Raw genomic sequence first — 138728 nt, forward strand, 5'->3', positions numbered from 1 at the left:
GCGGCGATACGGAAAATCGTTATCTTGTCCATAATCACTTGGATACGATAATATATTTAATTTGCTTTCCAAATTTAAACAATCAACTTTCTACGTCGATATCTATAACCCTATAGATATGATCGTTAGTTTGATTTCTTTGCCTTATCTGAATTTGAAGAATCTTGCGGATTGCGTGGATTGTTTGAATGTGATTGGTATCTTTGTTTGATTGTTTTTCTTTTAAATAAAGAAAACCAAAAAAATTTGTTAGTTAGATTTAAATTAGAAATTTTGCATGCTTAGGGAATCTTAAATATATCCAAAAGAATAAGATAATTATTTGATTTAAATTGGGATTTAGGGTGGCATATTTCCTAGTTTAAATTAGAAATTATTTTAATCTTAGTGGATTATTTAGGATATTTAATAATTTCGAATTTTAATAAAAATCCCCAAAAAAAAAAAAGAATCACTTTAGGATAGATCAAATCATTTTCTCTAGGATAGATTGCATGTTAATTTGAGTAATTTTTAATTCCGAATTTCATTTGAAAATACCAAAAATAAATCATTTGTCCGTCATTAGAATTAGGTCACGTCGTCGCATGACATATAGTTTGCATGTTAGGCTGCATTAATCGCATGTTAATTTTTGCACGTCATTACATATAGGTTAGTTTTCATTTAAATAAGTGAAAATCCTAAAAAATATTGAGTGAACTGCTTGTTAATTAGAAATCATATTAGAATTGTTGATGTGATTTTCTAGCTAACAATGCAGATGCTTACGTTGCTTCGAGGTAAGTAATTCTCCCAATCTTGCAATTTATTTAATGTTTTGATTATTGGGTGTTACTTTGGTGGTTTGCGCACCCGCATGATCACCTCACATGCTAGTGACTAAGTTAAAATGGATCCAGACTGCCTGCACAAATGTTTTTGAAAAGAAAAGGTACCGAAAGGGCGTTAGACTAGATCTAGCGTAATCAAGTCCCCGAGCTTAGAATCTCTGGTTCGTAGGAATAAAACATATCTCCCTATGTTTTATTTAGGTTTCTAATCGACCTACCACAAATAGATTAGTGGCGACTCCAAGCATGAAAACTTTCGCATGTTAAAAACTTAAACCCTAAGTTGCGAATTGGTAGGGCTTGGGAGGGCCCGAGTTAGGCTTAGTCTTAACAATCCATTAGCCCGAGAGAAATTTTAGGTCGCGACAGCTTGGCGACTCCGCTGGGGAGTTGAGTTAAAACTCTTAGTGGACTTAGGCCAGTTTTTCTTTTTAAAAAATATTTTTGTTTGGCAGCGAGGATCCCAGGTACGTCCCTAACATTTTAGGTGTTAAATGTTTTTGCAGACTGGGAGGTATAAGGGGAGGCGTGATTGTTAACCCTTGTTTTGCAGGGAGGTGTTTGGATGTATGGTTTATTTTATGTACGAAGCGCTGTATGATATAACCTGTTGTGCATGCCTTGCATTTCACTACACCGCACACACTACCCGCTGCCGAACCTAGGCAGCACAGGTTTAGGATGGTACCGAGACAGCGGACACCCCGACCACACCCGCGTGGTATGGGTCGCCCTCCTTGGTCCCGAAAGTTTTTTCACGGTGTCATTGAGTTCCCACCACGGTTGCACCCTTTGCAACCCGGGTCGGCTCCTTGACTAAGCCGGAGTCAGGGGAACCTTGGCCTAACCACAACCATGACTGGTTTAGCCCGGTAATCCTCGCGTCTCCATTTTGTAAGCCAGAGTCTAGATAGAAATCGAACCTCACATTTCATGCGCGTGTCTATGTGATTGCCATGGTCCTACCGGGTAAAGTAAGTCGTCTGAACTCTCCTTTTTGCAATTTATTTAGTTATTGCATCTTTTGGGTCGGTCCATGATAGGTATAAGTCGGTTTTTAATTTGAAAGTAATAATCATTGAGTCCTTTTTTTTAAAACAAAAAAAAAGAAGAAAAAAGAAAGCTCTTTTGGAGAATTATTTTCAATCTATGTCTTTATTTTCTTGGATGTGTCATAGGTCATTATTTCCTGAGAAATTTGCCATCATTTTCACAAGTACATGGAGTAATGAAAAATGTCACGAAAAATGGGAATAAAAAGGGACAATTAGATTGAGTCATGGACTGATCGTTTTGAGGACGTATACTTACCATGCTCTATTTTTTAATTAGGTTATTACGGACCGTCAACGTTCCCCAATCCGTACTCGCTCAAGAGCAAAAATGACTGACCAAAATGAACAGACTCGTGTGGCTGTCCTTGAAACCGAGATGAAGCAAGTCCTGAATGTGCTCGAGAATCTCACCAAACAAGTTACTTCTCTACAGACAAGCATTTCCACACTGTCCGCACCCACTCAACCGAGCGTAGAGATTGTACTGCCCGATGACTCTCCTCCTGTTGAGTCAAAAGATAAGGGAAAAACTGTTGCCATTGGCACTTCCTCGACCGAGAATGGTGCAACTTTAACTGACAAAGCTCGTCCGATCATTACAGATGGGGGCGATGCATCTTCTAAGCCACCAAAGAGTGATGAGGCTGAGCGTATTGATAAGCTTGAAGAAAAATTCCGTCAAATGCAAGGCTTTGATGATCAATTCTCACGAGGTCTTGCTCACATTGTCAAGGTTCAAGTCCCTAAGAAGTTCAAGGCGCCTGAGTTTAATAAGTTCGATGGCCTTTCCTGTCCTAAGGTCCATTTACAATACTACACGACGAGGATGGCGCCGTATGCTGATAATGTGCCACTCATGATCCACACTTTCCAAGATAGCTTAACCGGACCCCCCTTACAATGGTTCGTTTTGAAAAAGATTCATTCGCTCAAGACATGGGAGGATTTGTCTGATGCTTTCATTCGTCAATACAAATTCAATATTGACGTGGCCCCGTCACGTGAGGATTTGATTCGCACTGAGAAGAAAAAGACTGAGACCTTCAAGGCCTATGCTACTAGGTGGAGAGCTCTAGCTGTGCAAATTACCCCCGAGTTGACTGAGAAGGAGATGCTTGATACCTTCATGAAGACTTTACCGTTCGAGTTTCGTAATCGAATGTTGGGTTCTAATTTCAATTCTTTAGCTGAGTTGATACCTGTGGGAGAACGCATTGAGATCGCTCTGCGTGATGGTTGGGCCACTGAGCAGGCTACCTCTGCTAAGAAGTTCACCCTCAAGAAGGATAAGGAACCGACACCTGAAGTGAATGTAGCTTACTCTCAACAAAGCCATGACACTGCTCCGACAATGCAGTCTGTTGGCAAACAACAAGGTGGACGCCAATTCACTAGTCGACAACAAGGTACTAAAAGGAACTTCACGCCTCTGCCTGGGCCGTTATCCAAAGTTTTGCCTGTCCTCCAAAAGAAAAATTTGCTTTCAAGTGAGCCGAAACGCCCGAACCCCGAGCGGTTCTCTGGTTATGACTCCTCTAAGAAATGTGAGTATCATATGGGGGAAGTCGGTCATTCTACTGATGATTGTTATGTACTGAAACATAGAATTCAAGACCTCTTGGACACAAAGGCATTCTCTTTCCGCAGTGATCAACCAAATGTCGAGCGGAACCCTCTACCTAACCATGTCGGAAGCACGGATGCTGTTATTGAGTAGAGAAATTTCTGGACTCCTCTGCGAAGGAGTCTTTCATGCTTTCTAGGATTTCAAGTGTTTCTAGGATTTCCTGCTTTCTAGGATTTCAATTCATGTTTATGTTTTTATTCGTAGGGCTTTGATTATTTGCATTTCCCTTCCAATAATGTAATTCATTCGACTCTATTCAATGAAATTACAAGTTTATTTGCATTTTGAGGGTATGTTGAAGTATACCAAACTAGCCCGGTGATGATATCCAACCATGAAAAGAAAATATCATCCAAGGAGAAATTCTGAGGGCTGGGCTTTCTCATGCTCCCTCCAAAAAAAAAACTTTCCGAAAATAAAAAGCATTTCATTGCTTTTTTTTTTTTTTTTTTAAAAAAGAAAAAACCTTTTTCCAAATCATGCATCAAATAAACCCTGTTTGTTCGTCTGACTCATTTACTTCATGTCTCAGAGCATAATACTCTAGCTTGTTATGATGAGAAAATGACACATCCAGTTCAACGGTGATGAACCCATTGGTTCAATTGAGAGCTAACAAAGCCTTCGAAGGAAAGTGAGCTTGGAAAGACTTATCTGGGGGCAATGAATCATAACTTGATTTGGTGTGGTGCTATATCTGGAAAGCCAGAAAAGGAGATGACAAATCGGGGGCATGACAGACTCCTGTAGCGGCCATTGAGATAATTCCTTGGATAATCGAAATTTACTAAGTCTCATTTTGCGTTACATAGAATCCTATTCATGCACGTTCTCTTGTGCAGGGGCAAAAGCAACGATGGAGCATTCATGTGTCCATTCCTTCTAAATAGGGGCAATCAAAGGGCTCCCATTCCAAAAATGTCTCTCTGTGTTGATGTTCTCACACCTTTTGCAGGAACCATTTATTTTGAATGCTCAATGCCATATTTTTCATGCTTATGATGAAATTTTTGAGTATGATAAATATGTTCAGAAGTTGCAAACTTTTTTGTGCTTGAAGTTGATAAGCTTGTGAAATGATCACATCTTTCAAGGAAAAGAAATTTTGCTTGGTAAGTTTACCTATTTGACCCATCAATTTCATGTTGAAATTTGTCAAGATGGACAATTCAATGAATGATGTGGAACTGCTTGAGTATGCTAAATGAGATATGTTGGGATGATGAAAGGCAAGCCATATCCTATACACCGTCCCCTATTCATACACTTGTGAGATGAGTGGAAAAATTCCATATCTACAAGGTAAAGGGTTATCTCGCGAAAGGTACGGCTATCAAAATGACGAGGGGCAGTTCACTTCTCTATCCTAAACAATACAGGTTATCCATTGTTTCGCCACTTTGAGCCCAAACACTTGGAGAAGTTTTTTCAAATTACCCCTGTCAAGAACCACCCCACATCGGGGTAAACTGGAGGTAAGTCGACATCGTAAGGTGAGAAAAATAGATAGAAATTTTCTTACTCACACTTGCATCAATCTTCAAGTGTTGCTATTGCAAATGAACTCAAACATTAATTCAAGTGCCTTAGAATGATGAAGAGCAGTTCTTTCTCTATCCTACACACTTTATCCATAGCTTAGCCCACTTGAGCCTGCAATTTCATTTCATAAAAACCCAGTTGGTGATCATCCCCCACACTGGGGCAAGGTAAAAGCCATCACTGTCCATGCAGCATATCCGGAGTGCCAATAGAAGACGAAGACCCCGAGAGTCCAAATGTTAGTCATTCGGTCAAAATAAGCCAAAGTATGGTTGGCCAATGTATGCATTGTAGACGGTGTGTGTCAAAAGTCAAAAGTGAAAAAAAAACTAGGGGCATGAAAAAGCAGTGTGCCTGGTAAAAGCAAGGCCAATGCCCATGAAAAGAAAAAAGAAGAAGAAGAGAAAGAAAAAAAAATGAAGAAAAAAGAGAGAACTTTGGAGTAGAAAATGTCAAAATATGATATGTCAAAGTCACAAAGATATCCACAGTCTTAAGGAATCAAGTGACGAACTCTTGCGGCCAATAGAGCATCTACCAAGAAGACAATCCCTGGCAATGAAGAAGATCGGTGATTATGCCTAGATGATCACCAACTCTCACCCTTATACACATTTTCGAGCCTGATATATCCTTTCGTTTCTCAACCCGTGAACCTAGCCTACGTTACGTCCCTTGCAAAGTCTCTTCTGATTAGGGCACTTGAATTAACGTAGAATTTCAGATGTTTATAAGCTTAGCCCGAAGAAGTGCGAGCAAGTCTATTTCTATCTCATTTTGCAGGGTTCTTGACTTGTAAACCCGGAGATGATTGTGGAGTATTTTCTTTCAATACCCTCGACTCGAAGAGTCCCCTTTGTTAAGCCATTGACCAAATTGACACTACGGTCCTGATAAAGACCTCTTAGATTGGTAAGGTCGTACCGCTTGCGAGAATACTCGGATCCTTGTCGACATGATGATGGTGAGACGGAGTGATTCTCATAAAATAGCCCTTCTGAATGAGAGTGAGTGAAAGCTCTTTTTAACTGAAAGTCTCTCATTTAGCATTCTTAAGAAATCCACGTTATAAGTGAAAATTGTCTTAATGATAATTCTCCATAGTGGAAATTTGGTTATGCAAATATGGTAAAACCATCATGCATAAACCTCAATTGAATTAATGAATTTTGAAATGTGTGTTCTAGAGTAGCCGTGATTGCTAATCTCTTTTATGAATGCATATGTGTTTTTGCTCTAGTCATGTCCGACAGGTAATGTTTCCTCGAAGACTGAAGAGTTCCTGACACTTGAGTTGCTATCTGAAGCTTCGAATTTGTTTAAATATTTTTCAACATTCAAATATCTGATTGAAGTTTCAGGTATCATTTTCAAAAATCCGAAGGGAATTTTCGATTCTATTAATCATATCTGATTGCAGTTTCAGATATCTTTTCGAAGATCCGAAGGGAATCATCGAACCCATTCAAATACCTGATTGAAGTTTCAGGCATTATTTCCGAAAATCCAAAGGGAGTTTTCGATCCTATTAATCATATCTGATTGCAGTTTCAGATATCTTCTCGAAGATCCGAAGGGAATCATCGAGCCCTTTCAAGTATCTGATTGAAGTTTCAGATATCATTTCCGAAAATCCAAAGGGAGTTTTCGATCCTATTAATCATATCTGATTGCAGTTTCAGATATCTTCTCGAAGATCCGAAGGGAATCATCGAGCGCATTCAAGTATCTGATTGAAGTTTTAGGAATTTTTCTTGAAAGTTCGAAGGGAATTATTCGATACCTTTCATCGAAAATCTGCAGGGAATTTTCAAGCTCATCTCATCTCAAGTATCTTCTCTGAAAATCCGAAGGGAATTTTCGAGCTTTCAAATACTATTGGGAATTCCAGATACTTGGCGGGTTTCGAAAGCTGATCCATACCCCAATTTTGCTTTTCCAAATCTTCAGGTAAGTAAATGCAGGTATGTTTTCTATTTTTGCATTTGCATTTTCATATCATATTAGAAAATGGGTGTGGGCTCATTGAGATCCCATTTACTCGACAAAAAGATTAATTTTTCTCATTGCATTTGCATAGTCAAATTTCAGGTATCATTTTATCTTTGAATGAAACCTCTTCGAGCTCCCCTTCAAAGAGGGGCAGCTGTTGACACCTAAATTTTGACAATCCAGTCAGTCGTTCGTTGCATAAAAATTAGGGATCGATCCCAGTCCCTAGACAAAAAATTAGCATATAGATTAGAAGCATTTGAATTTGTATTTAGGCTCACATAGTTGCATTTGCATTGGACTGGCGGCGGATGGACTCAAGTGCAGAGGTTGTGAACTCAATGGAAATTGGACTAAACTCGCGTGGATTAAAGATTTTGGCCTAGCCCATTTATTTTTGCGCGAGGGGTCCTACACTTAGAAAGAATTTTCGTAAGTTCACGATCTAGGGACATGCGATCAAGAGCAACATATAAATCGTGCAAAAGGTTATATTCTTGATTGTGTGTATATTATATGTTTGCCATATATTTGGTGCATAATTCTTGATCAAGAATCGATAAAAAAGAGAGAGATTCTTTTCCGAGTCTTGAAGGGCGTAATCTTGTCGGTTTAGGCGTGGAATATTGGCTGAAATACGAACAATATTCTGATTTGGGGAGTGAAGAAGACAAAACAAATATAAAAGAAGATGTGTGCGAGAGGGGAGAGGAGGAAAGAAATTGCAAAGCTAGATTGTGCAATATGTGGTTGAAAAGAGAAAATATTGTATATTTTCTTTCCTTGGTGAGCTCCATTTCTTGGCATATAAATAAGATGATAGTGCAATGCGTGAAGGGGGGGCTTTTCTTTTGGATCGGATCAGACACAAGAAACACAGAGAGAAAACACGAGAGCGAGAGAGAGGAACGGGGGGAGAGAGAGGATCACGGGTGGACTTGTCCTGCCGCCGCATCCGTGTGGCCTCACTGCCGGGCCTCCATCAACGTCGCGCACGCTCACAGCCAGACCTGTGGCCGTGAGTCACTGCTGCCCCGAAGTCGACACTGCCGTGCCCGTGTCGCCTATTCCAACGCCGGGCTGGTTGCCGTCCCACTGCTGATTGCTGAGCCGCCGCCTGTCGCTGCTTCTCTCACGGCCAGACCTGTGGCCGTGAGTCGTGACCCTCCTCGCTCCGATCTCTACCGAATCCGCACCTCTCCTGCTCGTGCCCCGTTCAAGCCTCGCACCGGTGAGTAGTCCTTACACAACGACGCCGAACCAGCCCTCTGACGACGAAGCCATCGAGCGTCGCTTACTGCTCCAAGTTCAACACTCACGACGTCACCGTTCTCCTTCTCTTGCCAATGCGAGACCACAGCATCCAGCAATTGGTCTGACGTCCCTGCATGACTAGATCGGCTTTTGCTTGATACACACTGAAGCATTGAAGACAGTCAAGTGGAAAGCTTAATTGTGTAGGCTTAAATAGTCAAAGTTTGATAATCAGAAGAAGACCATTACAAGACCAGCCGATTCGGTCAAAAGCCGAAGGACGACGATGCATTTGCTGCTCCCGAGTTGACCGAGAGCCCACTGTCGAGTCACGCCCCTGTTGTTGCGTCACTCTCGCGGCCGACTCTGTGGTCGCGAGCCAGTCCATTGTCGCCGCATCCGCTATCGATCGCTCGTCGCCCGTCATCGGTTATCCGTTGCCGGTCCACTCGCCGCGATCCCGATCCGCCACGAGTTCAAATTTGGAATTATCCGCCAATTAGGTAAGATTATCCGAATATTTATTTAATTTCCTAGTTTTCGGGTATTCGAATATTTCGTGAATATTTTGATGGATAGCTATATATCTTAGGATAATATTTGCGATATCCGCAATATTCGAAAACACCTAAAAATTAGGAATCATTCCTAATTTGGCAACGTATCTGGACGACTATCCGACCTTATCCCTAAGGTACGATACGCGGCGATACGGAAAATCGTTATCTTGTCCATAATCACTTGGATACGATAATATATTTAATTTGCTTTCCAAATTTAAACAATCAACTTTCTGTCGATATCTATAACCCTATAGATATGATCGTTAGTTTGATTTCTTTGCCTTATCTGAATTTGAAGAATCTTGCGGATTGCGTGGATTGTTTGAATGTGATTGGTATCTTTGTTTGATTGTTTTTCTTTTAAATAAAGAAAACCAAAAAAATTTGTTAGTTAGATTTAAATTAGAAATTTTGCATGCTTAGGGAATCTTAAATATATCCAAAAGAATAAGATAATTATTTGATTTAAATTGGGATTTAGGGTGGCATATTTCCTAGTTTAAATTAGAAATTATTTTAATCTTAGTGGATTATTTAGGATATTTAATAATTTCGAATTTTAATAAAAATCCCCAAAAAAAAAAAGAATCACTTTAGGATAGATCAAATCATTTTCTCTAGGATAGATTGCATGTTAATTTGAGTAATTTTTAATTCCGAATTTCATTTGAAAATACCAAAAATAAATCATTTGTCCGTCATTAGAATTAGGTCACGTCGTCGCATGACATATAGTTTGCATGTTAGGCTGCATTAATCGCATGTTAATTTTTGCACGTCATTACATATAGGTTAGTTTTCATTTAAATAAGTGAAAATCCTAAAAAATATTGAGTGAACTGCTTGTTAATTAGAAATCATATTAGAATTGTTGATGTGATTTTCTAGCTAACAATGCAGATGCTTACGTTGCTTCGAGGTAAGTAATTCTCCCAATCTTGCAATTTATTTAATGTTTTGATTATTGGGTGTTACTTTGGTGGTTTGCGCACCCGCATGATCACCTCACATGCTAGTGACTAAGTTAAAATGGATCCAGACTGCCTGCACAAATGTTTTTGAAAAGAAAAGGTACCGAAAGGGCGTTAGACTAGATCTAGCGTAATCAAGTCCCCGAGCTTAGAATCTCTGGTTCGTAGGAATAAAACATATCTCCCTATGTTTTATTTAGGTTTCTAATCGACCTACCACAAATAGATTAGTGGCGACTCCAAGCATGAAAACTTTCGCATGTTAAAAACTTAAACCCTAAGTTGCGAATTGGTAGGGCTTGGGAGGGCCCGAGTTAGGCTTAGTCTTAACAATCCATTAGCCCGAGAGAAATTTTAGGTCGCGACAAGTATTTTGGTCAGCAAGAACAAACTTGCAATTCCACGAAGGCCTTGACATAACAATTACAGGGTCACTTCGAAGAACCGTAGACAAAAAACCTGCAAAAGAGAGACAATCTCAAGCCCGATTCATCGGAACCTTTCTCAAACAAAATGCACATCATTCTTACTTCTTAGAGCAACAGTCATCATCAGTACAACAAAGTACCTCAGTTCAAAAGGATGAACACATCCTCTATTAATTTCCATCTAACTTTAATTCAACACTGATGATTCTATATTTTCAGCAGATAGATGCATCCAATAGGCACCCCAACAAGTGCTCTTTGGCTCCAATTTTGGTAATAATATCATCTATAGAATCTTTAAGAACAACAGACCGATGCTCATAACCTCTAACCGCATTGAGATTTTTCTTGCTATACTTATCAGAATCTAGCAAGAGAAAAGTATAAACTAGGACTTATGTATTTATCCTCTATTACCTATGCAAAGGCAAAGATTGCTTGCAAAATTGTAGCAAATCAGTCTCGAGCATTTGAATGGCCATATCAGCAAGAAAAGTTCCCCACAGCCTGCATAGATTACAAGTAGAAACAGAGGAGCCAATAAATTCCTGAATGCTCAAAGTGAAAAGATATTTCCTGAGGCTTATAGCAGCTCCTAGAATTAATGACAAACATCAGCCATATCTCAAGTGAGGATGATTCATAGCTATGTTGACTTGCCAATTGTACGAGTATTTTAAGCAAATAACCAGCTCCACAATTTAGTTGTCTTCTCAATAACAGGGAACCTTCAAATTGTTGTTTCTGATTAGACATCAATTTATCTAAGCTCAAGAAGTTCATGCCCAAGTTCCCTGGAATGCTAAAACTGCTCTGAAACAGCACACCACCGGCTTCTTAATTAAGAAATTCATAGAAATATGTGCAAAGTGCATTTCCGAGAAGCTCACTTATTGCTCAACAGTGACGCATTTTTCTATGTTTACATACAATTATCATATAAACGACTTAAATTTACTAATTATCATATGAAATTATCAGCCTTTATTTGTGTTTCTCTCAAATTTTTCCTCAATCAAATTGAGATTATCAACTCTCATTCGAATTACTTATCTACATTGATTCTCTGTTTCTTAAATTTACTAATTTTTCTGTTGAGTTATCACTTTTATTTGTCTTGTTTACCTTTTTTTTCTTAATTTATCAAGTCTTTTAGATATTATCAACCTCATTTGGGTGATTGCCAACATTTCTCCAATCAAGTTACCAACTAATTTTACGTTACCAACTCTTATTTAAGTTAGTTATCTAAATTTATTTGATTTGTTTATTTATAATTTACCAACCTTACTTATCTCTGACAAAAAAAACCTCTCTTATATTTTACCAACTTTTATGTTCCCTTATTAGTAACACCTTTAGATTTATCGAATACCATATAAAATTACCAATCTTCTTTGTGTGACTTACCAGCTTTGCCAGCAATTAAGTTAACAACTTTTCCATCACAACTATTGATGCATGCACTTACGTCAAATTAACAGAAAAACCAGTGGATGAGAAAAATCACTTCAACGAGCGACCTGAAGATATCAACAGTTGCGCAGTCAAAATTCAAATTGGGCAATGGATTGGGTCATTTTTATAGAAACGCCACGTGAAATTAGACCGCTTCTTGCATGAATATCAAAAGATCACTTTTAGTTACGGGTCAAAGACAGATCCTAATAATTTTCCACCTCCTTTTTCCGTATATCTCTATTTCCTCTCGTATATCTGTATTCCCACAAACACAGACACGCACGAGAAACAACAATGGAAGTAGTACTGAGTTCAGGACACAGAATGCCGTTGATCGGGTTTGGAACGGCCTCAATGCCTCTGCCACCGGACGATGTGCTGACTTCAGCTTTTCTGGGCGCCATCGAGGCTGGGTACCACCGCTTCGACACAGCAGCCCAGTATGGAGCGGAGAAGCTGCTTGGGCGGTCCATTGCCGAGGCCATGAAGCGTGGCCTCATTAAGAGCCGCGACAAGATCTTCATCACCAGCAAGCTCTGGTGCACCGACACCCATTTCAACCTTGACGTTCCTGCCCTCAAGAACTCTCTCAAGTAATTAATCGTACTTAATTCTTCTCGAACTTCTCTCTTTTTCTTCAGTTTATTTAGTTTGTGTGGCTCTGGTTTCATTAATAAGTCGTGCAGCTAGATGAAATATCAAGACCATATAAAACTTTTAATATCGGAAAATATAACAGATAAAAACATTAAGATATCTCCACCTTTAGAAATGTATTAGTTTTCACTTGGGTATATGGATATTAGTTTCATGCATTAGTTCTCATCCTCAGTTGCTCTTATATAAATACCAATAGAATTTTTTTGCACTTGGTGTGTATGCTCATTGTTTTGGAAGCTAGGGTTAGAGTATGTGGATCTGTACCTAATCCACTTCCCAGCAAGACTGAAGGAAGGAACCGAAGGGTCCGATTTCAAGGGCAAAATGTTGCCATTTGACATGAAAGGCACATGGGAGGCCATGGAAGAGTACTCCAAGTTGGGCTTGGCCAGGTCCATTGGAGTCAGCAATTTTGGCACCAAGAAGCTGTCTCAACTCCTCATGCATGCCACAATCCCTCCTGCTGCCAACCAGGTAAAAGAAATAATACATATATAATCTAGTTTTTTCTTTCACTCGAATTAATATCAAATCAAGATTTTCATTAAGATTTGTTTATTTTTCTTCGTGGGTTAATCTTGATTTAGGTGGAGATCAATGTGGCGTGGCAACAAGAGAAGCTGAGGGAGTATTGTTGAGAGAAGGGAATACACGTGAGTGCGTGGTCTCCATTGGCAGCGAATGGAGCTCCTTAGGGTTCCTTAGCCGTTATGGAGAATCCTCTGCTTAAGGAGATTGCTGTTGCCAAAGGAAAGACTCTAGCTCAGGTACTTTATTATTCTGTCTCTGGTCTCACTTTGCCCATATAAAGGTTGTCACACGATTGTCGTAGCTGCGAATCTGATGAATAACATCATACTGGCTGCGAATCTGATGAGGTTTCCTACGAATAGAACAAAAGTAAAATGTCTTGTCATTTTCATGTCTGAAGCCTAGATTATAATCTTCAATATTGCTTATATGTATCTATATATAGGTTGCACTGAGATGGATATATGAGCAAGGATCAAGCATCATTGTAAAGAGCTTCAACAAGGAGAGAATGAGAGAGAACCTGCAAATTTTGGGATGGGAACTTAGCCAGGAGGATTTGGAGAGGATGAAGCTGCAAATCCCACAGAGAAGAGGGTTTGCAATTATATGTAACAGCTGAACAAGGTTTTTTCAAGAGTAAGCACGACAATAACTATATGAATTTCGTTGTAGGATCTGAATCTTCTTTGAATTTGAAACGAAGTATGACAGATAAATTTTCGAATCATTGCGCATAATTCAAATCGAGATGCAAACCACCGAGGAAGAATCGATGCCGGTGGACCATTCTTGAGATCGATATATAGCGTGCCACAATCTTACGGACCATCCTCTTTCAATTCCCTTTTTTTTGTTGTTGTTGTTGGTAAGTACATTAAATTTTATTGGGTATCAATACTTTTGGAAGTGGACGAACGGCACGATGTAGATGAGAGGAAATTGCCTTCAACCATGATGGAAAGAAAAAAATAGCCCTCAAAACCTGATAGAAAATCCAAACTGCAACTTCATAAAATTTTCACTTATAACCTTAATTTTTTAAGCACGTATCCATTCGACCTCAATGATTGTTTTTTGTTTCTTTTCTTTTTTCGGCCCCGCTAAAATTCTTTGCACAGCCAATTTGACTATGCACAAACATGTGATTACGATCTCTAGCTCTCATTATTACCAGCATCAATTTCTCGCATAATTAATTCCAGGTATATTCGGGATTACATTTGGATTGCCTAACAGGGCATTATATAATTACCTCGTGAAAGTTTATGGACTAAAATCTAGATTTGACATATGGGAGACCGCATTTTGGCAGAAGAAAACAAGATTGGCAATTGCCAAGATAAACCGTCACGTCTCAAACCGTTCGATATCTAATGTCAATCTTTCCCGTTGCTTAGTAAAATAATTTTGAAATGTTTATCGTCCTTTTAAGATTATCTCTTAGTTGTCATAGGTGTGAGCAACCCTTTTGGTTTTGTATGTTATGCAAAGATTCTGTCTTGCATAAATGAGATGAGCTCCCCGTTGATGCATTCGTGATAATTATTGCTTGCTCACGGTGAATTACTTGTTGAGAATAGGAGTGGGCGGTTTTTTATATGTTTTATCTGGAATTTAGAACCTACTTGTCGGAACAGGTTCCTCATTTTTTTAAATCTAGAACTTACCTACACATCCTAGAACTTGGAACCTACCATGATGCTGGTTCCAAGGTCTACCTAGATTCTATTTATATTCATAATTGGATGATTGTAGTGAATCATCACCTCTAGTGACTACCATTTGTTGCTACAATTCATTGACTACAACTTATATTTTTTTTTTTGGTAAGGTAAGGATTGTTATAACTTTTCAACGCAATATACAAAGAGTAGCCGAACACAAAAACCCCGCACATGAAGAGACACGGAAGGGTGTCTCGACTGGTGCAAGGGTGTACCGACTAGTCAACGTAAAAAAGCAACACAAGCGTTGCAAAACAAGGCCAAACAATGGCCAACAGAATACGAAAGGGCAAAAAACTAAACCACCGCAATGGGATTACTCAAAGATAGAAGGCGAGATGCCCCAATTAGATTGGATCCTTCTGTTGTGAGGGGAGTCTTGAACAGACTTGTAGGAAAGCCCTTTGTCCCTTACGAGCTTAGAAAGGTGCCCGCGTAGAGCCAGCATAAACAGGGGTTTATTCCTGAAGAGGATATGGTTACGTTCCGACCAAATAATATGGCAAAGAGCCCCAAGGGAGAAGCGAGTAATTCACTGGCGAAAGCTGTTTCCACCTATGAACTTGACAGCCCACTGGAGGATTTCTTGCCACGATCTATTACGCCAAGAAAGATTACAGTTTCTTGCCCAGAATAGTGCCAGGGTACCCGAGATTGCACACCCAAAAAATAAATGATCGATAGAATCTGGTCTACATCTACAGAATGCACAAAGACCTTCCAAGATTCTACGATAATTTAGCAAAACAATCTGAGTAGGGAGCCTGTCTAGAGTGATGTGCCATAGTAGAAACCCATACCTTGGCGCAATATTATGATCCCATATGAACGAGCTCCATGGAACAGTCGGGCTTTTGTTTCTAATCAATTCCCAAGCCGTGGCCATCGAGAAAATACCTGAGGAATGACCTTGCCAGATTAATTGATCAGGCCTCTCCCCGTGAAGAATAGGGATAGCATCTGACCAAGCGTTAAAAGTTTGCAGTATATTAGAAGACTGCCAGTCGGAAGACAGGAAATCCTGGACTGAGGCATTTCTGGGGATACCAGAACAATATATATCTCTATTAGAGAAGAGCTCATAAAGGGGTCCTCTGGGATGCCAATAATCGAACCAGAAAGATGTTGACATTCCATCACCAATCCTCCATTTAAACTGTAGTCGGAATTCTCGTCGGAGGTCAAGAATTTTTTTCCAAGCCCATGAGCAAAAAGTTGGCTTGGGCGCAACCCAGAAATTCTTGTTCTTGAGAAAGGTGGAATGGATCCACTTATGCCATAAAGACTCTTTATCCGTGAAAAGGATCCAAATGTGCTTGAGCATAGCCGCCCTGTTGCAGTCGATGAGCCTACGTATACCCAGGCCACCTTCCTTTTTTGGTCGACAAACTTCGGACCAAGGGACTTTAGCCCCGCCAACACCCAGGTCTGGGCCCTTCCATAGGAATTATCTGAGAATTAATTCGATCCTCGCTAAAATCGAGAGGGGTAGAGTGAAGACACTAGCGCAGAAAACATGAATAGAGTGGAGGACCGATTTAATAAGTTGTAACCGACCGGCAAAGGATAGAAAACGTTGAGACCAAGACCGAGCTCGAGCAGTAATGGAGTTTACTAAAGAGCTACAATCAGTCTTACTTAGTCTAGTCGCAGTAACAGGCACTCCTAGATACTGAAAGGGGAGCGTACCTTCATTAAAGCCAAAGGTAAGCCGAATCAGTTCCCGGAGCTCTGCCGACCCACCAGATATAAAAATCTCACTTTTGCTGGCATTTGGAATTAGCCCAGACCATCGAGAAAATAAGGTAAGGCCTTCCTTCAAAAGGGTAGCAGAAGTCGAATTTGCCTCCACAAAGAGAATGACGTCATCCGCGAAACACACAAAAAACATAAAACATTAAAAACGAAAAAGTATCAATTATTGATATTGCCGGAAATGGAAGCCCAGATTACACACTTATCGTCGAACGCTATGGAATACCACAGGATTGCGCGAAAACAAAGAACAAGAAAAACACAAAGACTTGTTAGATTCTAGATTATCCGTCAGAACGGGTTTCCCAATTTTTGGAACCTAGAACCTGCCATGTATATCAGTCCAGTTTCCAATTCAATCCTGAAATCATGCTCACCCCCAGTTGAGAAAACTTTCCACTTCATCATGCTTGATTTCATCTTCTTCCGCTCGTAATAAATATAAGCATTCCGACTCCTAAAACCGCCAAACTTCAACATCTTCCATCGCTAGATTTCCATCTCTCTCTCTCTCTCTCTCTCTCTCTCTCTCTCTCTCTCTCTCTCTCTCTCTCTCTCTCTCTCAGAACACAAAACACCAATGTGCGATGTCGTGGTCCCCGAAGTGGTGCTGAGCACAGGCGAGAGGATGCCGCTGATCGGGATGGGCGGGGCAGCGAGGCCTCTGCCACCGCTCGACGTGCTGACATCCATATTCCTTGAGGCAATCGAAGCCGGGTACCGCCACTTTGACACGGCTGCATCCTACGGCTCCGAAGAGGCGCTCGGCCGGGCCATAGCCGAGGCTCTGGAACGCAGGCTCGTCAAGAGCCGCAGCGACATCTTCATCACCACCAAGCTCTGGTGCACCGACGCTCATCCGGGTCTTGTTCTTCCCGCTCTCAAGAAGTCTCTCCAGTAAATATTTCATAATTTGCCTTCTGATCTCCTCCTGTTTGTTTTACTGCACGACACCTTATGCAGTTCTAATCACCGCTGATTCGCAATTAACTTTAAAAACCATACACGAATTTCTTCCGTGGAGAGACAGACCCGATAAACATTAGTTGTCACTTTGGTATATAATTATCAGTTTCGTGCATTAACTTTTTCTAATCTTTCCTCTATATTATTTTTCCGCTCTACTTTGGGTTTTAGTCATGCTGTGTTCATGTTTCTTTCTCTTCGTATTTTGGCACCCGGTGGATTATTTATTTAAATAGGAGGCTGGGGTTAGAGTATGTGGATCTGTATCTAATCCACTTCCCAGCGAGATCGAAGGAAGGAAATGAGGGTTGGTTTGATATCAAGGGCAAAATTTTGCCATTTGACATGAAAGGGACATGGGAGGCCATGGAAGAGTGCTCCAAGCTGGGGTTGGCCAAGTCCATTGGAGTCAGCAACTTTGGCGCAAAGAAGCTCTCTCAAATCCTCATGCATGCCGCAATTCCTCCTGCTGTTAACCAGGTGAAAGAAAATTAAATTATTCGAGTTTGATCTTTGAGTCGAATAAGATCTCAAATCAAGATTTGCTTCTTCTTTTTTTCCTTTGTGGGTTCATCATGTTTAGGTGGAGATGAATGTGGGATGGCAACAAGAGAAGCTGAGGGCGTACTGCAGAGAGAAGGGAATACATGTGAGTGCGTGGTCTCCATTGGGCGCGAATGGAGCTTCGTGGGGTTCATTAGCGGTTGTGGAGAGTCCTGTGCTCAAGGAGATCGCCATCGCTAGAGGAAAGACGGTGGCCCAGGTAATTTCATTTTCTATCTCCGTGCATTGGGTAAGACTCTACTTAGAGGGAAGTAGGCATGAATCCTACGGTTTTTCTAAGTAGAAAGCACTGTAATTTGAGTACGAGATTTGTTGCATTTAAACCAAGCACCTGGCCACTAATATCGAACCCTTGGGAGTCTATTTTCACGATATCAAATGAAATTATTGTCTCAAATTATTAATAGCAATCAAATCCCAAAAAAATGGATTTCAACCGTTCATTTCAAAACTACCATAAATTACAGTAAAACGCATTTGGATACAACTCTTTACGAGGTAACTAAATTTGGAGAAGAAAGAAACAATGTGTCATTTGAAAAGAAGCTTTTAGTTTAGAAATTTCCTCCTCTGGTTGTCTAAGTAAATGGGAGAAGAAATTGCATTTGCTTATTACATTACATGAGAAGGCAATGTGTACTATTTTCCTCCGTGCCCGTCCTTGTCAATTGGTCTCTCTAAGTATTGGAAGTTTGTGTGGGTGTCTAAGTCAAAACCATAAAGAGATAATAGGTTTTGTGTACGGCTTCTTCAGCAGCCTCACAACGCAAATCGTCTTGTGATTCTAGATATGTGTGGTCTTGCTCTTACGTTTTTTTGGACCTAAATATTTGAGTGCGATCCGAAAGCAATCATAATTAGAGCAAATCTTCTACTAATTAATAACATTGGCGGCAGTTGCTGTTCGTAGATTTTGGATGGTAATTAAAGTTGATGGATTTTGTCAGCGTGACAATATCCTATTTTAATATGTAAGTCTGATACTAGTGATATGACACACATATCTCTATATATATAGAAGTGCATTAAAGGAACAAAAACTTAAATCAAACCATTGGGGTTCCACTTTAATCATTATTTAGTTTTGATGAAAAAGCTTATCTAAATATAGAAATCCTAGTCCATGAAAAATGGGAGAATTACCAAAAGAGTGTTAAACCTATTGTATGTTAATTCATTCCTAAACCTTTCTATTTGTTCAACGGAGTCCTAAACCTTTTGACGGTTAGCTAATATAGTCCTTCCGGTAAATTTTGGTTGCCAATCATTGACGTGGACGCCACCCATCCTATATGGCACCACCAGCGCTGATGTAGACAATTTTTTAGAATTTTTTCAAATTTTCTAAAGTTTTTATAAAAATTTTCTTTATTTTATTTTCTTTTTCTTTTATTTCTTGTTTTTTCCTTCTTTGGTCGCTAGGCCTTGGCAATGGTTGACTGCGAAGCTGACCTTAACCCTAGCCAGAAGCTAGCAAGGTCGGCCCTCGCTATCCTTCAAACGAAGCCTGACCTCGTCGGCCTCTGGCAAGGCAGGCAACACTGGCAAGGTCGGCCCACGCCTATGGCCGATCGCCGAACGGTGGAGGAAGAAGGAAAATAAGAAAAACTTATAAAATTTATTAAAAAGTTTCAGAAAAATGAAATTAATTCAAAAAATTATCCACTTAAGTGCCGGCCATGCCATGTAGAATGGCCGGCGGGCCTCCGCGTCGGCAATTATCGACCAAAATTGACCGTAACGACTACATTGACAAATCTTCAAAATGTTTAGGATTAAATTGGCTAAATTGAAAATTTTAGGACTAAATTGACATCCGTATAATAAATTTATAATTTTTTTATAATTATCCCCATGAAAAATGCTCAGGTAATCTCATAAATCATATGATTCAATCTTCTGTATCTCTAATATTGTGTATGATAGGTTGCATTGAGGTGGATATACGAGCGAGGGGCAAGCGTGATAGTGAAGAGCTTCAACAAAGAGAGAATGAAAGAGAACCTGCATATCTTGGATTGGGGACTTAGCCAGGAAGATTCGGACAAGATCAAGCTTCAGATTCCACAAAAAAGAGGATGTCCTTGTTACACGTTCATTTCTGAGGATGGGCCTTACAAATCATTGGATGAGCTTTGGGATGGTGATGCTTGAATACCTACATTTTATAGTTTATATGATCAAGGGTAACTCTAAGATGATCTCTTGTCAATGGTAATCAATCTATATGAATTGAACCTTGTGTTTTCATTATCACAATCTCTTCTTTTGGACTTATATTTCTGGATAGATGGTGCTAAAAGCAAGCATGACGAAACATCTTGTAAACAGAAGGAAAGTCTTTTTTTTTTTCATTTTAGGTCGCAAGCTTAGTTTGGAATTTTCCTTTAACTATGGATGCCGCCACCGAGCCCACGAGTCGTCATCACCGAGCCATTGAGCCGCAATCGCCACCGTGAGCCCCCACTAGCGTCCCTTCTCCTCTACAACTTTGCAATGGTGGTTGCAACCTCGGGTGGACCTCAATTTCTAATTGATGTCACTCGAGGTCGAGAACCTCCAATCTGAGCTAGTTGGTGATTCTTGAATTCGGATCACACATTTATAATTTATATAGGATGGTCAAATGTAACTCTATGATGATCTCTCTTGCCGATGATGTAATAATGTACACAAGGCGGTTCGAATCTAGATATGTCAAGCGACGCCGTCGGTGATAGTACCAGCAATGTCGCTCGCCGGTGGTGCAATCTACAACAATTATATTTCCTATTTGCTTTACTCTATGTATAGTTTTGTACCCATCCGGCCAACCGGTTTGCCACCTCTAATTTCAGCACTTCGTCTATTACTTTGATTATTGATGGCAGATATTATTATTAGTCAATTTTCATAAATTGAAGTTTCTAACCAATGTCAATTACTTGAAATCAACTTAAAGAGCTGTTTTTCCTTTTCAACTTCCCAATACTAAAAGGCTCTTTGGACTTTGCTTTACCTTTCTTTCTTCGTTGTTTGTCATCTTCATGTTTCATTTATTGTCGGCATGACTAGACCTTATCCAAATAAGACTAATCTTTTCATTACAAAGCACCTCCCAATCTCTCTGTTTCTGTCTGCTTGCGTGCATTAAAGGGACCAAAAAATTTTGGTCATAGGAAGCCCATTAATTAAATATAGTCAACTAATCTCATAAATCGCATGATTTTTTCTTCCGTTTCTTTAAATTTTATATAATTAATACACTTATGCATAAGGGAAGCGTGATAGTGGATCTTCAACAAAGAGAGAATGTAAGAGAACCTGCAAATCTTGGGACTTAGCCAAGAGGATTCGGGCAAGATCAAGCTTCAAATCCCATAGATAAGAGGATATTTGGCTGATATTTTATTTCTGAGAATCGGCCTTACCGGTCAATGAATGAGCTCTTGGATAATGATCCCTTGAGTTAGATCACGCATCGGATGATTTATATATGATGATAAAGTATCACACACTCTTTGACTTTGATGATCTCTTGCAACTGATGTTGATCCAATAATTGCAACGTTAATTTGCAATTTCCATGTAGCAAATCCATATGTCCTCAACCTTGTATTTTCACTATCACAATCTCCTCGGGTAAATTGTCCAATTAGTCATAAACGTACTATACGGATGTCAATTCGATCTTAAATTTTGTAATTTTTCCGATTTAATCGTAAACCTTTACGATTTTAATTTCTCACGTAATTAATTATGGGTATATTCCGGATTACATTTGGATTGCCTATGTTGACATTATGTAATTACCTTGTGAAAGTTTATGGACTAAAATCTGGATTTGACACATGGGAGACCGCATAATGGCAGAAGCTGTCGTGTCTCAAACCGTTTTCACCTTCTTTTATGCCCCCCACGTGATAGACTATAAGCAAATGTTAAACAAATCTACCGTGTTCATGTCTAATATTAATCTTTCGCATCACTTAGTAAATTAATTTTGAATTTTCTATCTTTCCTTCTAAAATTGTCTCTAACTTGTCATAGGTGCGAGCGACCCTTTTGGTTGGGTATGTTGCGCAAGGATTCTGCCTTGCATAAATGAGATGACCTCCCCATTGATGCATGCATGATAATTATTACTTGCTCACAGTCATTTACTTGTTGAAAAGACTTTCCACTTTGTTATGCTTGATTTCATCTTCTTCCGCTCGATATAAATATAAGCATTCCGTTTCCTAAAACCGTCGAACTTCAACATCTTCCATCACTAGAGAACACAAAACACCGATGTGCGAAGTCGCGGTCGCCGAAGTGGTGCTGAACACGGGCGAGGGGATGCCACTGATCGGGATGGGCGGGGCAGCGAGCCCTCTGCCACCGCTCGACGTGCTGACATCCATATTCCTTGAGGCAGTTGAAGCTGGGTACCGCCACTTCGACATAGTGGCATGCTATGGCTCCGAAGAGGCGCTCAGCCGGGCCGTGACCGAGGCCCTGGAACGCGGGCTCGTCAAGAGCCGCGGCGATATCTTCATCACCACCAAGCTCTGGTGCACCGACGCTCATCCGGGTCTTGTTCTTCCCGCTCTCAAGAAGTCTCTACAGTAAATATTTGATAATTTGCCTTCTGATCTCCCCCTGTTTGTTTTACTGCACGACACCATATACAGTTCTAATCGCCGCTACGTCAGCAATTAATCTTAAATACCACACAAGAATTTCTTCCATAGAAAAACAGTCCCGATAAACATTATAGTTTCACTTTGGTATATTAGCTTTTACCAATCTATACTATTTTTTCGCTCTTTTTTGGGTTTTAGTCATGATGTGTTCGAGTTTCTTTCTGTTCTTTTTGGCACCTGGTGGATTATTCATTTGAATAGGAGGCTAGGGTTAGAGTATGTGGATCTGTATATAATCCACTGGCCAATAAGAGTGAAGGAAGGAACGGAGGGGTGGCTCGATTTGAAAGGCAAAATGCTTCCATTTGACATCAAGGGCACATGGGAGGCTATGGAAGAGTGCTCCAAGCTGGGGCTGGCCAAGTCCATTGGAGTCAGCAACTTTGGCACCAAGAAGCTCTCTCAACTCCTCATGCATGCCACAATCCCTCCTGCTGTTAACCAGGTAAAAGAAAATTCAATTATTCTATAGTTCAATCTTTGAGTCGAATAAGATATCAAATCAAGATTTCCTTCAAGATTTGTTTCTTTTCTTTGTGGGTTAATCATGACTTAGGTAGAGATGAATGTGGGATGGCAACAAGAGAAGCTGAGGGCGTACTGCAGAGAGAAAGGAATACATGTGAGTGTGTGGTCTCCATTGGGCGCGAATGGAGCTTCTTGGGGTTCGTTGGCGATCATGGAGAGTCATGTGCTTAAGGAGATCGCCATCGCCAGAGGAAAGACGGTGGCTCAGGTAATTTCATTTTTTATTCTCGGGCATCGGGTAAGACTCTTCTTGGACAACGTAATTTGAGCACGAGACGTGTTACATCTAAACCAAGCGCTGGATCACTATGTCGAACTCTCGCGAGTCGATTTTCATAATTCAAAAGAAATTATTGCCTTTAAAAAATAATAGCAATCAAATCGCAAATAAAAAGAATTCGACTGTTCATTTGAAAATTACCATAAATTAATGCAAAAACTCATTTGGGTATCATTTGGGTATGGCTAGTTACAAAGGTAACTAAATTGGGAAAAGCAATAGACGTTGTGTCGTTTGAAACGAAGTTTTTAGTTTAGAAATTTCCTCTTCGGGTATATAAGTGAATGGGGGGAGAAAGTCTATTTGCTTATCACATGAGAAGGCAATGTGTACTAATTTCCTCCATGCACGTCCTTGTCAATTTAGTCTCTCTAAGGATTAGAAGTTTGTGTGCGTGTCTGGTCAAAACCCTAAAGAGATGATAGGTTTTGTGTACGGCTTCTTCAGCAGCCTCACAATGCAAATCGTCTTGCGATTCTAGATTTGTCTGGTCTTGCTCTTACTTATTTGTGGCCCTAAATATTTGAGTGTGGTCCGAAAACAATCATAATTAGAGCACATCTTCTATTAATTAAGAACATTGGCGGCAGTTATTGTCCAACGATTTTGGATCGTAATTAAAGTTGATGGATTTTGTCATCATGACAATATCCTATCTAAATATATAAGTTCGATATTATCGATACGAAACATCTCTCTCTTATTGGGGTTTCAGTTTAATCATCATTTAGTTTTGATGAAAAAGCTTACCTTAGAAATCATTGTCCATGAAAAATGGGAGATTACCAAAGAGTCAAAAGTCTATTATGTGTCAATTCACTCCTAAATCTTTCAATTAAATCAATTGAGTCTTAAAGCTTTTAACGATTTGTTAATGTAGCCCTTCCGATCAATTTTGACTGCCAATGATTAGCGTGGACCCTAGCCATCTTACATAGCACGACCGATGTTGACATAGACAATTCTTTTGAATTTTGTTAATTTTTCTGAACTTTTTATTAAAAAATTTCTTCTTTCCTTTCTTTTTCTTTTATTTCTTTGTTTTTCCTCCTTCGATCACCAAGTCTCGGCGAGGGTCGACTCGAAGCTCACCCCGACCCTCGCCAAAAGCTTGCAAAATCGTCCCTCACCGGCCTCGGGTGAGGTTGACCCTCGCTAGCCTTGGACAAGAGGGGCGAGGTCGGCCCACGCCTATGGCCAATCATTGCCATGGAAAACGGCGGAGGAAGAAGGAAAAAAAAAGAAAAACATATAAATTTACTAAAAAGTTTCAAAAAAATTAAATAAATTTCAAAAGTTTGTCCACGCCAGCACCGACCATGCCACGTAAGACGGCCGACAGGCCTCCAGGTTAGCAATTGCTAGCCAAAATTGGCCGTAAGGACTACGTTGGTAAATCAACAAAAGGTTTAGGACTAAATTAAAAGGTTTATGATTAAATTAGCATCCATCCAATATGTTTATGTCCTTTTTATCATTATCCCCATGGAAAATGCTCAGGTAATCTCATAAATCACATGATTCAATCTTCTGTATCTCTAAATTGTGTATCATAGGTTGCACTGAGGTGGATATACGAGCAAGGAGCAAGTGTGATAGTGAAGAGCTTCAACAAAGAGAGAATGAAAGAGAACCTGCAGATCTTGGATTGGGGACTTAGTCAGGAGGATTCGGACAAGATCAAGCTTCAGATTCCACAGAGAAGAGGATTAGCTGGTGACATGTTCATTTATAAGGATGGGCCTTACAAATCATTGGATGAGCTCTGGGATGGTGATGCTTGAATATCTACATTTTTATAGTTCATATGATCGAGTGTAACTCTAAGATGATCTCTTGTCGATGGTAATCAATCTATATGAATCAAACCTTGCATTTTCATTATCACAATCTCTTCTTTCGCACTATATTTTTTGAATATATCGTGCTAACAGCAGGCCTTCCGAGACATCTTGTAAATAGAAAGAAAGTCCTATATTTTTTTCATTTTCATATCAGAAGCTTATTTTGGAATTTTCCTTTAGCTATGGATGCCACCACCGAGCCCACAAGTCGTCGTCACCGAGCCATTGAGCCTCAATTGCCACCGTGAGCCCCCATTGGCGTCCCTTTTCCTTTACAGCTTTGCAATGGTGGTTGTGACCTCATGTGGACCTCAATTTCTAATTGAGGTCACCCAAGCTCGAGGACCACCAATATGAGCTCATCGGTGATCCTTGAATTTGGATCGAACATTTATAATTTATATATAACGGTCAAATGTAACTCTACAATAATCTCTCTTGCCAATGATTTATAATATATACAAAGCGGTTCGACTCTGTGTTTTATTTGTTATTTCCATGTAGCAAATCCATATTAACTCAACCTTGTGTTTTCACTGTCATGATCTCGTCGGGGAAATTGTCCAATTAGTCTTAACTTTTGTACGAATGCCGGGAAAATTGTCAGAAAAATCTTAAACTTTTTGCAATTATGCCAATTTAGTCATAAACCTTTTTTTTGTGTCAATTTAGTCATAAACCCTTCGTCTTTGTGCCAATTCAGTCCTCTGGGTTAATTTTGGATGGATATTGCTGATATGGATGTTGGCCGGCTTACATGGCACTACTGGCGAAGACGTGGATAACTTTTAATAATATTTTTCGAATTTTCTATTTATTTTTTAAAAATTTTCTTTTTCTTTTTCTTTTTCTTTTTCTTTTTCTTTTTTTTTCATTCCCTTTCTTCTTCCTCCAGCCGATCACCGGCGGTAACCGGTTGGAGGCCAAGGCCGGCGAATCGCCAGCCTCTAGCGAGCCCCGCCCCACAGGCCACTGGCAAGGGCGAGCCTCGCCAGCGGCTGGGCGAGGCATGACCTCCCCGGATCTGGCAAAGCTCGACCCTCGCCAGATGGCCCCGAGGGCAGCCTCACGCTAGGCTGGGCGAGGCTCGCCCTCGTCGGATCTGGCGAGGCTCGAGCCTCAGCGGCCATTAGGGAGGCCCGACCTCGCCAAATCTGACAAGATCATGCCTCGCCCAGCCCAGCTCGAGGCCACCCTTGCAGCCATTTGGCGAGGGCTCGAGCCTCGCCAACCATGGGTAAGGCCCAACCTCGCCAGATCCAGGGAGGTTGTGCCTCACCTAACCGCTGGCGAGGGCGAGCCTCGCCAGTGACAGGCAAGGCTCGCCAGCCCTAGCCTCTAGCCAATCACTAGACCGGCAACTGGCTGGAAGAAGAAGAAAAGAAAAAAATTTAAAAATAAATAAAATATTTGAAAATTATTAAAATATTATTAAAAGTTATCCACATCATCGCTCATGGTGCCACGTAGGCCGGCCGGCGTCCACGTCAGCAATATCCGGTCAAAATTAATCGGAATGACTGAATTGGCATAAAGACAAGATTTATGACTGAATTGACACCAAAAAAAGCCTTAGGACTAAATTGGTACAAATGCAAAAGGTTTAGGATTTTTCTGACACTTTTCCCTACAAATGCCAATTCGCACCTAAATTTTCCAATTTTGCCGATTTAGTTATAAGTCTTTACGCAAAATTTCAAAGTAACCCTTCCGATCAATTTTCACCGAAAATTACTAACGTGGCGTTGTGCCACGTAGAATGGCCGGGGATAACTAGACCGCTAAGTTTGATATTCCAAAGAAAATTTTTGAAATCGAAACGAATCCCTATCGAGAATGCTTGATGTGTCTCCCAAAACACTTGTTGATATAAAACCCTTCACCCTATACCTGACGTTGCGAAACGTCTGTTAATTAGGAGTCCGGACATCCGCCGGTCAAGTGGTCTCGAATCGTGAAACTTTGGTCAAGTCAAGACATCTGCCGATGAAGTGGCCTTGGATCTTGACACTTTGAATGGGGGCCACAATGAATGTGTGTTTTAACGGGTAGGACAGACATCATTGGAATTGGCATCTACTATTGAGATGTGAACCATGTTAAGCAACACAGCGAGCCCTCCGAATTTAATTTGCCTCGAAAGAAGTCCTCCTCTTCAGATTTCTGAGGATGTGCGAATCGATTTGGTAAATTGGCAGAAGATTAATTGCTCATTTCCAATTGGCCACGTTTCAGCTAAAATTGCAGACAACCAAGACCATCTAGCATCAGCTCCTAGTTGCTTTCATGGAAAAGCACAGTGTAGTTCAACATTGTGGGGTAGCTGCCCGATCTCCAGGCCCGCCCCGGTCATTGAAGAAAAGGGCCGGAGCGGAGTAAACTGAGCCGGCTCGAGGCCTCAATTTCAACAGGCATAACTACAGATCCGGGCAGGGTTAGGAACTCGTAAATACAATGGGAAAATCCCGTTCAGAGCCCGATGCGCTGGGACCAAATGCCGAGGCCATTTTTGGCCTCAAAAATCACTTTCTTGACATGTTTTCGACCACTTTTCATTATTCGGTCCTTACAGAGACTACCTAATAGCACAGTGGCCAAAAGGTCCTCAAGACACTTGACAGGAAAAATTCATCCCAACATTCACAGAAGGTAGAAGATGGAAGTCCCTGACATGACCACCTAACTGACATAAAACATCAGGGGGGAAAAATAACCAGAGAAAAGCAACTTCTTCAAGCGCTCTCAGTGACAAGTATATAACAATCAAGCTGAACTATCCAAAGGGAGAAACTATATGTACAGTTCGCCAAAATTCCCCCAAAACGGCACCGCATTCTTCCATCATACAATCCAGGACATATAATTCGTCAGCCGAGGCAGTACTCTTTCTCGGTAGAACAAAGCAAGCAACATTCTGCAGAGAATTTGTCATGGACACCAACAATCAAGCTAAGCAAGTTAAGCTAACGGATACCATGACTTAGGCACAAGAACCAGCTGATGAATGTCTGACAAAACTATCCTGAAAATGCTCTAGATGCCTCACTCAACATCAGCAGGTACTCTATATGTCCGCATTATACGAATCTGCAGGGATGCAAAATTAAGAGAATGTGAGGTAGCCATCAAAGTAACTTCTATCCGGATGCAACTCAGAATTCACAATTACTAGAGAGATCAGCTCCACTGGTGCATAATACTAACTTCATTAAGTTAGCACGGTAAAACTGCCGCATTATCTTCCAATAAAAAGGAAAGGCAAACTTGGCCAACATGAATATGCAACTAGAGTTTAACAAACAGGTTTTTGCACAAGAAAAGTATACCGATGTCCACAGGCAAACAAAAAGCAAGTAACTCATATAGCAAACAAGTAATTCCATGTAGGCCCTTGACATAACAATTACAGGGTTCCTTCAAAGAACCGTAGATAAAAAAACCTGCTGAACAGATCGAATCTCAAGCCCTATTCATCAGAACCTTTCTCAAACAATATGCACATCATTCTTAGTGCCCCAGCCATCATCACTACAACACAGAAACTCAGTTCAAAGGAGGAACAAATTTTCCATTGATTTCCACCTAACTTTCTTTCAAAATTGTCATTTCTATATTTTCAGAAGATAGATGCATCCAATAGGGACCCCAATAAGTGCTACTTTGCTCCAATTTTGGTAATAATATCATCTATAGAAACTTTAAAAACAACACACCAATGTTCATAATCTCCAACCGCATTGAGATTTTCTCGCTATACTTATCAGCATCTAGCAAGAGAAGACTATAAACCAGGACTTATGTGTGACCAAAAAAAAAACTCCAGGACTAATGTATTTATCGTCTATTACCTGTGCAAAGGCGAAAATTGCTTGCAAAATTCTAGCATAATCAGTCCCGAGCATTTGAATGACCATATCAGCAAGAAAAGTTCCCCACAGCCTGCATAGATTACGAGTAGAAACAGAGGAGCCAATAAATTCCAGAATGCTCAAGTCAGAAGATATTTCCCGAGACTTCTAGCAGCTCCTTGAATTAATGACAAACATCAGCCATATCTCACGTGAGGATGATTCCATATTTATGTTAACTTGCCAATTCTACGAGTATTTTAAGCAAATAGCCCAGCTCCACAATTTATTGTCTTCTCAATAATAAGGGACCTTTAAATTGTTGTTTATGAGCAGACACCAATTTCATCTAAGCTCAAATAGTTCATGCCCAAGTTCATTGGAATGCTAAAACTGCTCTAAAACAGCACACCACTTGCTTCCAAATCAAGAAGTTCATAGATATCTGTGCAAAATGCATTTCAGAGAGCACACTTATTGCCTAACAGTGATGCATTTTTCTCATATGTTTACCAACAATTGTCAGTGAAATTGTTAAGTGAAAGTTCTTGATGAGAAAATCCTAAGCCACAAAATATTCATCTACCATTATGCATGAAAAATCAGTTGCTAGCAGATCATACATGCATACTTAGAAACCAACTGACTGATTAGATGGATTATATCTATGATTGAACCACCAATTCCACCGTTCAATAAGAGGGAAATATCAAAACTCATTTAAAAGGACATAAGAATTAAGCAATCGAAGCTACTCATAAATTCAAAGTAGTGTCCAAACAAGGGGAATACATTGGACCAAGCAAAGACATCATGCTCCTCAAACCCAGATATCTTGATGCGGCACCGGCAAAACCCTGTAGAATCAGGGCAATCAGCAAGAAGAATAGAATAGACAGGAAAATTAAAAGCAGAAGCCTCATGATGAGACTGACTGCTCACTTTTAGTCCTCTTTTAGCATTATCATACTCGGGGAAAATATTTTATCACGTCAACCTTATGAAAATGTCGAGCAACTCTAGTACGAAGGGTGCTTACCAGAAAATCTTTTTGCTTATTAATCCTTTATTTGGTAGAGCTTATTGAATGTTTAAGAGATAGAGGTCATTATGGAGCCTTCAGAGCAAGATCAGCATTTTAGTATAGCTGCAGATCAATGCTCGGTAGGATGTCGAGACAGGAATAACTTAGTATTTTAAGTTGTTGATAAGTTGAGATCTCTACAAAAATATAAAAAGAGTTAAATTCTACATCTCCAAGGGACCATATTGTGTGACAAAGCTGGTGTAGCATCTGTTTGGAAACAAGGCAGCAGGTTCATAATTTTTTGGTTTATGGAGCGTCCCTAGAGGTAAGAAAGTGGTTCTGATTCTATCATCTTTGCAGTTGATTAAAGTTGCATGGTGAGCAGCTGATTGGTGTGCTTGTAGTTAGGGTTCATAATGGGCAACAAAAGCAAGCTCTCTCAGAACACAATGTGAACTCTATCGAGTAATACCTCCTTGGTGAGCTATTGTTTACACGCATAACCTTCGATGATTTATCATCAGTGGAAGAAACCAACTCTTTCCAAATAGTTGCTGCAGTACTACAAGCACAGTTAACAACCTATACATAAATTCTCTTTTACCAGCCGAAGTAAAATTTCTATTGCTATGTGCCTTGCTAGTAATTGCCAAAACCAATCACACAAAAACATAATGATGAGTTCGCACTTGATAAATATCAATAGAGTAACTGGTCATGCGTTGTTGCACTATGATAACTTTTCAGGTGTCTGCAAATACAAATGTCATCACCTTCTTTGCAGCAAGCAAGGCCGCACGAGATTCAAGATTTATAGCAGCCAACTGTCCACCCTGTAACCCAACAAACATAATTAAATAAATCAGATTTTCAATCTCCTTGTAATTATTAGTTCAAGCGCCATGCCTTCAGTCCAAATAACATACAAAATTTTCATTAACTACAGCGCAAAACCTTAATTTGCTAGGTCGTTTAGAAAGCGAGTATTGAGACTTCAAGAGAATCATTCAATTATGAAGGAGACCCCCTGCATACTCGCTGCATGCTTTGTCTTCTCATTTACTCTTTTTGATCCACAATTGTTTATCCCATTGGAAGAAGGATAACGCTTCTTATGCACTTTCGCTTCTTACGCACTTTCACTTCTTTCACATATTTTCCACAAGCATTAGATCATCCAGTAACCAAATGAACAGGATGTGCATTCTATTTCCATGTCGTGAGGACTTGATGAAGTTAATGACAATATAAAATTCGCCAAGCACTTACTTTCTTGATAACTTCCTTTCTTATCTGATAGTTAGCAGCTTCTAAGAGGACTTTCCCCGATAATCTTCTTGCAATCTACCTTAAAGAGGAAACTAGATTAAAACATATTAAATGGACCTAGTGAAGGAAAGATTCTCTTTGACCAAAAAAAACAAGTAAAGATTCTCGGGTGAAGGGTGCTCTTACCAGCTGATAAATCTTTGCCAAAGTAATCAAACCTCCCCCCTATGATATTGAAAAGGAGGAAAACAAAATTGAGTTGGTAGAAGTATGGAAGGACTTAAAGGGTAAAGAATAAAGATCAAAAAAGAAATGCAGGCATAAAAATGGGTAAAACAAGAGTACCTTAAAAATCAGCGAACGGAGTTCTCTTGCCCCGAATTTTGAAGCTGCAAAAGCTTGGACCTTCTGTTCATCAAATCCAAGTTCTAGGCTATCTTGCACATCAGAATTTGCAGAGGATTCCCACATGGGCAGAGAAGTTCTAGATTCTTCACTACATGAAAAGTACCTTACTCTCATTAGAACTTTAAGAAAGGTAAGCAAAATCAACTAGAGGATGTCATCAACCAGGAGATGTCAAACACGATGCAGTAAACCACAAAAAATATATGGAAGAGAGATATAAATTGCACAGTTTTTTGCTCCAATCCTAGCAGAAAGTAAGAGGAATGAGCCATCAGAGTTTCCCATACTATGAGCCTGCAGTTTTCATCAAAACCAAGTACTGCGCCTGCATTATTTTTAGTGCAAAAAAGAATTAGTCCTCTTCCATTAGTCGGTATGTACAGTTTCAATCTCTGAAGGCACAAAGCACAAAAACCGCCTATCATCTAACTATGATTTTTCTTCAATAAAACAGAATTAGAGCTGATGACATCCTTTTTTTGTTTCACTATAGCTACTCAAATAAACAGTCGCAACACAAGATAAGATGTTACAATCCATGTAATGGACATGCCATTAATCTCCCTATCTCATAAGTGATTTACCTACCGAGAACAATCTTCTCATTGAATATTGTATTGCGAGAAATTTACACCACAGATTTAGATAGATAGAAAGAATACATCAAGTATTCTTGCAACAGATGTAGAAAGATTTCAGCTTCCAGGTCCTCGGTTGAAAGTTTAGTTGAGCAAGGAATGTTCAACTTTTTCCTCACAGAAAGCAAGACACTCCTGTACGAGGGCCTCCAACCTCTGGGAAGGACATAAAGACAATCAGAGATCAGCCATATTGTGAAACCAATTTCTTTCTTCAAATTGTTCTAATAACGAAGATTTTAAAAACATGAATTAACTTGAGACTTGAAGCTACCCCCAACCTGCCATTAGGGCACTGGGTAAGCTACACTTATCTTTCATTGACAACGTTAAAACAAGAAAGACAAGTTTTACATATTACAAGCAAAAAAAATATCTCTCAACGTGAAATTATATCATTTATACATTTTTCAATGTCATCAATATATAAACTTACCATACAAATTTACCTAAACAAGAACAGTATTTAAACAGCATAACTTCCCCTCAAATTTCAGTCTAAATATCAAGAACAAAATCATACGCAATCATAATAAGTTACCTTAACACAGAACGAGCATCCGCTGCAAGATACAGGAAACGTGACTCGAGAGCTGCCAGAAAATCCTCCCTCTCTTCAAGATCTTCTCCAATCATCGCATAGTCCACATCTGCCCTATTCGTTATCGATTTCAACAATGGACTGAAGTAGCTGAAAACCAATCAACGAATGCATCAAACATCTCACAGCTAGAAAAGATGGAACATCTATCGCTACAGCTACTTGCGTGCACTTGTGCTCGCTCCCATAATCTTTAACTCAGCTCCAACACGAGCAAACAAAGGGAATACCACAAAGTTTTTATCTTGCAGGACTGGCATATAAACTAATACACGAGTTTAAATGCTCTCCCTCCCAATTTTGCAGGGATGCCTTGTTAGTGCAGGACCATATCAATATCCCCCCACCCCAAACCCCCATGCTTTCCAAATATTTGGTCGGAATGAAAGCCGAATTACCTCGGGCCGAAAAGGATTCTCTCGAGCTCATACAGCTCGGAGTCCGTGGCCAGTTCAAGCACCGATCGCAACTCCGGATCAAACCCGCCTACGAAGAACAAACCATTCAAATCCTCATTTCACCAATCAAAAACCCGAATTCACGAACAAAAAAAAAAAAGGCAAAATAAACCGAAACAAATACCCGCACTCCGCCCGTCGCTCGAAATAGCCACGCGAGCAGCGCACGAAACCCCTACACCGGCACCGACCCGGCGAGCAGGCAATACTAGAACCTGCGAAAAAACCCCCCAATCAGCTCAACTCAGCTCGCGGCCGGCATTCCGGATTCTACGTCGATCGCACCGAACCGACAGCGATGCGCGGCGCTTCGATTTCGACTACTTCATGAACACGGCGTGGAGGCGAAATCGCTGTTCCGAGACTCTGGAAATCTTTGGAACGGCGAGAACTTACGGAGAGTGCGGGCTTGGCGGTCCTCGCGGCGACCGCGGAAGGGAAGTGAATGGCCGCCGGAGCGAGAGCGAGAGCGGCAGCGGAAGCGGAAGCGGAGGCGGCGGCCATGGATGCCGAGTCGAGCTCGAATTCGAGCGCGATTGGAGCACTTCAGTCCTGAGCCACTCGTTCTTCCGGCGACCAAAAAGTTGGGTTCCAGAAATGGCGTCTTGTGGATGACGTCAGCAGTCGCAACAATCTGAGGAAGGAGAGGAATGGGTCCCACAGGTTTATATGGTACGGGTATTTTTGCATGGTGCCCAAGCCCAAGATGATGGAACTTCAGTCGTATAATTTGCATAAATAGCAATTAACATTTACACAAATTGTCCCCCCTTTGCAAGATTTCGTTTGAGTACTTTCTCCATTTCATCCAAAAACTAAACTAAGTTGAATTTATTTAATCGATTCCGGCTATATTATCTGATCCGAAATGGGTCACCAAAATCTAGATGGGATATAATAGATTCCGTCCCACCTTTTGTTCGGAGCTACACCTTTTGTTTGGAGATACGGAGGCAGTGTCAATGGGTACATAGAGCAAGTAGCGTACAAAATTAAGACTCATTGCAATTCGTATCGAGTAAGAATTGGGTGGATCAAGAACAATCAAAACGAAACAAAGTCCAGCATAGGAGAGAGGAGATAAGAAAAAATTGTGTATCGAATAGTTTTGCAAGTGAAAGAAATTATACAGACTCCTTTTGTGAGAGCAGTGAGCAACATAGTATTCTAGGGAACACATTCTCTTTGATGCAAAATTTAGAAAAAAGGGAAGGAAAAGCCTGCCGGTTGCTTTGACTTTTGAGACAGACAGGCGCTACAAAATTACGGTAGAAAATTCTCTCTACGTTGCACCTACACATGGAGAAGGGATCGATCGCGTCCTCGATGATCCAGTGATGGGGCGGCTGCCTACTCGCACTTGATGGAGCGGTATATGTGTCGCACGAAAAGCAAAGCCGCACGGAAACCTACTGTTCCCAGCATAAGGAAGAATCCGTAGCAGATGCACGCCATGTAGCCAAAGAAGAACGAGGTTTGCATGAAGCCGGACATGTCGGATCTGGCGTAATAGTAGTAGAGGCAATAGGCATAGATAAATAAGCCAGTCGATCCACCGCAGAGAAAAGATCTGTTTACAAAGACCAACGGAGTTGATAAGTAGAAGGCAAACAGGAATTGCACCTTTTGCAGTAGAAAGTACAGTCTGCTAAGGGTTGCCCATTGCCCCGAATATGAAAGTTAACTCAAAAGACATCCCTTCAACCCAGAAATAACACTCTCAAATTGTTTGCATGCAAGCGTCTTTCACCTAAGTGGTGGTGACTCAGACAAAGTCTGGCAAGAAAGTGACAATTGCCCCTCGTTCATTAAGTTAACAGCAGCCAATTTAATATGGGAAATACTCCTAACATGCATCCTCGTATCTTGACAACAAATGAGCACAACTGTGTGATTGATGGAACACCTCCTCACGGAAATCCTTCGCCAAATGCAGTTTCAATTTGTTCCGCTTGAAATAGAAAAGGAAGAAATTTTTTTTTTTATCTAGAAAGTAAGGAGTGCAAAAACTTTGGAACAAACTTCGCCCAACTTTTAAAGAGATAAAGAACGGAAAAGAAGAAAACCACGGAGTAACCAGCATATAAAATCTGTGCAAGTAAACTTTTGCATACCTCCACCACCATTCATGGTCTTCAGCCGCTAGTTGGAAGTACGTCAATGCCACAGTGATGAAAGCAGTAACAATCAAGAGAATAATAAAGACGATGAACAAGATGCTGTATATGGTGTAGATCCTATGACCCCATACGCTGGCAAAGATATAATAAAGTTCGATATATATGGCACTGAATGGTAAGAATCCTGCCATTGCCATCTGAGGGATTGCCCCCCTATACCATGGCAAAGGTGGAATCTCTCTGGGATATTTGGTGGTGCGACAAGGAGCCTGGAACTCAGCTTTGCTGTTCTTCCCAGCGATCCCACCTAATACCAGCAAAGGCGATGTCACAAGTGTCCATATGAGGACTATCACCACAATTGTGCCAAATGGAAGAGCAGCCGTAGCCGTATAAGCAATGGCAACGGTGTTTAAGAAGCAGAACGTGAGGAAGAGAGGCCCACAGAAAAGGCATCCGGTCAACAATAGGTTCCTAACCTGTTACACAAGAAGGCTGAAGTCACTAGTAGAAAAATGAGACGTTGGGCAATGACTCTAGGGGGAATTCGCTACGACATACCCAGTTAGTTCCTTCCAGCTGACAATAAAATGAGGTAGCAGTGTAGCCAGCAATTCCAGATGTCAGTGCATAAATGACAACCAGTGCAGTAAACAGAGCCCCTCGGTTGTAAGGATAAAATACACCAACCAATGCCAGTACAAAGATGAACACCGTGCTGCCAAATGCAAAGAAATAACAATAAAGCAGTGCGCTAGTTGAAACATACGTAACTTCCTAATGTGCATAGTCATCTATGAAACATAAACTGCATCTGGAGAATCAAGTTACTTACAGAGTAAACAGCTGGGTACCAGAACCAAGTGCAGCTGAAAACAGAGACTTGAATCTCGGGTACCTGAATACATCGCCATGTATGTATTTCCATCCAGTCTCCTCAGCATCTTCAGCTGATTCTTCGTCATGGGCATATCTATTTTATATGAAACAAAAACAAATCCAGGGGTAAATTTCATAGACTCCATATGAATATGTGCATAGAAAGCAAAAAAAAAAAAAAATGCAACCAAGCAATGGAGAAACACGTGAAAAGAGATTCTTACTTGACGAAATCATTCTTGAGAACTCGCATGAGGATTGTGGCAAGAAATCCAGTCAACAGAAGCACGGTCACGCATGAATTTATAATTGAAAACCAGTGTATCTCTAGATGATGAGGTAGAGAAGATGACTGCGAGTACTTGTCCATTCTCTTCTCATAAGGAGTATTGGTCTCTTTCCACTTAACCGTATACATGAATTCAACATGAGTTTCTTTATCCTCTGTAAGGTCTACAAGGGCATTAGGGTCTGTTCGGACATTGATCTCAATAACACGGTCCTTGTTATAAAAGATGTCAAAATGGATATGCTTATAAAGGAAGTACTTGTACTCGCTGGGATCTTTGCCTTCCTTGTCAACTTTCCCTATGAAACCCCAGATAGGCAAGTCATCATAATACATCTGAAAGTAATAGTCCTTAACGACTGCAGATCTGAATTGTGCTACATCTTCTTTCAAGAGTTTTTTCTTGCAAACGACCTCAGACTCCTTATCCTTCATGAAGTCTAGCTGGTAGGGTGCACTGACAAGGCGATCCCCATTTAGTACTTCACCGAGGGCCTCCTTTTTCTCTTTCAAATTATCTGCAATACAAGTCAACCTCGCAAATCAAATCACAAATCACATCATAAAACTTTTTAAGACGAATAGAAATTACCCAAAAGAACAATCACAAACCCGGAATGCAGAATGGAAGATCGAAATAGCGGTATGTTTCACTGCATGAAAAGGATAGGCTGGCATTAGCTCATACGACATCAAGAAAATTCTTCAAACTCAATTACACTGCCTTCAGACGAGAACTAGAAATAAGAAATGCGTACACAGCTGGATACGGAAATTCGCTGACCCGAGAAAAGGAGATTTGAATCTCAAAAAAAAACTCGATGCACAACAAAGAACGAGAATTAATAAGATTCTCGTAGCTGATCTAGCTGTTGCCTAATGTAGGTGAGAACCTACAGAGCACTGAAAAGAGCCAGGAGATGGCGAAGGCTTAAAATAACATACCCATGCTGCTAGATCCAGCTCTAAAATCGGATAAACAACTGAAAGCAACTTAACTAAAACATTTCCAAGAATCACCCCATTCCACTGATCAAATGATGCAAACAAGACACCACCACTCAGATCAAAAGAGCCGGTGACTCCAGTGATGCCAACCACTTCGCCACTATGGCACGAAGAAGTACCAACTGCACGCGAACTGCGCAAAAACCACTCTCTAATTTCTCACGAGCCATCGCGGAAACCAAAATTCAAACTTTCGAGCTCAAATAGCATCTCCATTGCCATTTTCCTAAAATCACCAGCAAGCCCACCGAATTTCCAAAATCTCACACTTCCGGCACGTATCGACACTCCTCAAATTCCGCCACCGAAACACACTCCGAGCCGAATCCCACTCGCCCGGATCCAACTCCGGCCCAAAACCCAAAAAAAAACCAAATCAGAACGCACCCACCTCAGATCCAACAAACACCGCCTTCAACACCACACGTCTCGACCGAGCCACGAAACCAACCAGAGATTCGGACGAGGAGCGAGTCCCGAATCGAGTTTATTTACCTGGGATTGTGAAACGGCCCGACCTTGTTGGCGTAGAGAGGGACCGGGTCCCCCTCCTTGTACCGGTGATCGGAACCGTCCGATCTCGCCGGAGAACATAGCGAGGCAATCACGACGGCGACGGCCAGCACCGCCATTGGCTTCCCCATTGCCTCTCCCCTTCTCGCAGACAACTTATCAGAGAGACACACTGAGAGAGAGAGCGAGAGAAAGAGATCTCGAGCGGCTTCTCTGGCTCTCGGTGCTGCTTTTATCCGTGGGGAGAAAATGGCAATGGGGACGGACGTCGGATTTGGGAAGAGAGCTTGGCTGTTTGGTGAGTTACGAGAAACTTAAAAAATAAAAATAAAAACAATCAGTCAATTAATTAATTAATTAATTGAGTAAATGTTTAAAGGAGAAAATAATGGCGTAGTAATGAGGGGGTTTCATTGAATGGTCAGATTTGAGAGAGATGGGGTGCCCGTCGGGAGGAGCGATGCTTCATCTGCAGGCTTTCCCCCCAGAGGCGTTTCCTTCTTCCTTTTTTTATTTATTTTTACTTTTCCCTGTTTCTGACGTGCCACCGACGTTTTCCATGCCACCTCTTTGGTGGAAGGGCGCATGTCATGTCCCGCGGGCCGTCGCGTTTCGCATTACGAGACATGTGGGCGAATTGTTAAGTCCTCTTTTGTTTTTTTAAAGCCCAAGTGAAATTGGCCATATATCGCGTAATTACGATTAGCGAATAAAACGAGTTGATTAAAGAGACGAATTCTTTTTTTTTTTAAATAAAAATAAACCCGAAGGTGAAGACGTAATTAGCTGGTTAACTTAATTTTCCCTAATCCTTCCAATTTTATTCTGAAATGCTGGTTCCGGTGGTCACGGTTGGCCGGAAAAATTCAAAAGATATAGGCGATGGTCCGGGGGTTGGGTACTTAGGACGCACGTCAACCGAATTGAAAGCAAAACCCGTCTCTAAGGCGTTCCCCTCTCTACTTACTAAACTACTCGACACCATTAATTACCCGCCTAATTGCGAGATCAGGCGGTCAACGCCTTGGGAATACCGCCCGTGGGATCTGACTAAGTGATTCCCCACATCGCCGGCCCTGTTTCCTAATTCCCCGCCACGACGAGGTTTGGACCTTAATCCACGGCCTAATCATCATTCCCCCTCGAGTTCCAAGTCAACGATGCATTTGGTAGAGTCTCGATATCGTAAGAGTTACTCCAAGAAGACTCGCCTAACCAAATCAATCTCGACGAAAGCCGACGCGAGCAAAAAGTCGCCTGAACATAAAAGCGCCTACCCAACTGACCATACCGCGAAGAATCGAATTAACGAAAAGCAAAAATGTTTCTGTTTTGGTCAGGATTTACAAAAGACCCGAGAACAAAAGAATTCGTGGACTTGAGTCTCCGTCAGCGCCCCCATCGTCATGGGCCGTGGCCATCTTCGATCTGGGTGGGCCCGAGCCCGCACCCGCCGAGCTCTTCCAAAGACTCCGACGCGTCCCCGGCCGTCCGATCCTCGCCCCCGCCGCCGTCGATCAGTGCGCCGGGCGCGGGGGCGGGGGAGAGGGGCCCGATCTGGAGGTGCGAGAACGGCAGGAACAAGCTGTGCACGACGACCCTCGCGTTCCTGATCACCTCCGGGATCTTGACGCGCGCGCGGTTGATCTGGACCGTCCCTCCCGCGGGCCCACCCGCGCTCGTCACCACCAGATCCTGCCCTTCCTCCATCGTGCCCAGCGTGGACCCCACCGGGAGGTTCTGGAGGTCGTCCCCCGCGAGGTACCGGTCCGGCACGATGTGGAAGCTCACGTCGCCCGCGTAGTTGCGCGGGTCGGAGAAGATGAAGTCGTCCTCCACCGCGAAGATCGTCGCGTTCTCGAGGGCGACCAGCTCGGCGAACTTCGCCTTCATCGCGAGCGCCAGGACGCCGTACCCGCCGCTCCGCAGCCGGAGCATGGCGTCCCGGAGCATCAGGCTCATGATCAGCGGGGGCGGTCCGGCGAGGGAAGTAGGCGCCGCCTCGAACGACGGCCGCGGAGAGGCGTCGGTGCAGGAGGACGGCGAGAGGGGGGAGACGGGGCCGTCCAGGCCGTGGACGATCATGATGCCGTTGTCGAACAGGTCGGGCCGCGTGATCTCGGCGCCGTCGATGAACATCCTCGTGGCGTTGGCGAAACTATCGGAGGCGGAGGTCACGGCGACGCAGCGGCGGGGGTTCATGGTCTCGATCTTGGTGCCAAAGGCGAGGCCCTGGAGGGCGGAGGAGGAGAAGAAGCCCGGGACGACGTGCTCGGCGAGGAGGCGGGGGAGGGGACAGGCGGCGCAGGGCTCGACGGAGGCGTCGGAGGGGGCGAAGATGGTGACGGGGCCGTTCCAGCGGGAGAGGGCGGGGTACTCGGAGAGGGCGGCGCCGACGGAGATGGAGAGCTCCTGGAAGCCGAGGTGGGCGAGGATTTGCTGGAGGAGGGAGGCGGAGGAGGAGAGGGGCAAATCGCGGAACTGGGGGTAGCCGAAGTCCGAGAGCGACGGCGGCGGCGGAGGAGGAGAGGCGGAGGGGAAGGAGAGAAGGGCGACGCCGCCGGCGGTTGCGGAGGCGGAGAAGATGACGGCGAGTGTGAGGGACGCGAGTTGCAGAGAGCGGAGGGCCATATTCCGATGTGCGTGAGCTGGCGGGGGGCAGTTGAAGAGAAGAAATGCTCCGAGTTTTGGTAAAGCGTTGGAGCCTACGAGATAAACGGAACTCTTTTGGCACCCACCCAGGCGGTTATTCTTAACTTATTCCTCACGCGCGAGAGAAGACTAAGCGAATGAAAACGGCGTCGTTTGGCTAAATTAGCACTAAGAGTGCCAGTTTCCCGCCAATTGAAGACGGTACAGAGAGTCCCACGCGCACTCCCACACTCGCTTGCCACTCGCGCTAACCAACTCGCCGAAGTCGCTAACCGTCTCTTCTTCATCGTCTCGGAAGTACTACTCCATCATAACTTCTCCTGCTCACACTCAAAATCAGTCACTTCTCTCTCTCTAGCTCTCTCACTCTCTCTCTCTCTAGTTCTCTCTCGGTTCCTCAGCTATGGCGATCGAGCCACTGCGGCTCTCGATCCTCATCGTAGCCATCTTCTTCTCCGCCTCCGCGACCACAACCGCCCTGGACGAAGCTCCCTTCGCTTCTTTGCCGCCGCCGCCGTCGCCGCCGCAAGAGCCGATAGGCGACTCGCTCTCGCCGACCTCGCTCTTCGAGCCCGTCCTCTCCCACCTCGGCTTCCACGACCTCGCCATGGCGGTCCCCTCGCTCACCGACTCGCCGTCGTTCGCGGCGTGGAACGGGCCTTCCACCCTCTTCGCTCCCTCCGATTCCTCCATCGAGTCCTGCGCCACCTGCTCCATCCCCCGCATCCTCAGCGAACACATCGTCCCGGGCCTCTTCAGCTTCAGCTACCTCCAGAAGCTCGCCTTCGGCACCAAGGTCGAGACGATGAGCTCCGGCCGCTGCCTCACCGTCACCTCGGGCACTCACCGCCCGACCAACACCACCAGGATCTTCGTCAACGGCGTCGAGATCTCTCGCCCCGACATGTTCAACAACGGGATCGTCGTCGTCCACGGCCTCGAAGGCTTCGTCGCGCCGCTGTCTCCTTTCTCCTGCAGCGTCGAGAAGCTGACGCCCCTGGCGTTCCCGCTCCAGCCGCCGGTATCCTCCTCTCCTTCGCCGCTCATGCGCCTGATGCTGCGCGACGCGGTGCTGCGGCTCCGGACCAGCGGATTCGGCATCCTGGCGCTCGCGATCAAGATCAAGTACCCCGAGCTGGTGAATCTCCAGAACGCCACCATCTTCACCGTCGACGACTTATCGATTTTCTTCGGCGCGGTCAGCTACGTCAGCAACGTGCGTTTCCACATCGTGCCCAACCAGTACCTCGCGATGGCCGACCTCCAGAGGCTCCCTGCGGGGACGGTGCTGCCGTCGCTGGAGAGGGGGCAGTATCTGGCGGTGACGACGGCAGGCGGACCCGCGACGCTGAGGATCAACTACGTGAGGATGAAGAGCCCCGACGTGATGAAGAATCAGAAGGTCGTGGTGCATTCCTTGTTCCTGCCGTTCCCTCACCTCCACCCTGCGTCCCTCGATGGACTGATCAACGGTCAAAATCACATCGAGGAGAACGTCGCCACCCCTAACCAGAGTATGACGGACTCGTGCGCTGTTCTTGAGGAGCACGAAGGCTGCGATGTGATCCCTCCACCAAGTTTCCATGGTCTGTGACGCTTGGTCTTGCCACCTTCAGGTCATTTCTACTTCCCTGTTCCCGTTGCTGTTGAGTCGTTCAGAGTGTTTTCGGCTTTTTCGTCTCTTTTCGTTTTCTTTAGTTGTGAACGTCTTTGAATCAGTTTGAATCGTGGGACTGGCTTCAATAAAGCTTGAACTGCATACAGAGGAATGAATGGGTAAATTGACCTCTTTCAGTGACGCTTTGTTTGGTCCCCCCATTTTGTTTCTCTTATTCTCATGATATCCGACGTACATCATATATTGCTGCTTATGGAGAAAAACCGTAGACGATGCACGACTTTGAGAAAAGTCCATGAAATTGATCGCTCTGATGCCTTCTATGATCAATTTGTTTCATCCGCGGCTAGCTTAGTTCATTTCCATTCGCATTGGTCAGACGGAGAACCCAAATGTCAGCGATCGTATGATCACAAGCGTCTGTCTCGCGATAGATCTTCGGAAAATCGCCGTACAGGGAACACCCAGTCCAACCCACAAATAAAACATAACCACTAGAAAGAGTTCAACAGCGGATGTTGCAGTGCTTCGGCCTTGAAAACCAAGCTTTCGACGAAAAACACCAGCACATGGAAATGTCGAAAGAGCAGAAAACACATGCGAGCTACTATCACCTTACCTAGGAAGTTATATACGCATATCTGAAAGAGCTATTAGCCGGGATCCCGAATTGGACAGTGGTTACCACCCAAATAAACCATTAAACCAACCAAAATTGACTAACAAATATTTCACAAGCTACTACTACATAACTTGAAAAGAATTATCACACATCATGTACAACAGATTCACGGTTCCTCTTCCCACCAGTCTGAAAAAAAAAAAGAAAGTGGCCAGAAAAAGAACCTAATAATACATTTCGTGCGGAATTACACTTTCGCTTCAAAAATCTTCGATATAGCTTGCTTGGGAAGAGAACTTGAACAAAATCAGGCACGGCTGATGGACAGCATTCGAGAAGGGCTTCAACCTCTTGGGAAACCCCCTCAGATGGCGAGATCCTCAATCTTGCCACTTCCTTCTTATCATGAGAAACTTCGGAAATGTTTCCACGAAAGCTCTAGTAATCTCGACAGTGAGAATTCAAATTGCTCAAGAGGATATCGGTTCATATGGATATGACAGCCACGGGTGCTTCAAAGCGTCAGCAGCGGTAGGGCGTTTCTTTGGATTTACCTCAAGTAGATGCGCAACAAAGTCAGTAAATCCTTGGTCCCCCATAGGTAATCGGTGCCTTAAAGAGGTCTTCTTTGGTATCAGATATTCCAGTCTGTTGGTATCCTGAGAATCAAAGTGCAGAATGCATCAAATTCATCTTATATGATACGTATGCTTACAAGATAAGGAAACAAAGACATCGATCGCCGTGCTTGCCTTCGCAAGCACCATCCTATTTTCAACAGGCATACAACAGGAAATCACAGAATAGAGAACTGACATTAGTAGGACCCTATCACGCCATATAAATGTTACAGGCTGCAAACCTATAACAGCATGACGAGCAAGAAACCGAACCAGCAATGGAAGGTGAATACCGTGAAGAAGATCTTTCAAGAAAAAAGGACCATGACTCAAGACAGCGCGAATTAGTAATCATGTGACGAGGGAAAATGTATCTGGAATCCCAGAGAAACGAACTTTGCAAGCAGCAAAGCAATGTACATAGATGCTATCCCTGACAAAATCAAAGTGCAATCTATCGTTTCATCTATGCAAGATGCAACCACCCTCACAAAAAGAAGGGAAATTGGCAAACACCACAGGTAGACATACTGACACTGAGCTGATAACGCCGCTGCCAAATACATATTCCAAGTATAGTTTCCTTCCATTCTCCATAAAACCAAGAGAACCTTATGCAGGAAGCTAGAAGCATTGAGCCTTCAACATAACAAAATTTATTACCTGATTCCGCTCATACAGCATATGATTTTTTGTAAAGTATTTGTATGTGTCTCTGCCTTTTGCTAGCATGTCTTGATCGATGGGGCCAATAATTCCGATGACACGTGCAAGCAGTGTTGCGGGTGAATCATTTTGGAAGAGAACCTAATCAAAATGCCAAATTAATTCAAATCAATCTGCACCAGAGTCATAATAAAGGTGCATACACCTACACCAATGATAATTCACAATAATGATGAGAAAGAATCGCATCGAAATCAACCTGAAAGACACGTTCTAATTAGTGTCACAACCAATAAGAGACTCAGACAATTACAAACTTTATAGTTCGAAAATTCAATCCCACACCATTACTGGAAAAATACAAAAAGAGAAATGCAACACATAAAATGTTTCCAAGTTATCAATAAGTTTGTTTAATAGAAGAAACCACCAAAGGGCAAGTTTCAATGAGAGATATTAAAATTCCAGCAATCCCACCAGTCAACTCACATAAAAAAAGAACTAAATCACAAATAATATAGAGCTATCATTTGCCATGCAAACCATAAAATAATGCAACAATATCAAGAACCCAAATTTTTAGAGAGAAGCCAGTAGAGAGAAAATTCATGAGCAAGCACTAAACTGATTTAACCGAGTTGACATCACATCAGAAGACATTCTTCAATGCACTTTCATAAAAAGAAACTGTTTGATCACATTCCATGGCAGTAGGCTAGAAACATCTAAAGCTCTCAGCAAACATCAAGTATTGCCCTAAAAAATGCTGGTTTTCTTTCAGGCTCTCAAGTCACCTCTGAAAACAGTCCATTGCTGCATTCCCTAATAGACCATCCATTTCTCTAGAATTCGCCAGTTTTATAAATGTTTAATCGAAATCTTGTGGAAGGATCAATCATTCAAATTGCACCTTCTTTATATAAATCTCACAGCCTTGCACACTTCTAGCAAATCACACATGGCGAGACCGTTTACCAACACCTGTGTCCTAATGCAGCAACACAGTGGAGCTAGAGTTGTGGACAGCTGGTGTGCTTTCAGGCTTGAAAGAAATGCACTATTTTTTTTTTTGCAATTTGTAAATGTAGAAAAGGATGTTAACTCTCTAAGTCAAGATTCACAACTTTAGGAAGATATTTCAACTCAATATACAATAAACAACCCAATATCCACAGAGATGCTTTGATGAAACAGCAGTAAGGTCGCCATTGGTCGCACATTTTCACACTCATCGTGCTTAGAAGTTCATGAAAGAAGGTATACGAGATCGCCATTCACATCACATTTGATAACATGAATTCAACAGACAGCAGTTTAAAAAAGACCTCCATAAATCTCCAATAGTTCCACGCATCAATGGGCTGTTAGGAAAGTAAATATTGGTTGAAGAATAGAACTTACATTTCCAGTGCAAAGTTCTGCCAATATGCAGCCAAGTGACCATACGTCGATCTTCTTATCATATGGCAGACCCAGAATAACTTCTGGAGCCCGATAAGATCGGGACTGAACATAGGAGCATAAGTGATCTGTTTCAAAACAACTACTCCCGAGATCAATGACCTTCACTTCACATCTACTGTAGCTTTTTACCAATATATTCTCAGGCTTGAGATCACAGTGGATGAGGCCGAGGCCATGCAAGAATTGAAGTGCTTCCAAACACTGAATAGTTATTGACTGGACAGATCATTACAACACAGCATTAGGTGTCCACAATTGAAACAAAACATGCTTCAGGAAGAAATAGCAAACTGCCAAACCTGCAATCTAGGCATAGTGAAGTAAACTTCCCCTCCAGACTCTCTATTGAATTTGTGAAACTCATATAAGTTTGCTTTAAGTAGTTCACATACTATCAACAGATGCTCCTGCAAAGCAAGCAAGCTTATGACATTAAGGAGCCTTCGATTTAATAGCAAGCAGGTCAAATATGACCAAGGCAATGCAGCAAATCTTTGCTAAGATCTACCATAACCACCAAAATCTTGCACAGCAAAATATGCCTAGTTACCCTTAGGTAAGAACACCAACAAGGAATAAGCTGCCTGGTGCTTAAATAGCATTGAAGTGCCTGTAGTGAAATGTTCTAACAAGAATGCATGATGCAAGTACAACCAACTGCAGCTGGACCGTGACCTTCGAGCACTAAGTAAGCTGGTAAATAGCATGAGGAACTAATTATTACAAGCAAAGCAATAGCTCTAGGAAACATGGATCTTGTGCAGCAACTTATTAATTACACGGAAAAATAGGCCGCTTAAAATTTCAGTAACTTTAAACCAGAAAAAAAATTCAGTAAATGCTCCAATCGATAATTGACTTTCTTCTTCTTCTTCTTCTAGCCACTAATAATCCCCTAATTGAATTACCATAAAGACGGAACAATATTCAGCCACTAGCATATTGTTCCCACATACCCTCAAATGCATCATGAGAGATACGATCACAGTAGAAACACATCCTCAAATTGAGGTTCATTGAGAAACAAACATCTTCATCCTAGGACTAGAATATTGCTACCAAACTTGTCTTACTTCTACAAGACAGATACTGTATCAGGCAGCTACAGCCCCAAGTTACCATGCAGAAAATAATAGCAACTCAACAGACAAATCATGAATGACAAAAACATCAAGGCTGATAGTTCCAAGTGAACAACAATCCCACTATATCATTCAACTACGCCAGTCTTGGTGCAATATCTAATAGTCGACAGCTTAAAACAATAATCTCATATGTGCTTGACCAAGATCAGAGCCATTTTAGTTCCAAAGCATGTACACTAGAACCAACCCCCCCCCCTCCCGGTTCTCTCCCCACCCCCGTAACCTAATAACCTTTTTCTCTTAAATACAATTATAAAGGTGTCACACTGTCACTCTCCAAGAACGTTTGACACTAAACCTAAACCTACAAACCAATTCGACTTGGTAGAGAATAATGTATTAAACAGAATCACTTGAGAAGAAAATTGCCACTAGCACCAACAAAGTAGCCAAGCACAATTTCTGAAAAGAAAAAATCTCTCTTTCCACAAGGACGTAACATAAAGCTAAGCAGAAAATTCCACTTACTCGGTAATAAAAATAATCATACAAACGGAGAATGTGGTACTTGTCGCCAGGATCATGCTTGTTGACATACTTGAGAAGCTTTATCTCATCCAGGCTCTGATCAAAGAAGTCTTTGTTGTTTTTTATAATTTTAACACATACATCCATGCCTGTATGCAGATCGTGAGCTTGTATGGCCTTACTAAATGCAGCAGAGCCAAGATATTCAGTGACATGATACCGCCCAGCAATGACTGAATTTAGAACAACATGAAAGTTCTTGTCCTCCTCAAAGCCGGTTCTGAACATCAGAGAGGACGTCCATTCAGAAGTCAATTGACAGCGAGTTTAACAATAATATGTGAGATAGCTATAGAACTGACAAAACTTTAGGCTTCAAGCTCTAACATCGACTTAAAGTCATATAAATACTTTTAATGAAGAAAGGTAAAAGAAATAGCAGGTAAAAGTAACACGTGCCTGTTTTTCCTGTGGACAATTTTGAGATTAAAAGTCTCAAATTCCTCTTCCTGAGCCTTGATTTGCCTTACTTGCTCCTGCACCGCAGCGGCTTCCTCATCCTCCAGGGATGCCACTGGGTCATCCTCTCTCGCACCTGGTTTTTCATCCTCTTCTTTCTTGATGCAGTCTCTTTCAGCATAACCATAATTTGATAGCGAGGATGGAGAAGAATTCGCTGATCTTATAGCATTCGCATTATCTTCATCTCTTGAACTTTTAACAGTGGAAGAGTCGCTGCCTTTCCTTTTCCATGTGGCTAGCATGTCATCAGCTCCCACAGAAGCATTCAATCTCTGCTCGGCTACATCATTCCCAACAGCATTGGAGTTCTCTGACCATAAGGATTTGCTAGAGCCTGCATGAAGCAACTGCTCATCCCTCAATGGAGGAGGAAACGAAAACCCCGCATCTAATTGACCCTTCACTTCTGTTTGTATGCTTTTGTCATTCCCAATAATATATTGGTTGGGGTCAAGCTTATACTTTCTCCTTTGTTCCCTGTTCAACCTATTACGGTAATTTTTATCTGCTTCATTTTTATAGTGTAGGGACGCAGATCCAACATCATGATCAGGGAGGTACTCTAAATCTCCTTCACTGCTGCCCCCGACTAAACTTTCCCGAACTTCACTACCGAAATCAGCAGCATCGCTGTTGATGCCCACACCAATTGATCTTACAGAACCGTGTTGATCATCATCAAGACATATATTATCCAGTTGCGGCCTTCCACAATCATTCAGAACCTTCTCATCCCCTAACATGATGAGTTCATCTGTTTGTGCGACAAAACCTTGCCACACAGGTTCCACACGCATGAAATTCAGTTCTTCCTCATCCATCAGCTGTCCATCATATTGTGCGATTAAATCATTCTCCTCCACCCGGCCATAAACTTCTCTCACTGACAGCCCCAACGGATCATCTGAAGCACTAACTGGTTCCACGTTTTTTGATTGAAGAAATCGCTCCCCGGAGAAGTAAGAATCCTCCTCGGCAAAAGATTGGTCATCGTCCTCATCTTTAATTTGACCTCCTTCCTGTGGGTCAGGAACACTCCCATGGCCAGTTCCCTTCTCATTATCACTAGGATAGTCTATTTCATGGGCCAGAAACCAGGCCTCATCCTCAATAGGCTGCCTCATATATCCAACATCGTCGTCGTCGTCATACTCGTCAGAATCCCAATACTCGTTGGGATAGTCAATAGACTCACTCAACCCATCTCCAATAGTTGCAAAACCTGAAACCAGATCGGATGTATCCTCTGCGATGCCATGACTTACAGATAGCCAATTGCCACCACCAAGCCTTTTCCCACCTAAATCATCAGTTACAAAGCATTAACGTATTTTACAGTTGTAACTGAAATGCAGATCTCCAGAAGAGAAGACAAAACCCTGGTAGGAAAATACAAGGAGAGCAGTAAAGAGAGGCCATTTACAGATGCAAGCACGTCCTATACTACTGCCTACAACAGCAAAGCTTATAGTTGGATGCAAGAAAATGCAATATTGGCAACCAATGGCAAAATCAAAAGCCCTGAGAAAAGGACCCCATCTTGACTTTGTAAAATGAGCATTCTATGCAAAATGGTTGACCACATGGAAATTTGTCAATCACGGTTACCTGAAGAATTAATTTCTTGTCCTACTGGAACATCAAGATATGACCCTATGAGGAACGCAGTGTCAATGCTCGCAAGCTTCGCGCCCATTCCATCGCGATCATACTTCTCTTCCCAATTGTTGGAAATGGACTTTTCCTCTGACTTGAGTTTGACCGGGGGCAACCTAGGCAGTTCTTCCTTTGGGTTCTCAGATGGAAATGGAAAACCTAAGCTGCTAATATTCTTCTGATCAAAACCCCCTTGTGTCTTTCCAAAGTACAAAGCTCTGCCAACCTCATCTACCTGTTCCTTAATAGCTACCCGAACATCACTCCCCATCTCTGCTTTATTCTTTCCTTCCTTTTTGTCATGAGGAATGATAACGTCGTAATTGTTTGAAGTCTCCCCTTTCATGAACGGAAAAACTGTTTTAATTGAACAGTCTTTCCATGGGTCTGCTGATATAGATGCAAGCTCCTCCTTTCTAGACCATGGATTATCATCGGAACCGTCCTTGGAGTAGGCATTGCCAACTTTTGCTTGTTTGCCGACTTCCCTAGGTTCACCAAGAGGTTCAGAATGGTTTTTGCTAGAACTGACAACCCATGCATTCTTTTCACCAGCAAATTTAACATCTTCTCTAGTAAAGACAGTAGCTTTGCCAGAATAAGGAGCCTCGCTATTGCAATATCTCGGCTGTTCGGGGACCTTCAGATCAGACGTGGTTTGAGAACTACTGCAAACATCATTTTCATAAAGATCTGAAGGGCCATTGCTAGAATTGAATTTCCATGGCTGCAAATCACCCGAATTCTTTTCTGAACCTTTAGGGAAAGTAAAGCTCCTGTCGGTGTTACTCGACATCTCAACATGTTTGCTATGTTCGACCAAGGTACTCTTAGATCTGCTGTCTGGACCATTTCTGGTGGTGCCATACTCTATTTCTTTCACAATGAGTTCTTCAGAAGCTTCACCGCCGTCTCGAGAATTAGGGCCCTGATTCATGACAGCTGGTTTCTCGCCATTTTGTCTACGCGGAAACTTGCCTGTGTCCTTCTCCTCGAGTGCGAGGTTCTGAAGGAACCCATTCAAATCAGAGCGATTGGTGAGCTCACTACGCAGAGCCGCCTCTGCTCGGGTGAATTTATTTCTTCGGAGAAAATCTAGAATTACGTCAACCGAGCTGCCATCAGCCATCCTAATGCACTTTATCCCCACAGGCAGATCCTCCTAAAGAAAATATCAACCGAAAGTCAGGAAGATATTTAAGTCAAGTTATAAACACATAACAAACTTCTCGATATAATCAAAAACACAAGGACAGTTTCCACATTGTGGAGAACAAACTGCAGATCGAACACCACAAAAACACGTTAAGTTGAGCTAGAGCACTTACCTTGACTAAGTCAAGAAGTTCGTCTTTGGCTCAAAAGATGCTGACTTGCTCCCCTCACAAGTCCTGAACATTTAACAGAATACAGCTGACTTCAGATTCTCATCCTTCATGTTCTCAACAAGACACACACAAACAACTTCATTTCCGGTTTCATTAGCATAGCAGAACCAACAGGGCAACAAAAATCCTCGCTAGCCCCACCAAGAAACAAAAAAATGAGATTCGCGCCACAGCAACCACCGAAATTCAAACTCACACCACAGGCTACAGACAATAATTCATCACCAGAAACTGCCAATAGCCGCCAAAACCCAGCTCAAGTCTCTCAAAAATCAAAACACAAGGCCAACACTTGCTTTGCAATTTCCCCTTTTTGACCCCCTCAAAAACCCCGCCACCAAGTGCCCACTCCTTTCCACTTTCCATAGCTTTTATCAATCCCACTCCACTTTACTCAACTTCCTCCCCCCCACATTTCCAAAACCATTCGAAGCCCAGCCGCGGAGAAGCAGCACTCCCCAAGGCTCGAATCCATCCGCACCGAGATCCACCCACCCACCCACCCACCCACCCCTCCTCCTCCTCCTCCGCAAACCAAACCAAACCAAACCCTAACAATCGCAGCTCCTGCACCAACCCAAGCCCGCGGCGAAAAAACCCTAAAAACTCGAACGCAAAATCTCAAACTCGAACTCGAACACTTCCCCAACACGAGAACGGGATTCGGGGCTCGAGCTCGAAACCATCCCGCCTTGCAACAAAGACGAAGAAGAGAGACCGAGGGAACGGAGGAGGACTCACAGATCGGCGAGAGCCGGACGGGCGAACCGAACGAGGCGCCTCCTCGGATGCGGAATCCATCGCCGTCGTCGGAAATCGCACAGAGATTGGCTCCATCTACTATACAAACAACAGCAGCAGCAGCACCACTTTGCGAATAGCAAAAATGATGCAATGGGATTTTAGCATCTGATTTCGTTTTATTTTTAATTTTTTCTCTCCAGTTGGATATTTTTTTTTTTTTAAATTCAAAAAATGCTTTTCCGAGGCCTGCTTTCGGCCTGCAACACCTCACAGGCCTGCGGATTTGAACTTTAAAAAAATGAGGAATTAAATGTAAGATTTTCCATAATAAATAAATAAAGTTTCGGGATGGTTTTTTTAGCAATAAATGCGAGGATTCCGATCGTGTGCGCCCGCACGTTCCGTGCGTCTGGTTCCTTTTGGGGGGGGAACGCGTGACCGCATGATTCCGCCTCGTGATCTGCGCTGGGCTTGATCGAGGATTGATCCGACGGCTGGCGTGAGATCTCCCTGTTCCTCCAAAGAGCTTCGGCTTTTTTTATTTTTTATTTTTTTTTTATTTTTTTATTTTTTATGGCCGATTTGGCTTTATGGTTTGATTTTCAAAAGAAAATTTAATCCTCAGCTTTGGAGTTATTATTATATGCGTATATTCCGCTCGGGGTTCTTCTTCGTTGTTGGCCTATCGAAAAGGAGATGGTCAGCTCATTTCAGTCCAAAAACATTAAAACAATTTGACCCGAATAATATACTTTTTTAATTATAGTATAATTCTATCGTTAACAAGTGCTTCGAAAGAACTTGTTAAATATCCGAATCAAAAAAATATGTCGTTTTAAAAGTATTGCCTTTCTCCTTCTGTTGCGTAATTAGTGTATTGGCATTGAAATTTTTTTTATCGGATTTGATCAATCAGAGCCAACCGATATATAAGTCGGTGTATTTAATTGAATATCGCAACGTTCAAAGATTTATTATTGATATGCGAATAAGAAAAGGCATAAGTGAACCCATTAGATCGCGGAGTATTATTTAATTTGGAGTTTATGTAATTTCGTTGTATGAACATATTCTTAACATGAACATTGCGCAGCGATATAGGTGACGTCTTGTAAAGAAAATGAGCGTGTAACACTTACCTTTTGATGGCTTATTGTAATATTATTCCATTCGAGACCAGTCTCATTAAGTGAAGAGTCCTAACACTATTATAATTAATAATTTTATGTGTACCGTATTGTAATGCGAAATCTATTTAAATAATTACGAAGATATATTTTGCAGAAAATATTTTGCAAGCAAATAATCTTGCTCGAGGCCTAAAATGAGATTTGGAGCAAGAATCCAGTGGTACGACTTTTGGGGTATATATATATTCTATACGAATGAGTGCCATTAAATGGAAATTGAGCAATATGGCATTTAAAATGCGTAAATTCTAAGGGATATGGGACAAGATACACTAAGGTTGGTTTACAATTATTACAACTTGCTTTAACTTCCGTAATTTTCGGTTGCTGAATGTTGCTCACTATTTTAGAGAAGTGATGTGGAAAGCCAAAAAAATTACAGAACATGGTAGGAATTTTTACAGAAAAAAGAAAACGATAAAAGGAATTCACATCACCAAAGCTGTTTTAAAGTAGGAGATGCAGTTACTCCTGTTTGAGAAAAGAAAGGACGAAAATTATTTCACATGTGTGATGGGCCAGGGCCCAAGCAAGACTGGCCCAACAAGTTCTTATATGGACTCGCGTTACAAGTTGCTGCTTTTTTTTTTTTTTTGGTCGAATACAAGTTGCTACTTCATTTGATGAAAAAACCACATTGAGGTGATTTTTAAAAAGTCCGTGGACTAAATTGAATGAAAAAAAGATCGGGTATCACATTGACCATCGAAGAGAAGTTCAACAACCTCCCGTGCTATTACCTCGGAGAAAAACTTCACACGTCTACAAAAAAAGAACCTCGCTACCTATTCTTCTGTGACAATGTAACAGTATTATAATCGTTTCCTTTTCACATTGGTTATAATTTATGGAAACTCTATCACCGTTAACTGTCGCCGAACATGTCATGATCTTAAAATAGTGTGTAACTACCAGAAACATGCAGCAAAAGGATCTCGCCAAAGTTGAACTTAATGTTCAGTTGTTTCGGTAGCCATGCTATAATGCTAAAGATCACATTTAGTGATGACATGAACTTGCAAGTACGGTTCTTACAAATTCAATCAATTTGGATGAAAGTGAGATTACATATATTAGGAAATACAATAAGAGAATGGAAGTAACATAGCCTGCCTGTAGGTCCAATTGGTAGTGAAAACCTTAATAGATCCTTGGAGGCTAAGTTGTGCATCAACAGTATGACATCGAATATATTTTTTCTTGTGTTTTCTTCTAACAAATGCATAAAATACAAGAATAAATGCGATTATAAAAGATTAAGTAGTAAGTTTTTTTTTTTGGCCAGAAAGTAGTAAGTTTGCTTTGAAGAGATTATCCAAAAAGGCATAAGCCTATTGTACGGCGATTAATTGAGCTCTAAACCTTTCAGTTGTGTCAATTTAGTCCTTTTGACAATTTGTCAAATTACTAATGAGGATATCGGTCATTCTATGTGGCATGACCGGCGCTAACGTGGACAAATTTTACAGTTTTGTTTTATAAATATTGCAACAAGATGGTCCTAAGGTAATTGAATCCAACAAGATCGCCACTGAACAGTCTTATGTCTACTATTAGAGAATCATTATCACCGAAATTACCTCATATGATATTTCAAACCCTTCATCTAGAATCAATGTGATCGTTGGATAAGACGATGAGAGTTTGGTGAGTTTTGATTAGGGTTAATACCACGAAAATTCAAAAATCGGTACACCTGTAACAATTTTACCCCAAACTATTTTTTGACCACAAAAAATCTCAAACTGTTACATATGTGATAAATTTACCCCAAATTAATATTTAGACCACTAAAAAATCCTAAATTGGTATATTTGTGACAAATTTACCCTCCGTTAGTTTCCGTTAAATTGAATTAATACCACAAAAAATCACAAACTGATACACCCGTGACAAATGTATAGTAAAACATAAAACCGGTACATCAATTAACTGTCACGTGTCATTTAACAAAGTAATTTGACAGTAAAATTTAACGGAAACAAACTGAAGATAAATTTGTCACAGGTGTACCAGTTTAGGGTTTTTGATGGTCAAAAAATTAGTTTTGGGTAAATTTGTCACAAGTATATCAGTTTGAGATTTTTCGTGATATTAACCATTTTGATTATTTTAGGATGAAACTAGATAAACCATTTTGTATTTGGCTCATGCAGTTATTTAGGTCTCAATAATTAGCATAAGTACAGGGTATATATTATTTGTTTCTTCACCTCGAATAGGGATACAAAATAATCTAGTTGTCGAAATGAGAGGATTCAGAATACTCAATTAGGCTTGGATGACTACTATGATGGCATTATCAGTTAATTAGTGGATGTTCTTGTTAGCTGAGCTGATCAATCATTTTATAGGTGTGGAGACTTGATATTCTAGTTGTAGCTTGTTGCTCAGGCTAGGAAGAAAGAAGGTTTGATGGAGGATGAATTAGATTTTTTGCTCTTGGTGGGTGAAGGATTTCGTGGAGAGGACTCTGAAATGCAGGGAAATTTTTTTTTCACTAACAGATCAAGTAGAGGTGTAGGTGTGACATCTCGTATAGGCACAATTATCACACCTGTAAAGAGATGAAAGGCTCCGTCGAACCATCTAATAAATCTCTCATCGAGAAACCTCGAGAAAAGAATGAGCTCCTTATGTATTTCAATTGTTGCCTCTGATCCTTGCCGTGCTCCATTTTGCAAATGCCTCTTGCTTTTTAAGACTTATCAAGCTGGCATCTGTTCCAGAGAGTGGATTAAAGGGCTGTTTAAAATGGGGAGCTTGAAGATGGAAGAAGAACAACATTGGGAGCTAGTAGTTTGGTAGGTCTAATGGCATTTCAATGCATGATGGGGTATGATGTTTTAGAAGCAGTAATACACTAAGGCTGCATTTGGTAGGTCTAATCCTTGTGTTTTTCCCCAAACTGTCGAGGGAGAGAGTTGATTAAAGAAGCTTACCACAAACTTAACTATAGGAAAGATTGGAAGTGGCAGAACTGTAGGATTGAGAGAGGCTATGGGGAAGTTAATTGATAGTGTCTTCTCTGGGCACTTTCCTCTTGTTTTCTTGGAAAAGATGTGTCAATTCTTGCATTGTTTTCTCTCCTAAGAGACTCTATGGGGCGCTGAAGAAATACAGGTCTCTTGTGTCCACAACAGAGCCGGTGGGCCTTTTCAACCTGTAGATGTACTGATTAAGTTAGGCTGTTGTCAGTAGAAGATGCTATGCCTATTATTTATATATATATGTACAAATGTGCATACGTATAATTATGGGCACATATGTCCATATGTCCCTTTGTCATGTATATTTAGCTTTTCCACAATGTGAAATGGTCCGAAGAGCGGCTCCAATGCCTCATTGAAGACAATTTATGTGTTCAGTTGACATCTACAGCAAAATGTTCTCGAGTGATTTTCCATTTCGCAAGCAATATTATATTTTCCTCCTGTATCTGTAGATCCAATCTAGTGAGCCAAAAAATTCTGCCAATGTCTCTTCGCTTTCTACTTTTAGATAGTTGATATTTGTTTTTACTGTTATTGTTCTCGGTACTATAGTAAATCATTAAACTGGCGAACATGGTTAGACATTAGAATTAATTATTTCCCATCTACTTTATGTTTTCTAAGAGTATGACCATCATACTGAAGCTGAGCTATGGGAGGAGAGAATTTATTCTCACTATCTAAACTACACTTCGACACTAATCTACTATAAAAATTATACAATTGTCACTTTAGCGAAGAGAGACAAGACAACCAAGTCTTGGAAAATATTATTTTCATGGAGGTTCAAAAAGACAAAATCGTAGAACCCAAGAAAAGACTTTAACCAGTATATAATGTACACTCAAAATTGATTTTTTTGTTTATTCCACGAGGCACATCAATATTTATTATCTCATGTAATGCATCGTGCGTGCACTGAACGTGCAATGGACGTGCATCTCACGTGTAACTCATGTGAAAAGTACTAAACGCACTCTTATTATTAGAAGATGATGGGATTATTTTAAAGGTTTTGAAAATCCAAATTTTATCCTCTAGCCAGCATCACCCCGGAGAACGAGGCGGCGGCAATGAATGGCTTACGGTACATTTTCTTTCTCTATTTTTCCATTTTCTCTCGCTTTTGATTTTAGAAAATAATGGAAATGCCATTCCCCTCCTCTATAAATAAAGCCTTTCCGCCATTCAGTCTCCTTCATCAACTATCAAAATCTCTTGCTCAGCCATTTAAGTCACAATCTTCATTTCTCTCACAATCTTCATTGCACAAAATGCAGTAGTGCCACCGAAGCACACAACGAGGCGGTGCACTACTCATGCCAGCTAAAGTGCGCCATCTACAACTCCTCCTCCGCCATCTACGGCATGCGCCATATGATGATTTTTTTCTTAGTTGTAGATAACACGTATATTCGTAATTATTGTATTGATCCATATTAGTAGTTGTTGTTTTCTTAGTTGTAGATAACATATATTCGTAGAATAGGTCTGAAAAAGTATCTAAAAATATCCAATTTAGATGTTTGTTCCCTATCGAGGTGAGGAACCAATATAAACCGAGTAAGTTCCATATCTCTTCTGTCTTTGTTATTCAAATGTCATTCCACTTTTGCTTAGCCGTTCCCCATAGATCGCTCGCTCCCAAGCGGTTGCTACCTGTGTATTATGAAGAGCCGCGAGGTGGAGCTCTTCCTCGGATGGGAGCCGGGTTAGTTTGAAACTACGAATGTTGTTTTCTCTTTTCTTTTTGGTAGAATGAACAACCGTCCTTCGTTTGTCGTGTTGTGTGGGTGTGGTTTCCTCTATGTTTGACCTGAGCACTGATGCTACTTTTTCTTTGGATAACATATTGTAGCGTATATTCGTAATTGTTGTTTCATCCATATTCATACTCTATAATTTTATCTACTTTTGTTCTTATCACCTTCAAATTGTCTTGGGTGGTGATAAATGCTGATATAGAACCTTCTGTAGAACTTCTTCAAAATTGAAATTCCAAAAAATGTATGTATATAGGGAATATAATACATTAAGCCAAATTTTATTAGTAAGGGCCTCTTTGTCTGTTCTTTTCTTTTCTTTTCTATTTTCATTTTAGGTTAAAAACTACACTTAGCTATAGATAAGTGCTAATCGGGGTTGTGAAGAAAATAAAGAGAAATTTTTCTTTTGTAACTGTTCTCAATAGTTGTCTTGGTCCTTTCTTTTGCTCGAAGCACAAAGGCACATCAATATCTTTTATCTCATGTAATGCACATGCATCATATGTGCACCTCCCGTGCAACGAACGTGCAAAGTACATGTATGAACACTCTTATTATTAGAAGACAATGGGATTATTTTAAATACGATGTAAAATTATACATTGTTCACATAAAAATAATTGATATAGTCGTAGAATTTATTATTAAAGAATTTCTCATTGATTTATCTTGAGTGACAAGGATTGATGACTTGGCATAATGGATGATTTCAATGAGCTAACAATAAATGGCCAAGATCATTTGCTTAGCTATTAAGAAAGGCACATATTGGTCAATTTGAAGTGACAAGGATTAGGGGCATTTAGGTCTTTTTGTCAAGAGGGGGCAATTTGGTAATTTTTGTGCATAAGGGAACGGGAGTGTCGGCTATGGCTATGATTGGTCAGAATGGACACCGGCTGGCTAAAGAATGGCCATAAAAATCGGCCGATCAATGCCAGGTTGACCCGATCGGACCGAGTCTAATCGGCTTGATTCCAGTTCAATTTAATTCTAATTTCCTTGCAATTCTAGCCCTATTATGATTAATTGACTCAATTGAATTAAATTTGATTAAATTGAATCAAATCAATTTGAAATGTGGACACAATTTAACCAATTTTGGCTTGCTCGACTAGGTTCCCCTATAAATTGGGCTAAGTTGCAGTACCGAACTAGACCAATGCACGCAATTGAGACTCAATTGGCAAAATTGAATCTCAATTGATCAAATTAATGTCTAATCTAAAATGGGTCAAAGTGAATCGTGCGAATTGGACCCATTTTTCTTGAATTCCCTAATCATTGGATTACCAAATTACTCATATCGAGTTCAATTGGCATGACTTTGTCAAAATTGATATTGGAATTGAGTTTCGGTCAATCAATTGTGTCCAATTTTGGTTAATTTGAAATAATTACGAAGAATTTTGACAAAAAAAAGAAATAATTATGAAGAATTGATCGGAATCACTAATTGGGGTTTTTACCTTCGGCTTGGGATTTTAAAATTGATTTGAAAATTGAATGCAGAATGACCTCCTGATAAAATGTTGTGAAGGAAATTTTCCTAAAAAATAACTAGAAATGAACTAATTTTGTTTTTTTTGTCAATTTCGAACCGAAATACACGAATTGGGGAAAAGTAAGTTATAGATCAATTTTTGTAAAATGGATGATAGCAAAGTCAAATTAAGGTAATGAGTTGATTTAGGGTTTTCTTTTTTCAATTTTATTGGGAAAAGTGTGGACCAAAAGTTGACTTTGAGGTGTTTTGACATAAAAGTATGTCATCCTTGGCCAATCGAAAAGAAGATGAGCAACTCATTTCAATTCAAAACATCACGACACATTGACCAGAATAATAGATTTTTTAACCACGGTATAATTTTATCTTTAACGAGTGCCTCGTTAATATCCAAACCGAGAGTATGAGTAAAAAAAAAAATCCAAACCGAGAAAGTTTGTCATTTTTAAAATATTATCTTTCTCGTTTGTCGCATAATCAGTGCATTGAGATCGAAATTTTTTTATTGGATTTGGTCAATAGGTGTCCTGATACATGTCAACAATGGTTATTTAAGTTGGTGTATTTGATTAAATATCGCGACAATTAATATTATTATTGATGCGAATAAGAAAAGGTATATGTGAACAAAATTAATTCTGGGAGTATTATTTAATAAGGAAGTTATACAATTTCGCAGTAGAACAGATATTTAACATGGGCAGCGATACAGGTGCTCATCTTTTGATGGCTTATTGTAACGCTATTCCATTCAAGACTGATCTTGTTAAATCAAGAGCTCTAATGAGTAACGATGTTATAATTAATAATTTTGCACGTATCATATTATAGTGTGAAATCCATTTAAATATTTACGATGGTATATTTTGTGAAAAACGTTTTGCTAGCAACTGATTCTGCTCGAAGCCTAAATTGAGATTTGGAATAAGAATCAGCGGTACGACTTGGGGCCTAATGTCCGTTTGGGAGAATAAGAAAGCGTAGAGAATGAAAGATTGAGCGGAAATTTTCGAAATCTCTTTGTAAGAAGAGAAGGAGGGAAAATTTTTACATTTAGGACATGTTTGGTAACTATCCCGTTTCTCTTTTTTTTTTCTTTTGTTCCCCCAACAATAAAAGAACAGAAATTCATTTGGTAACGTCAGCTAATTTTTCTATTTCCCGGAATAAAAAAGTAGCCAGCGAATAGATTTTAATAAGAAATAAGATGTAAAACAAAACCTACTTCTTTTTTCTCGGGAACAATTTCTAAATTGACATAAATGGAAAAGGTTTATGACTCAATTGACAGAAAAAAATATTTGGGACCAAATTGACAAAATTACAAGAGATTTATAACTTTTTCGATAATCTTTCCCGTAATTTCTTCGTATTCTCTCTTGATCGGGGGCCTAAACAATATTTTAGGTCCGATGCAGGGGTCCGACCCGAATCCAATGACCACTCGCGGCCCCCATCCTCTTCCATTGGGCCGGGCCTATTAAAAGCCCAAACAATAGATCCGATCCAAACCCGCTCGAAAATGGTACGACCCGTTTTATAAAGCGGACCCACTCGCCTTATCGGGGCTAACTATCACCGCAGTCAGTCGGTCTCCGTCGTCGTCATCGCGGAAGAGCTCGAGGTTCGACGTTCCGATGGAGAGCGAAGCAGCCGAAGCAGCGGCAACCGCCATGGCCGCCGGCGAGACGGGCGCAGTAGAATCGCGAGAAGAGCCCGGAACCACGTCTTCTCTCTTCCCTCTGTCCGACGCCCCCGCCGCCGGCACCACAGTCGCGCCGCGCGTCCCTCAGTGGCTCTCCAACTCCAGCTTCACCGCCGATTTCGCCGCCATAAACGAAGCCGTCTCCTCCGTCCACGACCGGCATGCCTCCCCGCGTTCGGAATCGGAATCGGACGACGGGAGAGGGAGGGGACGGGAGGGCGACTTGCCCGCTACCGGGACTTCGTACGACCTATTGGAGTCGTCCGAGTCCGGCGGAGATTCGAAGAGCGAGAGCAGGAGGAGGAAGAAGAAGAGCAAGCGCAGGAGGAAGAGATCCAGAGAGAGAGGAGACGATGGAGCGGGTGAATTCGGCTCGAGGAAGTCTGATGTGAGGGCATGGGCTGGTTCGGCTTTGAAGCCTGCCAAAGATTACTACTTCGATTCTCGTGGCGACCGCGATAATTTGGCTTTCGGAAGCATCTACAGGTACGCACTTGGTTTCTTTCAGTCCATGCGACATCTGTGGTCTTTGAAATGCGGATGAATTTGTTTGTAGAAGTAAACTTTCTCTGGTAGCTCAGCTCCTTTGAGTCTAAGCTTATTTATGCGTAATAATTCAAACAGAATAATTCCTTCTGTTAGTTGCATAAAGCCATCTTTTTTTTTTTTTTTTGGTCTGTTCATGAAGCCATCTTGAACGGTTACCCTATTTGCAGAATGGATGTGGCTCGCCACAAAATTTTAAATCCTGAGAAGACTATTGGCATTGAGTTTAGAAGGTTGTATCAGCAGAAGGGTTCAATTCTGGATGCAGATGGTGATGTAGATGCACTGGATAGTAAACTAAAATCTGCTGGAAGATATTGGTCTCCAAAGTATTCAGCCTTGGAACGTCATAGAAATTATAAGCGCTCGCGTATGTTGGCACCAAGGAAATCCACTTCTGACCTCCCAGGAGAGTTCATTTCTTTAATGGAGCCCAAAACTTTGCAAGACAGTAAGGATGTTGGTTCAGTTGTTGAAACTTTTATGGTCGAGGAATCTTGGGAAGATGAGGTGCTTCGCAAGACCCGGGAGTTTAATAGGAGGACTCGAGAAAATCCCAACGACGACAAAGTTTGGCTAGAATTTGCTGAATTTCAAGATAAGGTAGCAAGTAGGCAGCCACAGAAAGGTGCTCGCTTGCAAACTCTGGAAAAGAAGATTGGTATACTGGAGAAAGCAGCTGAGCTTAACCCAGATAATGAAGAACTGTTACTTCGTCTCCTCAAAGCTTATCAGAGCAGAGATAGCAGCGATGTGCTCCTTGGAAGATGGGAGAAGATACTTGTGCAGCATTCAAGTAGTGCGAATTTGTGGAGAGAGTTTTTACGTATTCTTAAGGGAGAATTTTCCCGGTTCAAGGTTTCTGAAGTGAGGAAGATGTATTCACATGCAATCCAAGCGCTATCTTCATCATGCATCAAGCAGCTTAGGCAGGTTCTCTTTTTGTTACATATAACAATTCTCCGGCCCTGAAACTGGCTTTTAGTATACTGAGGATTAATATGGTGCTGTATATCTTGGGTTTTCACTGAAGCAAATGGGCTGTTGTTGTGGAGCTGTTATTGATGCTCCTTATTTCCCTTCTGAAGTTTTCTGATGTGATAGTTAGCTCACAAGCACATGCACTTTGAAGCTCGTGTGTGAACTTTTTAACTATCTGCCTCCGATGAAGGAAGCCTTTAGCCAAAATGAAAAAAACGACATTGTCATTCCAAGCATCTTGGTTGCAGATTTTTTTTCTTTTATGCAATAGATTCATCATGAATATATGTATCTAGATATCGACATTCAAAGGCACTGAAAAACCATTAAGGGGGAAATACGCCAACTAGGTTTCTTCAAAGAAATACAAGCCTAGAAATTAGATTGAAAGAAATAAAAACCAAGAAAAGATATGTTATTTGGGTATTTTTAATGTTTTGGTTGTTTGGGAGATTCTTAAGTATACATATTCCAACAATTAAAAGAAAGGAAGTTGCTATCAAGATTTGTCCTCAGTAAGCAAAAACTATAATCTAAGGGAATGATATCATTACATATGATGACAGTTTGAGAAGCTTTGATTAGTTAGCGATTTCCTGTTTTCTTTTATTATGTAGATCTAACAGATTCCTGTGATGGGAAAGACACAAGGAGGAACTAGAATTTGACTTCATGTGGAGAAAATTTCGCTTTTGCATGGGACTGGTTATGTAGACTGGTCATTATAAAGTGATCACTGGCGTTCTCATTTACTGTAACAATACAGATAGACCTGTTTATCTTGTTTGTTTTGATTTGCTGATGTACTTGTTTGCAAGATGGCAACATACTTTGTAATGAATGTGACTTTTGATTGGCACTCACTTGAGAGAAAGAAAACTAAAAAATGCAGGACGAGAGAATAGAGAGTGCTTCATAATCTCGCACCATCAAATGATCACCTGATATTGCCACACCAACACTATTAAATCAAATTTTTAGCTCTATACAAAACAGATCGACCCTACTATGCATTGTAGTCAAAAATCAAAATCTGTAAGACTTATGGCCGTCTCTTTGGGCGACAAATATGTGGGCTTTTTATTTGATGCTAGGGTCTCTAAAACTCCCGCTAAACTAGAATTTTTTGTTCGCTACTTTGTCTATTTTGTGCAGGTTTCCCAGATGTCTGATGCATCTCGTGATCCCACTGTTGTACAGCTGGAGCTTGGACTTGCTGAGGTTTTTATCAGCCTTTGCAGGTTTGAGTGGCAGGCTGGTTACCGGGAACTGGCGACAGCTTTGTTCCAGGCCCAAATTGAATTTAGTTTGTTTTGTCCTTCGTTATGCCTGACTGAGAACAGTAAGCAAAGGCTCTTTGAGCATTTTTGGAGCAGTGGTGGTGCAAGAGTTGGAGAAGAAGGGGCAATTGGTTGGTCCACGTGGTTGGAAAAGGAGGAGGAATATAGGCAGAGGATAATCAAGGAGGAGACCTCGCAAGACAACGAAAAAGGAGGTTGGACAGGATGGTTCGAACCACTGTCCAAGCACAAGGAAACTGATAAACCATTGGAAGGGGTTCCTGATGCTGCTGTTCAGGATGTCGAGGAGGATGGTGAGCCCGAGGACACAAACCAGGAAGACGACACTGAAACTTTGTTAAAGATGCTAGGAATTGATGTCGACACCGGTCCCAGTGACAATGTCAAAGACGTTTCCACTTGGACTAGATGGTCGGTAGAAGAGTCCTCAAGAGATTGCATTCACTGGATGCCTGTACATGCAAAATCAGGTCTCTCTCTCTCCCAGTTTCTGTAATTTTTTTTTCAGTTTAGATGCTAGTTTCTGCTCCAGCAGGAACAAGCTTTCATGCTTTAGTTTTTGTTTTTCCATGTGGTACTAAAAGGAGTTTTACTCTGAAACAGCAGGAAAGTCTAGTACTAATGAGGATAGTGACAAAGAGGAGGATGAAGATCTTTTTGGGGTCATTCTGTTTGAGGATGTTTGTGAATACTTGTTCTCACTGTGCTCAGAAGAGAGCCGATTGTTCTTAGTGACACAGTTCGTTGAATTTTTTGGTGGAAAGATATCTCAGAGGTAGGTTGCACTAGATTGGCGATGCATGACAGTTTTGTCCTCTTCTTTGCATTAAATTGCATCATATTTCATATCTCGTAATGACAATGATATCAAGTGATACATAATTTACTGCCAGCTTTAGTCATTACCATTGCTTGTGGTTGGTCATTTGGGTCATATTTGGAAATGTCATGTTCACTTCAGCGCATCCCTTGGCATTTCTAAACCAATTTAGTTCTCTTATTCTGAGGATGCTTAAGAACTTTTAGGAGCTCCCATGTGATTAAAGATCGGACAGTAGTCTGTCAATCCTTGTGCAGGAAATTCAGATGATCTTCATGGCATCCATTGAAATTCCTGGTAGTTGTTTGATGTATAACTGATTTGGCTGTATTAGATATTGAAACAGAGACATCGGTATGTTTAGGCAGCAAGGTGCTCCAGATGCTAACTTGTTTTAGTAACGGATGCAACTCTGTTCAAGTAGGGATCATAGTTGGAGGAATTTATTTAACTGTATTTGATTAGAACATAGCTGACATCTGGTTTTCTGAGGATGCTAGCTTTTGTATTTCTGACATGGCTTTATACATCTTTAATTGGATTCATAAGCAATTGAAACGGAAGATGATTCTTTAGTCGAACTGAGTGGAAACACCCTTCTAATGCATAAATTCATACCAACCGGTTGATTATCATGTAGAATCATGAGCTTTCTGTCGAAACTTGATTACCTCTTTGTACTTCACTACGAATTTGGGGTGTGCGGCATCTCAAACATGTGCTGATCTCTAGTTTTTTAACTAAAATTCAAGTTCTTTGCTTAATTTTGAGTGGTATACTGATACTGTGTCGATCAACTTTTGTCTTTGCCATACATTTGGATGAGTGATGGCAACTTTGCATGCATTCATTATGTTGTCACTTCATAATGATACTGGCTTTGTCTTAGGATTTGCACAAACAACTCAAGCTGGTTGGAGAAAATCCCGAGCCTTGAAGAATTGCCTGATGCTTTATTACATTGGTTTAGAAGAGTCCACGATACATTAAAGAAAGTGGATAATACTTCAAACAGTTGCAGTATGGAATTCCTTTTGAGCTGTAACAATGACATTTCTGAAAAGGGCCCCATGATGAGTTTTCTGCGCAATGCTATCCTACTTTGTCTCACTGCTTTTCCAAGAAACTATGTCTTGGAAGAAGCAGCACTCATTGCTGAAGAGCTTTCAGTTACGAAAATGAATTCTCTTAGCTATTCTGGAACACCATGTCGTGTTCTTGCAAAGAGCCTCTTAAAAAGGGATCGTCAGGTATTAATTCTGGTGTAAGTTGAGACGCTTTTGATACTGCACTAATCAAGAATAGATATTGAAGTGAATAGAGAAGAGAGGATAGGCTCATTACATGTTTCTTCCTAAGCAATCTATGAGTATCATCTCTCGGCAGTTGCTGCATCTGTGGCGTCTCCCTTATTTGGAAGGGGATGATTAACCATTTTGAACCTCAAACCTTGGGATGGAGATGGAAAAAAGCGATTTTTATGTGAGATCAGCAGCCTTACATTACATGAAATGTTAGGAAAACTTGACTTGTTGAGAAGAAAAATTAAATATAAAGGAGAACTTGATGGTGCAAGATTGGTAGTCTTAGGACTTATCAAATCCTCGTATACAGGCATTTTATTGTAATAAGAAGTTATGCATTGTCTTTTCCAAGTACTTGCTTTGCAGAAAAGAGGAAGGTTTTGGAATATGAAAATTAATGTGTGAATCATGATTGGCTTTAGATGTCTAATGGCTTAAGTTAAGGGATGTGAACCTGATGTCTTTGTGCATGCTGTTCTTAAGGGGCCACTTGTCTACAGTAAAAGTTGGAATAGAAAATTCTCCACACTACGTATGTCTATTTATATTTTCATGGTTTGACCTAAGACTGTATTCACAGTGTTACTGTTTTTGCTTTGCTGGTATCGTAGGATATATTACTCTGCGGAGTTTATGCACGGAGAGAAGCTGTTTCTGGGAATATTGATCTTGCAAGAAAAGTGTTCGACATGGCATTGTCATCTGCTGAAGTACTTCCTCCGGTAAGGTTTCGGTCTCCTCAGACATCCTTCCAGTGGTTTCTGAAGTTTCCTATAGTATCAGATATTGGTCCCGAGTAAAGCAGCTTGACTCATGTTTTTACATCAGAAAGTTGTGCTATCAGTCTTACATTGTGTCTGCTTAAAATTGAGAGCATAACTTGTTTTACACCTCGGTTATGCTAGTGAAAAGCTTTGGAATTTTATTATTAATCTGAAGTGCATTGTCACGGGCTGAGTTGGCTATCCTGTCTGCAAAATGAGTCTTGTGATTTTGCCTCTTTTCTTTTCGTTTTTTTTTTTGGGTAATCTAATGCCCCACTTTCTGGTAGAAGCATGTCTCTATTTCTATTGTTGGAATTGCTAGAAACCCCATGAAAGAATTTTCGTTCTCTTTGTCCATGAATTATTTATCTGAAGAAAATGGCGCATGAATTACTATTTGCCATTAAATTTTCACCTTCTTTTGATCAGGAACGACAGTCTGATGCTCCACTGTTATATTTCTGGTATGCCGAAGTAGAGCTTTTCGGCAATCATGTCGATGATCAAGAGTCCTTATTTCGTGCAATGCATATTTTGTGTTGCCTAGCGAGTGGTGTAGCGTACAGCTCATTCAAATGCCAACCATCACAAATGCAACTGCTTAGAGCGCGCCAGGGGTTCAGAGAGAGATTGAGAACAGTACGTTCAGCATGGTCGCGTGGTTCTGTGAACGATCAGTCTGTTGCTCTTGTCTGTTCGGCTGCTTTGTTTGAGGAGTTGACTAGTGGATGGGCAACAGGTATAGAGGTTTTAGATCAAGCTCTTTCAATGGTGCTTCCAGGTAACTCAGTCTCTCTCTTTTCTTTTCTTTTTTTTTTGGGGGGGGGTGAAGATTAATAGGAAAATTTGTACACGAAAGGTACTCAAGGGGGTGCTACCCGTATACAAAAGTTACATAGAGAGAGAGAGAGAGAGAGAGAGAGAGAGAGAGAGAGAGAGAGAGAGAGAGTCCACATAGTCTAACATAGTCTAACAAACTATCCGTATTGAAAAGTGATTTTTCAGTAACCCAAAAGCTCGGTCTCATTTATTTAGTAGAGCTTTAAGCTAGAATTCTGTGATATGGGCTTAGGGTGCGGGCATCTTTATGTTTATATCTATCTGCATACAAAGCGTTGAAATCAGCCTTTTTTGATGTAAATTGTGTCAGACTTAGTTATCAACTGCCAACAACAGTGATAGAGGATGGATGCACAAATATCTGCCTTTTTTTGGCTCGAAATTAGGCATGACACTACTACTGTGTTTACATGCACTATCCTTGGATTTGAATTTTTATGGTGGTTTAGTTTTTCATTTTAGTTTATATGTTGATAGGATATTTGTTTTCCTTCTGTCCAGAGAGAAGAAGTAACAGTTATCAACTTGAATATCTGTTTAACTATTACGTGAAGATGCTGCAGAGACATCATGGGCAGTTGGGTCTATCTAAAATTTGGGATTCCATTTTGCATGGATTGCAGACATATCCATACAGTCCAGAACTTTTCAGTGCTCTAGTAGAGATCAGCCATCTCTATACATCACCAAATAAGCTGCGCTGGACGTTTGATGAATTATGCCACAAGTAATTATATTTCCTTTACTTAGTCATTTTCCATCTCTCTCTCTCTCTCTCTCACACGCACACACACACACACACACACAAACAGTCCCTGTTATGTAATTGTATTGCCTTTCCCTTGGCGGAAGATTAAGTCTAGATAAAAAAAAGGGTAAATTGTGTGGATCTTCACCAAACACTGCACTTATTTTTATTGGCTAACTGAATCTTATTATCATGATTTTTCTACTCAGCTTATTGGGGGAGATTTTTTTATCTTATTTTGAGGGGGGGAGGGGAGGGGAGGGGGGTTGGGTTGCCTATGGTTCCTGGTTGACCGATAGTGAAGGAATCGATCAACCTAGAACCACTGTAACTTTATCAACCATCTCTATGGTTTACCAGAAAAATCTCCTTGTGTTTTTGCATTACTCTGTTGGACAAGAGCTTGCTCCTGTGATAGATTTAAATGGAGTAAGGATCCTTTTGAAGCTTTTGGTCTTTACCCCTTTTCATTGTGTAAACAATTCTCTTTTTAAAGTGACATAGGGTCTCTTCCTTCTTTTAACCTCTCAACCTCCAAAAGAAGTCTCTTTTCTGCCACAAACAACCTCCTATCTTTAAGTATTCAACAAAGTACGTTTTGCAGCTTCTTTGTTAAGCATTCTGGTGCATGTTCCTGTTTTTTTCCTTCCACTGTTTGATTGATCGTCTGGATAAGCTTTTTTGAGAGGATAACTCCTTTTAATATTTCCAGGAGACCTTCGGTAGTGGTATGGCTTTTTGCTTTGGCATTTGAGATGGGCAGAGGTGGTTCCAGGCACAGAATACATGGATTGTTTGAGAGGGCATTGGCAAATGACAGTTTGCGGACATCTGTATTAATGTGGCGCTCCTACATTGCATATGAGATTGATATAGCACAAAACCCTTCTGGAGCTAGGCGTATTTTCTTTCGAGCCATTCACGCCTGTCCATGGTGAGTGCTTTCACCTTAAGTCGAAGAACAAGTAATGCTTAGTTTTGGAAGGTTTGCATATTGATTAGATGGAGAGATGAGACACTCGCTATTTGCTGTATATGTGCTTCCCAGTTTATTTTGGTGGAAATGTTCCAAATAGGCGATGCTATGGCAAAAACAAAAAGTGAAACTATGGCAATGCAAAAGGAAGTTGCGATAAGTTTCAAAACTATGTGGTTACAATAGGGCGAGGTTTAGAGCAGCTTGATGTTGAGAGTAATGGTTTTATTTTCTGGCCTAAAATTCGGTCAAAGAATCTTCTGGTGAAAGAAAGTGATTTTAAATGAAAAATAGCCCGGTTGATTTATAACGAAAGAAAGTGATGTTAAAGAAAGTGATAATCATTAAATGAAAAGGAGTTTGCTCGGGATTTCATGCTAATTTACTTCTTCATCGCTTGCATTTCTATTAGATGTAAATAGGGAAACCTATGTACCTCGATCAATGTGCAGTTTTTGCCTCTAACGCTATTGTGAATCTTACGGCACTAAAGCCGCTGCTGTGATTCTGTTATGGTTAAATATTGGTAGTTATTCCTAATATATTCGTCGTTTGCTTATGTACTTTTTCACAGGTCCAAAAAGTTGTGGTTGGATGGTTTTCTCAAACTAAATTCCATCCTAAGTGCCAAAGAGCTATCTGATCTGCAAGAAGTGATGAGGGATAAAGAATTAAATCTGCGGACTGATATTTATGAGATCCTTTTGCAAGATGATATCGTATCATGACGTCATATGCACTTCATATTCTGGGGTCATGTGGCATCTCTTGTGTTCTTCTTTGTGAATTCAGCAGATGAATGATGACATGACATAAGGAAAAACATGAAGACAAGGCGGACAAAAGAAGGGTGGGAAAAGAAATGAATGTCTGAGGGTAGCGAGTGTGCGCTTTTTGTTGTAGAGAATATTCCGGTTACGAAAGCTGTGTTCGAAAGAGTTTACACAATTCATGAACGTTACTCTTCCATTTTCAGGACAAATGCTTGTAGGGTAATTACATGTATAGAGTGTTGACAGTTAACGCTGTAAGTTGTCAATACATGCGACTACATTGTTATGGAAGCTGTTTTCTGTTGACACCATAACAAATTGACTTCTTTTTTTTCGTCCAAGAGACTGAGCATCTGGTTGTGGACTAAGTGCAGCCAAGTTCAGTGGAGCATTTCGATTGATACCGAACCATGCAGGAGGTGCTTGAAGGGGGCACACCATGAAAGACCGTCTTACAGAGGGCCTCACCAGCACAGGGAAGAGGCATTGAGAATTTTGTAGATTTAGAATATAATCTCAGGGTTACCATATTACTTGGTTGATTTTATTTTCTGGAAGGCTACATTTGGAATCAGAACTTCAAATGCATATCTGAAATGCGAGACTCAGATATGGGGCGAAAGGCAAACAGAGTATTCTCTGAGCCAAGCTTCTATACTCTAACCCTTAACGATGAAGCATGGTTCACGATGCTGCGGCATTGTTTTCAGAAGCTTTTAGTGAAAAAGAGCAGGTAATATTCACTCGAAACTTTTTGAGTTGTATTAGCAGTCGGAAAATGGAGCAATGTTCTCCTTTACACTAAAAGAACTGCCTCCCATTTTCACGAATGCCTATCATGATATGGAAGATGGTACAAATTAACCAAAGAAAAGTTAAACCTATTCTTCGGGTAGAATGCTATGAATGCATCTTTGAGTCTCCGCATGGCCAGTGGCCAAAAAAACCTTCTGCATAGCCTAACAATTCTGTACACAAGTGACTTGGTTATCTTCCACAAATGGTACGCTACGAACAAGTTAGCTTTTCCGGTCCTCAGATGAAGGTGGTTGGCCGATAAATAATGTTCTGTTAGGATCTCTTTATGCTGGTAAGGCTGATAACTCGACTTCTCGAGTGCAAGGGCGATAAGCAACAAAGGTGCCATCAGTTGAGAAAGAACCAGGATTGAAGCAAGTGATTCCTGTGTAACTGAACGCCTTCTGCTCGCTCTTGTCGCCTAAAACTATCTGAATTAGAAACAAAAAAATAAAACGTCGGTGAGGTTACAAGGAACATTTATCCTTTTCTTTTTCTTAATGGCATCAAGTCCTTTCACATAATCTTGAACCTCTACAAGCAAAGCATAATTTTAATAGAAAATTAGGGAATACGAAGCTATTATTACCGTGTGTGGAGTTGGATACAGATGGAGACTATGATCGTAATTCCAAATGACCGGTTGCACGACAAGAGGGAGAGGGCATAGATGACTTTGATGCGTTATTGTAGCAACTAACTGCAGCAAACGACATGATTAGATTCATAGCGGTAGCAGCGAAGTGTGAGGTGCGCAAGCTAAATCTTATGCAGCTTTAGACTGTTAGGAACATTACATGCTCAAAAGGATCACTCGTTTCTTCTGTGGAGGGAGGCATCAGACACAAGCGACGCATCCTGTATAGCAAATCCTGGCGGAAAAATACAATTTCTTGGGTATAGAACTTGATTCTGTCAGGGAACGCAGGACAGAAACAGTGAAGATAAAACAAAAGGTGTTAGTCGGTACAAGCAGACAAAACCCAGCACATATTCACAATGTCATTATGAAGTTCTACGTTTTCATAATTGGATTTATCATCCTAAGAACAACCTGCAAGGATTGCTTGAAAATATGGCATTTGGAATGCGACTCTGAAACTCTTCTGTGATATATCTTGGCAAAGCACATCTAGGTAAAACTGTTGAGGGACCTGAAAAAAGGGGAAGTCGATTTTCTTAGGGCTTTAGCAATGAGGTCCATGCAATTCAAATCAGATCATATGTATTTATCACCTGCATCCTCAGGGCCCGGAATAAACAAAAACCGACTATGCTCCTTCAGACGTGGGTGGGATTCAATCATCTGCCCAAGCTTGCTGAACTGTGCTCTACATTTACACACTACTTGTTACCATCTACTACAAACCATCTGTACAGAGGAAAATAGAAGAAACTTGTGTTTTCTATATAACAAGAATTGAATGCATTGCTCACCTGATGCTACTGTAGGAATGAAAAGAAAGGTTGCAGGGTCGAGAGCAAAAGTTCCCCATTAACACAAACAATGAAGGAACTACCTCCTCATTCTCAAATCCATCGAGGACTGTCTCTAGTTTTCCCATAGCCTTCTCTACGGACAAAGATGATATTCAAATCAAACCACACTGAAAAGTAGAACTTCAAAAATAAATTAAAGCAGGTCTTCATAAATAACCTCTTCATTGTCTAGCCAAACATCAGACATGATGATGAACATGTCATTAACTGCTCTTTTTTCTAACTCTGCAAGTCTGAGCTGTAAACCACGTAAAGGAAAAATATAATCCAGCAGAAGTTTCATAAACTAATTGGATATTTTCACCATCTATTAAATCCATATAGTGTTCAGGATACAGTCTCCTCTTTGGTTAATGTACCGCCTCCAAAAAAATCAAGCCCTGCAAGTGCTTTCAGAGACTTATCTCGGTCTTCTAAAGGAGGAAATCCGCACGTAAAGATCTCCATGACAAACCAAAAAAATCTTAGAAACTTGAATTGATAACTATCATAAAACACAAGAAAACCAGCTAAAATAACTTCTGTAACAACTCATGTAAGTGATGTAAAAACTTAATACTACTGGTGATTGATAAATAATAACTCAGTGAAAGATTTTCCTTGTAAACTAGGAACCTGTTTTAAGAGAACAGTTTGCTTATTCCATACTCAATGAAAGTTTGTGGCACAATGATTTCTCATATTACGGTAAACTAGAAGACATTGTGTACTGGTTGAAAAGACAGATAAGAAATGAAGAAAGAGAATTATGAAAGTAGTACATCGCGATCTCAATCTGCCAGACATTTCATCTATGTGTTCGGATAATTCACGCCACATATCTATCCATTGAAAGAAGGAATTCTGATAGATAAAACCTATTTAGTTAGAGCTATGTGAATAGGAGCGTGCAACTTTGGCAATCATGTTTAGGCAATTGTATGTACTTTGCCAATTGAATCAAAACTGTCAAGACAATTAGACTGAGTGTCGATTTAAAAAGATACATTTTCATAGATTTTAGCCAGAGGCTACTAAGACAGAGTAATAGAACACTCTGAGCAGAGTTGAAAGATGTAAAGATTGTATCTCTAACCTTTTAAAAAACTAAATCAAGAAAAAGTTGATCTGGAAAAGGATCCTCAATCAATTACTAAGATACTATGATAATAATTCGCAGATTTTGAGAATAGAAAAAGAATATCTAGAAGGACATCGATTTCACAAAATGAAAGCAGAAGTAAATCATGTAAGCTTATGAGAAAGGAAAGTACATGACCAGAACTAAAATTAATAAGCCATGCATGTAGAAGCATTTGTCTTAGATCAACTGCAAAAGCACGAGAGAGTTCCATTGCAACATCTTAGCGGAATATCACTACCGGTGTATGAACTAGAAGTGATCATGATGTCTTGTTATGAATCATCAGCTTAAACTTGTTTACGACATTTTCTAACATTTTCGTATGCCTTTTCCCCCACAACAGGGATTAACATGTATATTTGCGAAAAAATTATATTACAACTTTTTTCCCAAGTAAAACAACACAGATGTCAATTTGATTGCTTCATTTCTTAAGGTTTCTCGGTGTATGATTGAAATAACCAACAGAAAAGACTCCCTTGTCAGTTGCAACACATCATGTATCAAGATATATTAAAAGCAAAAATAAGTTAAAGGAGAACAATGCGGCGGTTAGTGAAAAATCTAGCAAGATTCCAATACAGAAGCCACAACTCACCTTAAAAATCCCCTCCAGCTGCATCTGACCTTCTGCTACAACTATGGTATTCTCAGTAAAGAAACCTGTCGTTATCTTGTACTGCTTGTCAAAGAAAACAACAGTATGGGACTTCTCTTTGTAGTTAAATATACTTGACCTTAATCACAAGTACTTAAGAATTTTTTAGAGAAAGAGAAAAACAATGATGTGCTCATCCCGTGAAACATGGCTATCTGCACTACATTGGACTATTGTTCAGCTCATTTCAAATGAGATCCATTCACTTCATTCTCCATCCTTTCACCCCCTCCTCCCAACTTCACAAGAGCTATTCACGTGATTTTTTTGACAAATCTATGCACGGAAAAGCCTAGAAGCAGACTCTATCAAAAGCAGTTGCAGCTGTGCACCGGTCTCTATATGGTAGGCTGACTGGGAAGTCAGATTTCACAGATCATATGAGAAGGTAAAAAGAATTATCAAACCCCTGGGTAATATAGACACTTCTTAAGATGCCAAAGAAAATAGAGTTGAAATGAAAAAGCAGGAAGACTTCAATTTATGAGAAGCTAACTGAACAAACTTTCACTGGCATGAAAAGAACATCATCTAAAAAGGATATTGCATCGGACAAATTGATCTCTACAGAAGCGGTGAGGTCTTCCAAGTAGAAATGGCCATCCTCCAACTGAGAAATCACACCCATTACCCATCTCCGTCCAGTTTGCCCGACAAGAGATTGGATTGGAGATATCTGTCAAAATTATTTACGGGTGTGACAGAACTGGAGTCAGTTCCAATGATGAAAGGTTCACTGCTCATTTCTTAAAGCCAGTCGGTATACCCACATTCGGCAGGTGCTGGGGTTACTAAAGACTAACAGTACACTGACAGCATTAAGTATGGTTGGGACGACCGTCGACTTACCTCGCAACTTCCAAACTCGGTCGTTTCAGTTTCGAATGCAGGCTTCGCGAAATGCTGATCACGAGAGAGTCTCTGATACAGCAGCAGAAACCTATCCTTATAAAGCTTCGCTTTTGCAGAGGCCTCACCATGAATGGGCAGGCTTCCAGTGTGCCTACACCAGCCAAAAAAAACTCCATATAAGCACCGCATTTTCAAATGCCCTCATCCGGCCGAAAGACACTTATAGCTTCTACAAGGAGCCCCTGTTCCTAAATCCAACGAACTAAATTTCCGATTCAGAATTGTCTTCCCCGCGCAAAATGTGCGAAAGGGAACCGATTATCTCGAAAAGGGATTCAAAAATCATACTTTGCATCAAGAATCAAATCCAGAGTCCTTTAGTGACTCCAACAGCAAAAGAAGATATTTCAAATGCTCTGAAATCGACTCAAAGCACCCTAGTTCGGAAGATATCTCCAACCCCTCCAGAGAGCTATAATCTACTCGAAGCGCCTCCAATTTTGTAAAAATGCCGAAGCCACATCATATGAGGGAGCCGAAATAGAGGACATGAAGAGATGAAAGCGAAGGAGGAGTACTCGTAAAAGATCTTCTTGACCGGATCGTAATGAAACTTGGGGACCAAGAAGGCGTCGATCACGCGGAGCGCGGATCCCCGACCACCCTCGCAAGCCGCCGCGTTAGGGCTTTCCTCCGCCGCGGCTTCCGCTTCCAGCAAGAGGCTCACCACCCGATTCACCGGATCTCTGTCGATGATCGAAGACGTCACTGCCAACAGCAGCACCACAACACGCGCACCACATCGATTCGATTAAACAAAACAGCAATCGAAGCACCTCAATAGATCGATCTAGCAAACTTTTTTCTTCTTGCAAAGAGATTTACGGGATTCGTGGTCGAGCTGATCGAGGAGGAGGTCGAGGGCGTCGTCCTCGGCGCCGGAGAAGCGGGAGGCGAAGGAGATGACGGCGTCGAGGGCGTCCACCCGGAGGGTGTAGCCCCTCATCTTGAACTTCCTCTGCACCACCTTCTTCATCGCCGCCGCGCCGCTGCTCATCTCTCTCTCGCCCCCTCTCTCTCTCTCTCTCTCTCTCTCTCTCGCGACGACGAACGGGAATGCGCTGGAGGAGCCGACCACCGTTCTCCCCAATTCAACAAAAAGGCTCTCCCGCCATTTTGGCGGGAAAACCCGCCTCCCTGCGCGGTGGAGATGGCGGGAACTTTAGTTTAGGGGCCCACGCGGCCCACTGCAATGGTCGCGTTTTGAAACCGAAACGACGGCGCATTGACGTCGAAGCTCGACCCCCGTTTCTCCTGTCAAGATAACAATTAAATTAATAAAGGAAATAGTTATCTTTATCATAAAGTGCGATTTACTCGCTTTCCCGCGGAAAATTTCCATTCCGTGGGTGGATCGGATCGAATCGATGGGATGGAGATTAGTTTAGGATTGCGAGAAATGTCGATACCGTATTATGTGAGACTTTTTTAGTTGCTTCCTGTCCGTATAACAGAATATAATACTATGTATTTACCGAGAACCCATGCACGAATTGGCGTACGATACAAAATGAATGTCGCGTGATTATTTTAATGGATATGTCCCGTGTCGTTTTTAATCCAAAGAAAAAATGATATAAGGATCCAACCTCTCTTAAGAAAAAGGGTATGAATCAATTTTTCCTTTATCTAAAAAGACCGTCGAAACAAAAATAAAAACTCTAACATAGTTTAATGGACCATTCGATTTTTTCATTTTACCTTAAGACCCGGTTTCTTTTTTATCACAATTATATGATATTGTTCATCAGAATATAGTTATTACACTAGTAATTATTTGCAGTTAGGTCACGATTGTTTACAGTTTACACTAGTTATCTTCCGTTTTGAATACAACATGCCGTGTCCATATATATCCTCAATACTGGAAAATAAGAAAATAAAAAAGGAAGCCTGAAGCGTTTAAAAAAAATAAAGATAATATTTACATATTAATAAGACAATTTTCAATAACAATGCTTAAGAGTAAAGACGGACCCACCAACATAGTAGCTTCACATTCTCAATACCGGTGAAATATTACCCTTAATGCTTCTTGTAAGATAAACAAGCAGTCAAGCACAAACAAACGTTGCAACCCAGCACATGAAATGACATAGTCCTAGCAAGCCCCAGTTCTCCTGCCATCCACCAGCCCCTTCCAATAGCTTGTGATCTCCCTCTGAGTCTCCTCCACGCTCTTCTTCACACGCTTGTCACTGCCCGACCCCTCGGCAGCAGCGGCCGTCACGTGGGCGGCCTTGATGGTGCCGCGGCTCGGCTTCCCGTCCAGCTCCTTCACGACCTTCTCGATGTCATGCGCGAGCCTCTCCGCGAGGCCCCTGCTGAAGTCCTCCCGGACCACGACGCGGAGGACGGCCACGTGCTCCGCGTCGGGCGGCATCGTGTACGCCGGCACGATCCATCCGAACCTCCTCAGGTCCTCGGCTATGTCGAATACCGTGAACCGGCTGCTGTCCTTAAGGGAAAAGGCGACGAGCGGCACGCCATCTTCCTTCGACAGTATGTTGAACCGGCCCATTTTTTTGATCTCCTCTCGCAGTGCGCCAGCGTTGGCCATGCAGTTCTGCATGATGTTTTTGTATCCCTTGCAGATGCAGAGTCGAGACATTTCAAAATTCAAAGTCAAACAGACAGAAAAAGATTCTATAACATTGTTAAAGTAGCCAACTAGAACTCCATAGTTTTTAAAACAGCCAACTGATCCTACGACTGACGTCAATGCTCAATAACTCTGCCAGTGTCCAATATAGATCCAAGGTCGATGGTAGGAATCATCGGTTAACGACCATCATACTTCTAGTTTTTTGCCAATGGTGTACGGATGCGCATGATGAGACAATCGCGTATAACTCAACTAGCAAGTCCGAAACATGTGTGGAGTAATTTCAGTTGATGTCATTTAACCAAGAACTAATCAATTTGTCCCTCCGCTCCCTGTCAATGGTTCATACCGGTTTCGATGGTGATTGCATTTCAATGCTTCATGCTGGTTTTACGATTAAAATTCTCAGAGCGACATTTCCGTTTTAAAGTTTACACTTGGAGCATCAAATAAAAAGAACATGCAAACTCACCTCGAACCCCAGCCTTATTAACTGATAATATTGAGCTATAATTTGACTCGAACCTGCCAGAATAACCAAGTAGAAAGATCACGAGCCACACAAATTAGTACGGGACAGCAAAGTCACTTAAAGATCACTCCTCAAGATTGCATATATATACATATAGACATTTGGAAAAAGGACATCTTCCATTATTAAAGATCACTCCTCTAAAGCTTCACTGAAGGTATCAAGTCCTCATACAGTATTGACAGCATCGCAACCAGGAAAGAGCAAAATTTGCAGTTAGACAAGTAATATTACACTTTAAGTTCTTGGCATTACCTTTAGAAAAGTTGAGCGTGAAAGTGGGTTGATCAGACCCGAGGTAATTAATGTGAAAGATGAGTTCCTCGGGCAACTCTTCTTTGCTCCTCCAAACAACCCATCCAACACCGGCATAAACAAGGCCATACTTGTGACCGCTCACGTTAATGCTCTTAACTAGTGGTAAACGGAAATCCCATTTGAGATTCGGGTACAGAAATGGGGCTATGAACCCTCCACTTGCAGCATCAACATGAATGGGAGTGTCCCATCCGGTTTCCTTGTTCTTCTTAGTAAGGAGATCATTAAGGAGTTTCACATCCTCGAACTCTCCAGTTAAGGTTGAACCAAGTATCGCTGCAACACATATCGTATTCTCGTCCACCATCTCGACAGCTTTCGCTGGGTCCATCACATAATAATCCTCCTTCAGTTTCACTTCCTTCAGCTCAACCTCAAAGTACCTAGCGAACTTCTCCCAGCAAACCTGGTTTGAACCAACAGACCGAAATTTATGAAATACAAAAGAAATAGCTTAAGCATCCCGCAAACAACATACAAGTACCTAAAGTGCAGTGGACCTTAGATTGGTATAGTCAGTAGAATGTTGGTCTAACAGTACATGATGGAATAACGTAATCCGTCGCTAGACCATGTTAATATCGATTTCGAGTATACTTGCGATGTCTACAAGATTAAAAAGACCTTCACCTTTTTGGTGAAAATGGTGCCTGATATCAAACGACTTAGATCAGACTGCAAATTGAATGAACTGCGTCACCAAATCAAATGCTTAAAACATACGAACTCAGTTCTTACAAGACAATGTGTGGACTAAATAATAATCAATTTTAAGAACAAGTCTGCCTCAAACGTACGTGAAAAGCAATTTTTACCGGGAGAATGTGAGGCATACCTGCACATTGGCTCCAGTAACTATATTTGGCTTATCAAAAGGTTTTCCTTCGGACTGTCTCTTTTTCTGCCACTTCCTCTTCATTGCCAACCCTGCCAACATTATAGCCTCTGACGACCCCACTGTCCCGACACCGATTGCGGTCTCATCATCTCCCATGGGAGCATTGAACAGGTGGGCTATCATGTTAACGCACCGGTTCTGCAAAATCAGTCCAACACAACTCAATCTTTGCCCGAATAATAAAAGACCAAGATCGATAAAATACTGACTAACAAATTATGTAGTTTCATCAGAGGCGTAAAGAGTTAATCAGGCTAAGACTCCGAATTCCAAAGGATGCAAAATTGTAGAAGACTCTGAATTCCAAAGTATGCCAAAAGAAAAGTATAACAAAGAACTATCCGGCACCCCAATATCTTCAATCCAGCTTCTGACAAATCAACTTCCTGTTTTCAAGTAATCCCGTCTCCTTTCTTTGTTGTTATCATACTACAAACCCCTAATTAAGAAGTAACCCACACGCAGATACATTTAGACAAATGTAAACGCGAGTGTTGCATTAAAATTCAACACAAACACTTGAAGCTAATAGAAAATGGGAAAGAGGGGACAGAACCTGGAGCTCTGTGGTGACAGGGTATTCATCCATATCGACATAATTCTTGTTGATTGCAGCCATCATCAGCTTATCACACTCCGGCTCCATCCACGTAGTCACGAAAGAAGCCAAGTTCAGCCTCGGATTCCCATCCAACATCAGTTCATCGCTTATTATCTGGTAAGCCGCTTCTTTCGGTATCGAATGCTCCGGCATCTTGAACCTACCCCGCGATCGACAGCAATCACATTAACACTAATCAACGATCTACGACGAAAAAACAAGAAAAACCCATCTCCGCTCTCCGCAGACAGTCAAAAAAGAGAGAGAAACGATCGCACAAAACTCTCGATATTTTTCCCCACCACCTTCCTCATAGCACAGATGTTTAACACACACTGTGGAGGTTCGCACGCAAGCCTTCAAACTTGTCCAGAAATCCCACTTGTCTAACAATTCAAAGCAACGATCAACGAGAAAAGGAAAAAACTTCGAACGTTTTCATGTCGACCAACGAAAGCAGCCAGGAAGAAAAACTACAAGACCCCGCATCAGAAAATGGCCCAACGCACGAAATCAAGAGAGAGTGCCTACTTGGGAAGAGGGTCGCGGACGTATCTGGAGGCGAAAGTGGAGTGAACATGCTCATCGGAGTCCGACACCGTCGTCGTGACCACCATTCTTCCTCCTCTTTTCTTTCCTCTCCCCTCTCTCACACGCAAAGCAAGAAACGGGGACGAGAGAGACGGACACACTGCGGACGAGATAAGGGAAGTGCTTTTATATATGGAGAGTTTGCTCTCCTGTGCGTCCAAAGAAATGGTTGCTTTTGCTTTGGACCCAATACTGACGATGATGATGATGCTTTAGTGATTGCTTAAAAAAGGAGAAGGGTCGCTGTGGTGGGGAGACAAGGATTCTTGGAGTGACTTGCTCTGCTTTGCATTGAAGATGAAGATGGGAGGAGTGGAGTGAGTGCACACGAGTGGGTTGCGTGGAAGGGCGAGGACACGTAGTCGTGTTGCGAAGGGGTTGCTTGAAACGGACAAGTAAATACTTGGTGGTTGCCGACTGCCCCTGCAATAGGACTCAGCGTTGTCACCGTAAAAGGAACCGCCCGGATCAAGAACGGCTTGAATCAAATCGGACGGAACAGTTCTGACCGATTCACAAGGCACTGGTCTGATTCCCAATACTAGATATAGAACCCACTCGTGCGGACCATCCGGACAGGATTGATTTTTTTTTTTCGAGTTTTTAATTTTTTTAAAAATATGTAAAAATAACCCTAATTTATCTCCTATTTCACAAAGAAAGGCCGTTCAAGGCTTTTGTTCGTTCCAACCAAATTTTGTCACAAATACAATGTCACACGTAACTTACTGATTGTAAAAATGCCTTGATTATCAAGGATATCTTCAATTCCATCGTGAACAGTAACGACAAATAAAGAAAAAGGAAATATGCCACCAATTCCATTGGCCCACCTGAAAATCGAACCGGGTGGTCCGGTTCTGGGGGCATCGATCTGATTCCTGGGCAGGAATTGGACCGCTCGGAAACCGATCACCCCTAGTCCCTCTCTCTCGACGCGCAGTCTGACTTAACGTATTTCCAATTTTTCTAATGGAATTATTTAATATTTACAAAATGTCCAATGAATAAAAACACCCAATGAATATACAAAACACCCGCTTTGCATGGTGCATGGGCGGAGAAATAAGAAAATGTTAATCGGGAAAAATTTGATCCATTCACTTCTTGGGCATCCATGATAGATGCCCACCTAAGCAGCATTGAATCTGCATTGCACTCCGACATCCTTCGAGCGATGATTGAATTGAGTCGAATCGGATTTTGTGCTCGAGAAATTTGATTAAATATATTGTATATAGAGAATGACCTGATTTAAAAGATCAAAAATATTAAGATTTAATTAACGTGCATGGACAAAAAAGCATAATTAAAAGAAAAGAACAACATTAGCCGGAACAAAAAAGACATCCCAAAGATCTCAGCTTATTTAAAGTTTAGTTAGGAGTTTTTCGTGATTTTTTTCTTTACAAAAATTAAGATATTTGCATACTTTTCGAGATTTTATGCGTTCAATATTAGGAGAAAAAAACTACTGCTGGAAAAATCGTACAAATGAAAAAAAAAAAAATTAGAGTCCCACTTGCCCTTTCTTATAGTTGGGAGTTGACTGGCAGTTATCCGCACGTGTCGAACAAGCCAAGAGTGGCTAATCCTATTGGACCAGTGCGGAGCCGCGTGTCCGGAAATAAGTACCTTATCGGACAAGTGGTGTCAAATCACCATCGGTTCGCTCATTGGCAGGGTCGATACGCTACGCGCATTTCAATTACCATTTTTATGAAAATGAAAGTTGTATATAGAGCCGACATCCATGTCTAAACATACAAAAAAGGCGGAGAAAATCATCAATTCCGTCATAAATCTATTATATTGATACTAATTCAGTCATAACATTTTTTATTTTTAGAAATGCAGTCCTAAATATTTGTACGGAATTCCAATAAATCATTTCCGGTTAATTGCTGCCGGAAATCGCTGACGTGGTGATCCGCAAGTTGTTCACGTCGGTGTGATATGTGGAACGGCCGGTGATGACTTTATGACATGACTAAAAAGAATATATTGAAATTTCACTCAAAGATTTAAAACTACATTAACAAAATCAAAAAAGTTTATAACTGAATTGGCATCCATACGGTAGTTCATGACTGATCAAGTAATAATCTCTCAAAAGGAATATATAGAAAAGTTTCATATACATTGTGCAAAAGGTCTAATAAGAGAACTTTTTAAATGAGACTCTTAAAATAAAAGGTTGTCAGTATTTAAGATAGGGGAAACTTCAAAATCATTTCCAAATAGCATACTCACTTTTTTAAATCTACAATTTTTATCTTCAGATAAAATATGAATGATAGAATGACCGACCTATTCTCCCTCCCCACCCCCACTCCCACCCCATCATCAAATGGTTGCATCGACCCTCCTACCAACGCCTCCAACATGAGTTCAAATATCGTTCGAGCGATTTGAGAAAAACTCAAGCCACTAAAAAAGTGAAATCTTCAGATAAAAAATTACCAATTAAGATTCTCCCGCTTATGCCACTAAAAAAGTGGAATCTCATAATTAAGAATTTAACATGACAACATGGGTCCAAATGTTGTTCGAGAAAAACTTAGAAACGGCATAGAATCACCGTAGGAACATTGCAAACCATTAAATAAGAAGACCTTTAGAATTCAACACCGGCGATCATGTATTTTCAAAAGTTTCAATGTCGGCGCTCACCGTTATTCGTGGTGTATATTTACATAGATGAACAAATATCGTAGATTGAGAATATTTGCCACGAACAAAGTGGACCCTCTAGTAAGTTTTCAATGGCAGCACCATGGAATTTTGTAGGTTTTCAAAGCTGGAGATGGTGATTGATGTGTGTCCAAAAGTGAAGATATTTTATGAAATTTCCTCAAAAAAGAAGAAAATAATAATTGCCCTTTTGTGCGAGTGATGCTTGTCTGTCTGAAGCATCTTTTTTGCCTTTTGTGATGTCAAGCTCTACTGGAATGTCGGCTGGTAAAAGGTAAAATCCCACAGAAACTTGCTAGCCACGGATTCATCTCAATTATTACAGAGCTGGATAAGGGGGAAAAACATTGATTTGACCAAAACTTTTTAGGGAATGGATAACCACATTCTATCATGTCACAAAAGAGAACACATGTAGCATACCTTTAGATAAAAAAACTGAAAAAAAACACTCGGGCAAACACACGAGACCTCGGTACGGAGTCCGAAACGAACAATCAACGGTCGTACCTCATCGTATTCGAAACTTGTTTTCATCGTAACCTTAACACATAAAATCACGACACAAAATACTCGAAAATTGAAAGCTATTTTGTGTCTCGCGACATCTTATATGAGAGTTGCAATGTACGACGAGGTTGGAGAATATATTCTCGTTGTCATTCCACTTGCGCAGAAGAATCTAAACCTTAGCATCAGAGAGTAACATATCAACCAGAAGTCTCATTTGAAAAAAGCAAACAAATACCCACCAATCACCACTATATATTTGCAGAAGCTTCCTTTATTTGATTCCACTCCTTTTAGAACATCTTTCCAGTTCCCTCCTTCCGCGGAACTGATTCATCAACATCCAATCGCTGCCAATTGCTTATGGTCGAAGCCATCTGATCAACCTTATCAAACAGCCCGAGGAGTCCACCTGTATGCACGAAGAGGACTCTCCTTCCTTCCCACTTTGCCGGGTTCTCGGCCATGTCTCTCATCATTCCATAAGCAGCTTTCCCGCTATATCAGCAACCAGATCAAAGATTAGTCAGGTCCCGGTAATCTTCCTTTTCTTCAAGTGAGACCGACAACAGATATTTCTACCAAGGACTAACATTAACACCTACATCAAATTCATGAACACTTTATCTTATACTTTTTCGTGATGGCCGCCTATTGTCTTACTTCAGCTCTCAAACGACCAACCAGAAAAAAACGGAAGTTAATTCAAGTTAGCTCAGGTACCATCAAGATGACAATTATCCTCAATGACGTATTATGGCTGTAGCTAAAATAATCTGAAATTACTCATACAAAGTGTCTATTACTGTTCCTAAATGTCTGGCTTCCTATTTTCTTCATATCTCGACAGTTTTTTTTTGGGGATATTTCCGTGTGTTTGAGTTGATTCCTTATGAACAAGTAATTTACATCTATTTGTCAGTGGTCAATGAGAATTCACACTCACCATGGCAATAAACCTAAGCTGCACCATATCTCTTATAAAATAAAATTGACATAATGAAGTTTCATCACTTAGAAAATATGTGGACATCTCTGAATTGAAAGAATGTTAACAGACTTCAACGTCAAAAACCATAATTGGTTGAAACTGTTATGCTTTACATCAAAAAGCAAGAAAAAAGAAGAAGCGAAAGTATATGCGCACATCTCACAAACTTACAAAGATAAAGTGAGTGACAAAAAATAACAAAGGGCCAGTGATTTTGTGTACCTGTAAACTGGGTCTAGAACAACTCCAGTGGCTGTAGCAACGTCCTTAACAAACTTAAGTTCCTCTGAAGTACTCATTGCATACCCCAAACCTTTGGCCTGCGTAGAAACAATAATTTAAAGATTATCCATGTTTCATCATCAGAAACTGACTTTTGTGCCTTAATCGATTAACAAGTGGACCTACATATCTGAAGATATCAGGATTCTCTGTGCAAAAGTTCTGGTGGACTACATCTCTAATGGAAAAAGCTAGTGTTTTCTTACATTTTCACCAAGCATCTAACGAGGAGATTTTATAGCACAAGAACGAGTGAAAAGTCTCCAGTGCCTACTGAAAACCATGCTTAACAACCAAATAGGAATTTTAACAAGGTCTATTTAAGAGGATGCAACCCGAATAAAATTCCTCAGAAAATTGCAGAACAGGCATCTTTTGTACCATTGCCATGCAGAAATTGCAACAAGAAAGATCAAACTTTGCAAACATCCATTATCTGCTTATGACAATGCATGTCTTTATAATTGTGACCATAGGGTGCAATAGTAGGTGTCCAAAGGAAGACTCCAAGGGTAATGAAAAACTCACATTGTGAATGTCAGCGATATCACGTGAGAGAACACCTGCTTTAATTCCATCAAGCAGGACTTGAACAAAGTCATAGAAGTAATCAGGGTCGTCACAGACAGAAAATGCATGGACCTGTTCAAGCATTTCGATGCCTTCATGAATTTGCTTAATCTGTTAAACATGACAACTAATGCAAGTTGTACATACTTTCATCTTCGTTGTGCTCAGCCAAGAACCCAATGAAAGACCAGCAATTGTGCCTCCGCTGGAAATAGATAGAAATAAAACATCAATCTAGGTCCGATTCATTAACTGCAGGAAAAAATTAAGCCAGCTAATTGAAAAACTGTGCTAGCACTGAGAAAAAAATGGAGGAAATGGAGCAGAACCTGCCACATGCGACAACAATATCATCAAATTTTACTCTGCCAGCCGCATTATGAACCTGCTGCTCAATTTCCCTTATGGCTTCGATATATCCCCTAAAAGTCAGAATTCTTTCATGAAAAGCAGATATCATAAAATCAAGAAGGATGTCATAGTTCTGGAAGTTGAATTCAACACAAATAAGAGCTAAAATTCATTAATTAGACACCAGTGAAAGATAAGCTAAGGAACCACATCATTGCAATGAATGGAAACTATGAGTAAGGCTATACCAACCCCTAAATCAGAGGAGTTGAGAATTTATTTGTTTGCACGTACCAAGAAAACAATTTAACAACACATATAATTAAAAGAAAAGGTATAAAAAAGTCAGATTATCCATTTAAAAAACCATTTGGCTGCCAGAAAGGCTCCATTCAAGGATAGCGCAGACCACCCTCCCCACGTACATTGAGAAAGGCTCCACCCTCGTAATAAGGGATGTAGCCCCAAAAATTACTCTATGTAGGAGATGGCATGATTTGAACTCAGATCTACCGCATCTAAAACAAATGCTGAACCACTCAGCCAACTGTTGAGTATATTAGGCAAGAACGAATCAAGTTAGTGGCGAACTCAATTGGTAAACCCGATTCTTTCAAAACCCAAACTAGAGATTACATTTTGTGGACCACATTGCCATGGTAAAGATCATCTACTAAGAATCCTGAAAATTATCCCATTTATATAACCTAGTGTTATAGAACATTTTCCATATTTTAGAGTCACTCACCTGAACATAGTTGATGATGCAGCAAAAGATTAGCTAAATTGAACAGGTCTCAGCAGCATTGGCATACAAAATTGCCAAAAAATGAAAAATAAAACAGAGTAGGATCAGTTAAACTTTTTGCAATCATACCTTCAATATGCAACCTACTAGCAACTATGCAACATCTCATTGATTCTAGAACCTCTCTATTTACTAGGCACCTCTCTAGTTATCAGGCACAGCATTATGCAACATCTTATTGATCAATTGAACTTTTTGCAACGAGATGGAAAGTTAGGCACCGCAATCATGGTATTGACCATGCACCATAATTTGAATGCTAGTGCTGAAGAAAATCTCGGTCATGCCAAATATGAGAAACCAAAAAACAAGTAAAATTGAGAAGCAAGCAAAACTGCCTGAAGAAAATGCTTGAAGGAACCAGTCAACCGAAATTGAAAATTGACTGTGACTGATAATCTAGACAGTCAATAAATCCATTAAGAGCACAAGATGCATATAGAATGAAGAAGAAACATACAGCCACTTATAAACTATTCTCACCATGTCCCCAGAGAATTTGATCCGCCGACAGGAATGACATATGGTTTTCTTCCTTCCTTAAGCAACTTTTCTTTTAGGAGTTCAGTCAGAGTCTGAAATCAAATTCAGTGAGGCAAACACAAATATCAAACTTCTCTGGACACGGAAGAGCATAGTTCATTGTACATTAAAGTACTTTAACGGTATGCCAAGCTCAAGTTTTATTAACTTGTTAGCATAAGATTCTTGCCCTTTAAGAATGCATTGTAGTTTCACTTGAATGTCAAAACATTATAAAAATGCCCAACCATTTAATAACATAAATAAGAAAAGCAAATCAGTTTGTTATCCGAGCAATATTTTCTTTTTGCTTTTTTTTTCTTTTTGATAATCGAGGTGTCCGCGTGGCCGGCGAGCTAGGGCTCAAACCAGTGGTGATGCCCGACTAGTCCTCGAGGGGGGCTAGCGCAGCATCCCACCGCCACGACCCGCCACTTATATCACCAATGGGCGAGTTTGAACCCAGGACCTCTCGTGAAAGGAACTGAGCGCAAACCAACGCGGCCACCGATGGGTGGGTCGAGCAATATTTTCTTTTTGTGGCCAATATCCAAGAGATGCTCAGATGTGCCACTTCTCGGTTAACGAATCAAATGTTATCTATTTAAGAAAAAAAGAGGAAATATTACAAGCAAGAAAACAACTAGAAGCAGGTACAAACCACACTCCCTAGTTTGGCATATTCCTCTTTTGAAATAAGTTGAACATGAGCTCCCACCAATCTCTCAACCAGGAGATTACCTGTAAGTCCAGGATCTTTGTCTACAAGAACCTGCAAGAATACAATTGTTGTAGCAATTTTTCTCCTGACTGATGTTCGGTGCAGAAAAGGAAACCTGACCTTGGAGGTACGTAGGATAAGATGACAATCGAGATTTAAATACTTTGCAGCAACAGCAGTTGCACGACAATGATTACTTTGGATACCCCCAATTGTTATTATACAATCAGCACCTTGGCCCACGGCATCAGCAAGCAAGAATTCCAATTTCCGGACTTTGTTGCCACTCAATTGCATGCCCGAAAGGTCATCCCGCTGAATAATCGCAAATCTTCTCTCAGTGTTAACAGTCAAGAAAAAAGAGTGGGGAACAAAAGCCAAACCTCGAATGGCCTATAGATGGAAAAGACAGACAAAATGTTCTTATGCAACATTGTTCGTATAAGATGTCTAGCTCCAAATTATGTATCACGAAAACCTTCAAAATATGCACAAAGGAAAAGAAAGAGGAACAACAACAAAATCACGAAACAACAACCAAAGAGTAACCATATAACTGCAACCAACGAAACTTGTATTGTCTGAGTTCTAAATATATTCCATCAAACAGATATAGATATGCATAGACCATAGATTTTATCCAAGCCAAAGATTGAGCAATATAATGTCAACCATATGCAATGCAGAACTAGAATAATTCACTTGGTAATTTTCATTAAACGTTCAACACAGGGATTAAATGTTTACAGAGAGATGTTCATCACATTGCATTTCGTACTGCGAAACCCATTTTGACCAGATAAGCTGCAAAACCTCACGATTCATGAAGATCAAACTGAATAGGAGGAAGAAGAAGGACCCGGGAATCACCTTTAACCAAACCTCAGTGCCTTTTGGTAAATTCGGAAGGTTCCATCTGTGAATTGGAGTAGGTAACTGTCAAGAAAAAAACGCAACACGACCTTACATTCAAATCATCAACTATCGTGATAGAAGATTAAAAACAAGAAAAGGAAGCATCCTTTGGCCAGCATTACTCACCGTGTCTTTAAAACAAGACGAAATCATGAAATCATGAACATGGCCAACCAGCATCAAAAGCAAAGTCCAAAGTAAATGAAGATCATCAAAACTCAGCAAAACACACAAACAATCACACCGTCTCTGTATCTGTCTCTCACACACAGGCACGAACACGCGAAGTAAAAGCAGAGCAACAACATACATGGCCAGCATCGAGTATGAGAGAAGGCGATCTCATGAACATGGCGAATCAGCAGCAAAAGCAAAGTAAAACGTAATTGCAAATCACCGGAACTCAGCAAAACACACAAACAATCACACTGCCTCTCTCTACTTCTCCCGCACACAGACACGAACACGCGAAGGTGAAAAAACAGAGCAGCAGCATACATGACCGAGAGAGAAGACGTGAGAAGGGATCGGACTGAGGTGGGAAGCCCAGGGAGGAGGCGAGTAGGGCTTCTTCGCGAGGAAGTTGAAGCCGGCGATCGCGCCATCCATGCCGTCGCCGCTCTCTTTGGACTCCATCGCGCTCGGGGCCGTGCTTGAATCGACGATCGTTCGAGCGCGAGCGAGGGTACTCCAATGGCGTCGGAAGTTGCAGAGAAGGCGTTTGTGGAAATTCCGGTGAAGAGTGGGAGGAGGAGGAGTGAGGTTGAGCGAGCTAGACCTGATGCTGCAGGCGGACGACGACAGCATTTCGTTTACGACGAACTCGAGGGTCTAAATTAATTGTCAGAAAATACAAAGTGAATTTATATAATTTCTAATCCGATCGAAATGTTGTTTTTTTTTTTTATATATTTCTTATTTCTAACGCTACCATGATTTACTATTCAAACAATTTAATTTTATGATCCATTTGCACGTAAATTTATTTTCTTTAGATCGGGTGAAAAGTGATGGCATTTACAATATATAAGTATCTATAAATTAAAATGTGTCTCTGGCAAAAAAATAAATAAATAAATAAAGGAACGTAATCCGAATCGGTGTATCTCTCTACATGTATCATCTGTTTATCTTAATATATCAGTTAGTCTGCAAAAATAAAAATATATATATTTACTGTTGATAAAGAAAATGGAAATAATGATTGATGCAGATTAATTTCATGAAATACCTTATTATTTTTTCATTCAAGCTAAATGGTTTATTTACGAATCACAACATTTCGAATCCGGGGACTTGGAAGTTGGAAGCACGCCGCGGATGTTGCATGCGTCTTGGGTTTTCACCTTCTATTCTGCAATAAGAAACCCCTTCTATTCTGCAATAATTGTGATATATGTACATTTCGTTTTCCTTCAGCATAGTCAAGGCAATTCCTCATTAATTCATTTGGTATTCCATATTCATAGGTATTGCGGATAAATGCATAGTGGGTCTTTCAAATTTTGCAAATTGTTCAGTCCGGTTGATAAATTTTTGTGCCCTCCGTTCTTGAAATATATGTTTTGCTTTCGTTCAAGTGGGTTTTTCTGTAAAAATTATGAAAAAAATATTGACGTGACCTTGATTGCCGGTAAATGTTAAGAGAAAATGACACAAACAATTCATGAACTTTGCCTTCATGTGCAATGTAATCCCTGAATTTTTAATTTATTCAATGTGGTCCCTGGACTTTTGGCACGTGCTCAATTTAGTCCCTGAACTACATGAAAATGTTCAATGTAGTACTTCCATTAATTCAAGTTCAAGGACTATATTGAATATTTTCAAATAGATCAAGGATTACATTGAACATGTACTAAAAGTCCAGGAACCACATTAAACAAATTAAAGATTCAGAGACCATATTAAACATTAAGCTAAAGTCTAAAGATCATATTAAACAAATTAAAAGTTCAGGAACTACGTTGCACATTAGATCAAAGTTCATGAACTGTTTGTGTCATTGTCCCAAATATTAATGTGCGGGCTTACGTGGCATCTTACATGGTAATTAGGAAAAAAAGGGGAAAAAGCAAACAAATGAGAAGGGAATAATGGGAATTGTAGTCCTGTATACTAGGATGTTCCTGGGCACCATGAGAAGTACATCCCTAAAGTATTCCCGTGTTAATGGGGTGGTTGATAGATTGAGAGGTCTCCACCGTCAGATAAATATATATGTACGGTTGTAAAGGGATTGGTAGTTAGAGAGATTAAATCTCCATCATAAATGTATGGCTATAAATAGATATGTTCAAGTATATAAATGGATCACCTCCTCTTTATTTATATTATCCCGACTATTGAAGAATAGAAGCATTCCCTCTCAAACACTTCCCTTTTTTAGAATAGCGAATCCTTAAAACGCCACTTGTTTTTTAATTTGAGCTTTTCCTTTTTTTATTTGATGTTTTTTTTTGTCAAATTATTTGATGTTCAAGATAGATGTTTTTCTATTTGAGCTCTTTTTTTTTCTATTAATTGTTCAAGATAGTTGCAGATTCTGGCCTAATATATAATTTGGAAAACATGCTTAGAAATGCTTTGCATTGAAAACTAGTCATGTAGAACATATTAGATTTGCTATTAGGATATTTATAATATTTACGATAACAGTAAAGTGTACGAATCTTGTGCATATGAATCTATATTCAAGATAGATGTTTCTTATTTCAAGAAGCGACATACTTCTTAGTTCTGAGCTGGAGCGGGAAATCGGAAGATTGTGCGGGTTGCTCCAACGTCCTCCTTGCAGAGCTTTAATCATCTTATTTTTTGTTGTGGTGACAACATACGTGCTCAGCGTGGCTTCATCGTCCAAGGGCAAGCTCTCCCTCGTCTCTACGAGTCCCCAACTACCGTTGAAATACAAAAAGCTTATAATTAGAACTCTTCACAGCAGTTAAAAGAAGAAATCAATTGAAGCCAACAAAAAAGTGATCTTCAATGACTGAGAGCTGAAAGATATTTTGGATATTTTAGCAAAGAAAAAAAAGAAGGATATTTTGGAGAAAGATGGATCGAGAAAGGAGTGAGTGCTCTGAAGTGTTGATTGAAAAGAAACTATTTTTATAAAGATGATATATTTTTTTTCTGTTGTTTGTTTTCTTTTTGATCTTTTTCTTTTTGTCAACTCTAATTACTTAAGGACAGACCTCAATCAAATTGAGTTCATTTTGTTTAACTAGAGCTAAAATGTTTGAAGATGTTGGACTTTTTGGACCAAGTTGGGCCCCAGAATGGTAAAATATCGTACATGACATGGTAAATTCCTTTGATAATTCTTAAGCAACATATTTAATATAACATAAATTTCATTGAAAAATCAATATGACATTTTAAGAATATTAATGCGTGCGGGGATGACTATTCATTATTTTTAATTTTTTTATAGAAAATCTATACAATTTTAACTAAAAAAGTATTTGCTAGAAGAGCAAGATCTCGTGCATTACGTTAGCCCTCTTGAGTAATACTCCACTATTCGTTTCGGGTTTCAGGCTTTGCGTTGATATAAAAATCGAATCAACTAAAAATTGGACAAAAAATGTTATAATCTATTAAAGTTCAATTAAATTTGAATACAAATATAATGGCATTCCAAGCGGTGAAAAAACTATTTTAAGCATCAAATAAGGTTCGCTAATCACGATAAGAAATAAGTCCAATTCAAAACCACCAAAAAAAAAAATGGAAGAACCAAAAAGCATTGGCTAATTTGCGATTTCTGGCCAAAATTTTAAAAAATGTTCATGTAATAATATTGGATGGCGATTATCAACAAACTTGGAAAAAATCACGGCTAAAGTAATTTGAGAAACTCGATCAATTAAAATGTGGAGTCCATGATTGATCCAAAAAGCTCCAATTTCGCCATTAAAGTTCATCTTGTCACTTGCATAGTACGGATTTTATTATTGATCAATACATTCTAGAAATCGAAATATCATTCAAAACGGTCAATAACTTTAAACCAAGCAAAGACCACACATGTATAAAGTATATACAAACCCAATCCAAATAGCCCGTTTGATGGGTATACATACACTAAGCATACAATAGATGGAAATGGAGGGAAAAAAAATAAAGTCAATACAAAAGATTAGGATCAAAGCTAGTCAAACAGGAAAGAGAGTTGTGTTGACTTATGCAGCCGCGCACCCTATCCACCACACTCGCTCTCGTTCTATATTCCCATCTGAAAGGAAGGAGCCAAATATAAAGGGCACCACCGCCCACACACCCCGCGGAGGGAGAAGAAGACGGCACCGCGAACGCTGGCGCTAAACACCCGCCATTTCTGCGACCAGGTACTCCTCCTCCTTCGCGCCCGCCCGCTCGCTTCTTCTCTCGAACGAGCGAACCCGTCTCGTCTCCCTTCGGAATCCTCTCCGATCCGTCCGAGTGATTCAATCTGTAATGGGCGATGGTTGAATGGTCTCGCGAAAACGGGCGCAATGCGGCGGTGGTCGACCACTGCTTCGCTTCGTCGCCTGTGGGGTTCTGCGATCGGAGCTCGTTTAATGGGCGTTTGGGTCGGGTTCTGCTGTGTCTGGACCCGATCTGCTCGCTTCTCGGGCGGTAGCAGCTATTGAGAGCCTTTTGGTAATTAGAGGTTGTGCAGATTGGTGTCTCCTGTTGATTTTCAGCGTTTTGCACGTGTTAAAATGTATAAGAAAAGCTCAATTAAGGTTTTGACTCGTTATGGATAGGTTTCTCTTAAAAAAACGGGGTATGTTACTGAAATTCGATGCTAATGGTCCGTTAGAGTGTACAATTTAGAATGGTAGCTGAAAGATGAACGACGTGTTCTTTTTTTTTTTGTATTGTACATGGCATTTGGTTGTTGTATTAGGAGTTCACGTTACGAGTATTCATTAGCTTAAAATTCATATAATGCAGATATTGCGCCAGTAGGCATCTTGACCTGGGCTGGATGGATCAGGTACTTGAAAATGAGGGTGTGTTCTTGTTTTATGTATACAGTTCTTTGGTTAGTCTGTGACGTAAGTTTGTTTAATCTTTTAGTACGAGAAAGTGGAGAAGATTGGTGAAGGAACATATGGTGTCGTGTATAAGGCCCGTGATCGTGTCACCAATGAGACTATAGCTTTGAAGAAGATACGCTTGGAGCAGGAAGATGAAGGAGTACCGAGCACTGCAATCCGAGAAATCTCTCTCTTGAAGGAAATGCAGCACGGAAATATAGTCAGGTGTCTTTCCTGTATTTCTGTATCTTTGAATGTTAGACATTTTTGCAATGACAAAGTTGAGGCTGCTTTTCATTAACAGGGAAATAGAATCTGCACAAGGAGGTAAAGATAATTATATTTACTCCTCAAATGATAGCCCAGTTCTACTAGGCACTGTACCGCAGATATAAACACATTGACCTAGGTTTTATTTCCCCAGCATACGAAATGAGCGTTTTTCTGTTTGGTTTGATGATAGACGATGGTCTGTCTTTATCAGAAAAAAAATGGAAAAAACAAGCTTTGCTCTCTGTCGCACTAAATCCAAACGCATTAGCCATAATTTTTTGCTCCTATTGATCTTTTAATCGTTTTATTTGGATTCTGATTCCTATTATACTTAGCATTTTTTTGTCTTATGGTCTCATATAGAACTTGCATTTTTGCTTATGGCAGGTTACAGGATGTAGTGCATAGTGAGAATAGGCTGTATCTAGTTTTTGAGTATTTGGACTTGGATTTGAAGAAGCACATGGATTCATCTCCAGACTTTGCCAAGGATCCACGTCTGGTAAAAGTGAGTGAGCGGTTTGCTCCTACACTAGGAGCTCCATGACTTTGTGCTTGAAGATATATGATCATTCTCCTGAGATGAAAGGCAATCTTCCTTTGCAGATATTTCTTTATCAAATACTGCGTGGAATAGCGTATTGTCACTCACATAGAGTCCTCCACCGAGATTTGAAGCCTCAGAATCTGTTAATTGATCGACGTACAAATGCCTTGAAGCTTGCTGACTTTGGACTTGCAAGAGCATTTGGTATTCCTGTTAGGACTTTTACACATGAGGTACCTATGTCATGTACTGTCTTGGTTGTCTCATGTAAATCATGTCTTACCACATTTAGTACATTCTTCTCATCCTCTGGTTATGTACTGCTAAATTTTGGATGTCAGGTGGATGTTTGTTCTAATCTAGGCATATTTTTTTGGGTATAACAAAAAAAAAAATTGGATATTTTGACTTTAGGAGTATCATAACTAATTTATTTGGAGTCTTTGGTTCTATCTTTTACAAAAAGCCCAGTAGGGAGATTCTACTTTTTTGAGAATTTTCCTGGTGCTAGTTTGGTTTCGAATAATGTCAGATAATTAAATCAAAATGAGAATGAGTTAGCTTTACTGTTGCTGAATTTCCAGAATCTTCTATTCTGGTTCTGGCAGTTCGATTCCTCTGTGAAAGAAAGGTATCCTCGCTTGAAAAATCACATAAATTTTCAAAAAGTTGGAAACTATGGATTTTGGATAAAGGGAAAGAGACAAACATTTGCTGTGTTGTCAAAAACTGTTCTTAGCATGTTTCGTGCTTTTAGAACGTCTTCCATAGTTGTTCATGGCCTGTTGAAATCTGGGGCAGCTTAGTAGTTTATTTTTGGTTACTTTTGACTATCCAAATGCAAGGCACTACAAACATTTTAGATGATGCTGTTGAAGGTTCAGATGCATCAACTTGTGACATTGTGAAAAAGATTGTTGCTTACACCCTCTTAAACTCTAACAGTTTATAGTTTGCATATAGATTGATATTGGTGGTCTTTCTTTCTAGGTGGTGACTTTATGGTACAGAGCACCAGAAATACTTCTTGGTTCTCGTCACTATTCTACCCCGGTTGATGTCTGGTCGGTTGGCTGTATATTCGCTGAGATGGTGAACCAATGTCCTTTATTTCCTGGAGATTCTGAAATTGATGAGCTGTTCAAGATATTCAGGTGCTACAGCTCTTTCAGAATGATTTTCTTTTTCCCTTTGCAAGCTTCTGACCTTGTTCTTTGTGTGGAAGTTAGTTAATCATGTCGTCTGTTGGTGTTCGTCAATCCCACGATTCTGTTATGCGTACGGGCTTCTGCTGAATGCCCGCTCCACCAAAAGACACACATTATGGTTAAATTTCAGGAATTTATGATTCTGCAGTCCATCTCAAGTATCTATTTGCATTCTGTCCATATAATTAAGTGGCGAAAATGGTTCTGGTTCAGCAATGTTACATTTGTCAGTGTCTTGAACTATCGATATCATACTCGATGATGGTTTTGTTTTCAGTCTTTGAACTTCTTATAGGTCTTATATGCAAACTTACTGAGGATATCTTTAACTCTTTTGGCCTGATATCCAACTTTCAAAACCACATGTTTCAAATGGCTATCACAAAACATTTGAGCTGCCACAGTATTTTCTTTTACTAACCCCACCATACACAATGTTCAGCAATGAAGCGCGCTCTGACTTCTGAAGATAGTAGTTCATTTACTCCAGACTGTGTATTAAATTTGGATTGAGCTTTGGAAGTTGGAATTCACTTTCCTGTATCAATAACTGTTCCTGGTCATCCACGAGTGCTTATATAAATCTGGCTGGTCAAAATTTAAGCAGACAAAACGGCAATAATCTAAATTACTTCTCTTCCTGCTATGAAGGATCATGGGCACGCCAAATGAGGACACATGGCCGGGAGTAACTGCCTTGCCAGATTTCAAGTCTGCCTTTCCTAAGTGGCCTCCAAAGGTAATTGGCTCACGTTTTATGCTAAACTTTTGATGACCTTGTTATTCGATCATGATAATGTCTCCTAAAAAAAATACTGAAACTTGGATCCATGCGTTCAGAGTCTACAAGATGTGGTTCCAGGTCTCGATTCTGCTGGAATCGATCTTCTATCTGTAAGTTGCAATCCTAAATACTTGTCCTTTATTCACCTCATTTTGAACTGTGTAATGTGATAATGCTGAAGTAACGTTGGGAAACTTTGGAACTAGTGCCTTTTTCTAGAAGTTATTTTTTATGTGCTTTTAGGTATAATTTCTAATTGGAAACAAAGTTAAGCTCTGCATTAACATCTAATAAATATCTCCAGAAATTATCTCGGAGGTTGGTTTCTCTCGGACAGGACTAACGAAGAGTATAATTGAAATTACAACCAGCAAGTCATGGCCCTCGAAAGGAAAAGGAAAAAGAATAGAAAAGTGAGGCCTCTGGGCACACAACACTATATGATGCTTGCTCTTCAAACTAAGCTCGGACAGGACTAACGAAGAGTATAATTGAAATTGCAACCACCAAGTCATGGTCCTCGAAAGGAAAAGGAATAGAAAAGTGAGGCCTCTGGGCAGACAACACTATATGATGCTTGCTCTTCAAACTAAGCTGGGTTATGTTTTGCCGTGTCTCATTGATTTATTTGCTATTTCTGCCTTGTTCCAACTTAGTCTACTTTATACCCACATCCATGTACCAAGCTTGGCTTAGAAAAAGAGAATGTTGTACAACACATTTGAATCCTGTCCTTACGCATGATTACCATCAATTACCTGGCTACTTCAGAAGGCGAATTGGGAAGCTTAAGGTCTAATTAATGCAAATTTGGCCAAATAGATCCTTGTAGAGAGGAGAATTTGAAACGGTGAGATAGCCCTGAACAAATTGATGATGCAAGTGTAGTTTTAATAACCTTGACAGTTCCCACATATCCCCTTCCCAAATAGTGACCTATGCTTTGAGCTCTCATTATCACTACTTTTTGAATTTATTTTTCCTGCTTTCACTTGTTTCTTCAGAAAAAGTTTTTTTTTTTTTGGTCGAATCTTCTCAAAAGTTGAATGAACAGAAATTATAGCATAGAACTCATGGGTTACTAGATGATAACATTGTAGCTAACAATGCTCCCACTTATCCAGAAAATGCTCTGCTTGGACCCCAGCAGAAGAATTACGGCCAGGAGTGCTCTTGAGCATGAATACTTCAAGGACATCGGATTTGTACCCTGATTATCTTTTGCCATTTGGTCAAGAGTGTTATATATTGGCGTGTGTGGGTGATTCTGCTCTTCTTTTAAGGTGTGAGTTGTGCGTGATCCCTCATGTTCACATGTTGCAGTTTCTCTGAAGCCTTGGACAAATCAAGTAGAACTTATCTTGGCAGCATCAGATTTTCTAATCCATACCTTGTTGCTTGCTGATCCCATTTGTTTGAAGTATACATTAGTGGTTTACCTTTTATTACTAAATTGGATCTTCCAATTTTTCCCCTCCCCTTTGTGATTTTGACTTCACGGAAAGCATATTATCTCAAATGTCTTCGTCTTCTGATATCGAACTGTACTTTTCTTTCTAAGAACTTCTCTTCTTGGTCGTCTATTTGTGCTATCATGTGATGGTAGGACTTTGTTCCAGTTCTTCCTGCACCAGATGAGTTAATATTACACAAATTATTCTGGCAACACGCTTGTGTTTTTATGAAATCTCATCATCCTCAGATCTAATTTGTCTTTCTCAAGCCGTGGTTACTCTCCGCCTTTTGTATATGGTTTTGGCAAACTTCACCGCAGAATATGGTGTATTTCTTCCTCTTTTCCTATTTGGCCCCCAAGCTAAGCTGTGGACCAATCTATTGCTAGAACTTCTACTCCAGGTCTTCAAGGAACTACTTCACAAGCAAGTGTTTTGGTTTCTTGGAGCCATCGTGTTGCCCTATGATTCACTACTACTATCCACCCGCTGTCAAATGCCTCGCACCATTTGCGTCAACGGTTGATCATAGGACATCGACGAACCCAGCACGGCTTTCTGCTACTCTCTCATCTCAACTGGGGCCAAAATTTGCTTAGTCAATTCTTGTTCTTTGAGTCTAGTGGACCAATAGATGAACCGCTTGGATACATAACACAGCTTATCTAGTCAGAACGATTCATGTCCAGACTAATGTATTGTTCACGTATACACTCCCAAGAATCGTAATTTTGACAAAACATGAACACAGTATGACCATGCCAGAGCGTGCTACTTTGAAGATCAGAATCGTTGTCGTGAAATAGGGTACACAAAAGAATTATTTAGTCGGAGACAATCATGCAATGAGGAGTCCCTTCTTGACCTTCAGCGTTCGATCTCCATCCATGAACTGCCTGTTCCGATCCCGCACACGGAATTCAGAATGCAGAACCGGAGCCTCTCGACTTCCCCATCAACACGTCCTTGGCCTCGTTGACCTTGGAAGCCAGGTAATGGCTCCCGCCGGCATCCGGGTGATTCGCCACCATCACTCTCCTATGAGCTTCCTTTATCTTCTCCATAACCGCATGCTCTCTGTCATCAATTTCACAGTATCAACCAACGTCAGTAACAGGTTGAAGACTAGAACAAGACGGACAAATAGCGCGAGCGAAGAGTCGCTCGCTCGGTGCTCAAATATTTCGGGCGCAGATTCGACGTGGATTGCCCCAAAAAGATCGTCGCGTTTGCATATGGAATGCAAGAAAACTGAATGCAAGACTCTTGAATATGGCACGACAGGCATGAATTGTCCTCTCGAGAACTCGGTGCTGGAACAGATTTACCTGACTCCGAGGATCAAGGCAGCCTCGCGCCGGGTCATTACGGGCTGGAACCCTCCAGGGTAGAACCTCCGGACACGCGGTATCACCGGGCGGGCCTTGAACGCCTGCCAAGCCCCGATCAGGTATCTCCCTCCCAACGCCGTGGCCGCCACGGTCGCGCCCACCACGAGAGGCGATGCGACTGATGCCTGATCGAAGGAGCACAAGAATTCTGTCAATATTCTGATCAAAACTGAACTCATCTGCACCGTCAACCATCCGGAAACCCGAAACAGCGAAAGAAAGAGGCCGCGGTTTAACATCCGTTACCATTGCAAAAATCAAAGGAAGGAACCCCGCAGCGATACGCCGAGACTCGATTCTTGGAGATTACAAGCCGAACTCCAAACCCACCCCCGTTAGCTTATCTATCGTTATGTGCAGATGGGAGGAACGATATTCTTACGTTGCACGGGAGTCTGGTGCTTGCGCGGCAAGAAAGAAGCGTCTGGAGAGAGGGGGACTCCATTGGCGGCTTTGATTTTTTTTCTCTGTTATATCTTTTAAACGGGCCGAGCTAATGGGATGCTGGGAATTGGGCCCGCTCCACACGGCCCACTTATTTTCCGGGTCGGTCGGGCTTGCAGGAAACTTTGGCACTTTGGAGAGATTTATTTTCCCTTTTTTTTCCCTCGAAGAAGATGGGAGTGAATCTTCCATTTGATTTGAGACCCCTTACGACCTCTTGCGATTTTTGAACTTCAAGTCAAATTGACCTATTCACCCGAAAATTAAATTTGGAACTTTTTTGGGTACCAATTGCGAGAGAGGATAATAGCGAAGAAAGATTCGGTTTCGACAGCACAGTTACTATCGGGATATGCGATAACTCGACCATGAGGTGACGGGTGATTTAAGATAAACTAACGAGTAATGAGGTTTGAAACCTTATTATCCGGATTGCCTTCTCGAAACTCGTGTGGGGGTGAGGGGACTGGACAACACGCCATGGAGGTTATGTCGGGAATTAACCCAAAAGCCCAAAATAATGCGAACGCACACGCTAACATAGGCACACGCCTAATAATGAGTTAGCCTGACAGGCCAACCCTTGGACCCAGGCCATACATTTGTAGGCCAAATTCATTTAAAAAGCACCAATGTTAACTCAAATTCCAATTCTAACCTGAATTTTTTTTTTTGCCCCGTAAAAAATCTTTTATCTCGGAGCTCAATTCTAGCCTACACTTTTTTTTGTCGAAAAAAAAAAACCAACTTTAGCTCGTGTCCCGATTCTAGCCCGAATTTTTTTTTTTTGTCTCATGAAAAAGTACCAACTTTCAGTCGGTACCCAAATTTAGCCCCTGTCAAGTTTCTACCGAGTATACGTGGAATGACACGTAGAATCTTTAACGGCAACATTGGACGAACACTTGACGGGGTCGGGATTTGGGTACTGGCTGAAGGTTGATGATTTTTTTTTACGAGACAACACAACGTTGATGCGCTTTTTTTTTTTTGAAGGGAATTAGGTCATATATTTGTAAGGTTTTGAAGACTGATCAGTCGTCCGAGAGGGATCGAACGAATGCGGCCTGTTGTTCAGCGACTGGTTCTTTCGTTGGAAATTACAAACATAACAAACGTGACGTGTACCCTTGATATCACTTCATTATCACTATAATTGATCATTATTAATATTGGTTTTGCTGTTATTATCGCTCTTTTTCTTTCTTTTTTTTTTTCTAATTAAACAGACGATTGTGAAAGTGAAGGATAGGAATCACACAAAGTGACATCCGTGTGGTGCAAGTTGGGGAGGTCTGATTTGGACTGTGCACAACCGGAGCAAAATTTCTGCCCCCACCTTCGAATCTCTTGACCCTCGAAAGATGACTCGAAACTCAGGACACGGTCGTTGTCCTGCACGGTCTCACTCGATCAGATCCATTACAGCCGTCCGATCGATATCGCGTGGATTCCCTTGTGTAAAATCTCACGTGGCATCCCGACGACCGGTGGCTGCTCGAACCCGGTCGATCCCAGACGGGTTTCATTTCCGAGCTTGACCCTTTCCGCGATGCAATCCAGGACTTGAAATTCGATGGCGGACCAAGTGATATTCAGCGGTGTCCCTATCCTGAATCTCGTTGCGGGGACCAGGTCAAACATTGAAGGTCGCCCTAAAATCAGATTCACCTCGCGATGGTCGTACATGCTTGCGAGAGTTTTGCGAGTCCCATACGAGTAATTATTATTGCTTGTCATGGTATATGGGATGTCAGTCTCATTCGTGGCAAGTCCACCCCCCACTGACGTGTACGACCCGAGCGTTGACCAAGACGAGGTTTATATATGAGAAAAATAAGTCCTTAAATTTTGGCTCAATATTTAATTTGATCTCTTAACTTTTAAATTATTTTAATATAATTCCTGAACTTTAACCCAATATTCAATATGATCCCTGAACTTTTCATTTGTTCAATGTGATCTGTAAATTTTTGGTACATATTCAATATAGTCCCTAAACTTTATAAAAATATACAATGTAATTCCTGTACGATGTAGTATCTAATAGGGACTACATTGTACATTTTTATAAAGTTCAGAAACTACATTAAATAAATTAAAAGTTCAGGGATCAAATTGCACATTGAATTAAAGTTCAGAAATTGTTTGTGTCATTATCCCTTATATATGTCCCCAAAAGGAGAGGCTTCTCAGGCTTAACAATTCCTTCCTACATATTCGCTTCTGACACGTGTCAGGCCATTGTACATCGCCCGACGATGAAGAGAACGAGCGACTTTTCCCCATAACCGATTTTTTTTTTCTCTCTCTCCTTAATTTAGTATTTTTCCTGATATTAGTTATTAAATTGGTAAATAAAGAGAGGTATCATGGCTAAAAATCTCAAATCGACTTCCGAACGGTACATTTCTCTCAAATTGACTTTTTTTTCGTATCACAAAAAATCTCAAATCTGTACCCCTTATTCAAATATACCACTCGTTAGCATTTTGTCCAGTGTTTTGTTAAAATACATGTTTCAACACGTGCGGCAAACGACCGCGAGCCGGATATGAAGTGAAGAACGATAGATTCGGCGTGAAAAATCCATGTTTCAACGGAACATTAGACGGAATGCTAACGAAAAAAGGGTAGAATTAATAGTATTAGATTGGGATTTTGCGGGGGACGAAAATTAATTCGAGATAAACGTGTCATTGGAATATCGATTTAAGATTTTTTAATGATGTTAAAAAAAGAAAGAAAGAAATGACACATTTGCTGAGTCCGAGGAATACGACCGGGCAAGAAGTAGACCGAGGGGTATGTATGGGGATTTGAGATGAGGTGTGAATAGGAGCTTAAACAAATAATTAAATAAAAAACAAATGTGAGTCCGAGATAGAGAAAATAATATAAATTAATTCATAATAAAGAAATCCTTGACAAGGAGGGACAATGTGGTTCCACTTATTACAATGATGAATGTGACGTTCTTATAATGGAAAGAAAAAAAACTAATTCGAATAAAATAAAATAAAAAGCGAATGAAAAAGGAAAAAAAAGGCGTTTTTCTTGGGTTATGCCCGTGTCGTTTCTTCCCACGAGCCTCTGGAGCCCGCCCACACGCAAGTTCCTACGAAAGCCTCCAATTCACGTAATGCCAAAAATTTAAAAAAAAAAGACAAAAAATAATATAAAAAAAGTCGCAAGAACGTTGATTATTTAAATTAATGAGTGTATTTAAACGTTGATCATTAATATGTCTTTTTTTTTGTCGAATAATTAATAGATTTAACAATGGGTTTTGATTATCTAGTATTAATTATGGGAAAATAACACAAATGATGCCTAAATTTTGGTCAGACGTGCGATGTCGTCCTTGAATTTTTAATCTGTTAAATGTGATCAATAAATTTTAGTCCAACATGTAATGTCGTCCCCGAACTTTTATTTTTATTTAGTACGGCTCATGAACTTTGGTTCAATGTTCCGTGTGGTTCCTGAACTTTTAAATATTTTTATATAATTTAGGGGCCTAATAAGTTTAAGAATCACATCGAAACAAATTAGATGTTCGGAGATGATATTGCACGTTGAGTCAAAGTTCAGGAATCACGTTGCGTAAATAATAAGTTCATGAACGATATTGGATAGCAGATCAAAATTCGGACCATTTGTGGCGTTATCGCGTTAATTAGTTTCTTTCCCATCACGCGAGAACGAATCCCAGTTCTTTTCCTTTCCAGCGACGGCTCTTTCCTGTCTCTCTTTTCCATTTGTCGGAAAATAAGACAAGAAAAAGTCTCGAGACTTTTGCGCTGGGTCCACGGTCGTGGTCTTCTCCCTCGATCGATCACCCCCAGCTGGTCTGCGTAGAGAAACAAGAGAAGCCTCGGCCCCCCCCCCCCCCTTCCCGTCTTCCATTTCCCATTCGCCTCCTCTGCTCCTCCGTCGATTCCCCTACCGTCTCCTCCTCCTCCTCCTCCTTCTCCGGCGCACAGGGCCCGGTGGACCCAGAGGGGAAGGACGAACCTCTTCGGGGGTCGGGAGACTTCAGTCCTCGAGCTCCCGCGCGCGCTCTCTCTTTCCCAGCTCTCTCTCTCGCTGCCGCTACCCAGTGACGGCAACAGGTTCGGCACTGTTGCGCTTGTTCGTTCCTGCTTTTCGTCGCTTCGAGCGCTGATCGGGCCTTTCGGGCGGCGAAGTTGGTGTGCTTGTGCTTGTGCTTGTGCTTGTGCTTGTGCATGAGCTGTGCGTGTAAATTTTGTCGGAATGCGCTCTCTCTTTCGCTGCTTCTCTGGGTCGATGCTTGTCTCGGTCGATGATTTCTGCGGTTCATGCTCGTGTCCTCGTGTGCCCATTTGTTATGAAAACCGGGTCCCCGTATTTAGCAGCACGTGACGAGTGATGGGTAGTTTTTAGTGAAGAATTAAGTATACGACTCGACTCTTTCGAGTTCTTGTCTCGCCTCTGTGGTTTCAGCCAATCTGTATCCGGTGCCCACCAAAATTCTCTTCGTTTTTTTTTTTCTTCCTTTTATGTGCCTTCTAGCAGTGGGGTCTTTTCGTCAGGGCTGGTATTTTTGTGGAATTGGTTCCCTTCAATGTCGTGGCGGGGTCGGTCTTTTGTCATTTTTGGGTGTGGTCTTGATCTTGCTAGTAGCACGACGTTTCCAAAGAAGCATTGCTATTGTAGGCATGAAACAGCGATATGGTTAGATTGAAAGAGAAGACCTGTTACGAAATTTTCTCAGTATATTATACGTCCAGTTTTCATTACTTACTAGTATTCGTTCTGATGGGAAAAATAGATTTGATTAAGTTGACGTACATTCTCACATCACGTGTTTAGTTCAGTGAAAGATAGTCCACAAGATTGCTTTACTGTATGTATATCCTGATTAAATGTTCCCTTTTGCAGATTTACTATGTAAAATGGCTGATAACGAAAGAGATGAAGTACCGATGCTGTTGGAAATGCAACACCAATTATCAGATGATTCTAACAGTTCTCGACGTCAGACATTTGTGTCTAGGACCCGGAGCGCATCGATTTCCATCCCTATGAGCTCCATGGAGTCGCATGAAAATATACCTAATCTAGTAGGTTATACTGGACCTCTAAGGAGTGAAAAGAGGACGCCTTTCTCACAAATGAGTGGCCCTTTATACATCAGTCATGGACCTGAAAAGACCTTCAGGCGTAACCACGGTGTGCCTGGAAGTAAGGTGGCAGAGCCACAATATATGAAAGAAAAATTCCCTTCTTTCGGTATAAAGGATCGTATCGACTCCACTGATGACCACTATGCTGCTAAAAATGAGCATTTACTGAGGTCTGGGCAACTGGGGATGTGCAATGACCCTTACTGTACAACTTGCCCCTCGTATTACAATAAAAGAGCGCAACAAACGAGTGTCAAAAGTCCAAGTATATTTGATCCCAAGGTAAATACCATAGTTGCAGTGCCTTTTGCTTTGTTTGCTTAGGTCCTTATTATGAGATTCTCGAGGCCTTTGATACTGAATGCTGCACATTGTCAGTTTTAACTTTTTCATTTGTAGAAAATGAGGAATCACAAGTTTATCTTCCACTTTCTGATCACGGTCACAATTTCTTGCTGAGCAATTTTTTTGTTTCACTATAGTATTACTTAATTTATTTGCTTTTTCATATTACTGCTGTCGTTTCTTTTTCCGCTGAATTTTCTTGCTGTTGTTAGGAACATGATATTATTTTTTCCTGCTTATAGTTTTCAGTGGAGTATTATTCGAGGCAGTCATATGATCTCCATTTTAACTACTTATTTGTGATTTTATTGTGGACTTCTGCTCATCACAAGCTATTACTTGTCATTCGTATGAAACCATCTATAACTGAAACGGATTAAGCTTTTTCTATGCATTCTCTTTTCATTAGGATGTTCGGTCTCCTGTCTAGTTATGAATTTGTTATAGGACATTGATACTTGCTGATCTCAGAATATATTATATCAAAGGTTTGAATCAGATCAATGGGATACCTGCACTATAATCACTTTAAAGCTATGTAGCAAGATCTCTCTCTCTCTCTCTCTCTCTCTCTCTCTCTCATGCACGTACGCATGCACGAACCGGCAGAGGAAGTGTAAATGCTAATCAGTTATAACATCCCATGATATGTCATTTAGCAGATGGTTAGGGAAATTGGAGTTCACTTCTCACCTCTCTGAAAATTGGCACCTGCGCATTTATGACTGGAAAGCCCAAAAAGTCCCTCTTGACTTTGAGCTTTTTGCAGCCAGCTGTTAGTCCTAGGATTTTATTGGTCCGTGTGCTGTATTGGACTTTTATACTTGAAAAGTGGTCGCTTTTCCTTCCACGTACTATTCGTGCTACTGGAATATTTTAGCTAAAATTCTGATATTTTAGGGTAGGAAAAAGCTCCTCAAGTTTTTGGTTCAATGTGTAACAACTGCATTGTCGGAGGGGATTGAAATGCAATATTCCATAACTTTTTTCTGCAGCAGATCAGATAGTGAAATTGCAGAGATAAAATATTGTTAGAGCACTTAATATTGAACGACACATTCATTTGACAATTTAAGCTTTTAGATAAGTTGCCCTTTAGCCCATCATTCCACATGGTATCTCATCAAGAACTCCTTTGTTTGTATCTCTTCAGGCTCTCATTTGCCTCCACCTTTTTCAATTTTCATGCTTTAATTTTAAGCAAAATCCTAGCCAACAAATGAGGGAGAAGTGCTTGAGCATTTAAATTATGTAGTCATGCCTTCATCTAACAAAGTAAGGGAGCGGTTGGTGTTCTTTTTAGCTTTTGGCTCTTTTCTAACTTTTAGAGTTTGGTTAACTTTTTATTTCATGTCAAACACCTCAGACCTTTAAAAACATGGAGATAACTACATTTAAAGTCAGCTTGTATCTTTTCACAATCTTTTATTGGCTGGAAATTCATAAAGAGATAAGTTGGCCCCAGTCCATAGCTCTACAATCATCATGTAGGTGATGACTCTATCTCCAAGCAGTAAGCATAACTTTTTAAATAGTGTGGGGCTTAATAGTTCTGGTGACGATGGTATCAAGAGGTACAACAAAGATCTGAGATTGATCACCAGTATTTCAAAGATGCTTTTGTTTTGAGTAAATCTTAAATGCATTATGCTATGTCCAATAGGAGAATATCTAAATATACTTCTTCAAAGTAAATAAGCTTTTCTGCTTAACTTTTTCTTGCAGTTTCACAATGCTCTTTATGGGGATGCCAAAGGTTGGGCAAGGAGGTTCTTCTCTTATGTCAGTGCCCACATTCCTGGCGTTATGAATCCTCATGCTCAAATTGTCCAGCGGTGGAACAAATTTTTTGTCATTTCTTGCTTGGTGGCTGTCTTTATAGACCCATTGTTCTTCTTCTTGCTGTCTGTTCAAAAGGTATGGCTTACTGCACAGTTGCTTATACTCCTGTTGACTTGCTAGCATTCTCAAGTTTTTTTTGGTCAGAAGCATTCTCAAGTTTGAATGGCATGAAAAAATCTCTTGATTGGTGGTGGAGTCCATACAGTTCTTACTATATTCTTTTTTTCTTTCTAATTCCACATAGTTCCCAAAACAACGTTGAAATTCTTCCCATTATTCACACTTCTTCTAACCACCTATTTCTGGTTAAATTTATTGTCATACTTATCAAGTTATTACTGTCATGTTAATTTTTCAGATATTCTTCACTTTACAGATTTAGCTTCTTAATAGTGGTTTGATGCACATCTATTCTTCCAAACTATAATTGGCGGTGTTGCTTAGGTTTATCTTTCTCTATAACTTAATGTTATCATACTTTAGTCCTTATTCTTAAAATTTGACCTTCGTACAATAGGTTAAATCTCCTTGGGCCAGGGCTGATCTAATCAACCAAATTTATCTCGTCTTAACCATGACCTTTCTTTCAATATATTTTCCCAAAGTCATCAAACCTGTTTAGGTTGGCATATATGTTGCATTAGTGAAGGAAATATAATATGCGCGAACCCATTTTAACTGCTTTTGAGAAAGTCCCGATCAAATTCAATATCCACGTTGTGACATTCTGCAAACATATGTCATTGATCCTATGTGCCCTAAAATTTCTTGTTCATTTGCATTTTGGCTTTTGTGCTTGTACTTTATTGCTCTCGTAACTTTTCTTTTGTGGATTCAAACAACCATCATAAGCTTTTCGGTTTGCACTCAATTACTTCTCTCACTTATCCATCCGTGAATGCAGGATAATTTGTGTATAATTTTAAACCAGCCCATGACAACAACAATCGTTGTCTTTAGAAGCATGACGGACTTCATATACCTGATGCACATACTTCTTCAGGTAGGCTGCTTTTCACCAACTTATTGGATTGTTTCCGTTTCTGGTTGGCAATTTTAACAGTATCCTCTTATTGTTTTTCTTACTCTTTGCATCCAATTTAGGTTTTTGTTCCCTGTAAGAACTTTTGAATGTTTCAAGTAAAAAATGTGTTATTCTGAGAGTACCTCCATGGTATTATATGAATATTCTGCAGTTCTCAATTTGAGTACTCAAAACTAAATTTTTATTCCACTACATCCACTGTTATACTCCTGTTAATCAGATACATATTGTTGTCTTGGACAAAGTGAATTGCAAGGCTGTGTGGACAAATTTGACTACATATGCTGCTGATGGATAATCCGGCCACAAAATTCCCATACCATCTTCTCAAAAGTTCCTATACTTGAGCATCATCATTCTTAGAAAAGCACAAGTATTACCAAGGAACTCACCTTGCAGGCATTCATCTTCTTATGTGTGAAAGAGCAGAGAAAAAACAGAGACAAGTGGTTCTATCTGCCATGCAAGTTTTTTGAATGATCTGAATATTTGCTAGAGTTTTTTGCTTTCAGAAATAAATACTCAGTTCTTCAGAGTGGATGGTTACGCTTAATTGTTCTTGACTTCATAAATTCAGAAATCCTCAGGTCCATACTTCCCAAAATAGTGGAGTGGATAGAAACCTTCTGTAGTGAACAACTTTTCTATGGGTGTGACGTCCCTAGATACCTTCCTAATGGAAACATGGTACTCATTTTCATTGGAAAGAGATGAGTCAGTCGCGTTGCTTATGACAAGTAGTTGATTAGATGGGCTTTTACTTGATGTATATTTTGACTTTTGTAATCATCAGATTTTAATTTTTGGAAAGACTTACCAATCTTTCACTCAAAAAAGCTGCATTGGAAAAGCTTCAGACAGACTTCTATGAGATAGAAAGTTCTTGCAGTTCTCTCATTTTCAATCGATCTACTACACAATCCAAATTTTACATCCCATATTCTGCACTTTATTTACGTAACTAGCATAAATGTGTTGGGTTGGTATTTCACTTGATGCTTAACTTCCATTATGGCTTTTTTCTTCAGGAAGAAACGAAACAAAGGTGCAATGTTGTCATATTAGGAGCTTTCAGGCTACCTTTCAGTCCTTGATGATTGCTTTCTTTGTCAAATTTTTACAGTTTAGGTTGGCTTACGTAGCTCCTGAGACTAGGGTGGTTGGTGCTGGAGATTTAGTTGACCATCCAAAAAGAATCGCTCTGAATTATCTGCGAGGATACTTCTTCATAGATCTTTTTGTCGCATTTCCACTTCCGCAAGTAAGTCCTTATTTCTCCAATGCATCAACCTTAATTTGTTTATGCATTATATTGATTTTTATCATGCTTCGACCCATATGAATTATGCATTAAAAAAAAAATTCGCATTTGATTAAATGTGCTGCCAAGTCAATTCAGAATTACAATTTTACTGGCTGATCACTGCAGTCTCAATCGCCTTCAGAGAATCTAGATGTTATTGCTTCTACTTATTGCAAAGTGATCACATGTTTGCAAATGGATATATTTTTCTCTTCAAGACTCTCGGAGGAGCTCTCCCCCAAGCCTCCCCTCAACGTCTTTCTCCGTGACTGATTTGTCATATGTATTAACTTCATGAATCTATATAACATATAGTGACATGATTGACCCTACCACATCTGGTGATGTCAAAGAAATGTTCCACCGAGTGGAATATATTAGTTGCTAGATTCATGTGTCGATATGACTTCTCTCTTCTGATCATCAATTACTTGCTTGAATGGTTGCAGATATTGATATTGCTAGTTGTACCAACATTCAAGGGTTCGTCTGCAGCAAATTATGCAAAAAATCTTTTACGCGCTGGCGTTCTTGTCCAGTACATTCCCAGATTATATCGAGTTTTGCCCTTACTTGCTGGTCAGTCTCCTACTGGCTTCATTTTTGAGTCGGCATGGGCAAATTTCGTCATCAATCTTCTCATGTTTGTGTTGGCTGGCCATGTCGTTGGATCATGCTGGTACCTTCTTGGGCTACAGGTGGGTAGCATCATTTGTTTTTCTCTGCCTAATTTGTTCTTATGTATTAGAACCCCAGAAGAGTAAGGATAGTGTGTCAAACTCTTGCTGCAAGACTCATTACCATCAAGATGCCTCTTTATTTAGCTGGTAATGCTAATTTCTGTCCCCTTTTTGTTTGATTGTGTGAGTATATCCTTTCTGTAAGATGCTCATTGGGGTTGAACTCGTTTGAGACCTGTTTCAGGTTGCGATTGTTTGCACTTAACAACAAAGCTAAGCCCATGGTTTGAGTTCTCTAATCATGTCATCGTCAAATTTTGTGACTTCACTAACCCTTTCAGATGAATCATCAATGTGGTCTTGGAGTGATATATGACATGATACTAGTGTCTCAGATCCAAATCATGCTGAGGCTGAAGCCTCTGGAATCTCACATCATAATTCATATGCATCATGCACTATACTTGGGAAGCACAGTATGCCATTTCAAAGCAAAGTTATGACCGTATAAGCATGGCCTTACTGATGCGCTAAGTTTGGAGTCAAGTTTTTTGATCAAATTTATTCACATAAGGATGTCATAGGAAGATGGTCAACATTCATGGTTGTGGACTGCAAAGGATTATATCGCCTCAATGTCTAATCACATGTTATTTTATGTACTTCTAATTCACAATATTAAGTACCCTGCAGATTAAGAATTTACTGGTCTTAGTCTGTACTGATCCTTTCTCATGGAACTCATGTTGGTACATGTACTTCTTTTATACGGCCCACAGTCCTTATACTATACATCTTTTTGCTTTTCTGGGATTTGAACCAAACACACAAGAATGGGTTCTTCATTTAATCTTCTGTTTAAATGCTGGTAAAGTAGCTCCATAACTTAGTTACTAAATGTGAGATTTTTCTGGCAAAGCAATCCTTTCTTCGTTTAATCTCTCTCTTTCTCTCTCTATTTTTCCAGAGGGTTAATCAATGTCTTCGGGAAGCATGCAAACCAGACAGGCTGTGTAGCTTTATGGATTGTGGAAATGGAGACAAGATTGACGAATTCAAAAATAATGTAACATCATGGGATAGATGGAAAACAAATCAGAATGCGACTGCTTGTTTTGACTCCGGTGGTGATTATGGACTTTATCAAAATGCTGTTAATCTTACCCTAGAAGAAAGCGTGGTCACGAGATACGTGTTTTCGTTGTTCTGGGGATTCCAGGTACTTTTGTACATTCTTATAAATTCAGCTTATTTCTCATCGGACCAAATAGTATACCGTACAATAGCCTAGCAATGCATTTTAATGAAGAGGCATTTTTCTCTATATCCTGCTCTTTATCCTTTTCCTCTTAAAATTGCATGGTCGAGGCAACTTCTTGAGTTAAGGTAAAGCTGTGGATTAATTTTTCACCTGCCTGAAGGTGGGAGGGGAATGAACAATCCTTGTCCTTGTTTTATTATGGGATTATAGCACAAATAGTCCCGGAACTTTGGTCCAGAGTACAATATGATCCCTGAAGTTTTAATTTGTGCAATGTGATGCCTGGACTTTGGCCCAATGTGCAATATTGTCTCTAGACTTTTAATTTGTTCAATGTGGTCTCTGCACTATTGGTAAATGTTAAACATAGGCCCTAGACTATATGAAAATGTTCAAAAGTTCAGGGACTACATTAAGCATTGGACCAAAGTTCATGGATTACATTGAACATATTTAAAGTTCAGGGTTGACGTTGCACATTGGACCAAAGTTCAGGGACCATCTGTGTCATTTTCCCTTTATTTTTTGTCCACTCTTAGCAATATCCACCGGAGCACACTATGCAAAGTGCCTCTTGATTTCTTGGGATATATGGAATAAGATGCATGGCTTCGTGCTGGATGAACCCCTGGAACTTCTAATTTTCCATTAATGCAAGTCAAAGCTGCAAATTGGAAGCACTCTCCACTTCATTTTTTTATTTCTTTTTTTCGTCGTGAAAGTTCCATTTTAATATCTTTCTATCCTTGGGGGAGTTTCTATTGTGCTTTTAACTTCCGGAAAGATTGAGGCAGTAGGGCATATCTTGGTTGTATGAGGCAATCTGTTCTCTACTATTGATGAGAATAGCACATCAAAATGATGAGGAAAGAAGAGAAGATCATTGCATGATATTCTCTTTTTGATTCTCGAGAGAGAGTGAATAATGAATATGAACCTGAATAAATATTGCTTTTGGATATTGTGTGTAAGGAATATCTGCCAGCCCATCCTGATTCAATGTCCTCTAAGTTCAGCCTAAACTTGTCAATTGTTTTTCTTCTCACTATTTCCGTAATTGCATTTACCAATATGGCCTGCAGAGAAACATTCTCGTGTTGTTATAACATCACGCATTAAATACCCCTTAAAGTGAAGATACAATCTGTAAACATTTCTTTCACATCGTGCTGATTTTCTATATCAAATTTTGAAGCAAATAAGTACTCTAGCTGGAAATCAAACTCCAAGCTACTTTGTCCCGGAAGTCCTGTTTACCATGGGCATTATTGGATTGGGCCTCTTGCTCTTTGCTCTTCTCATTGGAAATATGCAGAACTTCCTCCAGGCACTTGGAAGAAGGTGTGACCTCTCACATTGACGTACTTTTTATATTGACAGATCTGTTCCTTAATCTTTACCATTGTGCTTGTGCAGAATATTCGCATTTATTTGGTTGATACAGTGACGATCTTTGAAAATTTTTATGTTAAAGTGTACGTGTGATGGTTTTATGGCTTCCAAGACAAACAGTTCCACAATGCTATCATTCAAGATGATGAATATTCTTTTATAGATTTTTTATGTGAGTCTTTCAGTATTGGCTTTCAGATTTCATGCTTTAGACATGTGAATATTGTATTAGGCAGATAAGTATTTATCATGGTTTCTTAGTATATTGGCATGCATGAATCTGAGTTATTGGTATTCTTGTAATTTGTTAATCTAAAGCAACATTGAGCAGATGTGGCTCTAATATTCAGGCATTGTAACAGGACAGCATGGGATGCTCATATAGTTTAGCTTCAAGAATTCATGAACAGATCTAAGTTATGTTTTTAAGCTGGGTTGGGTTCAAGAATGGTTAACTTCCATATGAAAATGGAGTTTTCCTAAACATTCTTGTAATATTTCATGTGCATGTGTCAATTGTAACTGGTACTATTACTTGGGAAAAGATCCATCCTAAGTTGTGTCTAGTCCTTCAAAAATGTCTCAACATCTCTTGGAATAACATACTGAAACACCATATAAGAAAGCGTCCCCAAGGGGACTGATGAATCTTATTAGTGCTCTGCATGCAGACCTTTCTATGCACCACTGCTCCCAATTTGTGTCTGTCCTTTTGACCAGTACTGATAAAGAATGTTCCTAGTGACCATTAGTGCGCCTTTTTGTTGTTGGACATCTTGGATGTATACTATCAGCTGACTTTTTATGTTTTCCCAATCCTCCCAGGAGGTTAGAAATGTCATTAAGGCGTCGTGATGTTGAGCAATGGATGAGTCACAGACGCTTACCTGAACCGCTCAGAAGGTAAATATGGCATTTCTTCCTACCTTTCTCATGTACTTCTCCTGAGTAGAGACATATCAATTGCATTATCCAGTATCCTGTTGTCATTTTAGCTGCTTGAATTCGGTGGTGAAGCAAACACGACTTCTAGTATTGCACAGTGGGGCTGAAAGAAGGGTTCTGTCCGATTTAAACTGAATGATGAGCTGAAAGTGTCATGATAAGTGAATTGAAAATTGTAGAGGAAACGAGACCTTTTATTTATGAGATTGTTAGGCTATGTGGTCATTAGAACTTGTGCTTAGTGTTTGATATGATCTTGGATTTCAATTATTTGCCTGTTCATGCTTACTATCCGTGTTTTTGTGCTTCTCTCATATTATTGACCATATTGTATGATTCTTTAAATTGGAAGCTGAGAGGTTTTTTCTTCATTTAGTGGGTTTAGATAGAAGTCTTCTGTATTATTTTGTGAATGTACGTATAGCTAAGACTGAAGCTTGGGGATCAATGGCACTTCTGGAAATTAGCTAGAGGACTCTGAGCCAAGTTTAAGTCCTTATGGGATTTGAGCAGCAAATTTGATTCTCTATGAAGTTTGATGCAGGGTTTTGACTGAAGATATGGGATGGACCAGCATTGGTTGGTAAAATGAGCTCTAATAGAAGATAATTTGTTAAAACCAGTAACTCGCGGGCTTCAACTAGGTAGATTTTTATGTTGATGGTGGATAAATTTGACGCAGCGGGTCCTACAAGTCATTGGCAAAGAGATCGTGCAAGCATACCAGTGTCCTCTGCCCGCATTTTGTTTTCTTTTTAAAATCTAGTGCTTATCATCATTGGTTTCTGCTTCTCTCTGTATTTTACATTCTGGAACTGTTTCTGCACATTTTTTGCTGTTGCTTGAGCCCGTCTTGTGTTAGTGTTATATAATGTAGTTCTGAGCATCCGGATATTTTCCCCTGATTGTGGATAAGCATCTAGAAATATAGGTCATGTCCAATCTGTGCTCTATGGAGGCTCCTTTTCCATTGACTGGAAATGGTCTATCATGCAGAAGAGTACGCCAAGCAGAGCGATACCATTGGGCTGCCACTAGAGGAGTAAATGAAGAAATGCTTATTGAGGATTTTCCTGAAGATGTTCAGCGGGATATAAGACGCCATCTCTTCAAATTTGTGAAAAGAGTAAGTCCTGGAACTGAGTTGAATTGAGTGTGGAATTTAGTGCAAGGTAAACCCTTAGAAATCAGTTCTCTTTTGCAATTACTTAGAATAAGCAAATTTTGGGGGCAAAAAAAAAAAAAATTGAAGTTCACTGCTGTTGTGGATGAACATGAAAGCCATGTTTTATAAATTAAGCTTCCTCTCTCTTAAAGAATGTGCAGCCTTTTGAAACCGAAAGCTTCCCCCCTCCGGGTTGAATATTTGGCTATGCTTCCATCATAGGTCTTCACTTGGAAGCTAACTATTGACATTTGTAGCATATCCTCGATCATCTAACTAAATAAGTGGATGATCAGTCTTTAATTTTAGGTCATCAAGTACTTAGATGGATAGCTAAAAGGAAATTTTAAAGGTCTCATTTATCCATTATTAGTTTCTATTGAACATTACCAAGCTTTTGTCTTAGTTGTAATTGGCATCTAGACGGAGACAGCTCAATGTGGAAACTACAAAAGAAAGACATGGTTAAGAATTTTATTGCTCGTCTCTACATCCCCACAAAGACTGCCACTTCTGTAAACAAGCACTATTCGTTCGGAAAATGGATTTTTCAAATATGACATGACTTGTCTGTTCTGCCGGGTCCAGTCAACAATTACCATCTATGCAAAAAATACTGCAGAACTCCAGATATCTGAAATACTTCTAAAAATGAAACAGTTTAAGCCACCCGGGATTCTAGACATCAAATCTGTGGCTACCATGATAAGCATGGACTAACTTTCAACTCAAGACATATTAATAGCTGTTCTATTATGTTGCAGGTGCGAATATTTGCAGTGATGGACGATCACATCACAGATGCAATTTGCGAGAAGTTGAGGCAAAAAACATACATCAAAGGAAGCAAGATCCTGCACCCTGGTGTTCTTGTTGAAAAGATGATTTTCATTGTCCGCGGGAAAATTGAGAGCAGAGGAGAAGACGGGGTTACGAGTTTATGTGAAGGGGATATCTGCGGGGAAGAGCTCCTAGCTTGGTGCCTTGAGAGTTCTTCTGTATACAAAGGTACAAATCGCAATCTTTCTGAGTAGTTTTTAATTATCGAATGACTGGACATATGAAGAGCATTCCAAAATCTGTGATATTGAAGATGGACGAAAGACAAGACCACCTGGAAACCGGTTGCTGAGCAACAGGACAGTAACATGTGTGACAAATGTTGAAGCCTTTGCACTACGAGCAGAAGACCTTGAAGAAGTCACCAGACTATTTGCAAGATTCCTGCGCAAACCAAAAGTTCAAGGAGCCATAAGGTTCTTGCTCTTACTTAACAGATGATTTAGCACTACTATATCTTACTGGCAAATAAAGCATATCACTGAACTATCTTAAAAAAAATAGCAACTAAGTCAACTGATTCAGATTCTCTCTGCTTCCTGTGTACATTGTCTTTTTGAACCTAAAGGCAGTAACGCCTGCTGGGTCCCATAGTTTGTAACTTGCTCCTACATGGACAGCATAGACAAATGTTTGGATTATGCACTTGTGACAAAAATGCCTGGTTGCAGGTATGTATCACCATATTGGAGAGGACTTGCAGCAACTCGCATCCAAGTTGCTTGGAGATATAGGAAGAAACGACTAAGTCGTGCCGACACTTCACAATCACAGCATCCTTCATATTAGCAAAGTATGTTGATAGTATAAACGACATTCCTCTGCTGTCTGTATTTATACTATGTTCCAAATTGTAAAAGAGGACATGTTGTAAGTGCATGATGATATAGGCATATAATTCAAATTGTGATACATGAGATGTAGATTCTTCAACACAAAATGATAAATGAGAGATTAGATGATCATTGCCTTGTTGTAGCGTTGAGCACATAATGGACCACGACTGAGCTTGATACAACCCCTTTGGGTGAGATAGCCTGCACTCTTTGCCTAAAATGAGCTGAGATTTCCTAGAGGTGCTTGTATAGACGACTCCATTCCACCAAATATTTAGCAGGAATAATTTATAATGGACTAGAGATTGGAATTGGGATGAGAAACTACAGGAAATGCAGTCGCTATTCCTTTTTGCAGTCTTTTGTTGTTGCTGTAGGTTCCATCTGACCAGAAGAGAGAGTAAAGAGTTGTAGAGGGTCTCACCCTTAGATTAATTGCCATGTTGAAAATCCATTCAAATATTAGCAAGGTCTGGAATGTGAAGATATTTGCTCTGTTGAAGCATATCCAGTCACAGGTTGCTCCTATGTGTTTCAACGACATAACTTTTTGGTCGGAATGTCTCGAACTGCGTAAAAGAGCACCACAAGCCCAATTACTCCAGAGTGCATTATTTTTGCCATTGTATTCTTCATCCGCCCAGGCGAATGTATGAGAAGAGCTCGTAAAGAGCATAGCGTACATTGAGAAGGGGTACAGTTGTATGTGCACTTAAAACGATGATGCACATGGGCGCGCGCGCGAGAGTAGGGCAATTGGACTTGGACTAGTTAGATGACGGATGGTCGTGAATTCAAACAGGTCCAGCTAAACTCCAAATTGTAAGATTGTCTCTGAGAGGTATATAACTTTGTATTGTAAATAGCAGTCTGACGAATTGCTATTGAAAATCGCACGGTCCATCACCAGCTTCTCCTTCCAGCAGTCGGTATGTCTGGGAAAAGTGCCATAAAAGTCCTAAACCTTTTGCATTAGTTCTAATTTAGTCCTAAACCTTTTTTTGGTGCCAATTCAGTCCTAAACCTTTTGCATTGGTGTCAATTTAGTCCTAAACCTTTTTTTGGTGCCAATTCAGTCCTAAACCTTTTGTTTTTGTGTCAATTTAGTCTTTCCGGCCAATTTTGATCGGAATTTGCCGACGTGGACGCCTGCCAGCCGGCGGCCAGTCACCGGCCCCGACGTGGCGCCGACGTGGACAACTTTAATAATATTTTAATATTTTTTTGAATTTTTATTTTTTTCCTTTTTTTTTTCACTTTTTTTTTTGGGTTTCTCCTTCCTCTGGCTGGTCGCCGGTCCGGCGACCGGCGAGCTCGACTTCGCCGGCCACTGGGGAGGGCGGCCTCACCCGGCGAGGCCGAGCCTCGCCATGGTCGGGGGAGGCCCGACCTCGCCGGATCTGGCGAGGTCGGGCCTCGCCCAGCCGCCGGCGAGGGCGAGCCTCGCCATGGTTGGGCCTCCCCCGACCATCGCGAGGCTCGCCCTCGCCGCAGCCTCTGGCGAGGGCTCGAGCCTCGCCATGGTCGGGGGAGGCCCGACCTCGCCGGATCTGGCGAGGTCGAGCCTCGCCCGACCAAGGTGACGCTCGGCCTCACCGGGCGAGCGCCGGCCTCTTGCCTCTGGCCGGTCGTCGGACCGGCGACCGGCCAGAGGAAGGAGAAACCCAAAAAAAAAAGTGGAAAAAAAAAGAAAAAAAGGAAAAAAATAAAAATTCAAAAAAATATTATTTAATTTGTCCACGTCAGCGCCACGTCGGCGCCGGTGACCGGTCGCCGGCCGGCAAGCGTCCACGTCGGCAAATTCCGGTCAAAATTGGCCGGAAGGACTAAATTGGCACAAAAACAAAAGGTTTAGGACTGAATTGGCACCAATTTAAAAGGTTTAGGACTAAATTGGCACCAATGCAAAAGGTTTAGGACTGAATTGGTACAAAAAAAAGTTTAGGACTAAATTGGCACTGATGTAAAAGATTTAGGACTTTTATGGCACTTTTCCCCGGTATGTCTACTTTGTCATATTAATCTGCATTCTCAAATTACAACAAATACTTCAACCATTGTTAAAGAGCGTTCCCAAACTAGCAGAAAGAACTTCACTTTGTCATATTAATCTGCATTCTCAAATTACAACCAATACTTCAACTAATCTGCATTCTCAAATTACAACAAATACTTCAACCATTGTTAAAGAGCGTTCCCAAACTAGCAGAAAGAACTTCACTTTGTCATATTAATCTGCATTCTCAAATTACAACAAATACTTCAACCATTGTTAAAGAGCATTCCCAAACTAGCAGAAAGATCTGCATTCTCAAATTACAACAAATACTTCAACCATTGTTAAAGAGCGTTCCCAAACTAGCAGAAAGAACTTCACTTTGTCATATTAATCTGCATTCTCAAATTACAACAAATACTTCAACCATTGTTAAAGAGCATTCCCAAACTAGCAGAAAGAACTGGGTACCTTTCACTCCACAATTTCCCTACGATGATATTTAACCGTGCTCATCATTCGAGATGAAAAATCCTTGATTTGGAAAAATTATAACTATGGTAGTCAATTTTCTCATTCAAATTCCTTACTATTAGAGTTGTAAAGTACTTTTCGTATCTATTTCGGTTTCTCATATGAATAGGGACATGCTATTGTTGAGCCTTATTAGAGAGAGGTGACTTGAGTCATTCCGTGAGGGGTGATATAATTGCTGGCTTACTTGTCTTGCGATTGGAAATATGCCGGAATTCAAGGAGTTTAAAATCTACAAGCGTCATGCAAGAAAAGTCAAGCTTGGTTCACAAGGGTATGTCTCATGTGATTATGAGGAATAAATTGTTGCTTAGGCTAATTCAATCTTTCAGCGCGTGCTTTTCAAGAACGTCCCTTGGACTGTCAAGACAGATTTATCACACCCTTTTCCAATGACTAATGGGTTGCCAAGTTTTCTTGAGTTGTGCATCATCAACCAAACTTGCATGCAGAACTTTCAAGAAATGCCTCCCAACTTTTTACCAGGAAAGAGTGGAGAAGAAGAAATGCTTATAGCTCAGGCCTCCTAATTGGCCTCAATCTAGTTGGTTTGGTTTGATGGGTTGAGCGTAGGTTTAAATAGGACACTTGTGGAGAAGAGGGAAAAGTATAAAAAAAGTCCTAAACCTATTGCATTGGTACCAATTCAGTCCTAAATATTTTAATTGGACAAATTTAGTCCTAAACCTTTTCATAATTGTACCAATTTAGTCCATTCGATCAATTTAAACTGAAAATCGTTGATGTGGACGCCGACTATCCTACGTGGCACGGCCAGCGGGCAATTGGCACTGACGTGGAATTTTTAATAATTAATTTGAATTTTTAATATTTTTTCCTTTTTTTTTCTTCTTTCTCTTTCCTTGGGCCTATGGTTGGTCGCCGGCCATGGACCGGTCACAAGCAATGCCCTTGCTGGATTTGGCGAGGGCGACCCTTTCCGGATTTGGCGAGGGTGGCCCTTGCCCAGGCTGCAAGGGTCCAACCCTTGCCCTCGCCAGCAAGGGTGACCCTCGCTTGTGGCTAGTGAGGACGTTGCTTGTGGCCGGTCCATGGCTGGCGACCGGCCAAAGGCCCAAGGAAGAAAAAATTTAAAAAGAATTTTTTTAAAAAAAATAAAATATTATTAAAAAATTAACCACGTTAGCGCTAGCCGTGCCAAGTAGGACGGTCGGCGTCCACGTTAACGATTTCTGACCTAAATTGGCCAGATGGACTAAATTGGTATCAATGTGAGAATGTTAATGACTAAATTGGTCTATTAAAAGGTTTAAGATTGAATTTGGTATCAATGCAATAGGTTTATAACTTTTTTAGTGCTTTTTCCGTGGAGAAAAAGGAGAGATGGTAATTTGATTTTTATTGAAAATACAGGCAATGTACACAGATTTTTACATAAGCATTGAAAGGAAATGTGCATCTACTGATACATAAACGATACAATTACATTGGACATTTATGCATGCACCGGCATAATTTTTTCTTTCTGCATACGGGTTGAGATCAAGACACGTGTACATCTTTCTAGAAGACAATTTGAATGCACACATGTCTTCCTTTCAAGTTTGCATGAAGAATATTAAATTTTCACTAACCTTGTCCAAATCAAAATTATCAAAAAGAAAGATCCTATATGTTAAAGAAAGAATTGGTGAGTTTTGAGTAAATCTGTCAAAATGAGTCATAAACCCATTTTTTAACTCATATATTAGTAAATGGGTCATAAATAGGTTAGCTATATTTAGTAAATGGATCATAAATGGATAAAAGTCTAATATTAGTATTAAATGGGTCATAAATGGGTCGTAAATGGATCGTAAATGGGTCATAAATGAGTTTACAACTGATTTAAACTCAACTCATTTATCTCAATCTTGCGCTCACTCACTTCGCACTCTCATCTCAGTTTGGTATGAATTTTCCTAGATTTAATTAAATATGGAAGTGTTTTAGCAATATGGGTCTGATCGGGTATGGGTTGGGTATGGATCGGGTCGGGTATGGGTCAAGAAAATTGCATTACGCATAAATGGGTCATAAATGGGTTAATGGATCAATTTGGGTCGGACCATTTATGACCCGACCCAAATCCGACTCTACCCACCCATTTGACAGGTCTAGTTTTGAAGCAAAACGAGAGACAGAGAGAGGATGGATTGTCGTGTTCAATAAGTGTACAAATTTAATCATAGGTATGATTTTTCTGGCCATTGCTAGCCAATTAATAAATACTGCAAAACCCAAGTGTCTTCTCCGCCATTATGACCTGCACTGCTAAATATTGCTGCCATCTAGATTTTCTGTTAATCCCGATGATGTAATAATCATCATAAAGGCGTAGGTGATCGAATCAATGAGATATAAATCTCATTTGTTCATCCTAAATTTTTTGAACTTTTATATATTATGATCACCTATATATGCACAATAAAATTCACCTAATTATGATTAATTAGACCTGAGGATTGGTGATCGAATCAATGAGATATAAATCTCATCTAATTATGATTAATTAGACCAGAGGATTGGTCTCCTCGCGAATCATTTGAGGCCCTGACATTATTAGGATGTGATTTGTTATATTAGTGACTGTTGCATAATTAGTAAAGAAACCGTGATTGTTTATTGTTGCCCAAATATGTCTTATCATTTTACAAATATTTAGATTGATTTTGCAAGATCAATATATTAAGTAATTCGAAATATTCTTATAGGTATTAAATACACTATATACCAACTTCATCAACAAATCTTAATGTATATGCAACAGATACTTGTGTCTTTAACGACTTCCTGTGATAATTACAATATGTCATTATCAATTGCTAAAAAATACAAATCAATCGTTGTTGTAGAAGCCAGTGGTGGATGGGAATCATCTCATTTTATAAATAAATTACAATAATACTTTTAGGCTTCTTAAAGTAAAAAATACTTACTTCAAAGTTAAAAAAGCGACTCTGCTTTACTTTTACTTGGAGCTTCACAATGCTTTTTATGGGGATGCCATAGTTTGGGCAAGGAGGTTCTTCTCTTACGTAAATGCCCACGTTCCTAGCTTTATGAATCCTCATGCTTAAATTGTCCAGCGGTGGAACAAATTTTGTCATTTCTTGCAAGGTGGCTATCTCTATAAACCCATTATTCTTCTTCTAGCTAGCTTCCTTATCTTCCGACCGGAAACATGCCCGTATTCAACGAGTTTAAAATCTCTGCAACCATCACACAAGAAAGATAAAATTATCAAAACAGTCCTAAATCTATTTCAATTATACCAATTTAGTTATAAATCTTTTTTTGGCCAATTCAGCTCTAAATATTTTGCATTTGTGCCAATTCAGTCCATCCGGCCAATTTTGACTGGCCAGTGTTGATGTGGATGCCAATCGTCCGACCGATGCTGATGTGGCATTTTAAATTTTTTATCCCTTTCTCTTTCCTTCTTTTTTTCTTTCCTTGCCGGCCACTAGTGAGGCTCTTTGCCGTTGCGCGCGACGTCAGCCATGGCAAGGGTGACGACCTTGCCAAATCTGGGCAAGGTTGGATCTGGGCGAGATCGACCTTGCCCAGATTTGGCAAGTCGAGGTCAAGCCTCGCCATGGCCAACTTGCGACGGCAAGGTCACCGCTCTCGCCATGGCTGGTCGAGCTTCAAACAACCCCTGGAATCGCCCAAAGTTGGTTGGTCCAGTCCGATATGGAAGGTTCCCGGTTCGATCGATCCGTCTTGCTTGCTCCACAGAAACCTTCATACTCTCTCCTCTTTTTTCTTATGTGTCTGCCTCGCTCGTCTCCCCTCCGCCAAATCGTCGAGTGGGGAATTGATTGGAGAGAGAAACTCTCGCCATCTCAGCCCCCGTCGAGAAGCTCCTCTCCCTAGCGCGAAGAGGGAGAGGCCGGGCGGAGGGAGCAGAAAAAAGGTCGGGCTGAAATAAAAGGGAGCTGCGCTGAGAGATAAAAGAGACCGGGCTGGGTTGGACCGAACGGGAGAAGGGCCAAGCCAATAGAGGTGTGAGGGAAATGGTTGGGCTGGTCCGAGAAATGTAGCGAAGGCCCGGAAATTATTTTTTAATACTACTATTTTTAATAACATATTTTCTAATTTTTATTATTTGTTAATTTACCTATTTGCTTGTTTTTGTTGTTTCTACTATTTTGACCTTTTTATATTTGATAAGAAAAGACGACTTGGCAAAATCAGGTGTCAATAAGTATCTACTTTTAGTCCAGTGTGTGCTTTTTGGAAGTTGATTTGCTTGGAAAGCGTTAGCTTGAGCTAGATTAAGAATTTATCGGCAAGACCGTTGGAGATTTGGAATTGGGGCTCTTTTCGTCTGTACCCAAAGTGCACCTGACCAGATCAATCGCAGCCGTTCATTTTGTGGGTACAATATGTGGGGTCCACATGAATTTCATAAAGTGTATGATTGAGATGGGCTTAGCCATCTGATCGGGATATCGTGTTAAGAACTTCTGTGGAACAGCTAGTATTGTCTACATCCGAGCCCCGTGCTTTGGATCCTTCCCAACCATTCGTTTTGTGGGTTTCACACGTCGACCAAGTTAGATTCCATAAGATGCACGATCGTAATTGATTCAATCTACTAAACCCGAGTCCACACAAAAAATTGTTGGGCCAGTCTTACTTGGGCTCTGGTCCATCACACGCGTGGAATAATTTTCGGTCCTTTCTTTTCTCAATAGGTTTAACTACATCTCCTACTTTAAACAGCTTTGATAATGTAAATTCCTTTTTGTTATTTTTTTCTATAAAATTCCTCCTATGTTCTCTAATTTTTTTGCTTTCCACATCACTTCTCTAAAATACTTAGCAACATTTAGCAACCGAAAATGGCGGTAGTTCAAGCAAGCTGTAATAATTGTAAACTGACCTTAGTGTATATTGTCCCATATCCCTTAGAATTTACACATTCCCATATCCCTTAGAATTTACACATTTTAAGTGCCATAGTACTCAATTTCAATTTAATGAAACTTATTCGTATATAAAAAAATATACATAATCCCGATTGTACAAAGAGTTAGTTTACGTTTTTTTGGGGAAAATTGTCCAAAAAGTCCTAAACCTATTGTATTTTTGCCAATTCAATCCTAAACCTTTCAACTTTGCCAATTGAGTCCTAAACATTTTCATTTCTTGCCAGTTGAGTCCTAAACCTTTTCATTTCTTGCTAATTGAGTCTATCGGGCCAATTTTGACTGAAAATTGCTGACGTGGAAGCCGGACGGCCACGTGGCGCTACGTGGATATTTTAAAATAATATTTTAATAATTTATGATTTTTTAATGTTTTTTTTTTCCTGAGTTTCAACTTTGGGCTGGCGAGGGTGGCCGACTGACCCTTGCTGGCCACGGGTGAGGGCTAGTGAGGGTGGCCGGCCACAGGCGAGGGCTGCGATGCCCTCGTCAGCCAAAGCGAGGGCGCGCGAGCCCTCGCTTTGATCCGACGAGGGTCGCGATGCCCTCGCCAGATCTGGCCAGGCGAGGCACACGGCGGCCTCGAGTGCCTCGCCTGGGGACGGCGAGGGCCACCAAGCCCCTTGCCTGGCCAGATTGGGTGAGGGCGTCGCGACCCTCGCTGGATCTAGGCGAGGGCGTCGCAACCCTCGCTTTGGCCGGCGAGGGCATTGCAGCCCTCGCCCGCCACGGGCGAGGGTCGCTGGCCCATGCCCATGGCCGGCAAGTGTTGGCCGGCCACTCTCGCCAGCCCTAATTTCAAACCCAGAAAAAAAACAAAGAAAAGGAAAAAAAAGAAAAAGCATAAAAAATCATAAATTATTAAAATATTATTTTAAAATGTCCACGTTAGTGCCACGTGGCCGTCTGACGTCCACGTCAGCGATTTCCGGTCAAAATTGGCCGAATTGACTCAATTGACAAGAAATGAAAAGGTTTAGGACTCAACTGGCAAGAAATGAAAAGGTTTAGGACTCAATTGGTAAAGTTGAAAGGTTTAGGATTGAATTGGCAAAAATTCAATAGGTTTAGGACTTTTTGGACAATTTTCCCCTTTTTTTCGTTGACGCCACATTTTGCTTTGAAAAAATAAAGCATACACCTTCGGTGCGAAGAAATTTTTGCCCTTAATTTGAGGATTGAAAATCCCTAATTTCACCGATTAATGAAGTATAGAGCTGTTTACGTGAAATTCTTTTTAACACCAGTGATGTAGGGTAAAATTACTCTAGTGATTTTCTCTACACATGTATCCTTAAATAAACGAGTTGACTTGTAAAGTAAATTCACATCTCAGCTGTGAACTCAAGCGACCCCATTAGAAGGATTTACACAATAAATAAGATTCGCAGGACGCCATGAACCAAAGATTTCCAGCTTGAGAATGGAACATGACGTTGTAACACACTCTATCATGCAGATTAGCTTTTTATATAGACTTGATTTATAGACACCACGTCTATGAATAAATTTTTGATAGGAATTATGTTTAGATTGGTGGTTTTTTTTTCCTGAATAAATCACTTTATCCGGTTTGTGAGGAAAAATTGCAATGTCAGCATTTCCTCCTTAATTTTCCTATGCCATTTCATGTTCGACATAGGACTTAGAGTGGACCCCCTTGCCCTTGTTTACCATCTGGTAGCACCAAGTTGTTATCTGCAGCATTCTCAGATTCCTGTTAATGCTTGTTAAGTGTTCACTAGTGTTAACAATTGAAGGCACAAAAGGCATCTTCACATATCAACACCGTGAAGAGATATCCAACAACTATTTTAATTTCATCCAAAAAAGGAGCTTACAGTATCTTATTCATAGCTAAATATTAGATTGGTACAAACTGGTATAGGCACATGATCGATAGCTAAATATTAGATTGGTACAAACTGATATTTTAATTACCCTAGGAAATTTTAGGAGTTCCAGTTTGCACATGATTTGTCCTTAAGACATGGACCGGTAGGCTGTACCAACCACTTACACGTTTCACATCGATGAAGATCTCTTTTCTGATCATATATATCAAAATAGTGAAATTGATCGGGCCATTGCATGCTGCAAAAGAAGAGGGTATTACAGAACAAATTGGACTTGAAATGAAATTTCCACATGCCACCAGGAGGGATCTGCTGAACGTCGAGATCGTCATCCTTGGATTTGCAATGAACGGTAAGCGTTACTCCTCCGGGTAAGCAGTTGTAAATTTTGACATTGATTCTTCCAATGTAGCATAAATTTGAATTTTTCAACGTAGTAGAAAGATCCGTCGCAAGCTTGTAGGAGGGCATGAATGAGCATGAATACCACAAAAAGTCTAATGGACGAGTTCATATTTGCAACCTTTGTTTTTCTGTTGAAATACGAATGTAGAGGGATGGTGGACCAATCAATTTAAGGGGGAATAAGGTGGCTTCATTAGGTAAGATGGATTTGGCAAGATGAGTTGCGTTGTTTCCATTCAACATATGACTAAATCCACATCTACCAAAACTATAAAATTTCCGTCCATCATTCAATTTCAATTTAAAGTGGTTGTCCCAAATTTAACTACTTTACCCTTTTTGTTTATTTTTTCTGATTCTATGTAGGATTTACTTATCAAAAAGATAAACTTCCCGTGTATATATTGTTAGATTTTAGTTCCATTATAATTAGTTTTGTCGAAAAGAGAAATCTCCAAACAATCTAGTTCATTTCTATGTTATCGATCAAATTTATGGATAAATGGTTGAGTAGAATCTAGAAATAATTTAACATAGACAATTTTTTGGCACAATAATTTGTTTATCGATTCATGTCTTATTAGACAATGGGATAATCCAATAAAGCAATTTTTTAAAAATATTTTCCAAAATAAAATTACAATTATATTCTCCAACGTGAAACTTTAAAGATAACATTTTAATTAAATAAAAATATTGCACAAAATGAGAAATTTTTTTAAAATGCCATTGTAATCTTATTATTTTGGATTTACAAAAATTAATACTATGAAAAGATATCAAGATGTCTTGTCATGTATAATATTTTTAGTATATTCCTAGATATTTTTATAACGTCTTACATGCTTGTGAAAAAATATCTCACCAGCATTAAGGAAAAAAGATAAATTTTTTAATATAGTTAGTAAAGAGACTTGATATATATATATACACACACATTAGAATAATGAAATTAAACAATAAAAAATATCATCAAGAAAGTGAGCTTTTGGGATAAGAGAGAAAAGGAATAGATAAGTTTTTATAAGAGCAATGATGAAAAAGAGACTTTTAAGTTTTTTACTATATTAAAGAATTTGTCTTCTTTTTTTACTATTGGCGAGATACTTTTACACGGAGCATGTAAAACGTTATGGGAATATATAAGAATACACTAAATAAATTCCTTAATACACTAAAATAAAACATGTTAAATGCTTAATTATGGTTAGAGCAAAATTAAAAAAATACTTAAATATGCAGCTAGATCATATATATAGGAATAGGAAGAAATAGAAAAAAGAAGAAATGGGGCCATCACTTTGAAATTGAATGATTGGGGGTTATTTTGTCTTTTTAGCGTAAATGAGGTGGATTTAGTCGTACAGGGAGTAGAGATAATGCTGCCTAAACTAGGGGTGATCGGTTCCCGGTCCGGTTCCCAATTTTGGGAACCGCGGATCGGACCGGACCGTCGGTCCGGTCTGGTCCAATAGAACCGGTCACTTAGGATTTAGTTTTTTTTTTGGTCAAATACTTAGGGTTTAGTTCACATTTTACTAATTTTTATCAATGAATTTATATCAATGAAGTTCATTTAGAGTTTAGTTCACATTTTACTAATTTTTATCAAAGAATTTATGTCAATAAAGTTCACTTAGGATTTAGTTTACATTTTATTAATTTTTTTGAAGAAAAAATATGTCGGTCCGGTTCCCCCTTGGAACCGGGAACCAGACCGCCTGGACACCGGTTCCACTTTTAGGAACCGGGAACCGGACCGGCACCCCTTAGAACCGCCCAAGTAGTGTCGGTCCGGTCCGGTCCGGGCGGTTCCTGGTTCGGGCGGTTCCGTTTGCACACTCCTAGCCCAAACATGTATGAGGAGTATGTTTTAGCTATTCAAGCACAAAGATGACAAATACTGTTTGTTGGTCCATGAAGTATCTCCGGTGGTCGTCTGGCAAAGAGAACTTATATAAACATCCATAAAATAAATTAGTTTAACAAGATTCTCACAAGAAAGAAAAGTTTAAAAAATTGCTAGTGGAATGATCACGATACGTGCTTGTATTAAGAGTCTCTATTAAATACTGAAACGAGCTATTAAGACAAACCAATAGACGGGGCAAACCTTAAGAAAAAAAATGATAAACACCAATATAAGCAGAGCTTATGCAAGATGTTGAGTTCATATCATTGTGATATAACTGTTTTTTTTTGGTTTACTAGCTAGTCGAATTCTTGCACATTGCTTAATCTCGAAACGAGATATGTGATCGAGAATTAGATTAGTTGATTGCCAGATGCAAGTTTCCGGCAAAAGAAAGACTGCCGAGTGTAATTTGAGGCTCGGAAAAGATTCATATTCGCATAAATTATGTGGATCTTTTTTCTAAGTGTAGGTTTACTTCAATTACCTATTTCGAACTTTCAATTTCCTTTTATCTATTCGTGCCCATAAAAGAAGTGCATTTTTTAAATCGAAGCTTATGCACATCTATTGAGGAATAATTTAGTAGTCTAAAATTTCTTTCTTTCTATATTCCTACACTCGGTTGGAATGATAAGTGCGGTCTAGTGAGACCAAACTACACAGAGAAGCAAACTAGAATGATCACCAACTTAGCAAAATTGGAAGTCTATCACCGCCTTTATATGTTTGATAAAGAAGTACAAGATGGAGGTGTGAGGCAGCACAATACGATGATCCTATTCCCTGACGAATGTTGTTTTCATATTGGTACATTAAGTTCACTTTTCAAGTGAAACACCATAAAGATGGAGAAAGTAATCTCCGAGTATACCGTTATTATATCTTATGTACATCTAAGAAGAAAAGAAGTTAGATAAAGTTTATTTGTGATACATAATCGTATAAAATGAAATAAAATCACGCAGTAAATTCGGCCCGTACTAAATTTTTATTCGAAAACCGTTAGAGAGAGAAAAGGGATGGAAGAGCGGGAGGGGGCGGAGAGGATGGATGGGCAGTGGTTATGTTGGGCAGAGAGAGTTTAAAGTCGTTGTCGGGAATTGGAGATTTGAAGATTGGAGATTGTGAATTAGTTTCGTGTTTATTAAAGAAAAGACAATTGTCTTTCGCTTTAGACGATCTTGTTTAAGACACAAATTTTTAAGGCAAACAATTTTTCTAACCAAAATGAGAAGTAGTAGTGTGTTAGCTATGACTTCATATGTATGTTTTGGTCAAGGTACAGTTATTTCAATTGACCTTATGTAGATTTTTTTATTTAGTGGAGGACGAGGATGAGGCCTTTAAGGGAAAATACCCAATTGATATTGAAATACGACCAACTTGTGTTTGAAAAGTCAATTACATAATTGGTATAGTCGAACAACCATCCAAGCTACAACATTTTGCAACGACACAAGTCGGCCTTAATTTACATCTCGAATTCTATGCATAACACGAATTCAAAGCTGTAGAAAAAGAGAATAGTTGATAAACGAAGGAGTAATGATTGTAGCAATGACAACGGTGACATGGCATGCTAATAATAGCGACATGGTCTGCCACGATCACTTAAATATGGTCCTATTTATTAATACACTAGGTAAGCCTTGAAAGAAGGACAGTTTCGGTTCACCCTAAACTGAGTGAATGTTCAGCCGGTTCATCCTGAAGCAGGTGAATTTTGAATTGGTGTTCGCCCGGCTCCCTCTAGCGCGAGTAGACCTTTACCCGGTTTAACCCGAACTGGCTAGACCGAGCATAATATACTATTACATGGCCTTACCTTGGTTTATTTGAATGGATGACATCTCATGGTAAAGCCCACACGTGTTTTCGGGCCGCTCGACAGAGATCGTCCTTGGTATCTTCCCGAGGATCGGGCAAATTTGGCTAGACATTACTAACTAAAGGAATGACACAAATGGTCAATGAACTTTGATCAAATGTGCAATTACGTCCTTGAACTTTTAATTTGTATAGTGTGGTCCATGAACTATTGATTTCAAACCGTTAAGTGATGACGTGGAGCATTAATTAATGACGTAGAGCTGAGTTGGATTACTAAAATTATGAGTGAGCATGCACTTTAATAAAAAAAAATTACGGCTTCAAATAACCCTCTTCTTCACATCGACGATTCTTCTTCCTCCTCAACATAAGACTTTTCAAAATGCTTGGATTGATACTGGTGCGAAGATGGTTGGGTTGAGGTCGATGCCGGCGATGATTCGGATCTTGGGGTCTTGGAGGGTGCAACAACGCCCGTGCAGGTGAAATTCCGCTTAATCAGAAATCAGAAAGAGGGGAGGAAGTGAAGAAACGTGTGAGCACCGAAACTGAAAACTCTGAAGGGCTCGTGTTTGGTGTAGCTTGAACGCCAGATGGATGACACAGGAATTGACAACTGGGATATTGCTCATAATTCGGCAATTGAAGGACTCGCATCTTAGAAGCAGATATATTGGCTAACTTCTCAGTCGATTTTGACATTTTCACTCTTTGCATACCGATTATACTAGATCCTCCCCAGGGCAAAATTTCAGAACCAAAAAAGTAAGAAGACGTATAGCAATCGAAGGAAGAAAGAGAGCAAGAAGTGGAGATGAAGACTCAATTTGACACCTGAAGTTGAATCCCTGTGGCAAAGGTGGCGTGGATTGGACATCCATGTAGTGATCTGGCACTGAGCAGTCACTGGAGGAGAAGGAAAAGAGGGAGCTTTGATCATACATACTAGTGCCAAGGAGCAAAGGCTGATGATTTCTGACTTCAATCCACAATTCTTCCCTCCATCAACTTCTCCTCTATGGTCTGGTCTATCACATTCTCTTTCCAGTCCGACATCAATCGAGCTCACACAGTCAAATATGTTGACAGCATACATACAGCGCGGAGACATTAGGAATAGACCTAGCGATCGTGGTTTGTTGCAATAGAAAATTGTTTTTTAGGAATGACAATGTTAAATTCATTCAGTGCTCATGTTTGCAATGTAAACTGATGTTCTTACAATGAAAATTTATTGAAATTGTTAGGAAAGAAAATTCATGTCCACCTCTGAACAAGCTTGACTTGTTACTATTGACAAAGCCTTATCATAATGATCATAAATATACCTGTAAAAGTTGAAAGAGAGAATTGGGAAATACGCGGACGACATCCATATGGCTATCAAACCGTTTGAGAATGGGGATGGAGACAGAAATTGCCTTTATTTATACCTCTTTTTGGTAAACCTTCATTATGACCCATTTTAATGAAGTAGCGATCAAACGCAATAAAACATTTACAAACAAATAGCCACCCGCAAGCCAACTATTCAAGAGTATTGAATGTACTCTTTAACACCAACAAATTAGACAAAAATAAAGCCAACTGCATTTCTTTTCATATATTGAATGTATTATACAACAAAAAGAAAAAAAAAAACTCTTGCCTAGATTGTATGTGCTCTTAAAAGCATCATTGGCACATCTTAAACACTTCCAAAACTTTAAAAAAAAAAAATCCATCTCTTGATCTTAAATACAAGAGTATCATATCAACAAAAAGTACTGGAACATATCTTACTTCCAACTCTTCAAACAGCTACTTCTGGTCAATTTTCCTCTTCCTTGGAGATCTTGTTGATCCAACACTTCCTATATCATTCAAATGCTCAACACGGCTTTTTTCCGTTCTTCTTGCTTCTTTTTCATAATGTTTGCCCTTTGCCGCCAGATAAAAGAAATGCATCAGTCAATCAAATGTCAAATTTTTACATAACAAGTTTGCTACGGTAAAGTTGTACCTTTAGTCCCATTGGAGTGATAAATTTGCGAGATGCGCTCTCCACCTTCTTAGCATTGACCACATCATGGTTGGTAATTCTTAGTAGAGAAATGGCTCGACTAACTTCTAGTCCAGGCTATTAAGAACACCGATCCTCAAGTTAAATAGGCACTAATGATTATTCAAGTACATAGTCTCTAACTTAAAAGTAAGGTTAAGAGTACCTTTTGAGTGGTGGCACTGTTATGACGCATCTCTTTGACAAGTGGGTTGGTTCTCTCTGTCCAACTATCTTTCATCCTGTCCATTAAGAACAGAAGTAAAAAAAAATTGGCACTAACAGAGACTAGAGATACGGAATGAAAAGACCTTACCTTTTCCTTTTGTTTCAACGGACAATTTCTCGAGTTGTGGTCTCGATTGAAGCACAAATGTCTAGACACTTTGAACCCACTTCTAGATTCTCTTCCTCTCTTATCCTATTCTGTTTAGGCCTACCAGGCATAACTCGAGGCTTTGGTGCCCAAAGGTTTAGGGATGAGCATGATTTTAGGGTGAAACCGGGGAATCGGATTGGTGGGAACGGTTTGGTTCAAGGTTCCAATGCCCTCAGTCCGGTTCCCGATTCTATTTTTTTAGGAATAGGGAATTGGGAGACGAGAACTGGGAACCAGACCGAGAACCGGGAACCGAATTGGGGGAATCGAGAAAATCCTAAAATAGAAGGTGCTGGTGTGGTGAGGCTTGGCCGCTTGAGTGAACAAATAAAATTCCTTCCTTAGTTCCTTTCGTTGGTCGTCGTCATCTTCTTCTCTCCTCCTCCTGCTATCGTCAGATCAGAGAGAGAGAAGAGATCGTTGGTGCTGGAAGGAAGTTCCTTCCTCAGTTCCTCTCCGAGAGCGACTCCCTCAAGGAATGCAGGACTCGCTGTTCTACTTCTAGCATGCTCGGCGATTCAGGATCTCGCATCAAAAGGAATCGCACTCGAAATTCAATCTTTCATTTTAATTCCGACCGGAAGGGATAATCGAAGCTTTTTCTCTTGATCTAGTCACTGTCATAGATCGCAGCTTCATCATCGTTTATAAATAAGGTGATGTCTGATTCTCTCCAATGCCTTGTTTTGTTTGTAGTCCGAACCGAAGTTCAACCTTCTCTGTCCAAGCATGTGCCGGACCTGAATGAAGTGGTTTATTTGATTTCGAACATCACTTGTCGTTGTCATTTGAGTCAGTCCACGAATCTAGATTTGAAGTGATTAAAATCTGCTCTTCAAATCGTCGGGCATAATCAGTTCGATAAAATGCCCCGAAGGCACCAACGAGAAATGGGTGGGTCATGTTCAAGTGCCACCTTAAGACATTGTCCTCAAGGGTCAAAATTTTAAGTGTCCACACCATTCTTCACTCTTCAGCATGAATCTTTACAACTCGTTGATTCCCAGATCAGCATAGCAACTTGCACAACTGGCACATACGAACACACACCTCCATTCATTCATAATGGGTATAATCAGAACATGGAAAAAAAAACAGCTCAATTCACTCAAACAAGCCAAAGCTTCGCACAAAAACATGCTCAATGACTAACGAATCAGACAAAGGTATACCAAGGCACTGATGCACCTTAGGATTTCGGCAAAACAGGGGACATTCTCACGGACTTGCCTTAGGGTCCTTTCATCGAACAAGTGGTAGGCATCGACCGAGACCAGGGAATTAACTTATTTTGGGACTCGAACTCGCACCGAGACCCACAAAGAATAAGCAAGCAAGACACGAAATCAACAGGTAACGACCCGATCATACCCGGCATATGTACGGCCGGAAAACAACAGGTCTCGGCCCCGAGTTCGGCCGAAGCGGGGCAGAACAGAGGACTGCAAGCTTACCTGGTTGGAGAGGAGTGGCTGGCTGGTGGTCGCTCGGCCAGTCGGGGAGAGCGAGCTCCACGGTACGTCTACGAGAAACACGAGCCTCTGGAGGAGGGTTGGTTTGATTCGCGGCTTCCCGGTCTCTTAGTCCGGCAGGACCAAAGTCACACGAAGGCGTGACCGGTCGCGGCATGAGGGTCTCCGGAAGGCGTCACACTCCTCTTCTTTAGAGAATTTCTCCACTCACTCTCTCGCTCCTTTTGCGGATCCCTCCGTGCATGTATTCTCTCGCTGTTCTCTCCCCTCACCGGTCTCTTTCTCTCTCGTCTTTCCTGTCGCTCTTGCTGCACGCTCCCTCACTCAGGAACGATCCCCTCTCTCTCTCGGTCTATCCTGTTTTTCTATCTGTTGCTCCAGGAACTAAGGTGGATCGGTTCCGGTCTGATAATGTCCGGTTCCAATGGAACAAGTCACTTATTGTCATTACATAGAGGAAAAAGAAATATTTGGTGAAATGTCTGACTTCCAATGGACCAACGAGCCAACTGGAGTAAAAAAGTGCAACACTCAAACGTTCCCCACAAAAAAAAATAAAAAATGGTGCCCGACATAGATGAACTGAGTTCCATTGGAAGTCATGTCTACGTTCTCGCTCTCCCTTCGCTCTTCCTTGTCGCACGGAACTAAGAGAAAAAAAGACCAAACACTACTGGCCTCACTTCAAGTTGAGAGCTAAATAAGAAACATACGACCCATGCGGGCGTCCAGTATCAACCCAATATTCACTGTTTCTTCACAAATTTAATTTTTTTTAAATATATAGATATATAATCGGTTCGGTTTGGCCAATCCAGTTCCCAACCCAGAACTGGTAACCGAACCAACCATACCGATTCTAATAATAGGAACGTAGGACCGGACCAGCACCTCTTGGAATCACCCAAACTCGGCCGGTCCCATCCAGTGCGGGAGGTTCCTAGTGCAGTCGGTTCGTCGTGCTCACTTCTACTAGAAACCTTCTTGCTCTCTCCTCTTTTTTCTTATGTGTCTGCCTCGCTCGTCTCCCCTATTGAAATATAACGCGGAAACGACAGAATCTTGCAAATTAAATCAATGCGAAAATACCAGAGAAATAATGAGGTTGGCACCGAATATCAGTACCTACATCCATGAGGAGAGCTAGCAACAAATAATTCACTATGATCGGAGAATCAGAATTACAATTCGCTCACATGCTCAAATGCTTCCCATACTTAGATTTAAGCCTAAACTTGAAATGTTTACAAATAAACAACTCAATTGGACGAAATAAACTCACAGCACAAATCACCGTGTGTTCAAGCCCAAAGCAAAACACGCACACGTTCAAGAACGTCTTTGTACGTTCTGTGTCCTTCGTGCGGCTTGAATACGAGCGTCTTTGTACGTCTTGCTTTGTGCGGCTTTGGTCTTCGTTGAAGGAAAGAAACCCTCAATTTCTTTTCTTTATAGGGAAAACACCACCAAAAACCCAAAATTATGTCACTTGTAACAAATTTATCCTGAACTTTTTTTTGCAACACGAAAAACCCCAAACTATGCCACTTGTGACACATTTACCCCACAATACATTTGTCTATGGGCATTTTTGTCTTTTTCTTTTTTCTGTTTTTTTTCCTTCTCTCTTCCCCTTCGCCGTGGTCGGTGGAGGGAAGCAGGCAAGGGCCGCCCTCGCCGGCATTGGGCGGCGGAGGGGAAGAGAGAAGAAAAAAAAAAGAAAAAAAAAAGAAAAAAAAAAGACGAAAATGCCCATGGACAAATGTATTGTGGGGTAAATGTGTCACAAGTGGCATAATTTCATATTTTTCGTGTCACAAAAAAAAATTCGAGATAAATTTATCATAAATGACATAATTTGAGATTTTTGATGATATTTTTCCTTCTTTTTATATGCGGCAAAAACCCTTGTTTTTGCTTTCCCTTTTATCTGACTTTTGTGGCCCTACACATTTCTTTTGTAAGTCTAAGAAGGGAAGTCCTTCACTTCACTGCTAAGGAGTCAACAAATTGACCTGGGCCCATCGAAATAGATATAATAAAATAAAATGTGCCCCTATTTTGTCTTTTATTGACCTTCTTTATTCTCTATTTGTGCTAAGCCAATAATCGTGAGCCCGGCATCCGAAATATGCTAAATAGGAAAGTGAATTTGTTACGAGTGCTCAAATTCAAGACATAAATTCAATAATTCTCTACTTTGGCTCGATGTTTGTCATTCACGCTGCTCTTCTAATGCCTCGACAGGCGCTCATTCTCCAGAGACGCTAATTGTGCTCAAGCAAAGCTTGAGTTTCGCTAAAGGAACAGACTTAGTCATTATGTTTGTTGGATTCTTCGATGTCGCAATCTTTTTAACAACAACCATACCCCTCAGATGAAGGGGTACTTGATATTGATATGCTTCCTTCGCTCGTGATAAACTGGATTATATGCTAGATATATCGCACCTTGGTTGTCACAGTGTATATCAACACTTTTATGATCTAACCCAAAGTTCGAGAGCAAACCTTTTAGCCATATCGGCTCTTTCGCTATAAAGGTCAGTGTCATGTACTATGCCTCAATCGAAGACAAGGCAACGTGATCCTGTATAGATGCCTTCCGACTAACTGCACCACCTGCTAGCGTAAATACATACTCTGCTAAAGACCTACATTCATTCAAGTCACCGTCGTGATCCGAATCCACATAACCAGTGGTCTCACTGCCATTGCCATTCCTTCGGCACACAATTCCAATGTCTGTTGTTCCCTTCAAGTATCTAAAGATCCACTTCACAGCTTCCCAATGAGCTTTATCAGGATGCTTCATATAGCGACTAATTACGTTCATTGCTTGTGAAATATCAGGCCTAGTGCATACCATAGCACATATAATACTACCCACTGCACTAGAATAAGGAACACAGGACATATGCTCCTCCTTATCCTCAGTCTGCAGTGATAACTTATCTGAAAGTTTAAAGTGCTTCGCTAAAGGTGTACTCACAGATTTCGTTGACTGCATATTAAATCGTGTAATAATCTTCTCAATATATTTCTTTTGAGAAAGACGTAAAGTTTCTTTAGTTCTGTCACGCACAATCTCTATACCTAATATTTTCTTTGTGGCACCTAAATCTCTCATTTCAAATTTAACACTCAATTGCCTCTTCAGCACATCAATATTAGACATATTCTTAGTTGTTATCATCATATCATCAACATATAGTAACAGATATATCAAAGACCCATCTTCCAATCTCCTAAAGTAAATACAACTATCCATCTGACTTTTAGAATAGTCATGACTAGCCATGAAAGAATCGAAACGCTTATACCACTGCCTAGAAGACTGTTTTAGCTCATACAAAGATTTCTTCAATAAGCAAACATGATCTTCCTTAACCGGAATAGTAAATCCCTCTGGCCGCCTCATGTAAATTCGCTTCTCTAACTCACCGTGAAGAAAAGCTCTTTTCACATCTAGCTTCTCCAGCTCGAGATCCTGTACAGCAACTAAGGTAAGTGAAACACAAACAAAAGTATGCCTTACCACATGAGAGAATATCTCGTTGTAGTTAATGCCATCCCGCTGTGTATACCCTTCGTCACAAGTCTTGCCTTATACCTTGCTTCTCGACACCGGGAATGCCCTCCTTCCTTTAAAGACGCACTTGCTACCAACAATCTTTTGGCTCTTGGGTACTTTGACAAGCTCTCATGTCTGATTTCGATGGAGTGATTCTATCTCTTCACTCATATCCCCTAGCCACTGTGGCGACTCAAAACTAGCCATTGCATCAAAGTAAGACGAAAGCTCATTTGTCTCCACTTTGTCACCTACAGTTAATATATAAGTAATATCTGTATAACCATTACGTACTGGTGGTTTAATTTGCCTTCTCTGTCTACCCACGACTATAGTATGCTACGGCTCTGCTGATTGTTTAGTATCACTGGCTTCAGGAACTGCGGCCTCATCTACAATCTCAACTTCTGTTACCTTTGAGATCTCCGGAGTCTTCACCTGAATCTCCATCTCATTACTGACACCACGATCTATCTGCTCTGCTGGTTGTGTCTCAAGACTCCTCCTCTGAAGCATTGCAGTCTCATTGGAGATTATGACTATGCTAATTAGAAAATTGGGTGATCTAGAATCAATGCATCACAGCCGGTAGCCTTTCACCCCATGTGCATAACCCATAAATATGTACTTCTTTGCCCTCGACTCAAGCTTATCATCACTCGCATGAGCATACGCAAGACATCTGAATACTCTTAATCCGGAATAATCAATAATTTTCCTTGACCATACTTCTTCAGGAGTCTTCCATTCAATTGCAGATGATGAAGATCGATTAACCAGGTAACAGGCCATGTTCACTGCTTCGGCCCAAAATTCCTTGCCTATTCTTGCATGTGAAAGCATGCTCCAAGCTCGCTCCAGTAAAGTTTT

The 138728-nt window shown here is 40.5% G+C and overlaps 16 protein-coding genes across 29 annotated transcripts; 8 read left to right on the plus strand and 8 right to left on the minus strand.

Annotated features, from left to right (window-relative positions):
* The first annotated feature begins 2216 nt into the window (after nt 1–2216).
* LOC115667296 (uncharacterized) lies at nt 2217–3605 on the plus strand. The gene has a single exon (XM_030588895.2). The coding sequence runs from the start codon at nt 2217–2219 to the stop codon at nt 3603–3605; it is 1389 nt and encodes a 462-aa protein (XP_030444755.2).
* Nucleotides 3606–12020: 8415 nt separating this feature from the next.
* On the plus strand, nt 12021–13024 carry LOC115666500 (methylecgonone reductase-like). The gene is made up of 4 exons (XM_056308098.1): nt 12021–12319; nt 12496–12517; nt 12624–12860; nt 12974–13024. Exons 1-4 carry the CDS (start codon nt 12021–12023, stop codon nt 13022–13024), a joined length of 609 nt encoding a protein of 202 aa, XP_056164073.1.
* A 3876-nt stretch (nt 13025–16900) lies between these two features.
* LOC115676239 (methylecgonone reductase-like) lies at nt 16901–20166 on the plus strand. Its single transcript, XM_056312744.1, has 4 exons — nt 16901–17296; nt 17602–17845; nt 17949–18128; nt 19856–20166. The coding sequence occupies exons 1-4, from the start codon at nt 16980–16982 to the stop codon at nt 20081–20083; spliced, it is 969 nt and encodes a 322-aa protein (XP_056168719.1). The 5' UTR covers nt 16901–16979; the 3' UTR covers nt 20084–20166.
* Nucleotides 20167–22196: 2030 nt separating this feature from the next.
* Nucleotides 22197–25311, plus strand: LOC115675991 (methylecgonone reductase-like). Of its 2 annotated transcripts, none has more exons than XM_056312753.1 (4): nt 22197–22518; nt 22798–23041; nt 23153–23332; nt 24961–25311. In XM_056312753.1, exons 1-4 carry the CDS (start codon nt 22202–22204, stop codon nt 25186–25188), a joined length of 969 nt encoding a protein of 322 aa, XP_056168728.1. In that variant the 5' UTR covers nt 22197–22201; the 3' UTR covers nt 25189–25311. The 2 variants fall into 2 exon arrangements, with proteins under 2 accessions (XP_056168728.1, XP_056168732.1); XM_056312757.1 differs by having other exon boundaries at nt 22197–22464.
* A 2647-nt stretch (nt 25312–27958) lies between these two features.
* Nucleotides 27959–34180, minus strand: LOC115676247 (uncharacterized). 8 transcript variants are annotated; one of them, XR_008817908.1, is made up of 12 exons: nt 33894–34179; nt 33622–33712; nt 33438–33525; nt 32980–33129; nt 32463–32594; nt 31738–31888; nt 31579–31617; nt 31393–31467; nt 30897–30956; nt 29900–29953; nt 29097–29187; nt 27959–28335 (listed from the first exon to the last, which is right to left on the minus strand). XR_008817908.1 is itself a non-coding variant. In XM_056317618.1 (12 exons), the coding sequence occupies exons 1-12, from the start codon at nt 33999–34001 to the stop codon at nt 28291–28293; spliced, it is 1089 nt and encodes a 362-aa protein (XP_056173593.1). In that variant the 5' UTR covers nt 34002–34180; the 3' UTR covers nt 27959–28290. The 8 variants fall into 8 exon arrangements, 4 of the variants coding, with proteins under 4 accessions (XP_056173593.1, XP_030454984.1, XP_056173596.1 ...); XM_056317618.1 differs by having other exon boundaries at nt 29889–29953; nt 31738–31873; nt 32454–32594; nt 33894–34180; XM_030599124.2 differs by having other exon boundaries at nt 29889–29953; nt 33894–34176.
* Nucleotides 34181–34578: 398 nt separating this feature from the next.
* LOC115676078 (transmembrane 9 superfamily member 2-like) lies at nt 34579–38586 on the minus strand. The gene is made up of 7 exons (XM_030598939.2): nt 38289–38586; nt 37398–37438; nt 36721–37303; nt 36453–36590; nt 36179–36335; nt 35612–36096; nt 34579–35067 (listed from the first exon to the last, which is right to left on the minus strand). The coding sequence occupies exons 1-7, from the start codon at nt 38435–38437 to the stop codon at nt 34848–34850; spliced, it is 1773 nt and encodes a 590-aa protein (XP_030454799.1). The 5' UTR covers nt 38438–38586; the 3' UTR covers nt 34579–34847.
* Nucleotides 38587–39710: 1124 nt separating this feature from the next.
* On the minus strand, nt 39711–40937 carry LOC115676238 (fasciclin-like arabinogalactan protein 21). The gene has a single exon (XM_030599112.1). It carries the CDS (start codon nt 40935–40937, stop codon nt 39711–39713), a length of 1227 nt encoding a protein of 408 aa, XP_030454972.1.
* Nucleotides 40938–41197: 260 nt separating this feature from the next.
* Nucleotides 41198–43568, plus strand: LOC115676079 (fasciclin-like arabinogalactan protein 21). The gene is made up of 2 exons (XM_056318085.1): nt 41198–42574; nt 42678–43568. The coding sequence occupies exon 1, from the start codon at nt 41362–41364 to the stop codon at nt 42550–42552; it is 1191 nt and encodes a 396-aa protein (XP_056174060.1). The 5' UTR covers nt 41198–41361; the 3' UTR covers nt 42553–42574; nt 42678–43568.
* LOC115676049 (uncharacterized) lies at nt 43258–52021 on the minus strand. The gene is made up of 9 exons (XM_030598905.2): nt 51869–52021; nt 51068–51130; nt 49692–50901; nt 48021–49383; nt 47562–47841; nt 46248–46355; nt 45886–46164; nt 44482–44625; nt 43258–43857 (listed from the first exon to the last, which is right to left on the minus strand). Exons 3-9 carry the CDS (start codon nt 50866–50868, stop codon nt 43669–43671), a joined length of 3540 nt encoding a protein of 1179 aa, XP_030454765.1. The 5' UTR covers nt 50869–50901; nt 51068–51130; nt 51869–52021; the 3' UTR covers nt 43258–43668.
* An 8888-nt stretch (nt 52022–60909) lies between these two features.
* Nucleotides 60910–70376, plus strand: LOC115676257 (uncharacterized). Of its 4 annotated transcripts, none has more exons than XM_056312956.1 (10): nt 60910–61518; nt 61749–62511; nt 63715–64330; nt 64464–64635; nt 65570–65930; nt 66596–66706; nt 67178–67529; nt 68066–68315; nt 69049–69270; nt 69887–70376. In XM_056312956.1, exons 1-10 carry the CDS (start codon nt 60965–60967, stop codon nt 70038–70040), a joined length of 3555 nt encoding a protein of 1184 aa, XP_056168931.1. In that variant the 5' UTR covers nt 60910–60964; the 3' UTR covers nt 70041–70376. The 4 variants fall into 4 exon arrangements, with proteins under 4 accessions (XP_056168931.1, XP_030454993.1, XP_056168937.1 ...); XM_030599133.2 differs by having other exon boundaries at nt 68090–68315; XM_056312962.1 differs by having other exon boundaries at nt 64467–64635.
* Nucleotides 70377–70824: 448 nt separating this feature from the next.
* Nucleotides 70825–76125, minus strand: LOC115676258 (DNA polymerase epsilon subunit B). Its single transcript, XM_056312973.1, has 14 exons — nt 76122–76125; nt 75902–76091; nt 75595–75784; nt 75014–75167; nt 74670–74840; nt 74105–74185; nt 72720–72824; nt 72541–72621; nt 72321–72451; nt 72120–72214; nt 71938–72037; nt 71681–71795; nt 71473–71583; nt 70825–71314 (listed from the first exon to the last, which is right to left on the minus strand). The coding sequence occupies exons 2-14, from the start codon at nt 76071–76073 to the stop codon at nt 71168–71170; spliced, it is 1653 nt and encodes a 550-aa protein (XP_056168948.1). The 5' UTR covers nt 76074–76091; nt 76122–76125; the 3' UTR covers nt 70825–71167.
* An 852-nt stretch (nt 76126–76977) lies between these two features.
* On the minus strand, nt 76978–80757 carry LOC115676259 (glutamate decarboxylase-like). Its single transcript, XM_030599138.2, has 6 exons — nt 80562–80757; nt 79986–80190; nt 79367–79567; nt 78469–78937; nt 78154–78206; nt 76978–77663 (listed from the first exon to the last, which is right to left on the minus strand). Exons 1-6 carry the CDS (start codon nt 80645–80647, stop codon nt 77178–77180), a joined length of 1500 nt encoding a protein of 499 aa, XP_030454998.1. The 5' UTR covers nt 80648–80757; the 3' UTR covers nt 76978–77177.
* Nucleotides 80758–83890: 3133 nt separating this feature from the next.
* On the minus strand, nt 83891–89820 carry LOC115676185 (bifunctional D-cysteine desulfhydrase/1-aminocyclopropane-1-carboxylate deaminase, mitochondrial). Its single transcript, XM_030599073.2, has 10 exons — nt 89484–89820; nt 88941–89006; nt 88191–88385; nt 88011–88121; nt 87311–87402; nt 85998–86090; nt 85816–85873; nt 85627–85740; nt 85039–85136; nt 83891–84323 (listed from the first exon to the last, which is right to left on the minus strand). Exons 1-10 carry the CDS (start codon nt 89790–89792, stop codon nt 84119–84121), a joined length of 1341 nt encoding a protein of 446 aa, XP_030454933.1. The 5' UTR covers nt 89793–89820; the 3' UTR covers nt 83891–84118.
* A 3387-nt stretch (nt 89821–93207) lies between these two features.
* LOC115676146 (cell division control protein 2 homolog A) lies at nt 93208–98280 on the plus strand. 2 transcript variants are annotated; one of them, XM_030599028.2, is made up of 9 exons: nt 93208–93337; nt 93930–93972; nt 94056–94240; nt 94676–94796; nt 94895–95068; nt 95826–95989; nt 96695–96782; nt 96884–96937; nt 97952–98280. In XM_030599028.2, the coding sequence occupies exons 2-9, from the start codon at nt 93964–93966 to the stop codon at nt 98039–98041; spliced, it is 885 nt and encodes a 294-aa protein (XP_030454888.1). In that variant the 5' UTR covers nt 93208–93337; nt 93930–93963; the 3' UTR covers nt 98042–98280. The 2 variants fall into 2 exon arrangements, with proteins under 2 accessions (XP_030454888.1, XP_056176727.1); XM_056320752.1 differs by lacking the exon at nt 93208–93337 and adding an exon at nt 93396–93642.
* Nucleotides 98281–99034: 754 nt separating this feature from the next.
* Nucleotides 99035–99866, minus strand: LOC115676147 (mitochondrial import inner membrane translocase subunit TIM14-3-like). Its single transcript, XM_030599029.2, has 2 exons — nt 99610–99866; nt 99035–99358 (listed from the first exon to the last, which is right to left on the minus strand). The coding sequence occupies exons 1-2, from the start codon at nt 99849–99851 to the stop codon at nt 99202–99204; spliced, it is 399 nt and encodes a 132-aa protein (XP_030454889.2). The 5' UTR covers nt 99852–99866; the 3' UTR covers nt 99035–99201.
* A 4118-nt stretch (nt 99867–103984) lies between these two features.
* Nucleotides 103985–117058, plus strand: LOC115676046 (probable cyclic nucleotide-gated ion channel 20, chloroplastic). 2 transcript variants are annotated; one of them, XM_030598902.2, is made up of 13 exons: nt 103985–104305; nt 105022–105548; nt 107337–107528; nt 108358–108456; nt 109622–109759; nt 110251–110499; nt 111449–111700; nt 112938–113083; nt 113960–114037; nt 115076–115205; nt 116009–116252; nt 116338–116500; nt 116756–117058. In XM_030598902.2, exons 2-13 carry the CDS (start codon nt 105036–105038, stop codon nt 116871–116873), a joined length of 2322 nt encoding a protein of 773 aa, XP_030454762.1. In that variant the 5' UTR covers nt 103985–104305; nt 105022–105035; the 3' UTR covers nt 116874–117058. The 2 variants fall into 2 exon arrangements, with proteins under 2 accessions (XP_030454762.1, XP_030454761.1); XM_030598901.2 differs by having other exon boundaries at nt 103985–104231.
* Nucleotides 117059–138728: the final 21670 nt, after the last annotated feature.

The sequence above is a fragment of the Syzygium oleosum genome, unplaced genomic scaffold, assembly GCF_021117445.2.
Source record: "Syzygium oleosum isolate NSW1041296 unplaced genomic scaffold, Sole_v2.1 Sole_v2.01, whole genome shotgun sequence".
Lineage (NCBI taxonomy): Eukaryota > Viridiplantae > Streptophyta > Magnoliopsida > Myrtales > Myrtaceae > Syzygium > Syzygium oleosum.

What these genes read in the sequence shown, in the direction of transcription:
- LOC115667296 (XM_030588895.2), top strand. Translation starts at nt 2,217, where the DNA reads ATGACTGACCAAAATGAACAGACTCGTGTGGCTGTCCTTGAAACCGAG.
- LOC115666500 (XM_056308098.1), top strand. Translation starts at nt 12,021, where the DNA reads ATGGAAGTAGTACTGAGTTCAGGACACAGAATGCCGTTGATCGGGTTT. An exon ending in GCCCTCAAGAACTCTCTCAA is followed by an intron (nt 12,320 to 12,495) that starts GTAATTAATCGT and finishes CTCCACCTTTAG; the next exon opens with AAATGTATTAGTTTTCACTT. An exon ending in ATGTATTAGTTTTCACTTGG is followed by an intron (nt 12,518 to 12,623) that starts GTATATGGATAT and finishes TTGTTTTGGAAG; the next exon opens with CTAGGGTTAGAGTATGTGGA.
- LOC115676239 (XM_056312744.1), top strand. Translation starts at nt 16,980, where the DNA reads ATGTGCGATGTCGTGGTCCCCGAAGTGGTGCTGAGCACAGGCGAGAGG. An exon ending in GCTCTCAAGAAGTCTCTCCA is followed by an intron (nt 17,297 to 17,601) that starts GTAAATATTTCA and finishes TTATTTAAATAG; the next exon opens with GAGGCTGGGGTTAGAGTATG. An exon ending in GAGGAAAGACGGTGGCCCAG is followed by an intron (nt 18,129 to 19,855) that starts GTAATTTCATTT and finishes TGTGTATGATAG; the next exon opens with GTTGCATTGAGGTGGATATA.
- LOC115675991 (XM_056312753.1), top strand. Translation starts at nt 22,202, where the DNA reads ATGTGCGAAGTCGCGGTCGCCGAAGTGGTGCTGAACACGGGCGAGGGG. An exon ending in GCTCTCAAGAAGTCTCTACA is followed by an intron (nt 22,519 to 22,797) that starts GTAAATATTTGA and finishes TCATTTGAATAG; the next exon opens with GAGGCTAGGGTTAGAGTATG. An exon ending in GAGGAAAGACGGTGGCTCAG is followed by an intron (nt 23,333 to 24,960) that starts GTAATTTCATTT and finishes TGTGTATCATAG; the next exon opens with GTTGCACTGAGGTGGATATA.
- LOC115676247 (XM_030599124.2), bottom strand. Translation starts at nt 34,001, where the DNA reads ATGGCCGCCGCCTCCGCTTCCGCTTCCGCTGCCGCTCTCGCTCTCGCT. An exon ending in CTGTTGCAAGAATACTTGAT is followed by an intron (nt 31,889 to 32,462) that starts GTATTCTTTCTA and finishes CTTTTCATGTAG; the next exon opens with TGAAGAATCTAGAACTTCTC. An exon ending in TCCGTTCGCTGATTTTTAAG is followed by an intron (nt 31,618 to 31,737) that starts GTACTCTTGTTT and finishes TCAATATCATAG; the next exon opens with GGGGGAGGTTTGATTACTTT.
- LOC115676078 (XM_030598939.2), bottom strand. Translation starts at nt 38,437, where the DNA reads ATGGGGAAGCCAATGGCGGTGCTGGCCGTCGCCGTCGTGATTGCCTCG. An exon ending in CTCAAGAATGATTTCGTCAA is followed by an intron (nt 36,591 to 36,720) that starts GTAAGAATCTCT and finishes CATATAAAATAG; the next exon opens with ATATGCCCATGACGAAGAAT. An exon ending in AGCTGGAAGGAACTAACTGG is followed by an intron (nt 36,097 to 36,178) that starts GTATGTCGTAGC and finishes CTTGTGTAACAG; the next exon opens with GTTAGGAACCTATTGTTGAC.
- LOC115676238 (XM_030599112.1), bottom strand. Translation starts at nt 40,937, where the DNA reads ATGGCCCTCCGCTCTCTGCAACTCGCGTCCCTCACACTCGCCGTCATC.
- LOC115676079 (XM_056318085.1), top strand. Translation starts at nt 41,362, where the DNA reads ATGGCGATCGAGCCACTGCGGCTCTCGATCCTCATCGTAGCCATCTTC.
- LOC115676049 (XM_030598905.2), bottom strand. Translation starts at nt 50,868, where the DNA reads ATGGCTGATGGCAGCTCGGTTGACGTAATTCTAGATTTTCTCCGAAGA. An exon ending in ATGATTATTTTTATTACCGA is followed by an intron (nt 46,356 to 47,561) that starts GTAAGTGGAATT and finishes CTTGCTTTGCAG; the next exon opens with GAGCATCTGTTGATAGTATG. An exon ending in TGCTGTATGAGCGGAATCAG is followed by an intron (nt 43,858 to 44,481) that starts GTAATAAATTTT and finishes TTTGATTCTCAG; the next exon opens with GATACCAACAGACTGGAATA.
- LOC115676257 (XM_056312956.1), top strand. Translation starts at nt 60,965, where the DNA reads ATGGAGAGCGAAGCAGCCGAAGCAGCGGCAACCGCCATGGCCGCCGGC. An exon ending in TTTGATGAATTATGCCACAA is followed by an intron (nt 68,316 to 69,048) that starts GTAATTATATTT and finishes TAATATTTCCAG; the next exon opens with GAGACCTTCGGTAGTGGTAT. An exon ending in GCCATTCACGCCTGTCCATG is followed by an intron (nt 69,271 to 69,886) that starts GTGAGTGCTTTC and finishes ACTTTTTCACAG; the next exon opens with GTCCAAAAAGTTGTGGTTGG.
- LOC115676258 (XM_056312973.1), bottom strand. Translation starts at nt 76,073, where the DNA reads ATGAGCAGCGGCGCGGCGGCGATGAAGAAGGTGGTGCAGAGGAAGTTC. An exon ending in TTCTTTTCATGCCAGTGAAA is followed by an intron (nt 74,186 to 74,669) that starts GTTTGTTCAGTT and finishes TTTGACAAGCAG; the next exon opens with TACAAGATAACGACAGGTTT. An exon ending in CATTCCTACAGTAGCATCAG is followed by an intron (nt 72,215 to 72,320) that starts GTGAGCAATGCA and finishes GTGTAAATGTAG; the next exon opens with AGCACAGTTCAGCAAGCTTG.
- LOC115676259 (XM_030599138.2), bottom strand. Translation starts at nt 80,647, where the DNA reads ATGGTGGTCACGACGACGGTGTCGGACTCCGATGAGCATGTTCACTCC. An exon ending in TTACTGGAGCCAATGTGCAG is followed by an intron (nt 78,938 to 79,366) that starts GTATGCCTCACA and finishes GGTTCAAACCAG; the next exon opens with GTTTGCTGGGAGAAGTTCGC. An exon ending in TAATAAGGCTGGGGTTCGAG is followed by an intron (nt 77,664 to 78,153) that starts GTGAGTTTGCAT and finishes TGCATCTGCAAG; the next exon opens with GGATACAAAAACATCATGCA.
- LOC115676185 (XM_030599073.2), bottom strand. Translation starts at nt 89,792, where the DNA reads ATGCTGTCGTCGTCCGCCTGCAGCATCAGGTCTAGCTCGCTCAACCTC. An exon ending in TCAAATTCTCTGGGGACATG is followed by an intron (nt 86,091 to 87,310) that starts GTGAGAATAGTT and finishes TCTGACTTTTAG; the next exon opens with GGGATATATCGAAGCCATAA. An exon ending in ATTGTTGTCGCATGTGGCAG is followed by an intron (nt 85,874 to 85,997) that starts GTTCTGCTCCAT and finishes ATCTATTTCCAG; the next exon opens with CGGAGGCACAATTGCTGGTC.
- LOC115676146 (XM_030599028.2), top strand. An exon ending in AGGATCCACGTCTGGTAAAA is followed by an intron (nt 94,797 to 94,894) that starts GTGAGTGAGCGG and finishes CTTCCTTTGCAG; the next exon opens with ATATTTCTTTATCAAATACT. An exon ending in TTAGGACTTTTACACATGAG is followed by an intron (nt 95,069 to 95,825) that starts GTACCTATGTCA and finishes CTTTCTTTCTAG; the next exon opens with GTGGTGACTTTATGGTACAG.
- LOC115676147 (XM_030599029.2), bottom strand. Translation starts at nt 99,851, where the DNA reads ATGAGTTCAGTTTTGATCAGAATATTGACAGAATTCTTGTGCTCCTTC. An exon ending in GCCTTGATCCTCGGAGTCAG is followed by an intron (nt 99,359 to 99,609) that starts GTAAATCTGTTC and finishes AATTGATGACAG; the next exon opens with AGAGCATGCGGTTATGGAGA.
- LOC115676046 (XM_030598902.2), top strand. Translation starts at nt 105,036, where the DNA reads ATGGCTGATAACGAAAGAGATGAAGTACCGATGCTGTTGGAAATGCAA. An exon ending in TCTTGCTGTCTGTTCAAAAG is followed by an intron (nt 107,529 to 108,357) that starts GTATGGCTTACT and finishes CCGTGAATGCAG; the next exon opens with GATAATTTGTGTATAATTTT. An exon ending in GGTACCTTCTTGGGCTACAG is followed by an intron (nt 110,500 to 111,448) that starts GTGGGTAGCATC and finishes CTATTTTTCCAG; the next exon opens with AGGGTTAATCAATGTCTTCG.